Raw genomic sequence first — 134764 nt, 5'->3', positions numbered from 1 at the left:
TCATTCCCCACAAATCACCGAGCATGGGCCCACCAGAATCAAGAAATACATGTGTGCTTCCCTCAGTTTTACTTTTATTTGCATAGCACTCCAGTGTAAGACTGAGTAAATAAATCCGAGACTGTGTGTACATATACAGAGCTTAATCCTGCTTGCCACAATGTCTAGGTATTACAGCAGTTAGTGATGGTGGTGGTTGTCCTTCATATTTGAAGAAGACCAAAATGACATCACTATTTCAAGGTCAATGTACAGTCTGGCTGTAGCTGATCATACCAATATGAGTTCAGAAGGCTCTACCACATTTGGGGCACAAATAGCCCACATGAACATGGATGTCTCTAAATGTTGTCTCTAAATTTGAGCATCTCACATTTCTTTTGAGCTACTGCGATTCTTCTTTGTTCGTAGAGCACAGCACCTTCTTTGATGTGGGCATGCCATGCTGGGCAGTCCTGTGCCAGCATCAACTATGACTAACAATCAATACCAAAAGAGTTCTTCAGAGACATCTTGAGGGTGTCCTTGTATCACTTCTGACCTCCGTGTGAACACTTGCCTTGTGTGAGTTTTCCATAAGATAATCTTTTAAGCAAATGTGCATTTGGCATTCAGACAACAGGGCCAACCCATCAGACTTGTGCTCTCAGAAGTAGAATTCAAGTAATTGGCAGTTTAGGTCAAGAAAGAACCTCAGTATCTGGTACCTTATCTTGCCAGGTGATCTTCAGAATCTTCCTAAGACAGTTCAACTGGAAATGATTCATTCTCCTGGCATGGCACTGGTAGACTGTCCAGGTTTCACAGTCATACAACAATGAGGTGAGCACAATGGTTCTGTAGACTTTCAGTGTGGAAGAGGTAATACCTCTTCTTTCTCACACTTTGCTTCAGAGTCTCCCAAACATGGAGCTAGCTTTGGCAATGCACACACCAGCCTCATCATCTATGTGGACATCCCAGGAAAGGATACTGCCAAAGTGAACTTATCCACAACATTCAAAATTTCTCCATTTGTTGTTCCATTTGCCAGGAAAAGATACTGCCAAACTAAGTGAACTTATCTACAACATTCAAAATTTCTCCATTTGTTGTAACCAATGGTTCCACATGTGGATGGTGCGGTGCTGGCTGGTGGAGTAGTTCTGTTTTCTTAATGTTCATTGTTCAGAATTGTAAGGCCTCAATGTCTTTTCTGTCTTAAAAGTCTTCATAAAATTCACTACCAGACATAACATCTGTGATGGATTTGTCAATCCACTTGCTTCTCACGGGGCACAGTATATCAGCTGAATCGATGGTTCAAAAATATAGATCCTCACAGGGCATGATACCTCTGCTGAATGAATGGCTTAATTGGACTTGCATATCACAAGGCAAAGCTCAGCTGCACCTGTCTCTGGGATACTTCTGTGCTCTTTCAGAAAGAAAAGATACACTTAACCTAGGATTGGCAGATGCCTTTCCAATTCTGCTCTCTCAGGGCCTCAGCTTATATGCTTTGCTCTACCACTCACTCCCTGGGAAAAATTACATAATCTCTTTAAGCCTCAGTTTTCTCATCTTTAAAAAGAAGGAAATAATACCTATTTTCTTTCCCTGACATTTATTGTGAAAATCAAATGTAATAAAGTAAGAATACTTTGTGAGCACAACATTGATGTCAGCTATTCTTATTAGACAAATCTAATGATAGTATTCTTATATTAAAACAATGGTTCATTATGAAAAGGGCTAACCAAAATCTAGAAGCCTAGAGAAAATGAGTTGCCTTGGTCCTAACAACCCAGGGCTCAGAATAGCTATAATTAGCTTCTAAGATGTTTACTAAAGATGCACCATTATCTTCTTTTGCCTCTTAGGAATATTGTTCAGAAAGAATTATTCCTTTGATTCCCAGTTATTGGGTTTTTTTTCTTTCTCTTCTCTTCACTTTCCTCATTTACTTGAAAATAGTTATATTTGTTTTCTGTGCCCCAAGGGAAAACTGTAGACTTTAGACCTGAGTAAGCACTAGCTTTGAACTGTGAAGCTACATGGGTCATGGTTCCTTTGCAGGCTTTCACGTGACTACAAGGAACAATTGACAAGCACTTTCTATTTCTCTGAGTGTATCTCCCTTGGGGAAAAAAAATTCAGACTTTCCAGTAAGAAAAATAGACCATTTAACTCCAACTCTTCTTCTGAAGTGACAGATGCAGACTGCTTGGCAATTTGTCTCCTTGGGTACTCTCTGTTTATAGTTCAGTGACAGATACTATAAGTCATGGGAGAAAAAAATTACAATTTTAAGAGATGGAGGCCACTTTGTGAAAACTGAAGTTTATAAATGAAATCTTTTGGCAACTTTTAGTGCCCAAGAGAGATGATGACATCCACCTGTACTTTTCCCATTTAATGGCTCTATTCCTTAAGTGGTTGTTCTATGATTTCTCATCTATCCTTGCTCTTATCAGCTATAGACTATAATCATTCTCTGTTTCTTTTAAACCCATCCTTTACTCCTCAAATAGAATAGTTCCAAAAGCCTATAAACTGTTCCAAAATAAGGAACTAGGCCACTATGGCTTATCTTAGTTCCGGAGTGGGGTACCTGCAGCCTTTTATTAAGGGGACTTGGTCTGTGAAGTTTGGATTCAAACCGCAGTACTTGAGGGGGCCACATGTGGCCTCGAGGAGGCAGGTTTCCCCCTTCCCCCTCCCTGTACTTAGTTCATATGAGATACAAAGCTAATACTTAATAAGAGTTATTGAATGAATGAATGAGTGAATTGACAAGTGAATGTGAGATGTGGCCAAACACAGTGTCAAAAATTAATAATAATAATTCACATTTATAGAGCACTTAAAACTTAACAAAATACTTTTCTCCCAACAACCTTATGAGGTAGTCAATCAAGCATTTATTAAGCACTTACTATGTGCCTGGCATGGTGCTAACCACTTAACCTCAAGCACTAGATAAAATTCTTTTTTTTTTCTGAACATGGCAGCATTCTCATTCACATTTCCTTTCCTGAAATTCAGCAGAATTGAAAAGCAAATGCAAAAGATTCAGGCCTTCTAATCTTCCTATCTGGCTTGACCATAATCTATCCATAGCAAGGGATAACTGATGGATAGCCTTTGTGCTCCCTTGCTGGAAAGGCCCCCAAATGTATTTGTTGGTCCCTCTGTGATAGACCTATGGAAGTCAATCAGGTTGGGAAGGCACAAATGGATTACTCTCTTCATTGTGGGCAGGATTACCCTTATTGATAGGGTCACTGTTCATATGGAATATTGGAACCTACAGGGCTGACTGACTGTGCATAAGATTTCAGCCTCTCTTTTTATCTAGCCATCCAACAAAGTTACTTTGATAAAGGTAAGAAGGGTCTGCCCACTTTTATCAAATAACATAAGGCATAAATGAGAGATACATACAAAAATAAAAGACAGGAGTAGAATTTAGTATGTTAAAAAAAAGCAGGGATAGTAATCATGATCTCAAACAAAGTTAAATAGATTTAATCAAAAGTGAAAAATAGAGAAATTGTGTCAGCGATATTGTTCAATATTGTTCTAGACCATTTAAAATACCTAGGCAGTATAAAATACCTGAGCATATACCTGTCATAAAATACCTGTCAAAACAGACACAGGAACTATAGGAATATAAACATAACTTTTTATACAAATGAACTCAGATCTAAATATTTGAAATAATATTCATTGTTCATGGGTAGGTAAAGCCAACATAATTTTTAAATGACAGTTTTACCTAACTAATCTATTTATTCAATGTCATCCCAATTAAATTAGTAAAAAATTATTTTACTGAGTTAGAAAATGATAACAAAGTTCATTTGGAATAACAAAAAGTCAGGAACTTCAAAGAAATCAGGGGAAAAGGAGGTAAAGGAAGTAAATTCAGCAGTATCAGACCTTAAAGTATATTATAAGATGAGAGCATTGTTGAAATGTAAAAAGGATAATTTCAATTATCTTAAATTAAAATTTTCTTGCATCAGTAAAACCTATATAGCCAACAATAGAAGGAATACAGAAAATTGGGGGAAAACTTTCGTAGACAATATCTCAAAAAAGGATGCGATTAGGTTGGAATGTTGCTGTGGTACAGGAAATGATGAGCTGGTTATCTAACAAAGACCTTTGTTTTCCTCCTAGACATAGGGATAGAAAGAATTTCATCTTAGCCTGTGGCTATTCTGCCTGGCTTTTTTTAGCTAAGTATATTGGCTATGACAAAAAACTGTTAGCCTAGACTCATCAAGAAGAGGTTCTAGACACTATATTATAGCCCAGTGGTCTCAAACTCAAAGAGAGAGAGAGGGACCACTAGACCCTGCCTAAGGGGCAGCTAGGTGGAGCAGTAGTTAAAGTATCAGGCCTAGAATCAGGAAGACCCTGGGCAAGTCACTTAATCCTATTTGCCTCAGCTTCCTCATCTATAAAATGAACTGGAGAAAGAAATGGCAAACTATTCCAGTGTCTTTGCCAAGAAAATCCCAAATGGGATCAGGAAGAGTTGGATACAACTGAAATGGCTGAAGAACAACAACAAACCCTACCTAAAGATGCCTGATGGTGGCATATTGACTTAGAAAACCACATACTAACATTATCTATGTTCTATTATATTTTTATTTATCTTAAAAAGTATTTCCAATCATATTTTAATCTGGTTTGGGAAGCACTTGGGAGCATTGGCAGAGCTGATAGTGTTTTCGACATCTCTGGTATAGCAAACTGAAGTTATATTGGCCAACTAGTGATCCTAAAGAAATAAGCCTGAAAGCTGGTAACAGGGAGCAACACCCATCCAAGACCAGTAGATCGAGCCTCCATGTTGTCTACTGTACTCAGTAGTCACTAGAAGACAGTAGAACATCTTTCAATTTATATTCTATGCCTAGTAATTGCTATGAGACTATCAGAGAGCAATGGAATAACCTGTCCTGCAGAGAGGCAAATCAGGGTATTAGGCCCAGGGAGAGCACCTTGATACTGTTCTTGTCCCAACATATCATCAGTGGTCCTATAGCATCTGAGGCATGGGTTGTTCCTCTATGCACATACCTTGCCCCTTATGTATATGCTTCTTATTGTGATCTCAATTAGTGCCAACTCTCCCTAAAGGTGGTATGTGTATTTATGGGAGAGTATGCTATAGTAGGTTTATAGGAGAAATGTTCCATTGGGACCTTTCTTACTAAGCTTTTTCATTAAATGGCTTTTTGTTTGAAATAATTTTGTGATCTGGGTGACTAGAAAATAAATAAAAACCTTATTTGCGGTTTGTGAACTATAATTTTTAATGGATGCAGACACACAGAACACCCTTATTCTGGGGTAACTATTCTAGGGGCCTCACATGAGAGAAATGAATGCCCTGGGTACCACATACACATGGGTGTATATATAAACATAAATGCCCATTTATGTGTATAGAGACATATATGGCAGCTGGCAGCACAATGCTGAACTTAGTCAGGAAGACCTGAGATACTTACACACTACGAGACTGTGAGCAAATCACTTAATCTTTCTCATCCCACTTTCTGATCCATAAAATGAGGACCATAACTCCTCCGCCATCAACCTAATGGAGTAGTTGGGAGGTTCAAATGAAATGACATATGGCAGGCATTTTGTAAACTTTAAAGCACCATATAAATATCAGTCATAGGAAGATAACATAGTATTTATATTAGTGATTTAATGTTTGCAAAGTGCTTTATATGTTATCTCATTTGATCCTTACAACAAACCTGTTAGGCGTTATCTCTGTTTCACAAAGGAGGAAATCTGTGAATAGAATAAAGTGATTTCCTCAGAACTATGCAGCTAGTAATTAACTATGGCTAGATTTGAATTCAGGTCTTCCTGACTGTAGGTCTATACTCTATTTATGGGTATATATGCATGTGTATGTATACATACATATGTACATACATATATCTATATATAAATATACTTATTACATATATAAATATTATTTGTAATCTGGCCTCAGACACTTGACACATGTACTAGCTGTGTGACCTTGGGCAAGTCACTTAACCCCAATTGCCCTGCCCAAAAAAAAAATATTATTTGTATGTATATATTTGTTCTTGTTCAGTCATTTGTCAGTCGTGTCCAACACTTTGTGATCCCATTTGGAGTTTTCTTGGCAAAGATATGTGGTGGATGGAGTGGTTTGCCATTTCCTTCTCCAGCTCACTTTACAGATGAGGAAACTGAGGCAAACAGAGTTAAGTTGCTTGTGCAGGGTCACACAGCCAGTAAATGCCTGAAGCCAGATTTCAACCCAGGAAGATAAGTCTTCCTGACTCCAGGCCTGACACTATCCACTGTACCACCTAGCTGCCCTGTGTGTATAGATGTGTGTATGTGTATATAATCATAAATATATGTATATATATATATATATATACACATACTTAACATATAAACAGGTGTACATATGTACCACCTGCTAATTTGAATAGTAACTCCTCAAGTGAGTAGGATCAATATGATACTCTTCTGAACATTATATTCCCTAAACATCCAACAGCTAAAATCATAAATCTGGGAGATCTGAGCATTAGGATTGTCACGACTCTGCCAAGACTTCATTGTTAGTAAATCTCAATTGAGCCATCTCTCCTGAGCCAAAGAAAATATCCAATTAAACTTATTTATCATTGCAACCTTAGGAGGTTCAAAGGAAGCCCCTGGGACAGGCCTAAGGGGAAACTCACATGTATGTTTAACCAAAATAGCCTCATTATTGGCTGTTTCATAATTAGCTCTCCATTGCTTGACTTCATTCTGAGACCATGCTGAAGTTGATCATGCACCCTTTAAACTCATCCTAACCTTCCATATTGCTGAGCCTGGGTTTAGCCACAGGCATAACTGGAATGGTGAGGTTATGGGAAGGAGTTGTCAGACCAGCCCTTATTTCTGTTCTCATCCTGTACTTTTGAGAGCTTTTCTACAGGAAATAAGCTGAAGTGAGAAGGTAGGTAGGCTGTTGTTGCTATCCTTGTCTGGTTTTTCCACCATTCATTCCTTCCTGGCCTTTAGATGTTCATTTGCTTGTGGCCCATTCATTGCCATTTGCTCTGTCCCTTAGCTACCCTTCCAGAGCATGATTGCCTCAGAAAATTATACCTTTACTGTTGTATTTGAGCATGCACAGTACAGCAGCTGACATTCATACAGCGCTTGAAAGTTTGCAAAGTACTGTGCATACATTATTTACCTTAAGCCTCCAACAGCCCTGAGGAAGATTCTAAAGCTAAAGGTATTGTCTCCATTTTACAGATGAAGAAGCTGGGGCTCAGAGCAGTTAAGAGATTTGCCCATGATCACAGGAGTAATAAATATCTAAGTCAAATTCAGTTCTTCCTGATGTTTAGTCCATCATTCTACCCCCTGTGCTACCTTTTCCCTTCTCAACTCCAGGGAAGGTATTTTAACCACATTATAACCAGTAATACCATTGTTTGAACTCGTAGATTTTCTAGTTAATAAAAACAATATTAAAATTAACTGTTTTTGTTTTTTAAAATTTCCTTTTCTTTACATTTAGGCAAATCGTATCTGTTTTCATGAAAGCGGTACCTTTACCAATCTAAGCCCAAAGAGGCACTCATGAGTGAGGAAAGGGCCATCCAGACTGCAGACTTGACTAATGGGGCCAGTAACAGTCATTGAGGGAGGGGGTCAGAGGGAAGGAAAGAATTAGGAACTCAAAATTTTAAAAGAAAAGAATGTAAAAAAAATTAATATTCAATTAAAATGTAAAAAAAAAAGAAATCCATTCAAACTCAAGGTCAAGGCCAATATAACTTGAGGAATGCCCAGGCTGAACATCTGAGTCCCCCAGAGTTCCATGTCAGTGTTCCTGTGGGCAGGTCCAAGGCTGTGTTAGGCTAATAGATCATAGAATCATAGAATTATTACCACATCATCTAGTCCAACTCCCTCCTTTCTGCCATGAAGAACTGGAGGCCCAGAGAGGTCACCCAGTAAGTAGCAGAGCTGAGATTTGAACTGAATTTCTCCAAATCTGAATCCTAAAAATCTGAATTCCACTGTTCTATTCTGCCTCTTTACATTTCATCAGCCTAGCCTGTTATTATAAAAATGTAATGAAAAGTGATGACTACCTTTCCTTAAAGAACATTACTGTATTTCCCCATGTATGAGACTCACCCCTTTTCGAAAAATTTGGGGTCTAAAAACTGGGTGTGTTTCATACAGTGGCTGTAGATTTTTTTATTTGCATTTCCCACTTTTTCATGCTTGTTGTCTTTGCACTCATCGTTTCGCATTTGTTACCAGTATATTAGGTTACATTTTGCCACGTTCTGCCCAGAAATGGCTCAAAAAAGATTTTGGTACAGTGCTGAATTCAAGTTAAAAGTGATCCTGTTTGCAAAAGTGAAAGGAAATCACCCTGCTGAATGTAAGTTTGGTCCTCCTCCAACTGAGAAAACAATCCGAGACTCGCCATGGAAAGAAGAAACCCTACTGAAAACGCCATGGCAGAAGAAGGCCATGAGAGGCAAGTCAGCAAAATGGCCTGATTTAGAGAGGGAATTGAAGATATGGATTGAAGAGCAAAGGGCAATTGGAATTCCTATGTCCACAAAGATGGTTCAGCATGAGGCAAGAAGAATTGCTGATGAAAAAGAAGTTACTGATTTCAAAGGAGGACACAACTGGTGCTTCAGGTTCATGAAACGGAATGGACTAAGCATGCATACATGCACCAGACTTGCCCAAAAGATGCCTGAAAGCTATGAGCAGATGAATAAAACATGAGTTCGATAACTTTATGTAATAATATTTTTTTTTCAAATTTCAGGCCCCAAAATCAAGGTGTGTCTTATACATGAGGCAATACAGTATATAATTTCACTACTTCCGACAGGCCTTGTTTTGAAATAGTCTAAGTCAGTGACATTTTTATTCTCTCTATAAATACACAGGTTCATAAGATCATAGATTTAGCCCTGGAGGGAATCTCAGAGGTCACCTAATCCAACCAATTTATTTTACAAAATGGGAAAATGAGGTCCAGAAAAATGAAGTGGCTTCCTAAAGTCTACATAGTAAACCAGCAGATGAATCTTTTTAAAAATATATTTTGGTTTTTTACATCTCTATAATTTCTTCCAATATCCTCCTCCCCCTCCCTGAGAACTATTCCATATAACAAATAGTATTTTTAAAGACAGAAAAAGAAAAGGAAAAGGACAAAAATCAGCATAACTGATCAATGCGCTGAAAAAAAAAATCTGAAAATATGTGCAATGTATAACACTTGTGGACCTCCCACCTCCTCAAAGAGATGCGTATGATGGCAATGTCTCTTCATATCTCTTCTCTTGAGCCACGCTTGTTGTTTTGCAAGATTCACTTTCGATTTTTTATAGTTATTCTCTCCAGTTACATTGCTGTGGAATATACAGTGTGTATATTATTTCTTGGCTCTAGAAGATATATCTTAATTAGAACCTATGCCTTTTGACTCTCAACCTCTTCCTATGCTTCTTTTTAAAAAGAGAAACTCAGAAATTTCCCCACACACTCTAATGACTGAACTTGTGAACCTAACACCAGAAAGTGGTGCTAATCACACCTTTCACTAGACCCAACCAGGTGTTACCCTCTTCCAGAGATCTCTGGAGTGATTGCCAGTGGGAGTGGCCATAAGCCAGAATGCCGCTAGGATAGCCTTAAGCAAGAACAAGAACGCTGCCTCTCTGAACCTGGGCAGAGCCAGACCAGATATGTGAGTGAAACTAACTGAATAGGGTTCTGAGAGTACGTTACATTCTACTCTCCTTTCTTCTAGTGCATCATTTTTCTCCCCTTGTCTAATAATGCTGGAATTGGTATTCCTGTGAGCAGGGCTAGGAGAACAATTTGCTCCACAAAGAGAGAACAAGAAATTTTCCCTTGCAAATATGGGTGTAGACTACTACCTGCTGAGGTTTAGAAAGAGTCATCCGTACCTGTAACTTCATGTGATATAATCAACGAATACACCCTAGAATAAAAAAGACTAAGCTAAATTGTACACAGAGGCTATTGTCAATAGGGTTAAATCTTTCTGTGTAGCAGAAATGTCTCCATGAAGCTTCATTTCCCACAATACCTGCTAAAGGAGCGTCAATCATTGGTTGTGATTCTCTGGAATATATTTCCCAGAGGGCCGTTTATGTGCTTGTGTGATGACATCACCAGGCAGAGAGCTGGGAAGTGTGCTCCGAGATCGGAGGTTTTAAAGGAGTCTGTTGAGTGGAGGGAATAGACCTGGAGAGACTATATGAAGCAGTATAACCATTGTAGCCCTGGAAATAGGAATTATAGCTGGACCATCATGCTCTAGAGCTGAGACAAAAACTTTCAGCCAATTTTCCAGTCTGCTGCAAGAAATGGCTGGAAAGGAGGGGATGGAGATAAGCATTTATATAGAGCCTACTATGTACTAGACACTTTACAATTATTCTTTCATTCGATCTTCACAGCAACCCTGGGAGGTGCGCGCTGCTATTATTTCAATTTTACAGTTGAGGAAATTGAGGCAAACAGGCTAAATCCCACCAGTAATAAGTGTCGGAGATTGGATTTGAACCCAGGTCTTCCTAACTCCAGGTACCCTTCCCTCCTTCTATTTACCTCGCTGCCACAGGTTGATGACATTGTACACTGAACATTTACCACTGAAGCTATGAGATCAAACGAGATCATATATGTAAAGCACTTTGCTAATCTTAAAATGCCACATAAATGTTAGCGATGATAGTGATGATAATGATGGTGATGGTGAGGATGATGATGATGATGATGAAGAAATGACCGTCCTCCCATCATGCTAGGAATTAGGAATTAAAGAATTAGGTTGAAAAGCCCCTGGACACATAGGACATGACAGAAAACATTTTATTGCTTGATTCCCTTCCTCATTTGCCTTTTTTCATGTCTTAGTTAAGAACCTAATAAAACTCTGTTCGCCTTGGTTTCCTCATCTAAAATGAGCTGGAGAAAGAAATGACAAACCACCCTAGTATCTTTGCTACAAAAACTCCAAATGGCGTCACAAAGAGTTGGACAGGACTGAAAAATGACTAAACAACAACAAAATGTTTAATAAATAAATAAAAAAAATCCCTTATTGGATGTAAATGTTGCCTTATGATAGAGCAAGAGAGAGAAACTTTGCATTGGATAAGGGGCCTGGCACGTGTTCACTAGTCTGTTTACCCCAAACAGTCACACTCAATTTGGGAGTAGCATGGGGTGCTATAAACACACCCTTACAAACACTATACACAATAAGGGATTTTAAAGCTTTCTAAAATTAATGATGACACTATTTTTCTGCTCACAATTCACAGCCCATTTATAGGAACTTGTAATAACTGCCTTTTATGAACACAAATGTATATAGGATGTCCCATAAGTCTTAGTGCAGTTTTAGGCTATTAAGCCCTAAAACTACACTAAGACTTTTGGGACACCCTGTATTTACCAGCATCCCCTATAACCAGCTATGATCACATTCCTATATGCTGGACTACCACATTTTTCATTACTGAAGAGTTTGTTTTCATTGGGGTTGGATGTAGTAAGTTTATACTTGAGACCTCCTGAAGAGAAAGGAAAGAAAGAAAAAGAAAGAAAGGAAGGAAGGAAAAAGAAAGGGGGGAGAGAGAGAGAGACAGAGAGAGAGAGAGAGAGAGAGAGAGAGAGAGGAGGGAAGAAAGGGAAGGAAGGAAGGAAGGAAGGAAGGAAGGAAGGAAGGAAGGAAGGAAGGAAGGAAGGAAGGAAGGAAGGAAGGAAGGAAGGAAAAAGTTACGGAGTACATAAAAATGGAAGCAAAACATGGACTTTACCGAAGAGAAGACCCCTCCCTCTCCTTGTTGCCACTACTATCATTGGCTCAACAAACTACTATTCAGCATTGGATGGACCTATTAGCCTGATGCTGACTGACAGTCAGCCAGTGACAGGAGATACTGCAATGCTGAAGAGAGTGCTGGACTCATCCCTTCTTTCTATCCTCCCTTCCCCCTCTCCCCTCACTTCCTGATTTAATACAAGAATTAAGGTCACAGGAAGCAGTCTGAGTATTTGTAATGTGTCCTCTACTGTTGGGGAAACTGGAAACAATAGTGGACCCTATTGGATCATAGCTGTTTTTCTTTTCTTGTTGTTCCATCAGTAACTTGGGGAAGGAAAGGAAAGCAGTATAAGGATAGACTTCCAGGTGGTACTTGGGCACTTCCAAGAGGCACATATCAATCTAACAGTGGCTATCCCTGGTCAGAAACCTCAGTTGCTTCCTATTGCCCCAGGACCAAATGAAATGCCTTTAAGTAAAGTGCTTTGCTAAACTTAAAGCTCTCTGTAAGTGCTAGTTTTCCTTGTTATTGTCCGTTGTCACTGTTGTTAAAATACAAACTCCTGTGTTTGTCATTTAAAGCCCTTTACAATTTAGTTGCAGTCCATCTTTCCATATAAATTTCACATTACCACTGTCCCTCACCAGCTATACACTCCAACCAAACTTCCCTACTGGCTTCTCCCCATCTATACACACCATTCCATCTCCTGCTGTACCCTTAAATGAGCAGGAATGCTGTCCTTCCTCACCTCAATTCTTGGAACTCCTAACCCCCTTCAATGCTCAGTTCAAATGCTACCTCTCACATCACACCTTCCATGATGCCCCCATTTTTCCAAGCTTTTCCCTCTCAAAATTACTCTTTTTTCTTTGTATATATCTTGTATTTATTTCAAAATGTGGTGTAGGGCAGGGACATGAAACTCATGGCATGAAAGCATGGCTGAACCAAATTAAAATGTAATTCGGGGAGCAGCTAGGTAGCACAGTAGACAGAGCACCAGCCCTGGTGTCAGGAGGACCCAAGTTCAAGTCTAGCCTCAGACACTTGATATTTACTAGCTGTGTGACCTTAAGCAAGTCACTCAACCTTAATTACCTAGCCAAAAAAATGTAATTGGGAAACGTTTAACAAAATAAAAATACAAAATAATATTTATTATATATGCATAACATAGAGTTTTTAGATATGTATATATAAACAAAAATATAAGATAATGTTAATTATACATATATAACTTAGATAATGTTAATATAATTATATATATGTATATATATATACATAAAATAATGTTAATTTGAGGTTTTCTAAGTCAATATGTGACCAGCAGAGATTTGTTTCTATTTGAGTTTGACCCACTAATATAGGGGATAGAGGACTGCCCAGGCAGCCATGAAGATTCTTCAGCTCTCATCTCTGATCCTATAATAGTTGTGTGACCAAGTGCTCTAGACAGCTCTCTAAGACTTAAATTGCAGAGAAGGTGTCTATTTGCCTGGTTAAATGGAGTTCTCCACAGCAGTGGCATCACAAGGATAGCCCCTATCCCCTATCTGGTATTCTGCCAGGACAAATGCTTGAGCTCTTTGAGGGAAGAGCAAAGCTTTTTCTTTGTATCTACAGTGTCTTGCACATAGTAGGTATTTAAATATTTATCGAATCAAGCAGTTCCTAAGTGTCTGCCGTGTTGGCAGAAGATTGTTGTGGAGTTGCTGGTAGCCGCTACCTCATGAAGCTTGTGGTCTAATATAATAGCTCCATGTTCTTTAATATTTCAAGGATCTATGAATCAGTCAGTATTCCTCCTCATACGCAAACCTCAACCTCTCTAGCAGAGGGAGTCGCACGGGTTAGATTTATGATTTGTGTAAATTAAAACTTCCTAACAGTCAGAGCTCTCCAGAAATTAGAATGATGCTAATTGGGGAGGTCTTGGAAGGAAGCCTTGGGTATGCTGTAGACTGAGGAGATTCCTGTTCACGTGTGTTCTGGGTTTGACGTCTCTGAGGACCCTTTCCCAAGGCGAGATTCTGTGACTTTCTTTTTTGACACTCTTCAGGAACAGCTAAAGTGGCTAAAAAAGTCACCACCCTGAGGCCAACCTAGTCATTCTCCCTGAGGTCCAAATCCAAATATATGTTCCTATGATTTATTTAATACTTTGACATACACAAAGCAGTGTTTCCCAGTGAGGTAGGTGGTACAAGTGTTATTAGTCCCATTTTAAATATGGGGAAACTGAGGCACACAAAGAAGATGAAGTGACTGTCAGGGATACATAGCTGGTCAGAGTCAGCCCAAATTCTAGGTCTAACTGAAGAGATTTGGGGTGCTGGGATCCCAAAAATGCCAAGGCGGAGTTGCCTGGAATGAATTCACATACTCAAGCCACCTTTCAGTCAAGAGGCAGTTTATCATAGAATAATAGAAGCCAATAGAAGCAGGTAAGCATCCTTATGGAACCTGGGAGAGACTGAGGATATCCTGGTGCTGGGATTTATATGGAAAAGGGGCATGGGAAAGGAAAGCCAGGGATGCTAATTAGGTAATGCAAGGGGAGGGGTCCAGGTGTCTTTGGGAGCTATGGATGGGAAAGTGTAGGGAGTATATCAGATATTGGGGGAGAAAAGACAGTTTTTGTTGCTGTTGTTGTTTAGCTGCCATAGGCATGGACTTTGGGCAAGCACCAGAGACAGGATCCTTGGGCAGGCACCCTGGGAAAGAGTCCTTGGGTCAGTATCCCTGTCGATGTCCTGATAAAGGAATTACAGAGTTAGGCCTGCAACAAGGGAAAATTTTCTCACAAAGGGGGGTGGGGTGGGGTAGGGCTGGGTTACTTTCAGAAACATGATTTTAGGGCTTTGGGGAGTCCAGGTCCCACCCCACCCCCATCATAACTGTAAGCCAAATATTTTGGTGGGGTTTTTTTTTTTGGTTTTTTAATTGCATCATGCTCTCAAGGCCATATCCCCATTTCTCTGATATTGTCTAGTGTAGGTGGCTTTCAAGATGTTGTTCAGCCCTGAGATTCTCTGATTTTATGACATAAGCCCAAGGTTCTGGAACCTTGTGTCTTGGATGCCACCATAGCACTCAAGGGGAACATATGTAGGATGTTTTCTACACACCAAAGCCCAAGAGGGACAGAGAGAGGAACAAGAGAAGTTTGAAGATCTCTTCTTGAGGATTCTTCCCTGGTGGCATCAGACTTGTAGAGAAGATAGGGTGTGTTGAACCTGACCTAGGAAAGATGGATAGAATGAAAGAGATTGAATCTGGTTAGATTGGAGAGGATTAATCCAGAGAAGCAGGTAAGACCAGTGAAATTGCCAAGAAAGGAAGAAAGAAATAAGAAATGTTAAAGGCTGTGGTTTAGTAAGTAAACTTAAACAAGGAAAGGACAAACAGAGACAGAGAGAGAGAGAGACAGAGAGAGAGAGACAGAGAGAGAGAGAGAGAGAGAGAAGAGAAGAGAAGAGAAGAGAAGAGAAGAGAAGAGAAGAGAAGAGAAGAGAAGAGAAGAGAAGAGAAGAGAAGAGAAGAGAAGAGAAGAGAAGAGAAGAGAAGAGAAGAGAAGAGAAGAGAAGCAGGAAAGCGATACTAGCCTGTGGTAATGTCTCCTTCCTCTAAACTCTCATGAGTTCTTTTCAGTGGAAGTCATTTGACAATCAGTCACATGCAGCTTTGCAACATCTCTTCTATTGTCTGAATTATTCAAGTCTTTCACCATCATTTGACTAGTCACATGTTGGTGCTTTGCTTCCCCATCTAAAGGCTGGGTGCCCCTGGAACACAGGCGTGCCTCTCTCTCTGGAGCCTCAGAGCACCTAGCACATAAGAGGTAATCGATAAATATAGGCAATTTGAAAGGGGAATGAGAGAGTAAAGCAAGATCCAGGGCCCATTGAAGAACAAGATGTGCTAATGGGGGATATTTTGTACCACTTGTTGTCAAGAAGGACAAAAGTACAAATTCAGGGCTAGCTTGCCTGCCTGGTCACTTGATTCAATCCTATGTTCCCACCTCTGAAGTCCTAAGATCATCGATCTTGAGCTGGAAAAGACTTTAGACATCTGTAAGTTCAACCCCTCCATTTCACGGATGAGGAAACTGAGGCCTAGGGAGGTTAAGTGACATCTAGCCCAAGGTCACATAGCTAGTAAATGTTTGGGGCTGGATTTGAATCCAGGTCTTTCTGACTCCAAGCTTGGCACTCTCCACTAGACAACTGTTCTCCTCAAGTTGCTCGTTTTAAGCCACCATCATCTCCAGAAAGATTTCCTTTACCCAACTACCCAGGTGAAAATGACCTGTTTCCTCCTTGCACTTTTATCTGGATTTTACCTTCTCAAAGTATCTTAGTCATTGTGTATTTAACTACCCTCCCCCCCATTTAGATCTTAAGCTCCTTGAGAATAGTCTTTGTCATAGCTATCTTTGTGATTCCAGCTTCTAACAGAGGTTGCTCTTCTTTCAGTCTCCCCCTTCATGCCAGACGAGTTCTTTGGCTCACTCTCTCCCTGCTCCCTCCTCCAGCTGTGGCATTCCCAGCAGTGACTCTGCAGTGTTCTGGAGTCTCCTTCCACTGATGTCCTGGAGTCCACTGTGTCTCATTTTCTTGCTTTTTTTCTATAAGCATGTATTTTTGTGCTTGCCCCCGGCCAAAAGTGATGGTTAAGATTCTGATGCAAATCTGGGCTGGTGAAGATTACAGCAAGACCAGTGACTGCCACCGGATGTAGCAGTCAATCAGTTAACTGACATTTATTTAGCCACTATTATATGCCAGGCACTGTGCTAAACAACAGAGAAACAATAACAACAAGCCATATAGTAATTAAGAGAATTCTTAATAAGTATATAACTAATAAATATTTTAATAAGTAATTAAGAAATTAATAAGTAATCTTAATAAGTAACTAAGAAATTAAAATGTAGCAATTAAAAGTTCATTGATGAACCTGGAGAGAATAGTGGACAGCCAGATTGTGAGGGACTGAGAAATGAGTTGGGAGGGTTCCAATTTCAATCCAATGTTTTTCCCAGAATGCAGTACTGCCTCTCAAAGCAACTGTCTCCGGCTAGATTCTTTTTAAGCAAAATAATTAGCCTCTGTAAACCTGATTATAAGTATATATTTTTGCTTTTGGAGGCTTCTTTTTATCTTATCTTACAACACTGGAGTGCAAGAGCAGTTAATACAATGTCAAATCATGAGGGGATATAACAGTTTAAAATTTATAAATTCTGATTTCTTGTTTCTGCTCTAATGACAGAATCCCGAGGGCCACTTCAATAAAAAGCAAACAAAACCAAACTAGGGAGACCGACGGACACACAGACAGACCATTCATTGCTAAGGCGTCAGATCACTGGCCCCATCAGGTTGAAATGGCTGAGCAAAGAGAATACGACCAGGGCTGGTGGCTAGTGCTGCCCTGATCAAAGGGCCTCTGGCCCTGAGTTGTCCGCTCGCTGTCCTGGGACTCTTAGGAAGAGAGTGAGTTGGAGCCAGGATAATAGAGAAGAAGGGGCGATTTACTTATCCTTTAGTCTATCTCTCTTCCACCCCGCCTGCCTCTAGTTAGAGAACAGACACTGTACAGTAACAGAATTGTTTATTATTACTATTATGATTTTTAATAACATGTTTCTGCCTCTCCCTCGATGTGCCTTTGCTCCGTTTGAAACTAGAGCTGACCAGACTTCCAGGAAACTTAGGTTAGGTCAGTTCCCCCGGCTCACTGGGCTGCGGGCGAAAGTAGGAAAGCCAGCGGACCACGGACAGAGTTCCTTAGCTCTGCTCCAGGCCGATGACGTCACTGTGGAGGGACGCGTGAACCAGGAACTGGAAGTCGACTCGTTTTTGCTCTCCTTAGCCACCCGTACACAACTAAGTTATACCTTCAGAGGACAACAAACTTGCCGGACAGACAGGCTTCTGCTGGGACCTTCCGGAGGGTGGTGTGCCCGGGGTAAGTAGGAAAAGATTAAGGAAAATCCTTCTGAGCCGTGACTGTGCTGTGGCTACTGGAGAGGTGGAGGGATCTGTACAGGACCAGAGCTGTGGACAGTGCCCTCTGAAACTGTCAAGGGAGGATAACGAAACGCATTAGAAAGAGGCTGTTACCTCATCTCACTATCTGTATGTTTGGGTCTGGCTGCCGCCGCTGGAGAGGCTTCCCTGTGCCCGGTCTGGTGACAGATGACTTTGCAACGGGGAAGGGGGTGACTTGGAATGCGGCTCAGCCCGAGTTTCTTCTTGCTCCTGTTAGGAGGCAACATTTCCAGCGTGTACCATTTATCCCCCGCAATCCCTCAACCTCTCTCCGGGCATCAGGAAGCGGGCTTGTTTAAGGAGGAGGTTTTACCTTTTGCGGAGACGCTGGGTCGGCAGAGAGAGTAGTGGGGATGGAGGGATGTTGGGACAGAATCGCCTTCAAAGAGGAAAAGATCTGCTTAGGCTGCTCTTAACCCTTCTCAACTCGGTTTGCATTGAAATATCATTACATGTAAAACCTCTCCCCAGATCCCCCACCATCTGGTTCTTTTTCCTCCCCCCATTCTTCTATGGGACCAGTGTGCATTGCCCCCAGTTCATGTGGGGTGAAGGGACCTCAGATCTAGAAGCCGTTTAGTCCAATCCCTCCCAACCCCCTTATACAGATAGGAAACTGAAGTTAGGTGACTTGCCCAAGGTCACACAAGCAGTGACACCAGAGGCAAAATTTGAACCCAATTCTAATGCTGGTGTTTTTTTGTTTTTTTGTTTTTTCCCACTGCTTCCTAACTTCTGTAGGAAAGCCAGCGATCACAAGGATATAACAGCACTCCCTTATAGATAGTTTAATGGCAGCTCCCCGGGTTCCCTGCTAATTGTCCTTTTCAAAAGCATATGACCTCAGCTGCTGAGTCATCCTGTGGTTAAAATTTTTTTAAAAAATAATAAAAGATTGAAAGCAACAAACGGAAGCAGAGTTTCACTCTCCTGACTTGCCAGAAACCCCTAGTTATGGCTCTTCTTCTCTTGAAGGAATGTGGTGGGAGTAATGGCTGTGTTTGGGTCCTCCCGGGGCGATCCACTTAAAATAAGCCTTCCACCAAAAGAAATGTCAATGGAATGTGCCTTTAAGTAGGTAGGTCTCTGCCTCCTTAACTGTTTCTTTTAATTATGAATGTGGACATGCAGCTCCCTGACCTCTTGTTGAATAAGTTGTCTTCTGTTCCTGAAAGCCTTCTGAGTTTTGCAGAATTCCAAAGCATTCTTCCTGGAAGGACCTGGGGGGGGGGGGGGGAGTTGAGGGGTGGGGAAGGAAGAGGGAATGGTTTCGGTTTTGATTTTGCCTATTAAGTTGAGGTGTGGAGCAAAGGAAGATTTGTAGTTTTCAGTTGAGAGAGACTAAGCTTTAGTTTGCTTGGGTGTGTGTAGATATACAGAAAAAAAAAAAAGCAGAGTTCCTGAAAATAGACTGGAGGGAGCTTTAGTTTATTCCTCTTCTGCTGGTGGTCAGTAATTAAGGTTTTCCTGCAGACAGTGCTGTGCATAAAGTTCAGGTGAGTGTTTTTCTCTTTCCCTTGGTAGGGTCCCAAGTATCTTATCAGGACCTTGGACTTCCCTTGCCAAAGGACTTGTTTATATTGGTAAAGAGATAGAAAAAAACAAACCAAACAAAAACCCAAAACTTTATCTGATTGGCTTTTTTTTTTCCACCTACCCAATTACTGCTTCTGGCAAATGTCCCAAGTAATCAAGGGCTGTGGCTTAAGTGTTGTTTGATATCATATTTCTGTGTTTTCCAAGAGAGTTTATTAAACCCTATGTTTTATGGTGTGTACTGGTTTCTAGAACTTAAATTAGAGGAATTTCATTTGTAAATAAACCAGGTAAGGTTTTGGAACAATTCTTTAATTGTTCTGAGGCCTAAATTGCACTGTGTTCTATAAATACGATTAAGAACAAGAATCTTGCATGAAAAATAGCTATAGATGGAGGAAAGTGGTGAATTACATTCATGAGAGTAGGGATTGTTTGTGTGTGTGTGTGTGTATGTGTGTGTGTGTGTGTGTGTGTTTGTATCTTCTGTGCCTAGCATCGTGTTTGGCATATAAGGAAGGGCTTGATAAATGCTTGTTTATCGACTGTTTGATTGAATGTTTTCATCTCCATTTGTGTTTTTCGAATTTTCATTTTGCACTGGGGGAACTCACCAAGTTTTCACCAGATATAGTTTCAAATAAAACTTATTTAAATCCATAGGTCAGTGACAGAAAAGAGACCCAGGTCAACAACCATTTGGAAAGACAACATGATGCTCTCAAATAATCCACAAAATGTCGTCCACAATCCGGTAACTGACTTTCATGAAATTAGATTTTGTTTATCGGGAGAGGACTACTTAATATGGCTGTGTTTAGTTTATTTATGAGGATGCAAATGAAATCAGGAATTATCTAATGCCAAAAATCTCGCCTTATCCAAGAGATATAACTTCTTCCCCGTGTTTTTCATCAGACATTTATTTAGTAAAGAGTAAAATTAACAATGGTATCAGCTCCTCTCATCCTTCCTTTGTGGAAGTGTATGGTTGATAAACTTAGATCTTGGAGGGATCTAATTATAGAATCATAGTTCTAGAGCATCAGAAATCAGCTAGTCTGATCTTCATTTTACAGAGGAGAGAACTGAGGCCCATTGAAACTAAGGGACTTATCCAAGGGCACACATATCATATAATAAGCAGTTAAGTCACGATTTGAGTTCAGGACCTCCCTTCAAATAGAACAGTCTCATCACTGAACCATAATGAAATGGAAGGTTTTGGGAGAAGAGAGGATATAAAGAAAGGGCCTTCCCGAGTCACAGTATGTTTAATTACCCCCTAAATCTGCATCTTAGGTAGATAGGTAGGTAGACGGACAGACAAGCAGATAGATAGGTGGAGATATAGAGGTAGATAGATAGATATAGATAGATAGATAGATAGACAGACAGACAGAGACAGATAGGTTGAGTTAGAGATAAGTAGAAATAAATAGGTAGAAAGATAAAGGTAGGTGGAAACAGATAGAGATGGAGGATAAATAGGTGGAAATAAATAGATATACAAACAAAGAGACAGAGCCACAGATAAGTAGACACAGATAGATATATAGATATAGGCAGACAGACAAATAGATATAGAAAAAGAAAGAAAGAAGGAGAGAGAGAGAAAGAGAGAAAGTCCAACAAAAAAGCTTCTGAGTTTATGTAATGATGAGACTATTGAGAAATGAGCCGTGTTTTTCAGGCTGAGAGCTGTTTGTGGGCCTGAGAAGAGTCATATTCCTCAGGGTCTTTGCTCCGGAATCTTGAACGAGGGGAAGAGGGTCAGCTCTGGGCATGAGTTCAGGCCCCGTCTCCGCTCCTTTACTTTACTCCAAGTGTGACCTTGGTCAAGTCATTATGCCCTCAGTTTCCTCATCTGTAAATTTCATAAAAACAAGTGTGTGCCGTAAGGAATGAGGCCATCACTTACACTTCTCAACTGTTGAGTGTGAGAGTTGCTCCTTTTGCAGAGGGTTTTTCTGCCTCTGAGAAAAAGCCCTGTACAAATGAGAGTGAGCTACTGTGCTATTTCCAAATGAAGATAGTATAAGAGGGAATGCAATTATAACAATAAGCATGGAGATAAGAAGGGGGAAGCTTCATAACTATGATATTAGCAAGAAAATACAGCATGAATTTTGTGCATTTTGGAATTACAAGATTCAAGGTTTTAGTGTATACCTACACAAAGATTTTGTGATTCATAAAGAGACAGGAAGGGACCATATAATGATAAGAGCTAGCATTTATATAGTGTTTTAAGGTTTGTAAAAGCAGTTTACAAATATTATATCATGCGATTCTTGTAACAACCCTGGGAGGTAGGTGGTATTATTATCCCCATCTTACAGATGAGGAAACTGAGGCAGAGTTAATTCAATAAGTCAATAAACACTACCTGCCACGGACCACACTAAGTGCTGGGAGTACAGACACACTCAGAAAGAAAGACAATCTCTGTTCTTAAGGAGTTTTCATTCTAATGAGGGAAGACAATCCAGGAAAGAAAGCTGAAAAGGGGTGGAGGTGGAGAGAGTAAAGGAGGGCACCTAGCACAGCATGGGCATGGTGGAGAAAGTCTGGAGTCAGTAGTAGAGTCTGGAGAAGAATGAAGGCATCCTCCTTAAAATGGAGTTTCTGAGGAGAAACAGCTTATCAGAGGGAGAGACCATCAGGTCAGATGGTACTTTAAGTATGAGAAAGTAGTCCATGGGTGGTGTGACCTTCTTGAGTGAAGAGATTTCAGTGTCACAGCAGAGAATGTCCATGGAGAATTCAGTGACTTGCACAAGGTCACACAGCTGGAGGGTTAAGTGACTTGGCCAAGGTCACATTTCTAGTAAGTTCCTGAGGAAGAATTTAAACTCAGGTCTTCCTAATTTCTGGTCCAGCGTTCTGTCTCCTGCCCCACTGAGTTGCCTGGACATGGCATTCTAAATGATCGAGTCCTCTTGCAGAGCAAGGAAAAGTAAGTTAAAGCCCTAACTTCTGCCCCTCACAGAAGAAAGATCCCATATTTGAATATCAGATTTTATAAAGTCAACAAACATTGATTAAGCACCTACTGTATGCAGAGGGAGAGAGAGGATGCTGCAAGAGGCAGGCTTGGGTTCACTTCAGACATACATTGGCCCGGTGAGTTTGGGCAAGTTCCTTCCCTGACCTCTGAGTGCTCCACATTCCCTAACCTCTGAGTGCTACACACAACTCTCTTAAGACTCGAAATTATGGAACAATTGCAGATATTCTCTGACAGAAAGTTTATGTATTGTGAGTTCCCTACAGCAATGAAATCATAGGTCTCAAGGAAAAAAAATATATATATATGTATATAAAAGGTACAAAGGCAAGGCAGAATAATCTACAGAGTGCCGGGCTTGACATCAGGGAAGTGCAGGTCCAAGTTCCAAGCTTTATAACCCTGGACAAATCCCCTAAACATTTGTATGTCAGGCACTTATCTTTTAAGTCACAACATTTGCTGATTAGGGCCCACGCTGGGAATTTCCCACAAAAGAAATCATGTGCGAGGTGCCAGGGACACAAAGATAAAATGGTCCCTGCCCTCAAAGAATTGAATTGAAGGCAGTGTTCATTTTTATTATATTACTATTATTTGTAAAATGAGAGGGTGAGCATAGGTCAGAGTTCATAATTTTTGTGTGTGTATGTGGGGGGGAGCTTATGGGCCCATTTGGCAGGCTGGTGAAATCCATTTGGACTCCAGGCAAGTTACTTAACCTGTTTGCCTCAGTTTCCCCAAGTGTAAGATTGAGATGGCAGCACCTACCTCTCAGGGTTGTTGTGAGGATCAAATGAGATATTTGTAAAGCACTTAACAGAGTTCCTAGGCTATATAAATGCTTATTCCCTTTCCTTCTTTTCCTTTTGAGAATAATGCTTTTAAAAGCATAAAATTACATACATAGGAATATAAAGAAATAAAAACAAATATAATTATATAAATAATGTTATAATAATATAAGTATAAAGAATATTATAATATAAAGAAAGAATAAAAATAACACAAATGAAACCAATTATATTGAAATAAAGATGAATTTTTTCCCCCTCCAAGTTCATAGATCCCAAGGTTAAGAAACCCATCCAAAGACCCCAGGTTAGGAGCCCCTGGCCTAGATCTGACTCCAAGCCTACCACTCTGTAGCCTATGCTGCCTTGTCTCCATGTCTTGCATTCTTCCAGCTTTAAATCCTGTGATCTTATTTACATTGTATAGGAAGAAGAATGATCCCATTAAAGAGGAAATTAATGGTCCCTATAAGTCACTGTCACGTAACCCTTGAGTTGCATGCCACCAAACTGTGATAGTTCACATAAAGGCTCCTTAAAGCTCTACAAAGGATGAAATTGGATAGAACTTTCATTACAGTAGAGGCAGTCTGGGCAGGCTAAGCTGCTTCGAGAAATGTGACAAAATCAATAACTCAAGGCTGGTGTATCCTGAGTTTTGTGCCATAATGACTCAGTGCAATAAAAGAAAAGCCCGGAGTAGAAGTAGTTGGAAAATGTCTTTAACAAAAAGACCTCCTTTCCCCTCTCAAAGATAATCTTTCTATTTTTTTAATCAACATTTTCTTTTTCAGAGTCTCTCTAGACAGTATGTGGATTAGATGGAAAATCTATCTAGATGTTTTGCTTCTTTCTTTACCCTTTACCCTTTGGGAGATTTCTCTTTTCCACAGTAGGATGAGAGGGCTGGGCATTTTGAAATGAATATCTAAAATAAAAGCCTTATCTGATTTATTATTCAATAGTATGGTATTGGATGCCCATATTTCACTAAGGTTCTTCCTGTCTCTGGTTTGCAGTTGGCTGTCCTTCTAGAGTCTGAAGGACCTAGCAAGGCTGCCAATAGGTCAGATAATCCATTAGGGTGTTTTATGATATAGACGTGGGAAAGTTATGGCTCCTATTCTCATAAATGTATTGTTTCATATGCAAATAAATAGCTCGTTAGACAATATATAATGAATGTTTATAATATGCTTAGCTAGGGACTGTAGTGATTAAAATAATTTTTCTCTTTTAATTTTTCTGTCGAGTTTTCAAGTTTCACTCTTGTACCCTTTGTAGTAGACTGACAGTGCAAATTGTAGCCATCATAGAAAGCATAGAATCAACCATAGCAGCAATATGGTAGCAATCATAGAAAGCAAAAGGTAAATTGTGTATCTGGCTTCCATGCCCCCTCCCCCACTTTCATTACATTACACACACATTCATTACACATTTTTCCATCTTAAGGAAAGATGCCAAGAGCTCCAATGCAAATGAATTAGGCTCATGTTTCTCTCCATTCAGATTCAGTGAAAAGGGTGGAGAAGGCAACAACAAATTTCGTTGCTTTACATCTCAGTCTTGGCGTACATCCCTTATCACTACAAGGTGTTCATTGAATAACTACAAGGTATATTATACAAAGATGGGGCCTTCGAGAAAGTGCCATGGTCACTGACCTCTGAGAGTCCATATGCTGAAGTAGCAAAGAACCCTCTAAAGCTAATTCCTCAGCCTGTGCTATAGTCCCAGTTTCTTTATTCCTGAGATATATTGTTTACAAACTTATCTCCTCCCACTATAACACAGATTCTCATTGTTTTAATTTTGCCTCCAAAAAAAAACCAAAATCAAAACAGAGGCTTCCCCTATCTTTAAAAAAAAAAAGTCTTTTTGTTTGATGCTGCTACCCTTTTCAGTTACTGAACATTTCTTTTAACAGTCATTTATTAAGTTTCTACTGTTTACAAGGCATTATGCTAGGTTCTGAGGATACAAAGATTAAAAAATGGCATTCCCCTTAAGAATCCCTTGGGTGGGAGATGCACACAAGATAAATGTGTTACAAAGAAAAGGAATGATGAGGCAAAGCAGTGTTCTAATGAAGTTTGAGGAGTAGGAGAACACTTTTAGGTGCAGGAATCAGAAAAGTCTATAGGGAGGAGGTGGTCCCTATAACCAGCCTTTGGCCATCATCCTGGGCAGGAGAGAATCTTGATCCAAGCCCATCCCTCAGATTTCTCTGCTTCCTGTGGATGTGGCCAGTGGCCGGTTATATGCCTGAGATCAGTCTGGAAAGAAGAGGTATTCTGAAAGATAAAGAAACATGGGGAGACAGCTAATCGGCTAAGTATAACACTTTGAGAGGCCAGGACAGTTGAGAAAAATCTGGATACCAGTATCCAATGATAGAAACATACTTTTTAGAACTGAAATAGACCTCGGATTATCACCTATACTCTTGGTTTAGTCTAGGGGTGGGGAACCTGTGATCACAAGGCCACACATGGCTCTCTTGGTCCTCAAGTACAGCCCTTTGACTAAATCCAAGCTTCAATTCACTTACCACTGGTTTATTGTTTTCCACTTGGCATACAGATTTTTGGCTAACACTGTTTAATAAAATTATTTCTTTTCATATTAACATAAGTGAATTGAGAGAAAACTCTGTTCCCTTCTTCCTTTAGGTGATTCCGTATGTCGGTACACTTTCTGAGAAGCTGGGACCTGGGAAGTTGGTTGTCATCCATGGTCATGTGCCCAATGATGCAGACAGGTAACCCTCTCTCCTGATATATAACCTGGTTAGAGTCCTCTACCTTACTTATGTTAGATGGGAAAAGACAAGGAAGAAATTGAATTTTTCTGGCTAGGAGCAAAAGGAAAAAAAAATAGGAAAGACCATTCTGTTATTCCTTGCTCTTTCTCCTCATGAAATTAATCTTATAAATGACAGCTTACATTTATATAGCACTCTGTAATTAAAAAACACTTTCACGTATTATTTTAGAAACTTGGTAAAAAGGTGGGCTGAAGAAGGGAGAGACTGGAGGCAGACAGACCAGTTAGGATGCTATTATAATGGTGAGATTAGAGAAAGGAGAGGGTGACCTAATGCAGAACTTTGCCTTAGCTGCCTTAAGTAGCAGAGAAGTTATTGGATTTTTTTTTCTCTCTTCTCTCTTTTACTAGATAAACTGGAAACTGAGGTGTACAGAATTATGAGTCAGATAAAAAGGACTATGAGCTGTATTTGTGTAGCATTTTTTTCAGAAATGCCTCAGGTGTTTCACATTAAGTACTGTATGTTATTTAATTTGTTGTTTTTTGGAGTCAAAGAATTACGATGTTATCTGAGCTTTCATAAGTTCCTGGCAATTTGTTGCTTAATTTGTTCCTCCCAACAGCCCAGTGAGGTAGATGGTGAAAGTATCATTCATTATCTCCATTTCATAGAGGAGGAAACCAAAGCTCAGAGAGACTGACCTATCCTAGGTTATGCACGTAAGCAGACTAAGGAGGTGGGACTGAATCTATGTCTTCTAGCCCCATGCCATCTTCCGGGAAAAAAGAATTCTGAAAGCTAATATTATTCCCAAAAAGCAGGCAGGGTTCTTCTTCAAAAACAATTATCTAGATTTGTACATTTTCTTATGAGCTACCAGAACAATTTTCATTAAATTTCTTATAGATAATCTTTTTAAAAATCATACCAGCCTCCACGCCCTCCCCCAAACCTTGCAGATCAGCTGCTGGTCAATTCACCAGAAAATTTATATACGGGTGATTATTCTGGGCAAATATTAAGTACCTGATAATACTCTTTGCTTGTTCTCGAGGAGATTTTGAGTTCTGTATTTGTAGTACAGGAGTTTTTGTTTTGTCAGTTAATGAAAGATAGCAACTTTCTGTTGTATGATCCTAGCCACCGTGCTAAGTATTTGGTAGGTGTTATTATGCTTATCACCATCATCATCATCTCATACTTTATCTTTCAATAGGGTTTGGATGTAAACAGTCCTAAGACAAGTTGTGATTCTGCTGTTACTCTCATATGTAATCTTCTTTGGACTTACTGCTTCTTCTTCTTGTTCAGTTGTGTCTGACTCTTTGTGACCCAATCTGGGGTTTTCTTGGCAAAGATACTGGAGTGGGTTTGCCATTTCCTTCTCCAGTTCATTTTACAGATGAGGAAACTGAGGCAAACAGGGTCACACCGCTAGTGAGGGTCTGAGGCAACATTTGCACAAAGGAAGATAAGTCTTCCTGACTCTAGGCCTGACATTCTATCCACTGTTACACCTAGCTGCCTGGACTTAATATCTAGTTGGATAAAATAGCTGCTTTTTTTGGAGTTAAATAAAAGTATTAGGTTATAAGCTGAACTTCTGTGGGTTCAATGACAGTATTCTTCGTACAACTCCGATAGCAGAAAAGACAGTAGGAGTGATAATACCCCTAGCTCATCCTGTTCCCTCTCAACTTTGATCTCCTCTGCTAGACCCCTCTGTTTTGAAGCTTTTTATCCTAAATAGTTTGGAGACTGAATATTTGGTGTGGTGACATTTTCCTGATTGCTGTTTTTGTTGTTAGGTTGGTTATGCTGTTTGCAGATGATTCTGTCATTTCCTTCCTTTTCTCTTTTTCACTGTTTCACTTTCACTTCTGCAGCTCTGACAAAAGATTTGGGGAAGTTGAAAGCCATAGCTGTAATGATGCTTTTGGATTATTTCTCTATTTTACTTATATGCAAAATTCTTGCCTGGCACATAGTAGGCACTTATAAAAATGTTTGTTAACTATACTCAACTTGATTTATCTCTGCATCGAGTCAGAATATCCCCTACAAGGATAAACCAATATTAAAAGTTACAGTTAAAAGATGGTAGATAAGTGGAATTACACATCAGAAATCTACCCTTCCCTTCATATATGCTTAGAGCAGGCCGACACAACATACGGCCTGTGGACAGTATGTTGTGCAAGACTGGCTTAGAGGACAAGATGGGTTCACAATTAACTATCATACGACTTCAAAAGTAACTGAGTTCATAGAAAGTGTCAAACAGAATGAACACGGAGATTCCCAGAGGGAGGGAATCCCTTCTCCCTGGGATATCAGGGAAGATTTAGTTATTTATTTATTAAGTACCTACTATGTGCAAGGCACAGGAAGCATCTGATCTGGACCTTGAATGTCTTCACTAGGCAGAAATGAGCTAGGAGCCAATTCCAGGCACGAGAGACTCAGTTACTTAGACACTACCCAAGAGCCATCTCCGAGCCTTTCCCATCGTGCCCAGTGTCTGTCATCTGAGCATTCTATGATTTCCAAAGACCAGGAGGCCCTGGGTCCTTGCAAATTCAGTGCGTGCCTCGGAGAAGAGTTTCAGTGTCTGAGACATTCCATGCTATATCAGCTCTAGGTTACATAGGCTGGCCAAAGAGAGGCCTTGTCCTACCCCAACTCTTAAAAATGACCCTTGGTTCCAACATATCCTTCTGTACATTTTCCATGGACAGATCTAAAGGCCTGTGTAGATGCATGAAGGTGGAAGATGGTAGTACCGACTTGGGAAATTGTGATAGTAGTCCATTTCAGCTGGAGTTGGAAAGATTAAAAAAAAAGAAAATTCCAAATTATAAATATGTTTCCATCACGATTGCTTTTTCCTAGAATTTCTCAGAAACAAATAAATGATCAGAAGTGCTGACTAATTTAAGGCAATTCAAAATTGGGATCCAAATAATTCCCTTGATCTCTCAAATAGAGTGTCACTTGAAGATTTAGGTTAAATATTGTTATTTTAATTCAATTCAATTTAATATTGAAAATATTGCAGCAAATAATACAGGGCATTATAAGTGTCAAGTTAACTCAGTAAGCATTTATTAAGCTCCTCCTATGAGCCAGGCACTGTGCTAACCGCTTGAGATACAAAAGAAAGGCAACAGCAGTCCCTGTCCTCAAGGAGCTCACAATCTAATGACGGAAAAGACGTGCAAACAACTATGTACAAACAAAATATATGCAGGATAAACTGGAGGTAATCTCAGAAGGAAAGCGCTAGCATTAAGGGTATCTGGAAAGGCTTCCTCCAGAAGATGGAATTTTAGCAGAGACTTGAAGGAAGCCAGGAGACAGAGACAAAGAGGTAGAGAACTCCAGGCATGGGGGAGAGCCACTGAAGATGCAAGATCTGTTTTGGGAACTTATCCCTAATTATGAGAATCTTGGTGCAACACTCCGTCTTGATGTAAAAGACCTAGGGTGTGAGCTCAGACTGCAGAAGTGTTTCTTAGGTGAGTGATGGCTCTCTGGTTTGGAGTGGAAATAGGCAGTAGGTGGGGGTGGGGAATTAAGGAAGCAAAGTACCAGGTTTGAAACTATCTTCTTCTCTTCCTAAAAGACAAAAGGCCTGTCTCACATGCTCATCTCCAAATAGGTTCCAGGTGGATTTCCAGTGTGGCAGCAGCGTGAAGCCCCGAGCCGATGTAGCCTTCCACTTTAACCCGAGGTTCAAAAGGTCAGGCCACATCGTGTGCAACACCCTGACGAAGGAGAAATGGGGATGGGAAGAGATCACCTACGAGATGCCTTTTGAAAAAGGAAAACCTTTTGAGATCATAATTATGGTGCTGAAGGACAAGTTCCAGGTCAGTTTGGGGGAAGGAGAAATTATTTACTTACTCCCCAGTAGAAAATCTTCATAGCATCCTGGATTTAGAGTTGGAAGCAACCTTAAATGTGACCTGGTCCAATGTCCTCATTCTGCAGATAAGAAAAAGGAGACCATGAGAGGTACAGTGACTTGCCCCACTCCCACCCCCCATGGCACTGGTAATGTCAGAGGCTGGATTTGAAACCAGATTTTTTTTGACACCAAGTCTAGTGCTTTTTTGCATAAATTCAAGATTTTCCACAAGTTCAGTCTTTAACTTAATGAATTTGCTGCTGTAAGCCTGCTTTGGCATATGTTCCCTAAAGGGTTGTTGTCAGGTAGATCCTTTTGTTTTCAGCTGACTATGCTCTAGGGAAGGTGATTTTGTTAAGCATTATATATTTCAGAGTTGAGGATGGAGGTGGGAGGCAAGGAAATGGAATAATTTTATTCCATTCTGGACTTTAAATTTTGAATCTCTTCAATAGCCTCTTGCAAAGGGGCTCACCCCGAATTACTAAGCATACTTCTAATTTTGACTTTCATTCTTTTCCATTTTGTTTAACTGTTTGCCCATAAAGATTCACCTCCCCTAAATTCTTTCACTGGAAAAACTTAGAAACTTTCCTTTAAATTAGCCAAAGTCAGCATATCCCATTGTACGTTATTTTCTTTAATGCAATTATTTCCCAATACTACAACCACCTCGATATAACCCTTTATGATGGCAAAGAAAAAGAATAAGCAAAACAAACTAGTACTATAGGCTTCATTCCCAACTATAGTCTAGCACCTCTCTGTGGGAGGAAGGAGTTACGTTCCATCATCAGTCCTCTGGAGTCAAGATTTCTCAGTACACTGATCCAAGCTCTTAAGTATTTTATGGTTGTCTTCCTTTACATTATCAATAGTTATTGTGTATGTTGTTCTCTTGGCTCTTCTTACGTGGTTCTGTACCTGATTTCTTTTGGGTGCTGTTTAGTTATAGAGGGTCTATAATAGTGTGCTAGGCATTTTCACAGAAGGATAAGAGCTCCCTTTTTTCTAAGACCTTACCATCTTGGGCAACACAAGTTCATAGAACATTAGGTCTGGAAGGGACCTTAGACATTGTCTAGGATAGTCCGCTCATTTTAAAGAAAGCTGTGAAAACTTATCCATAGAGAGGTAAAGTGAATTCATTTCTGATACTCCCCCAAAATATTCATTTCTAAATGGGTTAAAAACCAACAGGAGTAAAGCATTGCCTGACCATCTATGGCTTCCATCCACCTTCTTCAGTCCAGTCCAGAAGATGCCTGCCAAGTTATGACCTGGGTGATTTACAGTTTACACACCAAAGGAAAAGCTGTTCTTGAGAGGCATTTCATATTATACATCCTGTATAAAGTGAGCCGAATCTTTATACTTGTAATGCATGGCTGCAATAGGCTGTACAGACATAACCAGTGACTTAGCTTAGTGTCCTAGGACGTTGAGTTAGTAAGGTTGGCAGACTTCATCCCCATGAAGGTGAGTTAGCTTCCATTGCATAGCCAGAGGCAATAGTCTTAATCCTAGTCCGCCAGGGATTAACTATATTTTATTAATCTGGAGAGCCTACTCAGCACACTCCATTATTACTTTTAGATTCAGTTTTTCCTTTCACTGAACCTGAATCTGTATCTTTTCAAATTCTATCCTTTGCTTCTAGCTCTGCCCTCTAGGGCCAAACAGAACAGTTGGATCTCTATTTTACATGAATGCCCTTCAAGTAGATCAATCCCTTCTGAAGACACAGCTGCCATCTCTTCTGTTTGGTCATCCATTTCCGCTTCCTTCAGGTGACCCATATGTGGAATGGACTCAAGGTTCCCTCACTATACTGGTCTTTTTCCTCAGGACTCATTCCAGTTTGTCAATGTTCTGCCTCAGATGTGATGTCTAAAGCTGAATACACAATTTGTGGTCTGTCCAGGGCAGAGTATATACAACAGGGTGAGCGTCTCTCTCGTTTCGGACATCATGCCCTTGATAGTGTAGCCCCAGATTGCATTAGGTTTTGTTTTGTTTTGTTGCATCTTACTGCAGACTCACAGTGAACTTGAAATTCATTATCCCTGTGCATGAAGGGCAAAACATTTGAAAAGTCATTGATTAGACTTAACTCCTCCCAACAGTATTCCGTTGGCAGCAGGTAAAATTATGCCTGTGGTGTCTTATAAAGAATATCATTACACTGGACACACTATGAAAGTATTTGCTATAGCATTCTATTACAATTTCATCACAATTATTGTGGTGAATTACTATTATTATTACAATTCTTATTACAATTACAATTATTATAATTCATCACACAATTATATGTCTGATTCTATGCAAGGGGAGTTAGTTATTGAGGTACCGAAATGATCACATTCATAATACCATGTGTCCCCTCAAATCGTGGTATAGTTTTAAGTTTTAATAGGTTTAATAGCTAAAAATTACACTAAGACTTTTCAAACATGAAGAAGGAGAAGGAGGAGGAGGAGACAGAGGGGTAGGGGAGGAGGAGCATTTAAACAGTATTTAAGGTTTGCCAAGTGCTACACATAGGTTATCTCTCTTGATTATAATATCATTATAGTAGAGTCTCCACAAAAGTCCTGTCCTCATGTCTTATCATGTCATGGAAGTAACCCTGAGCTATACTTTATATAAGATACACAGGTTTGCACATGCCAGTAGAGCTCTGTGTACAATTCCAGTGACAGACTGTTTCTGTTTTTTGAGGATCCCCTAAGTTTGGTAAGGCTAGTTACCAGTAGGATGGCTACTAGGTGAGGATGAATCCTTTAGCTATGGTAACCCATTAAATGAAAAAGGACACAAAATGGCCCTTACTTCTTTATGGCTTTTTTTTTTTTTTGCTTCTGGCAGGGATGGCAACAAAGGGGTGGGAAGAAGATAGAGGATCTATGAGAATCACAAAGCTTTTAAACCATCCATCCACACTGTCAGCACCCTAAATATGAGACCCATGCCCAATGACAGTTAAGTTGATATGCCAGGTGAGGAGCTGAATCATGTCAACATTAACATTCTTATTACAAACAAAAATAGAAGATACACAACTAAATGGAAGGAGGACCCACAGGTTTTCATTGGAGAGGCAAATGAAGGGGTTAGGAGAATTATTTTTGCTATGTTTCTGAAGGAACAAGAAACATCATTTTATGGGACCTGTGAAAATAATCTACACTGCTATGAAGATTATCTTTTATGAAGGTATAAGAAGGAGATAAGAAGACTTTTGCAAATTATATTCCCCACTAGGCCAGATCTTTATAGTCATGTAATTGAAAGAAATATGCTTAGCAGGTGTTGACATTAAAAAGATATTTGGTTTGCTAAAACACAATGACACCTAAAAGCCTTATGTTGACATCAGACAAGACAATCTGAAAGACACAACAGTGAAAATGACTTTTTTCAGTGATGTGATTATTATTATCAAGTAAGGCATAAAACAGGAAAAAATGTGCCCTCCAAGGATGTTTGCCACTGTTACGGAGGGAGATTCAGAGTAAAGGTTAAGTTAAAGAGGAATTTCCTCTGAAGTGAAGTCCTCCAAATGTTCCGTTTGCAGATAACATTATTTTGATTTTGAAACATTGGAATGTTGTAGAATGTCCTAAATGAGATTTGTAACCATTCAAAAAACTAAACAAATGAATAGTTATTGTATAACTTGTAGTTGGATAGACATCCCGTAGACCTGTTTCAAGACAGGTAATAAATAAATAATGAACAAAATGGTCCCAGAATCAAGTGAAGTCATGGGACTATATGTGGGAAATTGCTTCTCTCTGAAACCGAAAAGCAACTTTTTAACACCAGCATTCTGCTAGTGGTGCTATATAGCTGCAAATCATAGGATACCAGTCTTTGAGAAATAAAAATGACAGACCACTCAAAGGAAAATAGACACATACTACAGCATAGACTACAGCATATTATATTACTAACAGAGGATGTATACAAGTGGTAGCATAAAATCTATCATCAAAAAGATGGATAGCCAAAAAAGGAAATGTGCTAGTAATGAAGCGAAGGTGAGAAATAATGGATGGTCAGTCTTATGTGCTGCATTGGTACTAACTTAAATTCAGGAGAAGTAGAAGGAGACCAATCACACATTGGATAGACTTTCTCTAGATTATTTATGGGAGGACATGGGCGAGAATCACACAGGATGAGTTGCCATCTGTAATGGCATTACATGTCTCTTGGAGTAAGAAGATAGCTACCAAACATGTTACAGCACTAAAGTGAAATTCTAGCACAGTGCCTACCACGTAATAAAAGCTTAATAAATATGAGCTAATTGACTGATAATATAGGCAAAGTTTAGAGGAAATATGATTTGCAGTCAAATTATGGTCCAACATATTATGAGATCAAAGAAGAAAGAATTGAGAGACAGTATGGTGCAGTGGAAAGATTATTCAACTTGGAGTGTGGGACTTGGTGTCACTGGAATTGAGTTCAAATGCCGACTCTGCCGTTTACTGCCTTGAGCATATGTTACCTAACGTCTCAGGGCCTCGTCTGTAAAATGATGGGATTGTGCTAGATAACCTATAAAGTCCCTTCCAGCTCTAGTGATTTTGTCATAATGAAATTAATTCCAAGGCTAGAGATTTAAACTAGAATATTAAGTTAGTTATCCAGAACTTTGAGATTATTAAATCAAAATTAAATTTTAAAGCCTTTAGATTGCAGTATATTTTTAGCGTTCTGCTCTCTTCATAGGTGGCTGTGAATGGAAAGCATCTATTGCTCTACAAACATAGAATTGAACCAGAGAAAATAGATACCCTGGGAATTTATGGCAAAGTACAGATTGCATCAATTGGGTTTCGCAGTAACTTGGTAAGTAACTCTGGCAGCTTCATGCTCTTTTAGAATTTTCTTTTCTAGCAGCACTGTTCACCTTTAGAGACCAGGATCTTATGGTGCTGAAGTCCTTCACCAAGTATCCATGAACCTAGGTTTGGGGTTGTTGTTTTGTTTTTTTAAGGTAGGTAGATAAGTAGGTAGATGGACGAAGAGATAGCTAGATTACTACATTTCAGTATACATAGTTGATTTCCTTGGCAGTCCATTGTATTTTATTTCATGCATTTAAAAACATTATTCTGAGAAGGATTCCATAAGGCTTCACCACTATCAAAGGGGTCCATGACACAAAAAGGTTAAGAACCCTTCATTTAAAGAGATAGAGCTAGTGCTGGTCAGGAAATATCCCCATGAGTGTGCTGGTCACCTCCTGGGGAGTTATTAACTCCTTCAGATTCCCAGAGGACCCTTTAATAAACCTGGTTTAATTTGGGCCTTTATAATGTGTACTATCTCAGACCTGAAATTTTTTGTTTTTTGAGGTGAGCTCAGGGATTTATACTTAGCCATCCCTAAATGATCTGTCCTTCCTCAGATTTTTCCTATATTACTGTCTGAATCTCTTTTATCACACTTATTTGTGTATATGTAATATGCCTCTTCTTCTCCCACCCCCAACTAGGTTGGAAGCTCTTTTAGGGAAGGACCTGTGTAATTTTTCATCTCTGTAGTTTCAGCACTTAGCGCGGTGCTTTGTATACAGCAAGCGGTTAATAAATGTTTGCTGAATTCAGTTAGCTAACTTAGGACCATATGGACTTGGCCCTCTATTTTTTTAACTTCATCACTATGGTACTTACCATTGCCAGAGAAATGCATAGTTTCTGGAAAAGTACCTTATCCCAAAGGTGAGGAATGGACTCCAGAGACAATGTCATCGCTAGGACCTAACCCAAGACCTTTTTCCCCTCCCACTTCCCTTTCAGTTTCATAGATGGAGAAAGCACAAAATACTTTCACATGTCTCACTAGTAGTTACATTAAAGTACAGATAAATGAATATCTCTTGTCCTCTTTTATTTTGGGGGGAGGAAAAAAATCACTGTTTGATATCAACTAATGAATTTCACTTATGCTCTAAGAGTATGTAATTCCTTAAGCAGACCAAATTGAGAAAGAATGCTTCGAAGTGTTAGAAAATTTAATTCTTAATTTGTTCTTCAGTCTTTACAAGGAAACCAAGCAACTTCTTTGGGAACACTGAAGACGAATTCAGGAAACGTAAGTAGGAAAAAATCACCACGGTGGTCAGAGTTCTTTGGGTCATTTTGTAAATAAGATGCAGGGTATTTATTGTTCTACTTGTATCTCAAACATGAAACCACAAGAGGCAAATACATGAAAATGAAGAGAAACACTTTGTATTTCTAGAGATCCAGGTTTCAGGAAGAAGCTTAGGCTAGTATTATGAAAAGATCGTCTTTTGGATGAAAAAAAAAATAAGTCTTTCACTTCTATTAGGAAACTCATTACATCAGCTACTTAAGTTAAAACACTGGCCAGATGAAGTTATTAGATTAATAGCTACAATAATAATAACAGGTGACATTTATCCAGCTCTTTCAGGTTGGGTTAGGGTTAGCACTTCTACAGACATTATCTCATTTACAATCTGTAACATCCCGGAAGAGATTTAATAAACCTAAACAGCTGTTACACAGTTTGAGCATAAACATCTTGGGGTCATTTATGTGCCCAAGATGAGGGTCTTGTTGACTTCAGCACATTTATACCTCGTGAACATAGGTATGATTCTGAGCACTCTCTGGGTAGGTAGAAATAGGAATTTAAAAAAAAGTATGAAGTGCTTATGATATGCCAGGGACAGAAATGTGTAAAGTTCACATATAATTCTGTGACACAATATATCATGATGACACATAAAAGACCAAGAAAAGCCATTCTCTGACATACTGAATTATCATTTTAAATGACTAGCTTTTTATATTCTAGATGAATCCTAAATGTACATTATGTGCCAGTTATAGAACTTGGAGCACAAAACATGTGACATTAGGATTAAAGATTTCTCAGCCCTCTCCAGTCACATGTTAGTAGAAACAATTACAGGACCAGGCTTTACCCAGATTATAAAACATAATCTTTCCCAGTTGTCCTTATTCATGTTACATCTTTCTCTTCTAGCAGACGCAAACATCTGAGGTGTCACAATTTGTAAGTATTTTTTATTTCTAGATGAATGGCAAAATTATTCATACAGTGAATTATAAATCAGTAATGCAGTAGGCAAATTCATTTAACCCTATTTTACTCCAGAACCTTCTCCATGAAGCCTAAAGAGATAATGGAGGATAACAGTAGCAGCAGCAGCAGCAGCACAAAGAGCCATATTCACCATGAGTGTTCCATGGTTGAATGTCATCTAACAACACTTACTTATCTCCCTGCCACCGAAATGCTGTTTACCAATCCTGTTTCAATGAGATGAAGGCCAAAAAAATTCCATATTCCTGATAATAAATCATATAAATCTCTTACTGCAGTGGAAGCTGAATGCATCCATTTCCCATTCATGTGCAGCATATAAACTTCAAAGCTATCATTACATCAAGTTTGTAAAAATATACAGGGGAATAATTAGCACTGAAAGAAATTATGTACATTTCCTAATGCACTCCACCATTGAGAAGCCTGAATTATTATGCAGAAAGTTGTTGTTCAGTTGTTTCAGTCACTTCTCACTCTACATGACCCCATTTGGGTTTTTCTTGGCAAAGATACTAGAGTGCTTTGCCATTTCCTTCTCCAGCTCATTTTTTATAGAGGAAGAACTCAAATAATCAGAGTTTAGTGACTTGCCGAGGGTCACATAGCCTACAGAATCCTGAATTAAGATAACCAGTATAGACAATTCAGTTTGTGTCAGTTTCATGTCATGGGGGCACCACTAGTGCCCCCCAAATGCAGCCGCATGACTGGCTTATTTTGCCCAGGTAACCCACCTTCTCTAGCTCATGCAGATCTGCTGAAGGTGTTTTTTTTTTTTTCAGACACTTCCTTATGTTGCAAAGTTGAACTCTGCCCTGAGCCGTGGACGAACCATTGTTGTCAGAGGAGAAGTGAAGAAAAATCCAAAGGGGTGGGTAACACTAAACCGTCACTCCTAAAATATAACTTTTTGCCTTTGTACAGCTCAGATAACAGTTTAAAGGACAGTAAGTAGTGCACTGGACTTGTGATCCCATCAATATGTATATTTCCTCCAACAATACTCCCTTGAGTGGGGGGAAATCGCTACTCATCCAGGCCAACTCATATTATATGGTCATGCTTTCCCAACATTGTGGGCTAGAAATCAGAAGAGATGTCAGGGTTGGAGGAGGAGATCTGGGAATCATCTTCATGGAGGATGTAGGTGTGAATGAAATTGTATAGAGAAGGGAGAGAAGAGGACCAAGGGCAGAACTTGTTGGAACACCCACATTAGAGGGACTATATGACTATATTTAGCGGGGGTAGATGTTATCTCCATGAGGAGATCGAAGCACAAAGAAATTAAATAATTTACCCAAGGTCACCCTGCTGGCCAATGGCAAAGCCAGGACTAGAACTTGGATCCTAGCCTAGTGAGCATGAGATGGACGCTGGACAAGGAATCAGAGATTCAGATTCTAATCTGACTCAGCTACTAACTGGGCTTTGTGACTTTGGACAAGTCACCTTTCAAGAATAGGTAGGAGGAAAGGGCAGCTAGGTGGCACAGTGGAATAGAGCACTGGCCCTGGAGTCAGACACTTACTAGCTGTGTGACTGTGGGCAAGTCACTTAACCCTGATTGCCTCCAAAAAAAAAAATGGGCTAGGAGGTCATTATAGTAGTCCAGATTTGAAAAGGAAAGTAGGGTGGCTGAGATAGGAATGTAGAGAAGAGGTGGGAACATAGAGGAGAGGCTGGATAGGAGAGAAACTGCCACGGTAGAGTCTACAGGATTTAGCAACTGACTGGCTGCAGGGAGGTAAGGGATAGTGAAGAATCAAAAATGACTCTAAGTCATGAGCCCAGGAAACTGGTGCTATCAACAGAGATCAAGAGGTTAGGCTGTAGACAGAAGGAGGAATTTGGTTTGTAATTCAGTTAGTTAGAGGCTTCTGTATGACATAGTGTTAAGACTAGTTCCATCCCACATGAAGGCCTCTTACATCAATATTGCCTTGTTAAAACATCTAGCATATAATCTGGAAATATGTTTTATATGGATGCCTATGTAGAAGGGAGCACTGTACTTCTTGCCTTCTCAGTGAGTAGGGGAGGAGATAGGGGAGGGAAGGAGAGAATTTGGAACTAAAAATAAAAACTTTTTTAAAATTAAAAAATAAAATTTTAGAAAATTTGGCATATACTGACACCTCCCACCATTTATTGACTTGGTGTGTGTGTGTGTGTGTGTGTGTGTGTGTGTGTGTGTGTGCTTGTGTGTTTAGAAGCTTTAGTGTTGATTTTATAGCATCCAGTACAAAGGACATAGCACTGCATTTGAATCCTCGGCTAAATGCTAAAGCATTTGTAAGAAATTCATTTCTCTGCGAGAGCTGGGGAGAAGAAGAAAGAAGTATTACACATTTTCCATTCAGCCCAGGGATGTATTTTGAGGTAAGACAATCATGTGAATGGAACAGGGGATGGAGGAAGTGTTCACAACAGGCTCCATCTAATCGATGTTTGGGGACTCAGTTAAGTAGGTGTAAGGGGGAATCTTTTCAATGCTCTTAATGTGCAAAGATAGCCAGCTGGCCGATCCATTAGAATTCATTCAACTACATCAAAATTTATGTTCTTGAAAGTAGCTGTCACAAATTACCTGGGCAGCACTATACTAGTGAATGCTGATTTTAAATGTACAAGTGATGTCAAGAATTGGAAAAGCCACCATGGTGTTGAGTTTACAAACAGAAAGATACAAAAGTTGTTATTAGTACATACCGTTAGGCAACATGAGATTATGCTGAAGGACTTGCATAGTTTGAATTAGTAGCCCCTTCCCTCGAGATGCTTGCAATCCATCAAAAATAAATTGAATAAAATATATATCTATAAACTACATGCAGCAACAAAATTATATAAATTGGCACCAACGTATGTATGCTGTTAGGTTAAATTCAACTGCATGCAGTAGAATAAGGAAACAGAAGAAGCTGGGTTTATCATGGAAGGTATCCTGGGAAATAAATTTTAAGTTGGTTTCAAATGAGAAATGTGCAATAGTGAAGGATATGGGAAAGATTGTTTCAGACGTAGGAGGACAACCAGTGAAAATGACAAGAGATGGGAAGAAAAACACGTGAGATGATAATATTTTTGTCTGTCTAAAGAGAAGGGAGTAAGAATGAGTGCATTAAGATCCTTGGGATAGGTAGGGTGAAGCCAAGCTGGCTGGGTGCCCTAGAAGGGAGTTGGTGCTTGATGCAGTTGGTGTTAGGAGGTTGATTCAGCATACTTGGAGAAAGGCTATATGGAATCAGGGAATGGTACAAGAAGATTATGGCACATTTCATGAGTTTGCCAAAGCCTACTTGAGGGGTTTTCATCATCTCATAGCAATCTAGAGTGATATAAATAAGTACAGGGTTGCTGTAAATAAATATGACTTTTGCCAAAGGTCACATAATGGCACAGCTATGATGAGTACTCAAACCTCTTGACTCTCTTGGACTGGCTTTACTGAAAAGGATGCAAGGGCTTCATAGCTTTCCTTCTACAGAAAGAATCCCGATCCTTTTTGTGACAAGCTCTGTGATACCCCGTGACAGGGGAAGCAGAACACTTGCCAGGTGGTAAGGGATGAGGGTACAGAGAGCGCTGACAGTGAAGACCCTGAGCTCTAGGGAGTACAGTGTTATACCATTCCCCTTCCTGCTGGAAATCCCAGAAAACCAGGGAGAGGCCGTTGTAGTAGCCATACCAAACTTAGAGATAAGCCAATAGCTTCCAACAACCTCAGCAGGGGTCTGTCCAACTGAATTGGAACGCTACTGCTCTTGACTCTGCTTAAGTAACTATTGTTATCATTCTTAAGAGAATGCACTTACATTAAGAGAAGCACCCACATTTCCTCTCTTTTTATGTTTCAGATGATCATTTACTGTGCTACTAACGAGTACAAAGTTGCCATAAATGGAGTCCATATCTTGGAATACAAATATAGATTTAAAGAGCTCGACAAAATTGACACACTGAAGATCGATGGAGATATTGACTTATTAGATATAAGGAGCTGGTAGTTGGAGCCACAAGAACAGAATCAAAACATGGTTTATACAGTAGGGGCCTTTTAACACTGTATATGTAGAATTCCTCTCTGTTGTCCATTTTCCTTATTTTTAATGTCAAGTTACCTTTCATAATATAAAAACTGAAAGGGGTATTTTCAAGAATTATCACTAAAAAACAGCTTAGACTGGAACAGGGAGAAGAAATCTGTGGCACAAGGGACATCATAGCCACTACAGGTTCCTCTTTTCCCTCTTTCTTTTTCCCTCTTACCCACCTCTTCCTCCTTTCTTTCCCTTTTCCTTGGGCATTGTTTAACTATACTGGTACAATCGGGGTTAAAAAAGGATCACTAAATTCTGTTCTAAAAGAATCTGAAACCCCATCTAAGCTGAACTATATGTATAGGATCTGACTTAAAAGTGGCTAATAATCTGATGCTCTCATTTTGGCTTATCAGGATGCATGGGATGCATACAGAATACACTTAACAGCTAACTGCACCAAAAAAAAGAGAAAGAAAAAAGCATGACTTGTAGCTAATTCCTTTGTCATAATACCCACTTAGACTGTACAATAGCTTTAATCAATTCATCCATTACATAGACAAGTATGAGTAATGAATCTCCTGAAGTGGCCAATTTATTTGAATTCTCATTGCATATATTCATCGGGCTACAACTGATGACTATATTTTACAGAGTTATAACTTTGAAGAGTATGAATTCAAATACATGTGACCATGTTAGGAGATTCATTATTTAGACTAATCAGGACTTACCTATAGTACTTTTAACTATTAGCCACAGCAAATGAGCCAAAGTTAAAAAAAAAAAAACCTAATTGGTCTTGAATCTGGATTGCAGTTGTGTCTGCATGGTACAGACAAAAAGAAATGGGCTCAGGGTGGTTATTTGTGTATGAGCAAATGCCAATTTCTGAAAGATATACACTTCAAAGATGTGAATGATCTTTCATTCACTTTCATTATAAGTCCCTGTGGACCTGTGCTAAAAATAACTTAAGAATACACACCCAGGAACTTAGGATGACTACATTGTAAAACAGCATGTCTATGTGAATTTTATTTTTAATAGTTTTCGGTGGGTTGAAATGACGGTACCGTGTACCATCAAGATCAGAGTTCCTACATCTTGAGCATATATGCCATCTTGAATGTTGATAGAGTAGATGCTATCAGAAAATGCAGTACTGAATTTTGAGAAAAGACAGTGTGGTCGAAATGATGGGCTATGAGCCTTTCGCCACTCAAAATCTTCCTCCATCCTGCCATTAGTAACTGAGATCCAAACATTTACTCTACCTAATGTAATTAAAATGAAACCTATATTAGTAAGTCAAGATGCTTTACATTTCCATCTTCAGTATCATCCTTCAAAGCTGACTAACTGGTGGAAATTCAATGTAAGTCAAATTAGGTAGCAAATTTCAAGGAGGTGCCCAAACCATTTTATTCTATTGAATATTGCTGAAATGGACCATCTTCTGGGTCTTAGAAATTTTTTCATTATGGTGAGCTTTTTATAATAATATAATGTGAGAGCAGATCTACATTCTTATTTTTAAAGAGAGTACTGGACATTTTCATTTTTCAAATACTTAGGGCAAAAACAGCTAAGTCCAAATGTTTGGGGTCTTTTTTTCCCCCCTCTCTCTCTTTCTCACTTCAATCTAGCCATAAACTATTTCTTCAGTATTAATTTTTATTTGATGAAATGCTCTGGTGCAGAGACACCAGCAAAATAGCACTTACAAGGGTTTTCAGGTCTCCCTGTTGACCTTTCTGGGCAAAGTAGCAAAAGGTCAACTTTCCCCTCAACCTTTCCCCTCACTAAGTAAGGACTGAGGTAGTATAGAAACAGTTGGCTGGTAGCAAAGACCACGTTATATGGAGCAACTAGATAATTCTCAGTTCAGAGGTTATAAAGACTGAATCTTTTTTCACAGTGTGCATTATAAAATCCTCAATAATTCCTATTGGAAAATTGTACATATACATATACATATGTACACACACATATATACATATATTATACGTATCAATTAATGATATTGAAAAATCTGTAAGCAGCAAGCTATAGCTGGAGGTTGAAAAATGAACCTTTCATTTCCTTTGTTAAAAGATTGTAGCTAATGATGATCTAATGAAATGCAAACCATAAGTCCTTTAATGTTATGGGTAAGTTAGATTTTGTATAAAATTTCTATATTCCATAGAACTCTTAAGGTAGCTACTTGAAAGAAAATATTACTGTCATGGCTGACATATTTAATTTGTATAAAGTCTATCACTTCTAGGTCACATTAGAATATTAGAGTCCTAGAAAACCACTGAAATTGATTTTCTCTCTCATACAGGCAATTTGATCATCCATGTATGGAAATCTCTGACAAATCTGTAATGCCATCGTAGCTTCCTCATGGACCTTATCATGTTTCATAGTCATTTTTTAATTATGTGCTCAATTCACATTCGTTCACCTCAATAAAATAAGACTGGGGTGCCAGAATGTTGAAAAAAAATTCCACAGCCAAATGGAAAAAATTGTTGGCCTTTCCGTTGTTTATCTTTTATTGTTGTTACACATGCCACAGTTCCCTTCTACTGGCACAGATAACTGAAAGCTGACTGTAAAATTCTAAAATAACAAATAGGTATATCTGATTCCAGTGTAATGTACAATGCTTAAATAGATTTTAAAATAAAACACCTTTTTGGAGGACGTGATGCTTTTTAAAACTTTTTTTATTATGTAAGGCTGATTTGAAAAATTTTAATTACCTCCTATATGTAAAAGATCTGTGATTTCGTCAGGGTAGGTTAATGCTGTGTATGTGTGAACTCGCTTCCCTGAAGCAAGCCATGCAGCACTTCTATGACTCAGTGCCAAATCTTTGTCTGAAGCGATGAGAATCGGCAAGTAAATAATGGTCATTGAACTCGGGTCTCCCTGACTCAGACAGAAGGAAGTAGGTGATATAGTGGAGAGAACCCCGGGCCTGGAGTCAGAATGACGTGAGTTCAGATGTGGCCTCGGACTCTTACTAGCTGTGTGACCCTGGGCAAGTCACTTAGCCTCTGCCTCAGTTTCCTCAACTGTAAAAGGTGATAATAACATCATCGCTGTGGATCAAATGAGATAAAATTTGTGAAGTTCTTAGCGCAGTGTCTGGCACACCTACTGATGCTTAAGAAATGCTTGTTTCTTTTTATTTTTTCCCCTTTCAAGTCCAGCATTCTGTGTCCACGACTGGCTTACATGTATCTGAAGTATCTGGGTATGCCCTCTAATGATGTAAGAGGATTACCTTCCATCAGCTCTCCTAAGAAAGGAATGGAGTCAGGGAGGAGGATGAGCTAGTTCTCCCTTAGCTTTTCATCCAGCTCTAAGTAATCAACCCAAAATGAAGAAAAAGCTACAGTTTCTCACACACACACACATACACACACACACACACACACACACACACACACACACACACACACACACACACACCCCCATGCATAGTCCTGAAAGAGGAGGTGCATCCGAGCTTGGAATCTAAATGCTTTTCTAGCAGTAGGGAACACTTAACCCCAGTTTTAAGTTTACTACTCCTCAGTGCTCCTTAAACTTGGGAACTTCATGATACTTACAAGTAGTAGGTCGTGCATGGACTATCTGTCTGTTTTATTCAGAACAATACAGAATCTTGAATCATTATAGAACGAAGCAGAAATCATAAACCACTGTAAAAAAAAAAAAAGGAAGTAAGAACAGTGCCCTACCTGTTTCATGGGGTAGCTATAAGATTAAAGGGACAGTGCTTAATAAAGCACCTGGCACATAGTAGGAGCTTAATGTTTTTGACTCGGTAACTAACAAAGAAATTTAAGATATGATTATCCCCCTAGTCCATGCTTATATTTTACTGAATGTATATACCTTATCCCACACTGTAAAAGAGATATACAAAATATTTACAAAAAAAGGCAAAATACTAAAAATTCCCTAGACCCTAATATTCTAATCATTACAAGGTATTTAAAGGCAGCTTGGTGATGCAATGGATAGAATGCTATACTTGAAGTCAGGAAGACCTGAGTTCAAATGCCGCACAATCTAATAGCTGTGTCAAATGATCTGACCCAGTCACTTAATCTCTGAGCCACAGTTGTGTTATCTGGAAAATGAGATAATAATATCTACCCAACAGAATTGTGAAGAGCAAAACAGATTTATTATTAAGCCCTTTACAAGGTGTATCATTTGTACCTGCCTTGGGTACATGCCTTACCAACTCTACATTAGTTGTAAACTCTGATGGCAGAGAAGCTGTGGTTTTTTCAATTTTGTGTCCCTGGCACTCAGCTGTAGTGCCTGAAACATAGTAAATGTGTAGAATTGTTTACTGAATTTCCCAAGCAGACAGATGTCTTCCTATTAAGTTTTTTGCTAAATACAGTTGTTCAAAAAGAGTTCAGTTTTGCTAAAATTCAAATGTTCAAAAAGAAGAAGAATTATGGGACACTGATATTTTCCTCCCTTGCCTTCTCAAATTTCTTAATCTCCTCTTCCACTGTTTCCTTTCTATTTTCATGACTTTTCCTCCTTCCCCTTAAAGGCAGGGTCTGCTCAGCCCCTAAGGCTTTTACCTGCAACTCTTAAATGATTCCATTAGTAGGACCTCTTATCTTTTCAGCTTGTAATCCTCCTCCATGCTTGCCTTAGTAGATAGTCTTTATGAGTTTGTGATGAAAAAAATGGTCACCCTTAGCTAGGCTGGTTTTTGTATGAGAGCCAGGACCATGTTCAAAGTCATTTTAGACTGGCTTTAAACACACCTTGCATGCTGGGCCACCTCTACGTAAAGATGAAGCACTCTTGTGATATCCTGGGTTCTCTTCAAGAATGAAGGATGAACAACAGCAAACATCAGAATAGGATTTTAGTGGGAGAAAGCTCCTATTATAAATTTAAAAGTTGACCTGTTTTATAAATCAGTCTTTTTAGAATTCGGTTAGCATTAAATCAGTCTAACTGGAACCCATCCATCTCTGACTTAGCTAGAGTCTTCAGCTTGTTTTCGTACAGCCTGAGAGTCATTCATTCCACAAAATGTAAAACCTTTCTTAGCTGATGAGCTTTTTTTACTTTTTATTTTATTTAAAAATGTAAAAAACATCTTAGCTTGTGGGCCATACAAAACAGACATGGGGCTGGATTTGGCCCTCGAGTCGTAGTTTTCTTACCCCTGGACTAGACTGATAAAATCCAGTTCTTGGGACGTGGGAGACTGAAGAACAGATCCTGAACAAAGTTCTACCACCCTCTGAGTCCTACCTTGTGTATGCATCTGGGCTCCCTTAACCATTTTGAGTATAATGATAATGTTCTAAAATATATATTTTGTCAATATAGGTTCAGAATATTCTTATTAACCCTTCTGACCACATAGCAAAAATCTGCAGTAGGATCTACCCACCATATCTCAGTTCTTATCTATTGTCACTTTTCACAATTGCTGGTAATAGCTTCACCATTCTGACATTTAGGAATCACAAACAATAAGAGATTCAGTGACATGACAATAATTGAGGATTTGTGTGTTCTACCCACCCAAATTTAGGTCTTTAAAGGAAAACACAATGTTATACAGATGTCAAATCTGAATGACCAATTTTATTGTCTTGTTACTAACTTGAAAACTCAAGTATCAGCAAGGTGCCTAACACTGACTCCCAAGAATGTAAAAATGGGCATAATTTTGTTCTGAATTTTATCCTAAAATAATAATAGTTAGCATTTATGTGGTATTTTTAAACTTTCAAAGCACTTTATAAATATTATATCATTTGATCCTCATATCCTCATTTGATCCTAGGAGGTAGCTTCTGTTATTATCTTCATTTTGCAGATGAGGAAACCAAGGCAGAAAGAGGTTAAGTGACTTGCCCAGAGTCACACAGCTAGTAAGTATCTAAAGCTAGATTTGAACTTGGGTCTTCTTGCACATTGGGCCACCTAGCTGTCTCAGAATAGTACTGACACTACCTACTATAATTAGCTGCCTCTTTGAAATAGTTCATCGGAATTCTCACCTTCAAGCATAGCATTTAGAAGCAACATGTCCTACTTAGGCCATTGTCACACATTTATGCTTCACGTCAAATCCCTGTCATGAAACGAATAAGGTCTTCAAGATTCAAACACCTCACTTCAAAATTTGACCCCTAGAAAGGTCTATTCTGTATAAGGAAGGGACAAAGTGTTCTTGGTTTGTGATTAATACTCTCTCAAACTACTTCAAGTACATTGCTAAAGGGATCAGCTTCCTAGAGTAGCGTGTAATTTTATTATTCCATATCATAGCAAATATTCTAAACCAACATAGTCACCAGATTTGGTGTGTATAGCTCACCTGTGGCCAAAGGGGAGAGAAGATAAGCTGCCACTAAGAAAAAATAGCTTCAAATACTCTGATGTCACGCCAACCCAAAGGTTGAGGCTACCAGGGTATTTGTCTGATTTCAAGCCAAAATTCCAAGTAAGCTGATAAAGGAAAAATTAAACATCGGAGCGGGGAAAAAGGCAACCAGTTATACCTTAGGCACTTAATTTTTAAGGTTGATCCAAAGTATAATCCTTATAATTAATAGTTGGTCAACAAATAAAGAGTTATATTCTTGAAAAAAAGTAGAAAATTTATCATCATAAATCCAAGGGTGTCTGTGCAAGCAAGCTGCCACCTGAATATTAGGCAAAGTACACAATTTGTACTCAAAGGACAATGATCAAGGCACCCCAGTGCCTCCCAGCAAGCAGCTGCGATGTAAATAGCCTTTTGCAATCTTAAATTATGGAGTTGCAGCAAATGGCACAATCACATTTATGGATTGGTAATATACAAAAATGTTTGTGTAAAATGTGCCAGTATTTCCACTGTTGTTTCTCTTTTTACCATCAATAATATGTTTATACTTTACATTTGTACATTCTTTCTTTTGTTTGTACTGGCAGCTCCCCAGAGTTAACGAAAATCCATTAACTTACCTAGGAAGCCCACTACAAAATGTCTTTGGATGGGAAGCATTAATTTAGCTCAGTATTTCGCAAATGGAAAGAATATTTTGGGGCTTCAAATTAATTGGTGGAAAGCAGAAATGCTGGTTGCAGGGGTAGAAGGAAGTAAAATGTATCTGGAATCATCCTAGGGTATGGGGAAAGGGAAGGAGATTTTGAAATAAGACAAGGAATTCAGCCTATTTTTACACTGAAAGGCGCACAGTGAGTGAGAGGCTTGAGATCTCAGAGGATGTGGAACAGTTGCCGTGGAGAGTGAGATATAGCAAATCAACTAAGTAGGAATGTTTGCCTTGCTGCAGTGAGAGCCCAGTTGAGCTTAAATAACATAACAGCATGGTGTTGTGATCTCCCTTCACCAAGGGGATAATATAGGGAAAGGAGGAGTAGTAAGTTATTGCAGGGGTGATGGCCTAAGAAAGAACCAGAAGTGGAGAGAACAGAATTCATGAAAAAGAAGAGTTGAGTTAGGGGATGGAAGACATAAGGGAGATGGAATAATAGAAGACTGATAAAAGAAGTTCAGAGTTCATGATCATGGACAGTGGAACATGTGGGTGATGGAAGGCCAAAAGTATGACCAACTCCGTGTGTAGCTGAGGTGGAGTGGAGTAGGTCATGGGAATTGAGTAGATTAAGAAACAAGGAAGTAGGGGTACTTAAGCATCTGCTTTTATGTTGAAGGCCCCTAGTGTGAGGAAAAGAGAAAGATTTTGGGCTAGGCACTGTACTCATTGAGGAAGGACAGAGAGAGAATGTCCTGAGGAGATAGAGAGAAAACCACAAGGTTTTGATTTAGGTCATAAAGTTGGTTAGCATGAGCCTCAAAGGAGAAGTTGCTTAGCAAAGGTTGTTAAGGAAAAGCCTAGAAGTAGCAATCGGGATCAAAGAGTATTTCAGCTTCCCCACTATGACCAGGGCATAATGAAAAGTGATGTTGTTAGGAGGTTGCCATACCTCGGTGTGAACCAGAAGATGGGAGGATTGAGAAAGCTTTAAGATGAATGGAACAGGTATTCCAGAGGACACAATAGAAGATCTAGAATAGGCCGGCCATTGGAGGAGAGGGTAAGGATGAATAGACCTGAGGAAGTCTCAAGATAAGTAAAAGGGGTTTTATGTTGGCCTCGTCACTGAAAAAAATTGGGGCCATTCACTGAGAGTTCCTTCTTCTCCTCTCATCCTTAACTAGATCACTCAGATGTCTTTTCCCACTATTTCTTTTTCCACTCCATGCTCAAATGAAGAGGTATTTCTCCTTGCCAAGGCAAATCTCTCTACATGCATGACCTTGCTCCAAGAAGGATCCATCCTTCTTGATCCCATCCCTTCCCATTTTCTTCAGCAGATTTCCATCACTATCATCCCCATGCCTTCTCTCCTGTTTTCAATCTTTCCCTTTCTACTGGCTTCTTCCTTCCTGCCTACAAACATTTCCACGTCTATCCTATCCTTAAAAACCCTCATATGATCCTACCATTCCCATTAGCTAGCATTCCATATCTCTCCTCCACTTCCTAGATAAACTCTCTGAGAAAGCCATCTAACTGTTATTGAGGCCTCCATTTCTTCTCCCTCCTCTCACTTAGTTCTAAACCCTCTGCAATCTGGCTTCTGATCCCATCATTCAACTGAAACACGTCTCTCTAAAGTTCACAACGAGCCCTTCATTGCCAGATCTAATGGCCTTTTCTAAATCATGATCTTCCTGGACCTTTCAGCATTTGACACAATTCCGTCTTCTTTCTGGATACTCTTTTCTCTAGGTTTTCATGACACGGCTGGTTCTCTTCCATTCTAACTGCTCCTCAGTTTCCTTTGCTGGCTCCTCATCTATGCCATGCCCTCACTGTGGCTATACCCCAAGCTCTGTCTTGGGTCCCCTTCTTCCTTCAATCTTTTTACCTCACTTGGTGGTCTCATTAGCTCCCAGGATTCCATTATCATCTCTATGCAGATGATTCCCAGATGTATCTCTTTCTGCTAAGGTATAGTCATGCACCTCCAATTCCTTATTACACATCCCACAAATGTCCCATTGGCATCACAAGCCAAACAAGCCTAAAGCAGAATTCACTTCCCCCCTAAATCCTCCCCCCATTACAGGTTTCCATGTCACTATCAAGGGCACCACTATCCTCCCAGTCATCTAGGCTTTCAAGCTTGGTGTCAACCCCAACTCCTCACTCTCATTTACCCCATATATCCAAACACCACCCCCACCCTGGCCACCATCTCCCCTCAGATCCTGATGGGCACCAGCCTTAAGAATAATGTGTGCCCTTGGGAATACTACCATAGCTCAACTGCTAAAGCCATTATTGAAGGGAGAAATCACTGTGGAGCAGAGCCCACCATCCTCACCATCAGCAACCATTGCAGAAAATCTAATTGCCATTCATTGATAGATAGGTACAGGAACCCTGGAAGCAGCAGCCCCCTTAGATCAACGTTCTTGCTTCTAGCTCAGCTCTCAAAGTGACTACCCGGGGAGGTGGTTCCTGCCGAGAAGAAGCCAGCCATCCCCACCCACTGCCAAACAACTCCTATTCACAGGGCCAGCAAACTAGCTTTAGTGAAGCAGCAGGGCATCCCGAGGGAGAAATGGGAGGCAGTATTTGCCTTATCAGGCAAGTCAAACCACCACTACCAACACTGAAACCACTGTCTTCCTTCAGACCTTATTGGAGATGGTCTAGGATCCTGAACCCTAGAGCCTTTGAAATAGCAATGCTTTCAGCCCAGTCAGCATCCTGGGAAGATCCACCTCGTTGGAGATGCAGCCTGGCAACTGCTCCAGCAGATGCCTCATCCACATCTATCGTAGACCTAGCAAAGAATGCTGTTGTCACCAAAGCTTTAAACGCTGCCAAATGGTTCAACATCAGAAACTGACAGGATTTTATCAGTGGATTAGAGGACTTATAATGTTCACAAAAAGGGAGCTAGGTGGTGCAATAAGATAGAATGTAGGACCTAGAGAGGGGAAGACTTGAGTTCAAATCTAGCCTCTGATACTTACTAGCAGTGTGACCCTGGGCAAGTCATTTAACCTCTATCTTCCTCAGTTTCTTCATCTATAAAATAAGGATAACAGTACCTACTTCTCAGGGTTGTCATGAGGATCAAATGAGGGAATATTTATAAATTATTTAGCACAGTGCCTAGCACATAGTAGGTGCTGTATAAATGTTAGCTATTATTATTAGCTGCTTTGTTACAGCATCCTGAGGACCATGTGAACTACCCATCTGACTTATAGCTGAAATTTTCCATATAGTGCTGTCCCCACTAGAACATGAGCTCTATTTGAATCCCCAGAACTTAGCGCAAGGCATTGGGCAGTAAACCTTGATAAATGCTCTGACCCCTAAGCCTGCTGCTTAGTTTCCCTGGCTTTCTTCAAGACTCAGCTTAAGTCTCACCTGCTGAAATAATTTTCCTGGTCTACTTAGCTTCTATTGCTTTCACCTTTAGATTACCTTTCATCATCACCACCACCACCACCACCATCATAATCATCTCTCTCCACATGTATACAGTATAAGCATATGTATATCTAAATATATATACACGTGTCTATATATACACATACGTATGTATATTTCTAGTTATTTACATGTTGTCTCCTAACCATTCCTCAATTGATAAATGGTCAGAGAGGATATGAACAGGCAGTTTTCAGAAGAAGAAATAAAAGCTATTAATAGTCACATGAAAAATTCTCTAAATCACTATTTATTAAAAAAATGAAAATTAAAACTCTGAGGTACTGCCTCACACCTCTCTGACTGGCCAACATGACAAAAAATGACAAATGCTGGAGGGGCTGTGGAAAAAATTGGGACACTAATTCATTGTTGGTGGAGTTGTGAACTGATCCAACTATTCTGGAGAACAATTTGGAACTATGTTCAAAGAGCTGCAAATCTGCATACCCTTTGACCCAGCAATGTCACTACTAGGTCTGTATCCCCAAAGAGATTTTTAAAAAAGGAAAAAAATTCATTTGTACAAAAATATCTATAGCAGCTCTTTTTGTGGTGGCAAAGGATTGGAAAATTAGGATGCACCATCAAGGATCAGATTCCCTGTGTCTTTCGATTGTTGACAGAGCAGATATTATCAGAAAATGCAGTACTGAATTTTGAGAAGAGACGGTATTGTACAAACAGATGGCTTGTCTACATTAAAAGCAGCATTTATCTCTCACTATTCAAAATTTTAAACTATTATCATTAGTAACTAAGATCAAAACACTACTCTACCTAATGTGATTAAAATAAAGCCTGTATAAGCAAGTCCAAAACCTTTACATTTCTCTAACTTCACTACTATCCCTCAAAGCTAGTTGGCAGAAATTCAACATAAGTAAATTACAAGTTAAATCATGTACTGAATTTATTTCAAGGTGTCCAGATCATTGCGTTGTCTTAAATATTGCCGAAATGGGCCATCTGCTGGACTGTGGAAATATTTTCATTACAGTGAGGTTTGATATGATGAGATTTTGAAGTGAAACCAATGTAAATTAATTGCTACAGCAAGGAAACCAAATTGCCCAGAAAGCACCTTAGCAAATTTGATTTAGTTGCCAAATGGATAGAAATGGTTATCAAAGGCAACACTGGGTTAGAATATAAACACATTTTATTAAGATGAGTTCTTCATAAAATCTTATAAAGGATGATAGATGATCGGTACTATCTCATAAAGAAGAGAAAAGCAGGAGGCTAAAACTAGTCTAATGAAAGTTTGGCAAGGTATCTATCTAAACAAAGGCCATTCCAAGGCCATTTAGAGATAAAAATGGAAAGAACTACAAACAGAAGAAAAGTGGAAAAGATCTGCAAAAAATATTACAACAAATTGTTTTCTTCATCAAGGAGAGTGAAGTCGTAACACTTGGACTCTAACATTACAGCCCCTGAGGTGTGTACAGACTAGAAGAAGACTAAAGAGAATGAACATGGAAAAAGCAGACAGATTGGATGAGTTAATTATGGGGGGCACCTAGATGGCAATACAATACTGGGCCTGGAGTCAGGAAGATTTGAATTCAAATTCAGCCACAGACACTTACTAGTTGTGACCCTGGGCAAGTCACTAAACCTGTTAGTTTCGGTCTCCTCATCTGTAAAAAGTGGAAAAAAATAGCATCTACCTACCTCCCAGAGTTGTGAGGCTCAAATGAGGCAATAATCGTAAAGCACTCACCACAGTGCCTAGAATACAGCGCTACATAAATGTTAGCTATTATTGTTGTAAAGGAGATCCAAGCTGCAGTTACTTGATACAATCATGAGGGAAGAGAAGGACCAATTTATAAGGAGTGGAAGATACCAGACATGTAGGAAAAATCTCAGACCTTACTGATTGCAAAAAAAGAAAAGGTGGCCCAGAAAACACCTACTACTCACCCATACGCTCATTTTCCCATCTATATAAAATTTTTATGAGTGTCTTCTACATTGACAGCATCCTCAATGAGGGTATTAGTAGGGGAACAAGCATGCTTTCACCAAAATATTCAACAGTGGAGTACATCTCTACCCTCTCACACATGACTCCTGGATTGCACACAGAAGTAGGATTAGCCTTGGAAAGAAATAAAGTCATTTCATCATGTGAGGTGAGAGTAAAGGAAGAGATAGTGACAAGAGGCGTGTGAGGGATAGGAGAGGAGGAAGAGGAGGAAAGAGCACAGTGCAAAGAAAAAAAGCCCCATCCTCAAGATAAGGAGAAAAAATTGTTGGCTGTTTCATTTTTTTTTTAATTTTGGCCTTAACATAAAACAAACATTTCAATATACAAAGTAGAATAGAAAAAGGATTGTACATGAAACGGAATTTCTTGGTACATAGCTTGCTATTCCTTTTCAGTATGTAATAAATTCAACTTGAAACTTTTCAACGTAATGACCCTCTTTTCTTTTGTCTGCCTACCTCCCATCGTTTTTCATTGCTTCTATCACACTGGCCTCCCGCTAGGATAGACAAGTGAAAGATGACCACCAAATGGTTTAAAAAACTATAAACAGGCATTATCTAATTCCAATGTCATGTATACCATTTACATGGATAACAGCCTTTCTGCATGTGCAAAAACTTTATCCTTTTCTTATATAAAACTTCCAGAGAACACTAAAATGTGTATACATTCACTTATGAAGGATCTGTGATCTTATCAGGGTAGTTAACTGCATGTGGGAACTCCCTCTACTAACGTGGATGGCAAATGATTTATGACTTTGGAGATTTGGTCTTTGGGAGTTGCCTAAAGCCAGTGGCTAAATGTGACCTATCTAGCAAGAGTTAGGACACAATCTGAAATCAGGTATTCTGTACTCCAGCCCTAGCATCCTATTCAGCACAGAACCCAATGCAGTAATTCTTTTACAAATTAGTTTACAGTACACGGACCTAATATTATGGATTATAGTTAGGTGTCCTCTAGCCTTCAATAGTAAAATTAAATTGTCTTTATTATTACTGTAGCTAATTTTCTGTAAAAAGCCACAGTCCAAATTAAAAAGAGTAAAATTTCTACAAAAGAAAAAAACTAAGCCATTTTACATAAAAAACCATGTTTCATTTACCCTTTATGCAAATATATACAGTTAGAAGATGGCATTATTACATATTAATACAAATCAGAAGAACTGGAAGAAACACTACCATTTTTAAAAAATCAGCTCATGAAATTATCTAATTTCAAGTAGCTGTTTAAGGCACCAACAACATGAAACTAAGATATTCCCAGATACAACCACAAAAGAAGAGTCCCAGACTCTAAACAAAGAGGACAGAACCACAAAAAAAAGCTTCTTAGAAATAACTCTGGAGCGGCTCTCCCAAAATGACTTCCAGTTGCTGAACAGTCTTCTGGCACTGATTTTCTACTTCTTCACATTCATCTGAGAGAAAAGAAACCTTGAAGTCAGTCTTCCTGCCCCTATTCCATTCCCCCACATTCCCTCATTTGCCCCAGCACCCCTCAAAAGGACCTGAATACTGCATAGCACCAGTGTAGGAAGTACTGCAGAATAAGATTCCAGATGGACCCCCGAAGTGAGAGGGGAACCCTTGATGTCACGGGGCAAAGCCATCTAATAAAAACTCATCAGCACTGTTGTTCTTTTCAGACTACAAAGCTCTCTCAAGTCTAAAGAAGCAAGGCAGAGAGCACTGGTCCTTCCTCAGGTGTGCAGTGAACAGCAGTGATTAGATCATATCCTAGTAATCTACCCACCACCTAATTTCTACCTTGTTGGGAGAGTATTTCTATAAAACATTTCCATGTTTGTAAAGCACTTTACACACACTACTTCATTCGATCATCACAATGGCCATATCGGGTAGGTGCTCTTATTATCCCATTTTATAGATAAGGAACCAGGTTCAGAAAGTGTTAGTGACACGCCAGGGCCTCACAATTCCTACGTCCAGCCCAGCGTCTGTGACCGGCCTACATGTGTCTGGTGAATCTGGGCATGCCTTCAAACCATAGAAGAGGATTACCTTCCATCAGCTCTGCTAAGAAAGGAATGGATTCAGGGAGGAGGACGATGTAGTTCTCTCTCAGCTTTTCAGCCAGCTCTAAGATAGTTATCAAGGCAGCGAATCGAACCTAAAAAGAAGAAAAAGCTACAGTCTGACACATACATCTCTGTAATAGTCCTGAAAAATGACAGGGCTTCCAACTTTAGAATCTAAGTATTTCTTTAGCTGTACAGAGTGCTACTGCTATGCATCTCCCACTTTTTAACCGCAAAGAGCCCGTAACTTTAACAATTTAGGATAGTTATGGACAATGACTAGGCAAAAAACTAACTATTCATTTCTTTTACTCAGAACAACATGTGGATATCCATTTAATGCCAGTTTATCTGATCACAGATACAAAGTTGAAAAGGACCTTAGGGGCTTCTGAGTCCAAGCTCCTTATTTTACAAATGAGGAAACTGAGGCATGGACAATTGAGTCACACAGCCAGTGTCTGAGGTTGGTATCTGAACCTAGGTCTCCCTAATCCAAGTCAAGTGCCCTATTATGATGTGCTGGAGTTGGGGTTCATCTTTAATCATCACAATAAGAGGAAGAAATTATAAATAACTATATGAAAGAGGCATTACTACCTGCCTCATATAGTTGCTGAAGATAAAGTGATATGTAAAATCAGAAAGCTCTAATGCAATACAGAAATACAAGAAATTAACCACCACATCTTATGGTTTACTGCTCGTACATCTTATCCTTTGTTCTAACTAGGATATAAACACTTCGAAAACCTTATAGCGAAATATTAAAAATTTGCCAAGCCACTAAACTTATGCCTTTACAACAGCCTTTACTACTCAGTGATACCAAAACGGTTCTTCGCTAGGACATGCCACAATTCATCACCATTGAAAGCTATGGGATACTATAGACAAGCAGCAGTATCACCAAATGATCACAGAGTTCCCACCTTAGGTGATGTGTGCCGCATCTTAAGGAGAATTTGATAGTTCAATGGTTTCCAAAGAGAGTCATCTGCCATGGCTACAGAAAACTGAGCAATACACGGTATCAGGTGCTTTGTCACTCTTTCCTGGAATGTCTCTTCTCCTCCAAGCATGTTTTCAAGCTATTAGGGGGCAAAATAAGTACTTTTACAAACTGTCTGAATGCCCAATTTGAACAAAAATCCTTATCTGTACAAGTTTCAGTAACTTTCAAAGGTTAGCAGAATAAAATCACTCTAATATTTTAACACCCCATGAACTATAACATTCAGAAACAGCATAAAACAAATATAGAGATGAAATGTGCAAGGAGATTAAATAATTTTCTTAGCAAATCTATCAACCTTTCAAGAAACTCCATCAAATGAAATCTATGGGAGACACCATTGCCCCATCTCATTAAGGAGCCCAATGGATAAAAACCTTAAAGTATGCATTATGTACTTGGGCCAACCTGCCTTGTCAGAACAGAAGGAATATAATTAGGAGCAGGTACTGTGAGAGAATACAAACCTAGGCCAGAGATATAAAAGCTCATGAGGATTTCCTGCTTGGCCTTACGTGTTATACATATACACTAAAATTACAAAGGGAATGAATAAAGATGGTTTTGAGATTAGGTATCTATATCTTGCCCTGGCTGGAGGGGCAGTGGCCATTCACATGCCTGATTCCACTAATGATTGACATGGAAGCTCTGACCTGCTTCAGATTGAGGGCTTGCCCCCTCCTTAGGCAGCCTAGTGGCCCCTCCCAGGGCGCACTCCCATGCTGGCAGGGGTCTTAGTGTAGTCACCTGATCAGCTTAGTCCTATGTCATCACTCCTGAGCTCAAGCCCTCCACCTCCCCGGCAGCAGGAATTACAGGCATGTGCTACCACACCTAGCCTCAAAAGCTCAAAGCGAATTCAAGAATGCTATGATGTAGGGGTACACAAAGGAACTGCCTTTATAAAGTAAGCTTTGAAAACTAAAGAAATGCTTGGTTCCAAGGAGGGAAAGTCCTTATATTCATCAAGGAAAGCAATACTCCTCAGCCACAAAATCCTATGCTTAATACCACACCCCTACAACCAGAATATTATCTATAATTTCAATAGCTATAAAATAAATCAAGATTATCTGTGAGAAATTGAAATTATCTTCTTCATAAAAGAGAAAATTCTATTCTAATACCTGATCCACCAGCGGCATCATCAAGGCTTCGGCTCTCTCTTTGCTTACAAAATGCTGAGTGTCAAAAAGAAAGATTTTGTGCAGACAATCCAATATAAATTGCAGTAACAAACAGCTCTTTTCAGGTTCATTTTCGGAGTCGAAAAAGGCTTCATCTACAAATGAGTAAAAATTCGGAAAGAGAAAAGTTTGACATGGCTCTGCAAATCTCTGTAGTATATGCACCAACTGGAAGTGGACTTCCACTCAGGCTAAGAACATTTAATTTTATCTAAAATCCACATATTCAGTCTGCTTAATAAATCAAACATAAAAACAAAAAAAAGTTTGAACTGGCACGGCACCTGATCTGCAAGTACAGCCTGAACGTGTGCCTCCAATGCTCCAGCAGTATACCAAAGACATTGGCTTTGTCAAGCTGGACTAAATTATATTTATGGACCTTGCTTCAGTGATTACTCTGACCATCAGTGACCACCATTTTAATGAACTCTGTACAACTAGTTGATCTGCCCACCTAAAGATCTATCCTGTTGTGCATGCTACGCTAATTTGTACGTGTAATTAAAAAAGATCACTCAAAAAAATGCAAAAAAGTATGTGCTCTCCTGGTTTGTGCCCTTGTGGTTCTCCTCTTTTCTCTAAACTCTGCCACCTTTATTGCTGGCTTTTCATCTTCTTTGCTCCTCTTAAGTGTAGGTGTGAGCCCCCCAGGTTCTATCATAAACCCTCTTCTTCCCTTTCTTTATGGTACTCTTCATAGTCTCCTGGCTTCAGTAATGTTCTCTGAGCACCGAATTCCCAAATCAACATTCCCACTTTCCTCCCAGAAATCAGGTTTTTTATTTCCACTAACACTTGGATATTAGGCAAGTACTCAGACTCAAATCTCAAACCACACCTACAGTATTCATCTTTAAGCCAGATACTCCTCCTAATCTACCTATTTCTGTTAATGGAACTAGTAGCGTCCCAGTTTCCAGAGTCATGTTCAGCTCTTTCTCTCCTTTACATGTCCTATCAGTTCCCAAATGCTGTCATTTCTCTTTCTGCAATATCCTTCAAATTCTAACCCTGCTTTCTACTCCTTCTGAAACTCTTCTAATCCAGCCCTCATCTCTTCCTAAGCTGTTGTAACAGAGCCCCTTAATTGGTGCTTGGTCCTGCTTCTAGCTTACTCCCTTTCTGATCCATCTCTATCTTAACGTACTGCTACGACCTTGTTATTCCCCTCTGTTCAAAAACTCTGCAACTGAAAAGTAAATGGTTCCTCATTTTCTACTTTGCCTCCTTTCTACTCACCCCCACTACCCTGGATCCTACTCTAATTATGTCTTTTTAGCCTGGACTTTTCAAAAGCTTCCCAAAGGAACTGCCTTTTGCTGATTTCAGCTTCAACCCAACCTACAAATCACTGCCAAAGGAATCTTCCTAATGCTCAGCTCTGGTCATTCCCTTGATCTACAACCTTTTCTCATTCCCACTGCTGCCAAAAAAGGTCAATCTCTGCAGCCTGCCATTAGTGGTCCTGCTCAATCTTACTGCACACAACTCCTCTTCCTGTGATCTAAGTTCCAGAAAAAGAAGAATACTCATCGTGCCCCAACTTTGTCCTGCCCTTCCCTGCCCCACACTCCATTTTAGCTTTATGCAATGCACCAACCGTAGCCAGAAGCACCCACCTAGTGTCCAGATCATGGATCACTTGCTGCAAGTGCCAGCCCCCAGCACCCAAAGTTAGAGCTTTCCTCCTTCCTTGGATTCCTCAAAGGCCTCTGTGCTTCCCTTCAGTTTCTATTTTCATTACCACTTTCTGTAGCCCTGCATTATCTTTCCACGAGCCTGTAAGAAAGCTCTTTAAAGGCAGGAGTCTTCTTATTCTTCTACTTCCTAAGAGCAGAGCATAAATTCCCCGACCTCAGAGGAGCTTCAGAAATGCTCAAGTAAACTCTTCTCCACTACACCCCACTAAACTGCTACAAGTATGGTACATGGCAAGAGTGAAAATGTCTAAATGAGATAAAAAAATACCTGTTTTCGAGATGTTGATTTTGTTCAAAATATCAGCAAAAGGTTTCACTAAATGGCCAGCAAATAAGGTAAAAAGGCCTTTCAGTTTTTCAGCAATGCAATCTGCCAAGTTGCACAAGGTCAGCAGTCTGTCCTTTGGAGCATCTTCTGTTCTGGCCCAGTCAAACAGCTGAAGGAGAAAAAGAAGATATATTTCCTTCATCCTTTTGCTACAACAGCTGTCCGGGACAATCCAGGCCTGGATGAAGAACAGTCTTACCTTAAAGAAGAGGGGTCTGAAAGTAACTTCAGAAAGTTTCATAACCATGCTCACTACACAGTTAATTATACAACTTTCAGTCTGACCAACTTCCTCTAGGTTATCCTGAATGTGAAAGACAAATTTTTAGTGCATTAGCCACAATAACATTTATATAGTGCTAATTCATGGTTTGTTAAGTACTCTGCATACATGATGTCATTTCAACCTCCCTATATCCCTATGGCTTCAGTACCATAGGTATCATTATCTTCATCTTACAGATGAGGCAATTAAGGCTTAAAAGAATCAGTGCCTTGCTCAAGGTTACACAAGTCTTAAATGCAAGAGAAAGGATCTGCATTCAAGAGTTGCAATCCAAGTCCAGGGCAATAGAGGCATCAAAACTGTGGCTTGCAAAACTCCTAAGTGCAGATAAAACTGTAACTGGAACTATTTAACAAAATAAATAAAACCACAATATGGGTAATGTTAATTAGTGGTTTTCTAGGCCAATATGCAGCCTGCAGGGATCCATTTCTGTTTGAGTGTGACACCCCTCCAGTACATGATCTACTCTGTCAACACTGCCTTTCTTGAAAGAGAGCCTGACATGGCCCCAAATAATTTAGGGAGCATGATAGTCTTTCGAAAATAGTGAAAAGACAAATTTTATCTTGAGATTTCACCTGCTTATCTATCTTTCTTTCGATCACTATATAACCTACAAATCAAAAAGCTTTATGGAGAAAAATTATCCCTCCCAAATCTATAGAAATTAAGAAAGAAAATCTTGGGATAGAAACCAGAACAAAATAACTAGAAATATCTCACCTCCGAATGTTGTGCTCTGAAGTTCAGGGCTTCCAAGAAAAATGCTGTTAATTGAGACTGGTGAGAGTTGAGGTCCTCCTTCTCTATTACTGCAATGTGCTCTTGAAGGATGCTCATAAATGGACCTATTTGAATCTACCAAAAAGACGGTGAATAGCTGTAAGTATGGGTTTCCCACTGAGTTATACTATTCTAAAATAATTAATAAAGAATTCACAGAGATGTATATTATAGCTAGGCCCATAATATTCAAAGATAAAAGCTTTTGAACATTGTTTCTCTGAAAAAAAATCAAGAAAATAAAAAAATTTAACCACCTTCTCTTCTCTAAAATTCAACTCTGAAAATTATTCTAACCTTCCAATTCTTTCCAATTTTCTTGTAAACTGTATTGAGTGCTGACAATAAGACTCTTGGAGAAAGTGTAGTAGCCAATGTTGCTTTCAGGGATGTCACCCGGAGAGTTGCCTGGGAAGTAGGACCCATCTCCTTCGCAATTGTCTCCCAACGAATTGCCTATAAAAATAAAAGTGAATCACTAGAGCCATTTTGGACTGCATAAAGCACCTCTATAGGAAATTCTTGATGATGAATCAAGAAATCAAATCTTATGATATTAGCATTGCCAGTGTTTGTAACAATTAGAGCACTGCTCAGAATGAATAATTTTAAGTTTTGCATAAATGAAAATTCTATGTTAAAACAGAAACTTACTATGCCTTTACAGATAAACCAGAGCAAGATATCTACTTGTCTCCCTCATGCTGGCAGCTGAGGGATAATGGTATTTTTAAGTGACAGAAGTGTCAAACAGGTAGAACACAGGGGATACCTGGATTTGAAGCTAAGAAAGTACACAAAATAATCTACTTCATCTTGGAACATTTAGGTGTATCCCCAGAATAAAATTTTCTCTGCAAGAAGTCTGATTTAACTCTCTGACCTCAGAGGACATGGTTTAGCTGTATTTGAGACTTTGGACCACTCTGTTATTGCAGTAAGGAAAAAACTTGGCTTTGTACGTCAAATGGCAAATGACCATACATAATGGAACAACATCAACCAGAGGAGGAGCTCCCCAGGAAAATTTATCTTGCATTTTAAAAATAGAGATTTCAACTACCTATTACTATTGGCAGGCAGAAGTAACACTGTGATGTAGGGCATTCTGCTTTTAAAGACACTATGGGATACACAACCTTCCAGAGTGGGAAAAATGAAGCACACTAAATTTCCCATAAAGTGACCCCACATGTTAAAAGAAAAAAGGAATGGCCAAATCAGTACTTTCAGTGTTTCCACATTAATTCTGTTATTAAATCAAGAATAGGAGAAAAGAAAAAATTGGTACACATTTGATCAAGAAACAAATCCACAAAGAACAGAAGGTGATAAATGAAATCACAGTAATTTCTAAAAGAAACAAAGTTTAAAGATTACATTTTAAAAACTAGATTGTCATTTTATCAGTCAACAAGCATTTATCAAGTACTGTGCTTTGTGCTGGGATACAAAGAAAAGGCAAAAACATGGTCCCTGGCCTCAAGGATATCATTTTCTAATGGGGAAGACAGCATATCAATAACTACATAATAAAGATATATACAGTGTAAATGAGAGGTAATCGCCTATAGAAGGATCTAGTAGTGGAGGAATTGGGGGGTATGTGTGTGAGAGGGAGAATGGAACAAGAAGTGGAGATGAAGGTAGTGTCACCTACCCATCAGCACAAGAAGTACCTGGTAAGGAACTTTTTCTACAGAGCAGGACCTGCTCTTCAAATTGATGAGTACCACAGGACACTGAGAAGCTCAGGGACTTGCCCAGTGTTACACAACTAGGATGATACGATTAATTCTCAGGTTTTGCTGTGCTTGGATTTTAATACTACAAACAGACAAAGATTTCCCTACCCCGCTCCAAATTCTGTGGCATACCTGCATCAAAATACCATGTAGATATGGGCTGAGAAAATGTGGAAGAGTTTCAACAACTTTCTGAAGGGCCGCCAATGCACTAAGCAAATAAACCTCACTTGCGACCAGCTCGTTGGTATTCTCCAGTGTAGTCAATAGTGCAGGCATAAGCCTAAAAATAGTGGGCAAAACATTAGAATACCCAGTAGGATTAACCACTCCAACAGAAAAGGGAAGAATACAAAACAGAAAGAATCATTAAGAAACCCCAACCCAAAATTCTGCCCCTTAGCCTTACACTTTTTTAAGTCACTCATGTGTCTAATGTGCCACAACAGACGAAGAAGACCCAAGGGCCAGTAATGTTGGCACTATTACCACCTATTGTGGGATGGATAGGCAGTATCATTCTAGAGGGAATCTAGCTTACCCACCAATGAGGTGGGGTTAATTCACGGCAGAAACAAATGTCTTCTGTTCCTACCTGCCTATCTCTCTATTCTTAGTCTTTGGTAATAAATGGAGATTATGAATTATGAAGTAGTCTGTATTTGTACACTTGAAATGGCAAATAATTCTTTACTAATCATATCTGCATTAACCCTGAAGCAAAAAGACTTTACCAGCCTCTGTGTGAAATTTTGCCCTATAAGAATACCTGGGAAGATAAGGTATTGCCAGTGCTCCCAGGACATAGGTGACCTCAGCTATACACAACAAAGCACTTCCCAATACATTCTTCTCATCCTTCACTTCTGGATTGATCAGGTCAATGGCTGTACTCAATACAGGGATAAAAGCCCCTGAATTTCCTGTGCCAAAATTTTTGCACAATAACTTCAAACTGTACAAGGCAGTCTGTCTGTTGATGGCTTGTTCTTCTTCTTTCTCCTTTATTTTATGCTGTGCAATAGCCAAGAGATCTGGAACCAGTTTCAAGAAAAGGGCCACCTAAGGACAAAAACCAAAAATTCAACCTAACTAAAGTAAAAAAAATTTTTAAGCAAACAAAAGAGATCTTTGTTCCATTTTTCACTACCAAAAAGAACTGTTAAGCTACAATGCACATCAGACACCAAAGGTGTCTGTATTCGGGTTGAATAAAGTTAGACCTTTCCCTTACTTGTCCTTTTTTCCACTTTGCATACTGATGCAACTTATTGTTTAAGAGGTCCATTGCTTTACGACGGACAGAAGGTAGCTGGTTAGTCAGCAATCCTCTGATCACAGGAATAAAGGTTTCTGTAGGCAACAAGGAATTGACCTGTGAAGCACAAAGAGAGAGATTTCTATTTGAATCATTAAACCATAGTCTATGACAAATATATAAAACATCATATTTCTGGAGGCACAAGTACAGGGATGTGATAGGGGAACGCTCCATTGTACCCCTCACAGTCATCAAACAGGCCTGTTTCCAATCACTGAGGTTCTTTACTAAGAGAAAACATGGTACTGATTTTATCTAACTAAAAAATATCAATCCCTCAAACCTGTAAAAAGATAAATGAAACCAACAGCAACAACAAAACACTATAACTGAGAAGGACAATCAAAACTCACCTTATCCAGCATATCATAAGCTTTACTTAGGAGAGCACGCCAAAACTTTGCAGTTAATTTGTCTGCATTTTCCTTCACTGCCTGTGCCACAGAATTTATGTAACCAAGAACAGTTTCAAGTAATCTAAAAGGAAAGGAGAAATTGTTCAGTTAACAATGATTATGAAAATATTTAAAACAAAGAAACAAAAAAAGCCTCACGTTTTTATTCTTCTGAGGTAGAATGCAATTAAATCAATGACTTCTGCTTACGTATTTATAAAACTTAAATAATGAAGCCTATTAAACGTCCTTCTTAGATGGGCAGAAAGGTTGAGAGAGCAGATAGGGAAAAGTATACTCCCTTAATGTTGAAATATTAAAGAGGAAAAGAGTGTTATTAAAAGATAAAAAAAAAATGAACACACCTCTGTTCAAGGCCTTGTAAAGCCACAGCACCACCACCTTCCATGACCTAAGTATTTAAAAAGAAGATAATTAAAAAACATTTAAGCTGAAACTGAAACTGCTTAAAAAGGATCTCTAAAACTTAAGTTGAAGGCTCTCTACTTTCCATGGCAATCATTTTCAGAGATTACAGTTTTCATTCAGATTGAAAGCATTGATTCAAATCAACCCACTCTTCCCACTCCTCTAAGTATTTTAGTTTTCCTTGGAATTTTAAAGGCTCAAATTCAAGACAGTTATGCTTTGACAAATTTTCTAAATTAGTAACTATCTGACTATTACTAATTCAAGGAAGAATTCTCACAGAAAAATAAAATACTTTGTACAACCAAGACTGAAATGAAAGCATTAACCTTTTTGATAAAATTATGGGAAGCCAAGAGTTGAGATATGAAGGACACTGACAAAAATGTAAAATGCCGTAGCTGCTTGCTGGTATGAGTGTCCACATTGAAAACCTGCACCATCTGTTCCTGTGTCTTGGTCTTGTGAGATACTGTTTTGGGGGGTTCTTCTGGAGAAATAAAAGGAAAACACAAAGATTTCACTAAATTTCAAGCTGAACTATCAGTACAGAAATGGACATGACATATTACAGGAAAGAGGGAGTAGTGAATATTTACTTAGAAACTTCCATGGCACTCACAAATAGGCTGCATAAGGGTACATAAGAGTGATCTCTACTCACCTCCCTCTTTTTTCTCTGGCAGTTTTGTTAAGTATCTGAGTATATCCATCAAACTTTGGAGCTGCTGCTGGACAGTAAATTCACAAGAGACTGAAATCCAAAATTCAGTGTCAGTCTCTAAGATAGCATCCTATTTAAAGAAGAGGGAAAAAGTTGAAAGAACTGCATCTTTCAATAAAGTCAATAGAAGTTAAGGAAATTTAAATAAGTGTGGAAATAGTTTCCAATTTTTCTTCAGCAAAGGAGATCAGAACAATGTTGTTCACTACGGTCAAAGGTACCCCTACATGGACACTGGCAGTGTTGTATTCTAAAATCAAGAAAAATGGGTATATTAGAAGGAGAGTGAAGAGGATAATGACTGACTGATGGACCTACCTACCTACCTATATATGACATTGAATTCCACCCCAGTGCAAAAGAATCTATCTTCTCAGCCTTTTTCATTCTCCTAGAAACCTTTGTTTTAGATCCTATTCATTTGCAAAGACAGTTATTAAGATTAAGTTTCCTTGCAAACTGGCAAAGACAATTAAGACCATCTAAACTGTCAAGAATATCAAGGGAATTAATGGGAAAAAATGTTAAAGAAGGTAGCTTAGCCGTATCAGATCTTAAACTATATTTTACAAAGCAGTAATCATCAAAACTATCTGATACTGGCTAAGAAACAAAGTGGCAGATCAGTGGAATAGATTAGATATAAAATACACAGTAGTCAATGACTACAGCAATCTACTGTTTGATAAATCTAAAGATCCCAGCTTTTGGGACAAGAACTCACTATTTGACAAAAACTCCCAGGAAAACTGGAAAATAGTATGGCAGAAGCTAGGCATAAACCAACATCTCACACTGTATATACCAAGAAAAGGTGGAAATGGGTACCTGAGTTACACATAAAGGGTGATACCATAAGCAAAATAGGAGAGCATGGAATAATTTACCTGTCAGATTTATAGACAGGGGAAGAATTTAGGGACAAAAGATATAGAAAGCATCACAAAATGTAAAATGGATAATTTTGATCATATAAAATTTAAGTTTTTGCACAAACAAAACAAATGTGTCTCTGATAAAGGCCTCATTTCTCATATATATATATATATATATATATATACATATATATATATATATACATATATATATATATATATACATAGAGAGAGAGAGAGAGAGAGAGAGAGAGAGAGAGAAAGGGAACGAAGTCAAATTTGTAAAAATATAAGAATACAAGTCATTCCCCAACTGATAAATGGTCAAAGGATATGAAGAGGCAGTTTTCAGATGAAGAAATCAAAAACTATTTATGGTTATATATGAAAAAATGCTCTAAGTCACTACTGATAAGAGAAATGCAAACTGAGGTACCAACTCACACCTATGTCTAATATGAGAGAAAAAGAAAATGATAAATGTTGAAGGGGATGTGAAAACACTGGGACACTAATGCACTGTTGGTGGAGCTGTGAACAGAACCAATCATTCTGGAGAACAATGTGGAACTATGCTCAAAGGGCAATGAAACTGTGCATTTTGATCCAGCAATACTACTACTAGTTCTATATCCCAAAGATTTAAAAAAAAAAAAAAGGTAAAAGGACCTATTTGTGTAAAAGGACCAAGTTGTGCTATATGACTGTAACTTACTGTACTGTAAGAAATGACCAGAATGATGATTTTAAAAATCCTGGACTTACAAAAATTGATGATAAGTGAAGTGAGAACACTGTACACAGAAACAGCAACACTGCAGGGTGATCAACTATGAATGACTTAGCTATTCTCATCAATACAATGATCCAAGACAATTCTAAAGGACTTGTGATGAAAAATCCTATCCACATCCAGAGGCAGAACTGACAGAGTCTTATGCAGATCAAATGATATTATTTTAACTTTTTTTTTGGTGGCGTTTTTTTTTGTCTGTTTCTTCTTTCACAACATGATTAACATAGAACTGTGTTTTACCTGATGGCACATATATAACGTATAGCAAACTGCTTACAGTCTTAGGGAGGGTGGGACTGAGGGAGGGTAGGAGAAAATTTGGAACTCAAAATTTTTAAAAAATGAATTGTGTTTACATGTAACTGGAAAAAAATGAAATACTATTTAAAAAAAATTGTATCCTAGCTATGTACAACCTAGTTTGAAAATCCCTTGTGTCTAAACAGAGCCTAAAATTCCCATAATCTGATCCAAACACCAGGACTGCCCAATCTCATTGGATATGGCCATTCATATGCCTGTCTGGTTTTTATCCTGCCCTAGTACTGGAACTTACACCCTTGAACTATGTTATCTTAAAAGACAACAATGTAAGGAAGTGAAATCATTCATTAACTTTCCTATATAACTACACCTCATATCAAGGTATAGTTAATGAAATAAAACTGCATTAACCCCTTATTCACTAGATGACTTTTCACTGCTTCCTAAACAAAACCATGCTCAAAGGATGAAGATCTGCCACTAACACGTAAAAGTAAAGTATAAGGAAAATGCCCTAAGCTCTAAAGCCAAGGCCAAAAAAGGAGTCCTAAAAACTTTCTGAGCAATGAAAGCATATATTGAATAGATGGATGGTCCTCTTAGGTGACTACTTTAAAAGGGACAACACATATTTGAACGTGTAAGTTCTGAAACATTTGTTTAAAAAACCAGTCTCATTATTCTACAGTTATATACATTCTGTTGAGTTATTCTCTACCCCCCCACACCCACCCTTACAAAATGACTAGAGTGGATTTTGACATTTCAATTTGTTTCCATCTCAGCACTGTATTATAGCAATGATGCTTTCAGTCTAGGGAAGGGAAACAAGGTTGGGAGAGGCTAATTATGTTGATACCAACACCTTAAAGGAATGAAATATGAACATTTTAAGCTATTTTCAGTTTTTAAAAGTTCATTGTTAAATTTTTAAGTAAGCTATAGAAATAACCATAGACACATTTAAAGTTGATATAATCTCAATCAAGAACAACACTGTTAAAATTTAAAACTCACATGTTAGGAAAATATCACAGATTCTCTGTGAAGCATTACCTTCTCTCACCTCCCCACCCAGTATTCTGACCTTTTCTCCATGGGCAGCAACCAACACGGTTTTAGTGACATACTGTTCAAAAAGCAACAGCAGAAGAATCCAGAGGAATTTCTCTGCACCAAGAGTATCCACAAGTTCTACAAGGATGGGCAGGCGCCTGTGCTCGGGGACATGAGGAAGAGCATCCACAAACACATTTATAATTTTAACCCCAACTTCTTCAATGTTTCTTGTGACATCTGCAGAGTCACCACTGTCTGCCTGTAAGCCAACAAACAAGTGAAGAATTTAGTCATGAGTCAAAATAAAACAAAGTCCTAAGACCTCCTAAAAACAAATACATAAGGAAATTTAATGACTAAGGCCCTACCAAGCCATACACAGTATGTATGCTAACTGCAGGAGGCCACAAGGAAGTCTAAACTATGGGCCCTCTATCAAGAAGTGTACAACCTATATTAGAAATATACAAAAAAGAAAGATAACGAACATTTAAAATAGTCTGTATGAACCAAATGAGTGGTAGCTTCATGATGAAATGGAACGAGCCTTGAACTTGCAGTTAGGAGAAGCATGGGTTCAAATCTCACTTGAATAGTTACTAGATACAGGACCATAGACAGGACATTTAACTTAAAACTGTGGGGGGGGTTTTCATATGTAAAACAGGCATAATAACTGAACCACCTATTTCACAATACCCCATTCTTTCCCTTTGATTTCTGTTGAAGGTACTACCATCAGTTACCTAGGTTCACAACCTTAGAGGCACCCTCAACTCCTCCCTCTCCCTCACCGCGCACACCCAATGAGTTAAGTCCAGTTGACTCTACCTCCACAATATAATTTGTATACATTCCCTTATCCTCATGAACCAGAAGCACCCAAGATCAGGACCTCCTCATTTCTTAATAAGCCTACTGCAACAGACTCCAATCTCTCCCCTCTCTAAAATACCCTCACACAGCTATGATATTGATATACACAAAATAAAAGTCTGAATATACTACTCCCCTGCCCAAGAAAAGTCAAGTGAAAAAAAAAAAAACAAAAACGTGGCAGCTAGGTGGTACAATGGCCCTGGAATCAGCGGGACCTGAGTTCAAATCCAGTATCAGACACTTACTAGCTATGTGACTTTAGCAAGTCACTTAACCCTGACTGTCTTAAAAAAGAGAAAAAGAAAAAAAAGAAAGCAAGTGGATTCCTTTTGCCTCTAGGATAAAACACAAACACCTGTTTGGCTTTTAAAGCCCTTCACCCAGAAGGGCTGCATCTTACTGCACAGTGCTGACATCCACTAGCATTAAGGACAGAATTGTAAAGGTGTGCAGAGCACTTCCATATGTAATCTCACTGGATTCTCATGACAGCTCTGCGAGGTAGGTGCTATTATCATCACCATCTTACATATGAAGAAACTGGGGCCAAGAGCAGGTAAGTGACTAACCCAAGGCATGGAGCTGGGAAATTAACTGAAGTACGATTCAAAGTCAGATCTTCCTAAAACTTCTGTTCTGTCCCCTACATGACTAAGCATTAACCACCATCCCCCCATGCCCCCCCATGTTCCCACCAAACTGGACTGAGTGCTTGCTGTTCCTTGTAGGCAATATTCCATCCCCCATTTCTTTCCTTCCATTCAGGTTGTCCCCCATTCCTTGAATGAACACCTATCCTTATCTCTGCTTAATAAAATCCATGGTCTCCTTCTGAGTTTGGTTCAAGCCTCATCTCCCAGAGAAACCTATCTTAATTCACTTACTTGCTAGTGTTCTCCTGTCAGAAATGACTTTGTACATATTTTGCCTTTAATTTTCTATGTACGTGTTGGTTTCGCTTCAATAGCATGTCGGCTATTGGAGAGCAGAAACTGTTGTCCTACCCCAAAGCTTAGCAATGCATTTTTTTTTGGAGGGGCAGGCAGGGCAGTTGGGGTTAAGTGACTTGCCCAAGGCCACACAGCTAGTAAGTGTGTCAAGTGTCTGAGGCTGAATTTGAACTTAGGTCCTCCTGATTCCAGGGCCGGTGCTCTACTAACTGTGCAACCTAGCTGCCCCTTTAGCAAAACCCTGTAGGTACCTAATAAATGCTTACTGAATTGCTGCCTAGCACACATATTTCTGCCTTTTCTACAAGAACAGTGTAAGATACTTTTCAATGTTTTGCATATCCACAGTATTTCACTGACCTACCTTAAAATCCTGCCAAAAAAGAAAATAATTTCCATGTAGCATGATCTATTCTTGATGAAGCCATGCTGGCATTTTGTAACTACTACTTGCTTTTTCTAGACGTTTTCTTTAAGGCTTCACTGGTGTGGGTATTTCCTCCACCCATGCAGATTACAACTACCCTTAGTCTTCCTTAGACATTCAATGACACAAATAGTCCTATTAGCCTAAAAGTTTTCTTGTGTCTCCTCCTAACCCCAATTTTTCTATTAGGTCTCTGAAGGAAATGATAATTCTATGCAGATAACATACCTGGATAAGAGCAGGAATGACCATTTTCACCGTCTTCTTGATAACTTGAAAACTGTAAGTGTCATCAAGGCGCATAACATTGGCTCCCATGAATGTAAAAATGGGCATAATGTTGTGCAAAACTTTATCCTGAAAGGAAACAGATCACCACAAATTGTCATCTTTAAAAACATCTTATAGAGGCAAACATAGCTTCTTAAACTATGAAATACTTCAAGACAAATCACTCTGATGAAACAGTATCTCTATTCAAAAATCTCATTTCAGATATATATATATATATATTTTTAAATGGTCTATTCAAGTTTCTCTAATGCCATTTTTGTAACTAATACTCTATCTTAAATCATTACTCATAGGTTACTAAGATGGATCAACTATCCAAAGTAATTTATAATTTTACTATTCAATGTAAAATAATTTAAATAAATGTATTCATGATGTATTCACTTGTGGCTTTCACAGAAAAGACAAGCTGTCACTAAGTGAAAAATAGCCTAGAACACTCCGATGTAATGCCAAATTGAAGACTGCAACGAAAAGAGATACTTGGTTTCAAACCAAATTCAGTGTGAGCTGATAAAGGAAAGGTTAAGGATCAGCAAGAAAAGCAATCAGTTGTACCTTAGGCACATGTTCTTTTTAAGGTTGTTCCAAAGCATGTTTACAATTAATAGCTGGTCAATACTTTGAATAACAAATTTAAAAAATGTATAGTTACAAAGCACACAATCTGTACTTCAGTTTAAGGCACATGACCAAAATCTCCCGCTGTCTCCAGGCAGAAGAGTGCCTAAAATGCAATTTGGGACCTTTTTCTGGAGACATGATACCCCTTTTCAAAGGTTCACTCTGGAATCTTAAATTACCAAGCTAACATCACAATTACATGTATGGGATGATAATGAAAAAAATGCTTACATTTCTCCTGCTGCTGATTTTCTAACCACAAATGATAAACAAGTATAAATCCCACATTTACATTTCCTTCTGGTAGGGGAAGGAAATAAGTACTTAGAAAGCACATAGTATGTGCCAAGCACTGTGCTAAGTGTTGCCCCAGGTCACAAAACTCGTAAATGTCTAAGGCAGGGGTGGGGAACCTGTGGCCCCGAGGTCTTAATAAAAACATTTGTTCTGAGAAGTGTGAATTCAGTCAAAGGACTGCACTTGAGGACCAGAGGAGCACAAGTGGCCTCAAGGCCAAAGGTTCCTCACCTCTGGTCTAAGGCCTTTTTTGAACTCAGGCCTTTCTAATTTCAGGCTCACCCTTCTACCAGTTGCACCTCTGTAAGTTCCTCAGTTGATTAAACTTTGATTCACTTATCTATAGGACTAACTACAAAACACCTTTGCATATGAAACATTAATTTAGCCCAGCATTTTCCGAACGGAATACTTTTAAGGCTTGAAATTCTGAAATCATAACTGCTGAGTGGAGAGAGAAGGGTAGAAATAGGGGCAAAGAAGAATGGGCCTAGAACACCCCTGGAACACAGACGGAAAGAAGATTTTAGAGTAAAGCAAGAAATCAAGTCTATTTTCATTCTGAGAAATTATCATGTGTTATGAGCACTTTAATGTATAATTTCTTTTTTTTGAGGTAACATTTATTATCTTAAATTATTTTTAACATTTTTATTTAAAGTTTTGAGTTCCAAATTCTATCCTTCCTCCCTCCTTCCCCTTCCCCTGAAATGGTAAGCAATCAGATATAGGTTATACATGTGCAATCATGTAATACAACTTCGTATTTAACGTGTAATTTCATACTGAACATTCTGGAGCACTGAAACTCTAGGTCAGAAATCTCCAATGGGTTATATCCCACCCTCCTTACAAAAGCCAACTACTGCACAGGGAGTATCACACAATTTTACCTCCTTCCCCCATCATGTCACAAACCCCACCACTCCTTCCCCTCCTGCAGTTACAGAGGTAGAGTGGATACTCAGGTCATTGCCACTGCCTCACACAGAGAGGTTTGCAGCTTAAACAGCTGCAGGAGATGAAGGAGGGGTGGGATGTGCAATGTAGACCTCATTACTACAGCCAGCCTCCTCGCAGCCCCCCAATCCAAACTTCTGAACTTCCTATTTCTGTTGAGGGTAACACTGTCTTTGTAGTCTCCCAGGTGTGACTCCTCAATTCAACTAAAACAGCATCTTCAAAACTACTAATGATCTTTAAGTGACAAACTGATGGCCTTTTCTTAGCCTTCCTGACCTCTGCTGCAGCTGACAGTTAATCACTCTTACTTAAGAGTTACAGACTCGATGATGTGTATGATTCATGAGACCTCAATATCATAGTAGCTGAAAGGAATATGCATATATATATATATATATATATGTTTATGTGTATATATATATATATATATATATATACACACACATATATATATAAGTGAATGTGCATGTATGTATATATGCATGCGTGTATATATATATATATAAAGAGAGAGATAGAGAGAGAGTGGGCACAGGGTGAGTCGAAGATGAAGGGAAGACATCTAAAAGAAATAAAATCAAATTAAGGGAGGAGAGAGGAATATATTGAGAGACGGAGATAGGGAGAGATAGAATGGGGTGGATTATCTCACAAAAAGGTGGCAAGAAGAAGCAGTTCTGTGGGAGGAGGGGAGAGGGCAGGTGAGGGGGGAATGAGTGAATCTTGCTCTCATCAGATTTGGCCTGAGGAGGGAATACCATACATACTCAATTGGGTATCTTACCCCACAGGAAAGAAGAGGGAAGAAGATAAAAAAAAGGGGGGGGATGATGGAGGGGAGGGCAGATGGGGGTGGAGGTAATCAAAAACAAATACTTTGGAAAGGGAACAGGGTCAAGGGAGAAAATTCAATACAAGGGGATGGGTTGGGAAGGAGCAAAATATAGTTAGTCTTTCACAACATGAGTATTGTAGAAGGGTTATACATAATGATACACATGTGGCCTGTGTTGAACTGCTTGACTTCTTGGGGAGGGTGGGTGGGAAGGGAAGAGGGGAGAGAATTTGGAACTCAAAGTTTTAAAAACAGATGTTCAAAAACAAAAAAAAAAGTTTTTGCATGCAACTAGAAAATAAGATACATGGGCAACGGGGCGTAGAAATTTATCCTGCCCTACAAGAAAGGAAGGGAAAAGGGGATGGGAGGGGAGTGGGGTGACAGAAGGGAGGGCTGAATGGGGAACAGGGCAACCAGAATATACATCATCTTGAAGTGGGGGGAGGGTAGAAATGGGGAGAAAATTTGTAATTCAAACTCTCGTGAAAATCAATGCTGAAAACTAAATATGTTAAACAAATAAATTTAAAAAAAATTAAAACAAAAAAAAGAGTTACAGACTCCTCCTTAGGGCCACCTATAAAAACTCTAATATCTGCACCCTGTAAAAACCTGGAAGCAGAATTTTCTGACCTATTTAAAAACCTTCCAAATGAAGAGTTTCAGTGGGTATTGAAACCATTTATTAAAAATATAAAAAAAATACATCATCTTCTAATTAGTGAGCAAGAAGGACTAACTGGCATCAGGCAAGATTTTTTTTTTACTAGCCAAATTTCAACAAAAGCTTTTACATAATCACTTAAAGTGTTGAAACATGAGTTATTGTGATTTAGTACATGAAGTCAATAAAACACTTCTTTCATCCAGACTTATGTACCTTTGTGAGTTATTTTCTTCAATTATGATACGCAATAAAACTAAATATTGAAATAAAATAAACTTAGAATCAGATAAAAAAATTATAAAACATTTCAATTTATCAATCCTTTAATCTCTATTTTTGCATAGGTTTTATAAGTTTGTATAAGTTTCATACTTTTATTTTATTATACTCTGTTATATACAAAATTTATAAATAAACACACACACACACACACATACATACACACACACACACACACACACACACACACACACACACATATAAGGAACGTGTTCAAAAAGTTTTTACTGATAGGGAGGGATGCATGATCAAAAAAGTCTGGAGGACATTAGTGTATAACTTCACCAGCCCTGAAAATTTTTCACAGACCCCTTATTCACATTATGCCAAACACTGGGGATCTAGCAGACATCCCTAAAAGGAAGACTATCTAAGAAAAATATACTTCACTCTATTAATTTAAGTTAAATGCATAATACTTTTGTCAACCAAATTACATTCCAAAATACACATTGCTAAAATGAATGTATTCAGTAGAAAGCTTCGTTTTTTCAATTACTTGTTGAAAATGCCAACTGGTTAATGTATATTTTAAAAAGTATATTATAAATTTACACATGTACTTAACGCATCAAACTGAATGGGTTTTGTCTCCCTCAGCTACAAAACAGGACAAAGTATAGTAGCTTGTTATTCAGGGCCTGTTAAGAAGTGTATCAAATGATATACATATTAGACTAGAAATCTGCAAAAACTTTCCCCTTTTAGGACAGATGATTCATTCTAGAATTTAGGCTATCTGCTGTAAAAAATATTTTAATAATTAGGAAAGTAATGATTCTGTTTCAGAGCCATAAGAAAGCTTAAACCCTAAAAATGTAATACAAAGACACCAATCTAACCATATCACAGCAAGTAAGTGCCTACCAAAGGATAATTACATTACCTGAATGTAAGCTCCTCAAGAGCAGAAGCAATCAATATATATCACCTTTGTATTTGTACTCTCAGCACCCAAAACTGTGGCCACCTGGGATATATCGCACCTAAATACCTCATTATTTAATTAAATAAGTGATTAAATATTCAATATAATAATTAAATAATTATTAAATAATTTAATCACAACTTTCCTTGAACTAAAATAATTCTAGCCTTAAAATGTTAAGCTAGCTATATGATTAAAAGGATGTCTACCTTTTCCTAAATATTTCTGTATTTCAAATGTCCTAAAATTTTCATGGAAATTTTTCCCAGGAGAGAATATGAGGTGGTAGTAGTAGAGAGAAGGCTGGACTTTGCAACCTGGGTCTGACACCCACTCGTTGGGTGATCATATCTAAGACAGTCAAGGTCTCTGAGCCTCTTACCTCCATTACAAATTGAATTGCTCTACATGATAGGACTGTTGTTGAGCAAAGCATTTAAAAAAGTTGTAAAGTACTACATAAATGAATTATTATTATGGAAAATAAATACTTACAGGAAAGATTCCAGCAACAGCACCCAAAAGCAAGAATGCATGGTGATGTGTTTGAGGCATCTCTGAAACACGCACACACTGAACTAACAATTCTACATTGAATTTTTCTTCATCAAGAATACCTATAGAGGGAGAAGATAAAAGCTTTAAATGGATCGACAGGTAGATGTGTCCTCAAAGCATCCTCCAACCTTACAATGCTGTACATACCTTTAGGAAGCTTAGAACCATCTGGGGATAGCTTTTGGCAGATATTGAGCAGACAGCTAAGAATCAGCTGTTTGGTATATTCCAGATTTCCCTGCTCCGGCGGCAAAGTTTCAAGACACCTTCAGATTTTAGTCCAAGTGATGATAATGAATAAAAAAATTATATAATTTTTGTTGTCAGTGTCCGTTAGAAGTCATAGATATAACAGGTTTCATAAAAATCAAATAGAAATGACTAAAATAAGAAAATCAGCACTTGCTAAGTTTACTACAGTCTTCTCTAAACTCTTCCAAGGAGTTTAATGCCAAATTGCTACTCTTATCACACTGCAAAGAAAATGAGAGCAGACAAAATCTCCATCTATCTAGTTCTGCAGAGGGAAATGTGGGAGGTATATTGTGTTGATACTCATGATTCATTTAGTTTCAAAAACTACCCACTCAAGATCCTATTTCTAGAATATAAACAGTGATGCCAAACTATATCTGTCTCTCATACCTAACTTCTATATTGTATATTCAGGCAATAAAGCCCAAAGAAGTGATAGGCACATGCTCAAGGTTCATCTAATAGAATGCCCAATGGAAAGCAGAATGGATTATGTTCAATGGCCATTCACTTGATCCTAAACTAAGGTAAAATTGAACTTTCTAGAGGTTCTTGGCCAAGGACTTCCCATTTGGCTACATTTTTCTTTTTGTTTTCCAATTATTTTATTTGCATAAATAGCAGGCACTTCTGCAAGCCACTTACAAATTGAAGCCTCATATTATGTTTAGAGGTAAGTAAGAACAAGAGAATAATGACAATTCTCAGGCAGGTATTAGAATTCTGCTCTCTAATGGACTATAATTAATTAAAAGCCATTTTAAGAGTGATTTACCTGGAGAGCAAATTAAAAAGACATGGCACTAATAACTGAGGATTTCTGAGTTTCTTTTTGTGCTGCAGCAATTCTAAGATGAGGGTTACTCTCTGCCAGTAAGCACTGCCAACATCTTGTACAGGTTCTGTATCTTGTAGTTTTCTGCAACAGGGGTAAAAAAAAAAATTATTCTTAGGAAGAAAAAAGAAAATAAGAAAACATGATAATACTGGATAAAAACTGATCAGAAAAACCTCACATAGCTAGAATAAGAGAAAGGTTTTAGTGAGGGAAAATGGTTGCATCAATCATTGATTGATTACACATATTCTTATATGTGGAACTGACAACAAGAATCAAAAATAAGGTATCACCTATGTGAAAAACTGTTTCAAATGACAAGAGAAAAAAATTAAAACACTTCTGAGAAATTGACAATAAAAGGTAGTTCCAGTATATACTAGAGGAGTTGTGTAAAGATGAATACATTAATACAATGCTGTTAGAAATGCCAACCATTCTGGAAGGAAATTTGAAATTAAATGAGACTATGAACTTAAATTTCATATACTCTGACCCAGGATATTCCCAGAGGCCAAAGTCAGGAAAGCCACATACATACAAAAATGTTAATAGTAGTAAGCATTTGTGAAAAAAAATGTAAATATTAGTGCCATAGACTGGGGAATGGCTGAACAATTTGTGGCATATAATGGAATGGAGTATTATCACACAATAACAATCAATTATATAATTTGTAGATACATCAGAGTTTTAAGAACTTATGCAGAGAGAAGTAAACAGAATCAGAATATATGCCATGACTACAATAAAATAAACAGAAGTAATACAAAAGGCAACTAAACTTTGATTAATTATAATGACTAAGGTAACTTTTCCTCATTAAAAAAGAGGAGTAAGAGGGAAGACCACTGGCACTGAATGTGGTTATATGCTGCCAGACAGTCATCATGTTTTGCTGGCTGGCTTGTTTTAAGTGTTTTTCTTTGTTACCAGAGTGGGTTCAATAGTGGAGGGAAGGTACATTGGGGAAAAAAAAAACTAATGTAAAAACAAAAGGTACCAATAAAACTCTAATTACATAAACAGATGAAAAAGTTAGGTAATGTACAAAAAACTGGAACAAAAGGACTTTTCTTAATGAGTTCATAATTCTTACTTCTGTTGCATTTTTTGCCTTCTTGTTTGCTGAACTGTACCCAGGGACTTGGCTTTCTCTGGTGGCTCTAGTTCTAGGCGGATTTGTTCAGCATTGACAGAAATCTGAAATTATGTTAAAGTATGAATTACCAATAATTTCCATTTCTAGGATAAACAAGCACAATGAATATACATATTTTAAAAGCCGCAAATAACTAGTTGCCTTTAATCACCTTCATACACTCACTAATTTCAAAATATGGAAAGCTAATTCTATCAAGTTATTTTGAATTTAAATCAGACTAATAGACCTGTCACGCTTAAAGAAAAATTATTCTCTTATTTAACGGGATTAAAGCTGTCCAAAAAGCAGAATGGTAAATACTGAGTGCTTTATCACAGGAGTTTCAAACCATGTGCTGATTAACTCATTTATGGGGGAATTTATAAAATATAGATAAGAATAAGAGTTTTCAAAATTGCATAGGTAGAATTACCACACTCATAGGTTTGAGTTTGATTCAATAAACGAATCAAAGATATTCCCTGGTGTCAATCTACTCGGCAGGTGTAGAAAATGTTTAAAAAGATAAAACACACTAAAATTACATTTGCTGACTTGCAGTCAACTTGATTTTATGAATCAGAAATTTCCAAACAAATGTATTCAGTTTCTGTTCAACATCTGTTCAAACCTAGGGCAGAAAGAGCATGCCCTGAAGATGTCTGGACGTACATAGGACACTGTGAAGGATGAAGTTAAGGAAATGAATATTTGAGAAAACAAATTTTAAGGATGTCTGGCTGGTCACAATATTTAAAGATATCCCTATTTCCACAGGCATTTGAATCCCAAATTCTAGCTTTCACCAGCCCCTAAAAAAGCATATTATCTTTCTGGCACACTCACTATCTCTCCAACCTGGTTTGTGCTACTTAATTCTATTTCCATATCCGTGGCTGATTAACAATGCCATTCAGCGCTCATCTGCAGTACCAATGAAAATGTTCTCAATTCCATTATTCACTCCATCATATATGTCACAATCCTGGCCCTTTTAGTATCATAATGATCCCCCAGATCAATTGCAAAGTACCAATCACAATTTTTGGCATATGATTCTACAGTTTATTATGTACTACTCAACAGAAGTCTGATCCAGATTAAATACTAACAAATAGTTAAACTATAAATGAAAAAAGGAGTATCGGAAACTAATTGGGAAGGCCTACATTTTATGTTTCCATAGATACCAATATATTTCTCTATCTCCTATAAGACTTCATTAAGTCCTTTTGTTGCCCCAAAATCAATCAATTAATCACTAACCACAATACAAGGAAGACTGAGATAAGGAAAAAAGGTCCGATCAAAGAAGTGAAAATGAAGAGTGCTCAAAAATACTCTAAACCGTAACAATTAATAAAAAGGCCATAACTTACTGTTTTAAAAACACTGCTAACAGTCTGTGCACAGAGTGTATTTTTGCAATTCAAAAGTAAATCAAACAGCATTCCCAAAAGTTTCTGTTGAACTTTTTCATCTGATATAGCAGCAAAGAATGGTTTTGTAATCTAAAAATAACAAAAAGAATCACATGAAAGCAATTTCCTAAGAATAAGAAGCCTTCTTATATAGCTTTGTCATATTTAAAAAAAAAGCATGTCCATTCCATGTCATATAACTTCTATACAACTTAACAGCAAGTTGAGAATCAACCTGATGAGAAGCTTCACCACACTGAGTGAGGCTGATACCAGAAAAGCAAATGCACTGTCCATCGCTGGGGCTATACCTGAAGCCTCTTTCCTTGGGATAAGCTTGCTGCCAGAGCTTTTACTTCTCTTTTTTGTTACACTGTAAGAATGGAGTCATCTCCATGTTAGGATGAAGCATTAGAGAAGGATTTTAATGGAAGATTATAAAATTTTTCAAATTAAATGAAATCTTACTCGACATATTTCTTTAGAACCTGTCTGTCATAGTGATCACTAAAAAAAATCCATTCCATATTTTAAAACACTTAACACCATTCAAGAACTTTTGTTCATTCAGCCATTCAATATATACCATATATTATCCAATTCCTGAAAGGTCCAAATTCATTGTGCTCCAGTACTAGGAGTGATAAAGGGAAAAGTAAACTTAAAAATCTAGATTCTAATTAGAAAACACCAACCTTCCCAAGTGCAAGGATCTGGAACGTTGGCATCCCTTTGAAGACTTCCTTTGTTGTGTGCACAGCTTTTATGAATACTTCTAAACTCTGTGGGTCCTTGTGTAAGAGAGAAGCTGAATGCTCATTGTACTTCCCAAGGGCAAGGTGCAAAATGATAGCTTCATCCTTTAGTATTGTAGTGGGTTCCTTTAGGATTTTCTCCAGCAACTGATCAATTGTGGGCAACAGCTGAGAAAGCACCATCTAAAAATTGAGAAAAGCTATTAACTTCAACTAGCATACACCTCTACTTGTTACATAAGAACATTATCAATCATCAGGAAAATCGATAAGGGAAGTAGCCCAGGAGAAGATCTCAGGGAAGTGATACGATCTTCAAAAAACAGAAAGAATTAAAGAGTATCAGGAATGTTTTGAGAGAACTTGAGAACAAATTCCACTGGGAAGCACTGATCTTAAAAGGCTATCTTCAGGTGAGCAGAGCAATCGTCACAGCTATGATGATCCTAATAATCCTGAAGAATAGGACTGTTTTATTCCTCAGGCTAGGGTTAAGAAGAGGGCGTCAGAGCACCTGTTCAAACTATACTGAATGCTTTGGTTTAAAGATGCTAATAAATACTTTTAAATAATCACAAACATTAAGCACTGGGCCAAACCTTTCCCTTTGGAAGCACTGTTAGCATGTTCTTTCTAGCTAAAAATTCCAGTACTATTTTTTCAGTTAGCTGAACAAGGGACACTAAATTTTTGAAGACCTCTTGTTATCCATTGTCCAAATCTCTTTCAGGATTTAACTATGATTCAAAAACTTCTATTTTACCTACAAACTAAAAGTAGAGAATGTTGTTCATTAAGTGCAAGATAAAGAATCGTTGCATTTTAGGAAATCTGTGACCATATGTATTCTTTTTTTGCAGGGGGGAAGGCAGGGCAACTGGGGTTAAGTGACTTGCCCAAGGTCACACAGATAGCAAGTGTGTCAAGTGTCTGAGGACGAATTTGAACTCAGGTCTTCCTGACTCCAGCGCCGGTGCTCTACTCATTGTGCCACCTAACTGCCCCGACCATAGTATTTTTAACTAGAATATTGAGTTTTTCTTTTAAAGAAACCTTTGTCACCTTTCCCTGAATTGTGCAAATATTAAAAAAGACATACAGAACATATTAAATCACTATAATTAGATTACTTTTTCTGGACGGAACATATTTAATTTGATTTATACTTCATGTATCTGCTCAAACTTGTAAGATTAAAATAACAGGTAGTAAAAGAGAGTTTTAACTTAATATACCAGTATGTAGTTCTTTCCTGTCTCTATATTTCCTGTTAAAACTATTAGTGAAGGTCATGGAAAAGGTTTTTAAAATGTAGAATTACGAAAACTGATGCTGTAATAGTAATAATGGCAGTAATAATAATGTATATTTATAAAATAAGGTTTACAAAGCATCTTCCTCCTAACATCATGATGTTGAAAGTCCAAGTATAATCACCAAACTGAGACTGGAAATTAAAGTTAATTGCCCAGAGTCATACAGTTGTAAATGTATAAAGTAGGATTTCAAATCAAGGTGTCAAGACTCCAAATCTGTCAGTATCGATAATTATTATCATCACTTTCAGGTAAATATGCCATTTATATCTTACAAAACTAAGTCAGAAGACATACAGAGCTGGATTTTAATAGGAAAAAATAGTTATAAAAGCTCAAATTAAAGTTCTACCAAGAGTCACAGTTCGTTGTGATTTTAAAACATGAATATACACACATGTGCAAATATACATACACAGATTTATATGTAGGCACATATATATATATATTTCTAATATGCAGGAGTAATATGTTTGTTTAAAACAATCCCTCCCACCCTCCTCCAAAACAACATTCAAGCTTTTCTCGCTCTGCATTTAATATCCCCTTCCTGTTACTTCTCAAGCTAATTAAAATAAAATTTCCCCTGTACACATCAGTTATTACAATATTTTGGTAACAACAGAATCAAATTATATTTCTCATTAAAATATACACACCTCACTATTGACTTCCTGAAGAATTTTCATCAAGTTTTTTCCAATATAAGATGGACAACTATGTACACAACAAAGCAGATGTTTTAAGGCATCAGTCAACTTCTGGTGAGATTTTGGCTTTTTTCCTGTTTGTAGATCCTCAAATAAAGTATTCAAATCCTAGAACATTAAAAGGTAAAACACAACAATAGTTTATGGAGGGTCTTCAAAATGTAGAAGTGCAAATTTCTAAAAAATGATCAACCAAAAGACAAGTTAACATTATTTCATTAATAATTTGCCATTTTGTGTGTGTAATTCATTCATAGGTGATACTACCGGCAAACACAGGACACTACAAGCATATTTTATCTAAGAGCAAAGGTCAATTATTCCCAATTATTTTATTCAGGGGGAAATGTACCTCATTACTATAAAAATGTTTCAATAACATTCAATAATCTCAATAATATTTCAAAAATTGAACTTTTCCACAGATTTGATAGTCTAGCTCTTAAATATTTTTAAATGGCTTCTTAATGTCTTTTGATACTTCTTTAAATTTCCAATTATATCTCCCCATTTATTCATGTTAAGAAGAGATTTTCCCCCCCAAAATTGTATTATCTATTATATAAATTTCTGTGAAGCAACTGATCAAATTTCTCATGAAATAAGATGAAAATCTTATTTATATAGCTGTTAACTGGCAGGTCGGAGGAATAGCCTTGACTTCATATATGTACATGAAATCTCTTTCTCTCTCTCTCTCCCATTCTATCTATCTACTTACACATTGCTAATGGGAAGATTTACCTGTGCTACATAGGTGGCATCTGAAATAATCTCTTCTTCTTTTTGGACTAGATGTTGTATTATTGGATGAAATGGAGACTCTACTTCACGTAAGGTCTGGAGGCAGAGAAGGGCAGCCCTTCTTACTTCTCTTACAGGACTTCCCAAGTTTATGAGTAAACATATCACCACTGAGGAAGAAGAATAATGTTAGGCATGTATTAGAATAAAGCTCACATATGTAAACACCAACCACAGGATAGGAAAATTTGAAACACTTTTTAAAGTAATCAAATATTCTAAAACTTAAGAGAAGCTAAAATCTGTGTCAATTGTGGCATTTTCATAGATTTTTATGTTCCTTAATTCAACGTGTTCAATTCAGCAAATGTTCACTGACTGACTACTATCTACTACGGCATGGCACTGTACCAGGAACTAGAGAAACAAAAAAATTTGAGTTACACACAGAGTATACAGAGTCCTTGCTCTCAAAGGATTTATAAAATCAAGGAGGGAGGGGAGAAGAGATAAGACATGTACACAATGGGTACAGAACAAGTTAAACAGGAAGGGAAAGATTAAAAAAGGTGTCATGAATGGGGCTAAAGTAATGCATCCAATAAGGAAGCTAAGGTGTTTTTCCCACCCTCCAAAGCCCAATGAATATGTTTAGTCACAGCTAAGACTCTAGCCAGATGTCTCTATATACCTTGTATAAGAAGCCAACATTCAAGCCCTTCTACATCAGACTGACTCAAAAAAGCAAGAAAAAGAACTCCACTTACTCTGAACAGAAACTTCTAAGGTTATTAGCTCCCTTCAAATAAGTTAGTTCCCAACACAAATAAGGCCATACTTAACTGACAATTTATTCTTAGCTGACTTCTTTCCATTTATAAAACTGTTACCCTTCTTAAAGGAAGCTGCTCATATATCTTGTTTCTATAAAATTATAGCATTATACATGAAGATTATTTTTCAAAGTTTTGAAGTGATTCCCTGCCCCCGCCACTCTAGTGAAAGGGCTGGGGGTGGGAGGGGATTGTTGAAAACATAAAGCCCAATTACAGCAGCATTAAGCATGCAAGGATATTATAAGTATACTTGTATAAGTTTGAAACTTTATGAACTCCAACAGCTACTACAACTTACAGCAACTAGGGAAGGGAAAAATAAATAAACACGGTTACGAAAAATGAAATTTTAATACCTGGAGAAGATGTTGATGCCAGGTATTTTTTCTTCTGTATAGCCTGGCCTGACAGCATTGCATGTCCTACGTAAAGAGCTTGAGTCTGTAGTATTGTTTTCACAGTATAGTTAAGTGGATTTGAAAGGCTATAGTTATAGGTCCACAAAAGTGAAAAGAACTTAAATAATTCGAAAATATCTTCTAAATGTACCTAATCAAAATAAAAAGAAGATTAGTTTTCTTCAAATTACTAGCTAACATATTGCCAAATATCATTTTCAATGCAGCACTGTGTATACTGGGAAATATATGGTAGCAAAAAATATATATTAAAAAAAAATTCCTGTATTTGAGCAGAGCTGTAATTTCTGAATTATGGTACAAGTACAATTCAAAATATAAAAACAGGCTTGGCTAAAATTCTTTTCCTGGAAAATAGATTTTGAAATGAGAAATTTCTAAAACTGTAGAAGACAATTTAATTCCACTACTTTTTGTTTTCCATAGGATAAAAAATTACTTTAGCTGAAACAAATTTCAGAATAACAATGAAGTACCTCCAATAAAAGTCTCATCAGAACTCTGAAGTGAAGGGCATCAGCACCAGCAATAATAACTTCAAATATCTGGATCAGTAAGTGCAGATAATCTCGGCTATCTTCTTTCATAAGTTCAGGATTCCACCACTTATCATCTAATGGACATAAAAACATGTCAGGTATGAAATAGTCCACAAATATAAGAATATGATGAGCCTGCAGTGGCTAAACACAATGAGAAATTTTTCACCCAAGAAAAAGAACGATTTTCTAACTACAAGACAAAATAATTAGCACATCTAATTTTTCTTAACTTGTTTCTAAGACAATCATATCTAAAAATATTCACAATGATTTACCTTTAAGAAAAGATTCAGGAGGCTTCAAGACTTGAATAAAGTTTTTCAATGAAAAGGCAAACATAACTGCATCTTCTACAGCAATCATCTGACCTCCGTTGAGCTTTTCTACATACTGAATCCATAGCTCCACTGGTATTCCTTTGTCTGACAGTTCAGAATGGCATTCAAAAGAAATTTCCTGAATTGGTAAAATAAAAGGAAATATTGGTCAGTACCATCTTAAATATAAATCAAAAAACAGAAAACATTTTTTTGTTTTTGCATCCTACAGTCATTTATTATTTATATGTTGAGACACAGAAAGTAGCAAAGCCAAGAGTTTCCTTATTTTCCTAGAAATGATAACAGGAAAAGAAATTTTTCTTCTACTTAGAGTTCACTAATTTATTTAAATAAGGAAAAGAAGTGACTGGAAAATGAAAACAGGAACAAAACCTCCTCTACGTGAAGTAAAAATAACAGGGTTCCGCAAAGATTCTTGAGAGGATGCAGACTCATTCAATATTTTAAAAAATTTATATGGAAAAAGGAATGTACAATCAAATCTCTTTTTGCATATAATACTAGCACTTTTGGGTCAATGAAACAGTAGCTAGAAGGTGATGTCACCTCTAGAAAATGAAGGAAAGAAAATGACATAAGAATCAATCTAGGCATGTGTGAAGAAAAAAAAAGTCCAAACTACTCTTAATAAAATGCTCAGAACTCAGAGATCAGTACTACTCATTATGACCTTGGAAAAGGATAGATTATTCCCTAAAAATATTGGCCTAATGTGAACTATGGTATGGAGGGAAGGAGCGGGGAGGCAGATAAGACAAAAAAAAATCAGGAAGGGTACTAGAAAAACTTGGGGAGTTTCCATATCTGAAAGTACTATGTGGTAGTGTCACCACACTTCAAGAGAAATAAAAGGCAAAAGAAGTTTAGAAAAGAGCATCTTAAGTAAACAATAGCATGAGAGAAGGCAGATATATTGTAGACAGACTGCAAAGAGAATTGCTGAGAGGCTGTGAGGACAAGAAGAATATGGACAATCACCAAACTCTGGAATATGTGAATGAAAGGGCACCAGGACAAATAAATGAACGTGAAAATTTATACAAAGAGGGGCAAGCCATAGACTTTGTTACTCTAGGAGGAGGTAAAGGATAGAAATAAGTTTTTTTAGAGTGGTTGAGGAAAAGTCTTAGGTTATAGATTCATGATGGGTAATGCATTTAAAGATGTCCCTCTTATGGTACATTGGATGGCCAAGTATATCCTGTACTACTTATTGCCATCTCCAGAATTATTTGTCTATGATCATCACTCAATGACATTTCCTTTTCTGAGGAATATTTTTAAGGACCATACAGTCAGTCTACATCACCTTCTCCTCATCCTTATTGTCTTCATCTACAGACTTTGAGGTGGTTCTCCCAACTTTTTCCAGGATATGAGCCCTGTCTTAGAGCTCTCTCTCCATATCCTCCCACCCAATTCATTAGCTCAGCCACTTCCTACTCAGGTTGGTGAATCTCTCATAAATTTACTTCTCAATCCCTCATCTCTTAAATTGTAATGATTTTCTCTACCCCATTTCAGCTGCATAATATGAACAAACATTAGACTCCATCTTTTCATCTGAAATTCCATTCTAAATTCCAATCTAAGCCTGATTTTCACCTTTATCTGTCCTTACCAAAGAAGTAATAACTTCGCTTTCTCTTATTTTTCTTTCCAGCAAATTGAAGACTCTTAGTGCAAATGGAAAGTGAGTTTCCTTTAATGAAGAGCAGCAAGAGACAAGAACCGAAACGATGACCTGGGAAGTCACTTTCTGTTTCAACGTGTAGCTTTCCTTTTCACCAACAGCTATCAAATCTTCCACCTTCAAAAACAGACAAAACCATCATTGCCTATTTTGTACTCCGTAAGATAAATCTGCTGAGGGTCAATGCTTACAACTCTATACATCGTACGGAATTCTAAAATTTATCTTGATTGTAAAATACAACTAAATGTTTAAAATGAAGAGCCTATAATGCAAACACAAAAAACAAAGAAAGAAATTACAAGTTCTAATAATAATGGTCCGAAATAATATGAACAAAAGGTATATTCAGATACTGGAAAGAGTTACTAATTAAACTGAATGTTTAAGGTCATATTTTTTAAAATAGATTTTTACTGATATCTTTTGTTTTTATATATCACCTAGATTTTCCCATGCTCCTCTTTCTCCCCCCAATCAGAGAATCATTTCTTATAACAAAAAATTTTAAATAACATTAGAACAGAAAATCACCAAAGTTTATTAATACATTTAAAAAAAGACATTATAAGCTCTTTTACACCCATGGACAGCCTTCCACTGCAAAAGAGGGTAGGATTGTCCTCTTGTACATTTTCTTTGGGAAGACTTTTGCCTTAATGTCATAATTCATTTACTCTGCCACTGGACTCTATTTTTCTAGTTAAAAGATGTTATAGAATCTACTACTGGACCTAAGGAAAAAAAGGGGAGTGAGACAGTTCTAGGCTCTCTGGAAAAGAGGAAGAAGATACACTTATAAGGTAGATTTAGAATCTAGTCTATATTCTCTCTGTAAATGTTAGTAAAGTGCCACTTTTTATTATGTAAAATTATTTTATATAGCACTGTTTATTTTTAAAAGCATAAACATTTACAAAGAACTCTGACAAAGCAAAATCCAAGAATCAAAATCAAAGGTTCGGCAAGAAATATTTTTAAATGGGAATTCTGAAAATACACTTACCATCTTTAACATTGAAGAAGGATTCCCTGAATTTACATTGTCAGCCAACAACTGAACCATTTTCTGATTTGCTACACCAATCAATTCAGCTGGCTTTGCGGTTTTAATCACTTTTTCAAGAGCTGTGAAAAATAGTGAATCATTGAAGAAAACTACATGAAAACTTCTAGTACTTAAATCCAATTCTGAGTATATTAGATTTTTATTAACTTCATCTTCCTTCACAATGTTTAGTATCCTTTTATTGTGTATTATTTGTCTTAGCAAAAAAAAAAAAAAAAAAAAAAAAGATTGTCACCAGTCATGAACATGACAGTTCCTTTCTAAAGCATAGGATTTTTGTCTTTTATCATTTTCCTTTGGAATTCACACTGCTTATCTTTTTATTTTTTAATTTAAGAGGACAAAACTGAATATCTTACCTTCTTTCCAACCTTTTAGAATAGGGTGCAATGAGCAAATTCCTGATTTTGACAGATAGATAGCCATTTTCATCTCTTGGGATTTTGAATTGTCACTGGTAACAACCATAAATGGCAGCAAATGTATCACCACTTGATTTAGTAATTGATCATTTCCATTCAGAATCTCTTCTTTAATTAGAATGTCCGCTGCTAATTCAAGTATCTTGTACCTATTTTTAAAGAACTAGTTAAGGAATATGGTAGAGACCTACAAACAGTTACTAATTATGGACTGAGACTAAAGTCATCACTCATTCCTCCCAGAAAGGGACATATTTTTCCTGTTAAGGCCCCAACACAAATGATAACAATTTACTTTATTTCCTAATTAAAATCTGACTCTGATCTCTGAAAGAGATGAATGAGATAATTACCATAGAATCTATATTACTGAAAATGTACAGCATTCCAAACAAGTTCTCACATAACAATTAAAATTTTCAGCATTAAAAGAACACTCTGCAACAGTCAGGGGTTTTTAACCTGGGGTCCATGACCTTGTTCTTAAAATATTTTGATACCTTTATTTCAATATAACTCATTTTCCTTGTAGGCCTACGTATTTTACTTTATATACTTGCATACATTATTCTGAGAAGGGGAACAGGGGATCCAACAGACTGCCAAAAGATATATGACACACACATAAAATTAAGAACCCCTGGTGTACAGAATGAAAATATCAGATCTCCAACGTCAGATTAGCATGTCACTGCTACAAAGCAATCACAGAGAGTATAAAGAAAAGTAAACATATACCATGTTCCATCCTGTGAAAGTCCTGCTCTTTGAAAAAGACTCAAAAGACTTGAAACCGTTTCTTCTGGGCTAAACTCTTTTTTGAAAACCTACAGATAAACAAGAAATCACCATTTCAAATGTTTCTTGCCCCTTTAAACTGAATTTGAAAGAGAAAATATTTACCCATTATCCACCCCTAAGAACCTTGAAGCAACTTATATTTTTATCACTCCAATATTTATGAAAAGGAATTACAATAGGCCATTTTAAAAAGGTATGATTTTTCCAAATACCATTGACGACATCAATAGTATTGTGCCTTGAATTACAGACTGCTTTATACTTTTCAAAATGCTTTCAAATCCATTATCTCATTTGATGTTGCAAGTACCCCTGTGACAGCTAAATAATGTAAACTACCAGATGAATCCTCTAAACATGCTGTTGCTTTACACTGTGCACAAGAAAAACAGCAACTATACTTTAGGAGTTACCACCAAAGTGGAGAAGGGCAAATATTATCCTGATTTTCAAAAAAGGGAAAAGAACATAGTTTGAAAACTAAAGGCCAGTGACTCTGACTTCAATTCCTGGGAAAATTCTAGAATGGATCATTTAAAAAAATGATTGGTGGTCATGTAGAAAGGAAAAACAGTAATTACAAAGAGTCTGCATGGCTCCATCGAGAACAAGCCATAAGAGATCAAGAACCAACTTTTTTTTTTGGACAGAATTACAAAACTAGCAGATGAGGAAAATGCTGTGGATATAGTCTGCTTAGATTTTAGTAAAGCCTTTATAAAGAAACTCCGACTATTTCTGTGGAGACGATGGAAAGATAGGGACTAGAACAGAACACAATAAATGGATTCAGAACTGGCTGGATAGCCACACTCAAAAAGCAGCTGTTAATGGTTTAGGGTCAACAAGGCAGAAGCCCTACGGTGGAACCCCTCCAGGGTTCCCAGTTTGGTCTTGTGCTGTTTAAAATTTTCACCAATGACTTGGATTAAGGCATGGGGAGAAGAGGGAGGGATGTTTGCTCATCAAATGTGCGAATGACACAAAGAGCTTGGAGAGATAGCTAATATAGTGGATGATAGTCAACATACTCAAGAATCTTGCAGGCAAAAGCCCTGGGCTGAATAAATTAAGATAAAAATAAAGTCTTATACTTGTGTAGAAAAAGAAAATGAACTTCACAAATACAGATGTGATAGGCATGGTTATAGAGTAGCTTTTTTAAAAGTGGGGTTTTAGTGGCCTCCAAGTTCAATAGGGTGAGCAGTACAACATGGCAGCCAAAAGGCTCATCTGAGCAGCACAATTTCTGAAGTCTACCACCCTCTGCCCTCATCGGACCCCATCATGAATACTGTGTTCAGATTCAGGTGCCACTGAGATTAAAAAGGAGATTGCTAACCTGGAAAGAGGACAAGGGAGGGAGATCAGGACAGTAAAAGAGGTTGGATCCATGCCTGATAAGCACGAGCTGAAGGAACTGGGTTTGTTTGTCCGGCAGAAGAGAGGACTCAGGGGGAACATGATAGTGTCTTCAAGGATCTCATGTGGGGAAAAGGATTGCACTTGTTCTGTGCAGAGCAATGGGTGGAAATTGCAAGGAGGCCAATTCAGGCTTGAGGTCAGGAAAAATTTCCTAACCTTCAGGTGTCCAAAAGTGGAATGGCTTGTCTCAAAGTGCTGAGATCCCCCTTTTTGGAGCTTCTCAAGCACAGGGGGTTTCTAACCTAGGTATTCCCTATACTCGGTAATGTGATAATGGAGATTCCTTCTCAGAACCGGTTAGACTAGAGTTGCTGCAGCATCTTTGATCTCTAAAACCCTCTGAAGTCACTTAAACTTTCTGGGCCTCAGTTTCCCTATCTTTCCATGAGGGGAAAGGGAGTAGGTCTAATGACCTCTTAAGGTTTCTACCTGCTCAAAATCCATGATCCTATGAGAATGATTTACATGAAGAAATTAACTGCCAGATACATTTCTGACCAAAGAAATTTTGGGAACATGGGATGTGAGGAGTGAAGACAAGGGAACATTAGTTAACAATATTTGCATTTTAGTGACAAGAACATACTTACCTCAAAAGCATTCACAGCTGACAGAACAACATCTAAATTATCATCACCAATACGCATTATGATAGCATCTTTTATGAAAGAGTCATCAATGCTCTCCTGGATAACAGAATAAAAAAAGAAATTTTAAAAAATTAATTTTCCAGTTATTAAAAGATCTCATCAGCGTTTACTGAAAACACAAGGCATCAGGGAAGTGAGGGAACATTTCAATTAGGGGACCCAGGTTCTGGTCATACTCTTCTACTAATTAGTTATGACCTTGCACAACTCACTGAACATCTCTGGACCTCATCTGTATAACAAAAAAGAGCAGACTGCATGTTTCCTTCTATGTCAAAAATTCAGTCTTTTCTAATTTTTCATTGAATATGTAATTAAATATTTATAACTTAAGTATAATTTAACCATCAATTTATATAGATTTCAGGGGGAAAACTACATGTCAAAGGAAAGGGGAAAAGAATGTAGAAAAGCTGGACTACACTTAGACAGTGGGCAGGCTATGACTGCACTTTATGCTCCTGTAACTGACTGAGCAAGGCACCCTGGAAGAGTCAGCAGGGATGAAGCCACCTCCAGACTAATTTTCTTCTCTCCCTAATCAGCTGAGCTCACTGGTCCTACTCTTCTACTAATTAGCTATGGCCCTGCACAACACACCAAACATCTTTGGGCCTCGTCTGTTTATCAATGTATTGAATGATTTTTTTTAACCAAAGTAAAAATTCAGTTTATAATTAAGAGGGGAAGAAAAATAATGGCTGTTAGAATCTCTAGCTCTTGGAAGAACAACATACAGAAGCATATCTCTACATCCAAAGCAGTAGGGCTGCTACAATTACACACCATCAAGTGTACATGACTTTACTCCAATTTGTTATTCTAGCATAAGATTACGGCATCCTATAGAAGAATTACACACAAACGCACAAGAGTCATTTGTCATTCACCTTTGATGTTTCCATAATATTCTTCAGATGGTTAACTGCCAAAAGTCTCACTGGAGCCAGTGGATGGTTCAAGCTAAGCGTGAGGCAAGTATCAGAATCTGCCAAGAACTACAGGACATGTCACAATCACTGAATGAGTCCACAGGAAAGATCACCATTATTTGATTCAGAAAAAAAGTTGCGTTAGATCATTTTTAACGTAACGGCCCACCTAACTGTCCAACATAGGCAGTAACTGCCAGAACCTAATTTTAAACACCAAAGTCAGAACACAACACTTTCTGTCTTCCTTAGAGAGAAGCTCTCCATGGATTGGCTCACGATAGACCAAGAATCTATACTAACATATACTAAGATAAGCTAATTTTATATTTGTAATTTTTTTACTCCAAATAAAAGCTGCAATGCTAAGAAATGAACAATTTATCATCTAATTACAAACAAACAAAATACCCCGTGGCTATGAGTGGTCCCTGAGTGAAAATTAAACTCGTCTGAATGAACTGACAACAAAGATTAGTAAACAACTTAATGGTTATTTAATGGCATTAAAAATTTACCCCTGAACAAACTAAGGAGATATGCAAGTTAATTGTACTGACTTAGAATTCATACACGTTATCACTAAGGGTATAAGGCTAATGTTTATAGCAGGGAGTAACTCTCCAACTAATCAGTTATTATCTAATTTATATAACTATTCCCAAGACTAGGTCTTTTGCCAGTGATCCAGTGATTTCGCTAGCACAAGAAAAATGTTGATTAGGCATGGATTCTCAGGAAACTTTTGAAAATCCAACATGTCTATGAAAATGCAAATACCAAAGACTTGAGGGACAAATGTACAAGTCAACATTGTATTATTAAGGTTATTTCATCTTTCTTTACCCCTTAACTGAAGAAAAGAGGGGTGGGTAGAAAGACAGAGACAGGAAAGGATGAAAGAAAAGCATGGTTCACTAGAAACTTGCATTGCATTATATTTTAGAGAACATTAACGGAGACCAGACAGAAAAACATTCCTGCCAGAAGCTTCCACAAATCAAACACATTCAGTGCATACCTTTTTAATCATGCTAGCATATTTTCGTCAAACCATGCTACACTAGCCAAAGCCTTTCCTCATGCTGTACCCCAAAACCAAGACATGCTCCTCAGCAGACTCAAAGCCTCCCTTCTTTACTCAGCAGTTCCTGATTTTCTTCAAGACTTTTCTAAGTTAACAGGAGAAAGAGAACAAATTTCCTTTGCCCCTCCTAGCTAATGATGCAATTTTTATAACTGCTCCCTTCCCTTCATCCTCTGTAGTAACCAGAGCCTACCTGAAACTTTCCTCCACTTGTGGAGAGAGAAATAAATCGATGAAAAAATTCTTGCTTTTGGGGATCTGTAACGTCCTTCAGATGGTCCTCCAATACTAAATCTAATGTCTTAGGGTATCTGTAAGAAATAAAAAGCCACCAATCAAACTACCAAATAATTATGTTACAGAGCTAGAAAAAAATAATAAAATCCATCTGGAAAAACAAAAGGTCAAGAATGTCAAAGGAAATCAATTTTTAAAAAATGTGAAGGAAGGCAGCCAGTAGTGCCAGATTTCAAACTATATTACGAAGTGGTAATCATCAAAACAATCTGTACTGGCTAAAAAACAGAATGATAGATTAGTGGAATTGATTAGGCACACAATACACAGTAACAAATGACCACAGTAATTTAGAATTTGATAAATCCAAAGATCCAAGCTTTTGGGGCAATAACTCACTATCTGACAACAAGTGCTGGGAATAATGGAAAGCAGTTTGGCAGAAATTATGCAGAGACCAACACCTCACACCATATACCAAAATAAGGTAAAAATGGACAAACGATTTATACAGAGAGGGTTGAAGAACATGAAAAATTTTATCTGTCAGATCTGGAGATAAGAGAAGAGTTTATGACCAAACAAGAGATAGAGAGGATCACGGGAAATAAAATAGATAATGTTGATCACATGAAGAAAGTTTTTGCACAAACAAAACTAAAGCAGACAAAATTAGAAGGAAAACTGAAAACTGGCAGAAAATTTTTATAGCAAATTTCTCTGAGAAAAAGAATTTCTCTTCTTTCTAAAATACATAGGGAATTGAGCCAAATTTGTAAAAATAAGAACCATCCCCCAATTGACAAACGGTCAAAGGATATGAACAGACACTTTTCATAAGAAGAAATCAAAGCTATCAATAGTCACATGAAAAAATGCTCTAAATCACTACTGATTAGAGAAATACAAGTTTAAACAACTCTGAGATACCACCACACACATATCAGATTGGCTAACATGACAGAAAAGGAAAATGACAAATGCTGGTGGGGATGTGGAAAAACAGGGACACTAATAAACTGCTGGTGAAGTTGTGAACTGGTCCAACCATTCTGGAAAAGAATTTGGAACCAAGCTCAAAGGGCAACCAAATTGTGTATACCCTCTTACCCAGCAATACTAGGTCTGTATCTCAAAGACATCAAAGAAAAGGAGTAAGGACCTATTTGTACAAAAATAAAGTGGCTCTTTTTGTGGTGGCAAAGAATTGAAAAATCAAAGGATACCCAGAAGAATGGATGAACAACTGTGGTATACAATTATGATAGAATACTACTGCTCCAAGAAATGATGATAGTAACAGTAATATAGTATGTGTGTGTGTGTGTATATGTGTATATATACATGTACACATACGTATATATACACACTGTATATACATACATATATGTACACATACACATATATACTGTGTGTATATACACACACACACACATACACAGTAATATAGTAACAGTACTATTTTAAAGACGATCAACTATGAAAGACTTAGCTTCTCTGATCAAGATAATTCCAAAGAACCTATAATGAAAAACGCTACCCACCTCCAGAGAGAGAACTGGTAAATGCTGAGAGCAGATTGAAGCATATTTTTTCACTTTCTTTGTTTTTCTTTTTTCTGTGTATTTTCTTTTACAACATGGCTAACTGCTTTATGTTTTACATGACTTCACATTTATAATGGATATATTTCTTCTGTGGAGGACGGACAGGAGGGAGAGGGAATTCGGAAGCCAAAATTTTTTAAAGTGGATGTTAAAATTTTTTACATGTAAATATTTAACTCAATAAGTAAAAAATATATTAAAAAAAATAAACAAAAAGCTAAAATTAATCCCTATCCATAAACAACTAAATTAGTTAGAAAGGAGGGAAAAAAAGGAAATATGATCAAAAAGAATGTTATTCAGGAGAAAATATAAAAGTAACCCTCTATGCTAGGAGTTAATATTTGAAGCTTAAGATATCTGACATGGACTTATTGGCTCCCCACAATACTATTCTCATTCTAGTCCACCTATTTTTCTGGTTTTTGATACTGAGTCACAAAAAACCATTTTTATTAAAAATAAAGATTGGCAGATGTTAAAAACATTATCAGCAGTGGTGGTAGAATAGCAGGAAGAAGTGCAGTGAGCTCAGCCCCCTGCCCCCAAACTCTTCCAAACACATCTAGAAAACATACCAGACTGAATCCTTATCTGGAAATTCAAGAAAAAGTCATGGTCCAGCCTAAGTCAGTAGAGAGACACAAAGAGTCTTTGGGATATCAAGGATAGGATCTGGCCAGGTGCATGAGGCTGTGCACCTGGGCAAGAGGAAGTCTCAGACCACTTCGGGTCCCCTCCCCACCCACCCCACCCCACCGTAACAGGAACAGATGCTGAGGCTTTAGTGCTCACTACCGGGGTCCAGGTTACAGATCCAGGATGGACTGAGGAAAGGCTCTGAATCCATAGGTGGCATTATAGGGGTACAAGCAATCGTGGGGACTTAAGTGAGGAGCATTCAGCAGTAGCAGTATAGCTCAGAGCAAAAGCACAGCAGGGTCTAAGTTCCAGCTTCCAGGCCTATCTAAAGCCAGCAGAGGTCTAACAAGGGCAGAAATCCCAGATGCATAGGTACTATAGGTCTATCCCTCAAAACCAGCTGCGTTCAGCAGAACTACTGTTGCTCAGACTCAGACCCAGGTCAGGAATTTGCAGAGCTCAGAGGAGGAGGGCAGCAATCAGACTTTGCCCTGGGTCAGACCATTTTGGGAGCACTGAGCTTGCAAAAGTCTCTAGTGTAAGGTGTCCCTGAGACCCTGGAACAACACAACATTCAACACCCAGCAACAGGATTAGCCCAGCCTTCCCTCCAGAAGAGTGCAGAGCACCACCGTAACTTCAAGTCTGAAGTCAGGAAGTAAACTGGAAGAATGAATAAACAAAAAAGAACCCCATCCTCAAAAACTATTACGGATGGCCAAAACACAAATCTCAAAGAAGAGAATGACTCCAAAATATAGACAAGAAAAGTGTCCAAGAAAAACACAGCTTGGGCACAAATTCAACTAGTATTCCTAGAAGAAATGTAGAGTTAAAATATATATATTTAAAATGTTTTTACAAATGAAACGAGAATGCTAGAGGCAAAGAAAAAAAAAAGGAAAAGAAATGAGAGCTATTTGGAAAGGGAACTAATAACTTTGGCACAAGAGGAACAAAACCTCGTACAAGCAGTAAAATCTCTGAAAATCAGAATGAACCCAAAAGAAGACAAGGGAATCTAAGTGGCACAGTGGCTGGAGCACCAGGTCTGGAGTCAAGAAGACCTGAGTTCAAATCTGGCCTCAGAGACTTACTGGCTGTGTGACCCTGGACAAGTCACTTAACTCTGTTTGCCTCAATTTACTCATCTGTAAAATGAACTGGAGAAGGAAGTGGCAAACCACTCCTGTATCTTTGCCAAAGAAAACCCCTAATAAGGCCATAAAGAGCCACACATGACTGAAAATGACTGAACAACAACAAAAAGACAATGACTCCATGAGACAATGAGAAATATCACAACAAAGTCAAAAGATTTAAAAAGAATATGGAAGGTATCTCACAGAAAAAAACAAATGACCTAGAAAACAGACTGAGGAGAAAAAAAATTAATAATCGCTGGACTACCTGAATGCCATAATGAAAAAAATAAAGACTAAATATAATATTTCTAGAAAATTAAAAGGAAACTATCTATATCTCTTAGAAGCAGAGAGATAAAATGGAAATAGAAAGAATCCACTGGCCACTTCCTCAAAGACAAGCCAAAATGAAAACTCCCAGGAATATTAAAGATAAAATCCAAAGCTTACAGGGTTAAGGGAAAAAAAAATACTACAAGCAGCCAGAAAGAAAGAATTTAAGTACTGAGGAGCCATAGTTAAGGTCACACACAATATAGTAAGCACCATTATGATGGAGCGGGGAGCTCTGAATTCTATATTCCAGAAAGCAAAGGATATATAGGCTTGTAGCCAAGAATAACTTACCCAGCAAACCTGAGTACAGTGGAAAAAATGGACCTTTAGTGAAGCAGAAAAACTCCTGATGAAAAGACTAGAGCTGTATAGAAACTTTTAAGTTCAAAGGAGTTAAGAGAAATGCACTGTACCCAAGAGAAGGAGGAATTAGAAGGATTAGTTGGAAATAAAACCAATCTTAAGGATGTACAAAAATATTTATTGCTCTTTTTAAAGTGGCAAAGAATGGGACAGCTAGGTGGCACAGTGTCACATGGCACTGCTGGGCCAGGAGTCAGGAAAGACTCTTTGTCTTGAGTTCAAATCTGGCCTCAGACTCTTACTAGCTTTGTGACCCTGGGCAAGTCAGTTAACCCTGTTTGCCTCAGGTCCTCATCTGTAAAATGAGCTGGAGAAGGAAATGGCAAACCATTCCAGCATTTTTGCCAGGAAAACCCATTAATGGGATCACAAAGATTTGGACACAACTGAAAAATGAACAACAACAAAAACAAAAGAATGTGAATCTCAGTGAGGGCCCACAAATTTGGGGAATGGTGGAACAAATTACGGTATACAAATGTAATGAAATATTGTGCTGTAAAAAATGCTGGAGGTAGTTTCAGAGAAACCTGGGGAGACCTGTATGAACTGACGTAGTGAAGTAAACAGAATGAGGAGAACAATTTATACAATAGCAATAATACTGTAAAGAAAAACAACTCTGGAAGAATAAGGAACTCTAGAAAGTATAATGACCAATCGTGATTCCAGAGAACTGATGGGGATACATACTATCTGCTTTCTGATAGAGAGGTGAAAGACTCAGAATACAGAATGAGAATAATTTTTTGGACATGGCCAATGAGGAAATTTGTTTTGTTTAACTATACATGTTTGTAATAGGGGTATTATTTTTCTTTCATTCTCAATTGGGGGTGGGCGAAAGGAGAAAAGCAGATTTTTGAAGATCAAAAAATGTAATTAATATTAAAAATAAAATCTATCAGCACCTAATAAAGCTGGAATGGGCACTAGAAATGGAGACATTTTGCAGAAAAACTTTGTGGGGAATTTTTCCTATGTATCCTTAGAACCTCCCCCTACCAAACAGAGAGGGTATTCTGCACTTCAATTTAAGGAAACTGGTCAAATATAGGTTTGATTGTTATAAAATATGTCGTTTGCCTAACAAAAAAGTTAAAGGCAAAGAAATAGTTTTAAAGGCTTCTTCTAATGCAGTTTTTAAATTTTTTCATTTAGCAACCTGCGGAGAATTGTGGTAAATTCTACTGTCTGTAATACTTTCCACTCCCTCTCCTCTTTTCCTCATTCAAGGAAAAAGAGAGCAAAGGCGGATGAGGAAAAATGAACAAAGACTAAAGAGCCCAACTCTGGGATACACTGTTACAGCATTCCTTCTCCATCACTGACTCAGAGCCCACACAAGCCTTTTATAAATTTTTTGAAGGACTCAAGTCTAAAGAAAATTAAATTAGTCATGAATATAATCAACCAATACAACCATTCTAATTTTTTTTAAAAAGTATAATTCTCCCTTTCATTATAGGCATGTATTAATTAGGGTTCAGATATATTAAGAGCCCCAAAATCTGGACTGTGAGCGCTTTAAGGGAAGACTGTCTTCTGCCTCTTTTCGTACTCCCTTAGTACATATAGTTCCTGACACATAGCAAACACTTAACGCTTACTGACTAAGGATTAAATGGACATCTTCAAAACCAAAAGGAAGAGCTCAAATTGTGTTAAAATGAATGTTTCTCTAAGAAAATCTCTGTAAAACAGAAATATCTCCAACACTTTCTCCTCCTACTGACAGCCCACTGCATACTGCAAACAATTCAACACAAGATTTCTGTGTGAAATATGATTTTTTAATTTACAGAACTGATTAGAACTGGGAAGCCCTACTTAATTCATAAAGAAGTACATATAAGGAAAAAGTAACTTACTTGCTTTCCAAAAGCCTAATGAGAGGAAGAAGTTGTTCATTAAGTAGTGTTATTGCCTTAGAATCTGTTTCTTTCTGTGAACTGTATGCAATATATTCTTCGAGAAGAGTGCTAAGAAACAAAACAATTAATAAAATATGGGTCAATAAGAGGTCTCCTTATTAGATATGCAAGTACCTTTAACCAGGAAGAAGAAATGCCATTTCTTCCCTATAATTAAGGCTTTCCTATTAATAGTTACTGAGTGATATCAAAGTGTGCTCAATTTTTGTTTCATATTAATCTATCCTGAAAACATCTGACTCCAGAGCCACCAATACAATGAAACAGTATTACAGAAGACAAATGGAATCTAATAAAACAAAATAATATGTCTTCACTGACCAGTCTTGCAGAAATACAGTATCTGTGAATAATAAAATGGTTTGCATCAAAACAAAGTGTAGAAAAGCAAGGGAGCATGGGAAGGGTGAAAACCCATCCAGGAATCAACCAGACTACATATATAATTTAAAAGTGGCATCTTACCTAGCCAACAAATGGTCTAAGTTGTTTTCCAACGATATATCTTTAAGTACATCTTCTAAGAGTCTAGCATATATGTGACTGTCCAGCTCCTCAGTTTCTTCTTCTTCTTCTTAGTAAGCAACAACATAGAAACAAGCATTATAGGGGGAAATCTCAATTATTTTTAAACTGATGTCTTACACTTCAACATCTCATCATGAAAAAGAACCTGGCTTCTCAACAGCTCTTTCAGCACAGAAAAAGTTCTATTAAATCCAATCAAGTTAAAAAAGATACAAGTACTGATCTAACAACAACCCTTCTATCTATCATCCAGGAACCATCCAAGCTAAACAGAGAAGACTTGGTACCAGAAAGCTGGGTCACTGGAGGATAAATCTCTTTTGGCCACAGCAACCAAAGAATACCATCTATCCACTAAAGCATGGAAGGGTTTCAATCTACATCAGTGGAGGGATGAAATCACAGATCTTGGGAAAAACAAAAGCATTCAAAAATACTAATTCTACTCAATTCACTAATAGACAAGTTTTAAAATCGGGATGGTTTCAAAAGACATACTTTACTCTCTCTTTCACTGTTATCCAAAGGGATAATATTTTAAATACATTAAGATTGCATAGTGATTTACATTTGCAAAGCACTTTCATATATGAAAAACATTAGATTTGCTTACAAATTAAAATACCATGCAGTCAGTATTATCTTCATTTTACAGATGGGAAAAGACACAGAGAAATCAACAACTTCTCAGGAAACACTGCCTGTGACAAGAATTTAGGGCTTTTAATAACCAACCCAATCCAGTAGCACAAAGAATTCTAAAAAATCTCTTAAAAACTTAAAAAACCTAAATCTAGTAAAGGGATAAAAATACACTTCAATAATTCCCTCCTCCAACCAGTTTTTCATAGTCCTTACTAGATACATCATCAGCATTAGGCCTAATGGTATCAGTCACTGGTTTTTGGAATATATAATGAGCCTCATTCATCAAAGAGGCTTATTTCTGAAAAGTTGCTTGGAAATCAAACTTTAGTATAGAAAATCTTTTCCCACTGACTGATAATATCTGTGATGTTAGTGGTAGCAACTTTAGTTTAAGTGTTTCTTCTTAGAGGCTCTCTCTCAAGTATTTAATGAGTTAAAAAAAAAAAGTACATGCTAAATAACCACACCTCATTTTTAAAATTTTAAAAAGCTTCAATTAACACGCCTTAAGAAGCATTCCCTCAATTAAGATTAGTCAGAAACTGCAATATTTAATGCATAAGAACATCCAAATGTTAAGGGACATTTGAAGAACTAAGCTCTCTCATTATTAGCAAAGAATAAATCAGTTTAAGACACAATCACTTAGCATAATATAAAATCACATACCTGTAACATGATGAATGATGGTGACAACAAGATGGGGAAGCATGTAACGCAAAAGAGGACTGATATCATACGCCACAGAAATTTCATGTAGTAAGGAAACAAGGTCAGGAACATTACATAGGTGAGCAAACAGCCTATAAAGAATCAAGTCCATATTATTTGCCTCTGGTAGTCAATATAGGGCAATTATAAATTAAAAGCATGTATCATTTAACTCAAAACAAATTTATTCAGTTGTTCCAGGAACAAAGAATTTGTTTTTTCATTATCCTATACTTACTTTTTCCCAAGGCCCTCTACTTTCTGTCTCTGCAAGAGTATAATCAAGCAACCTAATCCATCCTTGATCAAAGAGGGGATTTTGGTCAAGGTTTTGCCAATCTGTGATGCCAAGGAATGAACAAAAGTATCCTCCATCGTCACTTTCACTGAGACTTGACAGATTATCATGTAGGTTGCAGCTCTATAATCAGGTAAAGATGACTTTAGTCCCTAAAATTTTTTCAAAAGATTGGAGAAAAATATAAATTATGTTTCATCTCATAGATACACAATCATCCTGGGACAAATAAACAGAATTTTAGTTTTCTACTTATACATGTCCCAAAAGTCTTAGTGCAGCTTAAAGCTACTTTAAGCTTGAAAATGCACTACCACTTTTAGAATACTACATAACAGAACCTCAGTGCATCATGTAAAGTACATGTCTGCTATCTTTCGGAAGTGGGGTGGGTACTTGCTGACCTTGGGCAAGTGTAAGTAAGGGGATGCCAGGAATCAAGGAACAACATAAGGCACATGCCAACAGAATGTAAGTTCCTTGATGGCAAGACTTTTGTCTTTGTATCCCTGATGCCAAGCACAGTATTTGGCGCAGAACAGGCACTTAATGAATAAATGCTTGCTGAAGACATACTTAAAATACACATTCCAGAGTTTACAAATTCCTCTTTTAAAATATAACCCACCAAAATAAAAGGTGGGGGGTGGTGCGGGGGCGGCACAGAGAGAGCAGCTACGTGGGGCAGAGTCAGAAGACCTGAGTTCAAATGTGGCCTCAGACACTTGACACAATAGCTGTGTGACCCTGGGCAAGTCACTTAACCCTGACTGCCTCACAAAAAATAAACGAAATACAACCCACCTATGATCTCTACCCCACTCCCTCCAAACATAATTAACTTATTTTTGTCAAGTTTCTTTCCTCCTAATATTTAGCTAAGACCCCTGAGAGACTGGGAGTTTAATTAGGGAGAAATTTTGAGACAAGAGATGAACGCCACCAATCTGACTATTGACAGAGGAAAACATAAGAATGCTAAGACCCATGGAAGTAGGTAGAAGAGACACTGGCATTAACATGGGAAGGTGATGAAGAAAGAAAAATCAAATTGGATTGTACTAATCTGCTTTTTTCTGGTCAAATGTTTCAAATGATGAGAATAGTAGCCAGATAATTTGAACTTGGAGATTTTCCAATAAGTTCCCAAGATGGCAGCTTTGGAGAGAGACGGAAAATACTTTCTCTAGAAATTATTACCTCAACAATTATCATATTTTTTACACGATTTAAATAACTTTTCTATAAATGTATATCAAATATCAATATTCTTCTAAAAGAATTCTTAGAAATTAGTGAGTAGATAGGAGCTAATAATAATCCATTTTACATATAAAGAGAACATACCTTTTGAATATAGGGGAAAAGCTTAGCAACTAAAGCATCTGATATGACATTAACAGACACTAGAGCTGACACAATTGTGGAAGCATAAAAAGTCAGTAGGACTCTCAACTGAGCTGAACTTCCAGGATACTCTGAAAAAACCTATAAAGGAAAAATCAGAAAGAATTAGACTAGGAAGACAATAACTAGACATAAGTATAAGAACCAAATTATTTTCTTCAAAATTTTTAAATACTTTTTTTTTGCATCCTCTTATTTTAATGCAACATAACTAATTCCAAATTATACATCTCATCGGGTGTCTGCTAAATTGGGAGACTGTGGTAATGACCTAACTGGCACAACAGAAACCCAGTACCAGCAGTAGTCTGTCATTGTACCAATATAGTTACATATTTTAAAGCTGATGCTTAGTATGATGTATCTAGCTACCTTCTAAACTAATCATGTTTTGTTTTATTATCAAGCTTTTCCTCTATGCAGTTGTTTCAGGGGACAATATTTTGCATACTTGAGTCTAAGATAATAATACAGGTTATAACATCCCCTCAATATAACAAAGGTTGTTTTTTGTCATTTCAGTCGGAAAATAGTAAGTGACAGGGTCAGCAAAGACAACGCCAGTTTTGGGGAGGTGTGGTGGTAGGTATGTCTTTTGCAGACTGCCATTTTCAAATGCAGGTCTTATGGTATTAAAACAGGGCCACATGAGCATCTAGAGAATTGGAAGGCTCTGGAAATTCAGAGGGACATACATGGGCTACATCCACAACTAGGAGAGTAAATACAGTTTTCATATAACATAATAGCACTGATGACTAAGGGGACTAAGCTCTCTTTCTAATTAATACCAGAAATTGGAGCACTCAACCATCGCTGATGTATTTACTTTTTCTTCTATAAAATCAGAAGACTAGATGAACATAATAGGCTAATGATTGTGACAATGATTTATCATTTACATTCCAAGATATTTATGTATATACGTGTGCATATATATACATATACACAAATAAATATTTCTAAAACTGCTTTTTCGGGAACAGTAATTCAACTTGTACTAAAATAATCTAACAATTCACTTTTAAAGAAAAGCATTTTCATATCATGCGAACTGCTCACTTACTGATGCAGATTTCATAGCAAAATAAAACTGTTTTATATAATGAGATAAAGAAAGGTATTCCCACTACATCTGGGTGGATACTCCCTCTTAATGGCCAGTCTTCAAGAGTTGATATGGCCAAGAAGTCCCTCATCCTGTCACCACCAGCCTGATGATGAGCTTTTCCAAACAGAAAGTACATTATCAGGCCCCTACTTGAATCTGAAGCCTTTTCTGTCAGAGTTTACATTCTACTGGCAAAATTTTGAAAAAAAGAGGGCCATCTTCATGCCTTGATGGAGCACCAGAATATGACTTTAATGGACATTATATATACAGAATAAAACAATATATACCCACCTTTACAGATTTGGTTACTAGACTGCATATAAAATCCATGAAACCAAGGTCTTTGTAGCAATGGGTAACCAAAGTTCCTTTGGCTAAATGAACCCCAGACATCTGTTGGAAGAAACAGTCAAAATAAATTTAAAAGACAAGACAAATCTATCACAAACGAATTTAATCAGCTTAACAAATATTAACTGAGTGTCCATACAGCGCTCTGCACTAGATTAGATACTATCGAAAAAATGTACTAACATATAATTTTTGCTTTCAGAGTTTCTAAATCTAATTAGGAAGAATAACACATGAAACAATAAACAAAAAATATAACACTAAATGCAAAGGTAAGCATTACAGGCTATAGGAATTTTGAGTTTATTTAGAGATACAGAAATCAGTAAAGGCTTAGTGAAGAGGAAGGACTTAAAGGATGGGTAGGATTTCCATAGGCAGAGAATTCTGAATACAGGAAACAAAGGAAAACACGAAGGTGAGAATGTACAATGAGGAAACTTTGCTATAATGGGGTATGCATATTGTGAAGTAGTGGAAATAAGGCTGGCCATAGAAGATGGTGGGAGGCAGAGTTTAGATTTGATGTACCATGAAATAGGGAGATAATGAATGTATTAAAAAAGGGTAAAGAGATGGGGAAAGAAAGGTGATAGGGAATGCAGCCAAACCAACTCTGCAGTTTGAGTAGCACTAACTTTGGGAGAAGAAATAGGCTGGAGATTTGTCCTCTTTTCTTTCCTCAAATGCTATTTCCATACCCCTGTCCTATTGCTCTGAGCCTGACCACAAAGCCCACTCCAAACCAGTGAAGGCAAAGAAATCACAAAGAGGCATGTGTAAGTTACAGACTGTCCCTGTGATTTTTTCCACCTTTTTTTTAACTATTTTTTAATCTTGATTTCTCCCAGTCTGCTTTTATCTACACCTACTTTGATAATTTAGTGCTCTAAAAAGACATGCAACCAGTTTTTCTAATTTTGGCCTACCAAAATCACTGCAAACTAAGAACTATCAAACATTTACATGCATACAGCTTGTCCTTTGAAGGCTATGTAATAGGAACCTCACCATTAAACTGCATAGCCTTCTAAGTTTTGTGTTTTTAAGCTAAAAATTGAGGTAATAAGCAAATTTCCTAACACTTTGTGCATTTTTATTCCTTCCCCAAAATTATTTTTATATGGAATGAACTTAATTTAAAAATTTTCCCAACTGGATTATTTTCCTTCCATTGGTACTTATGATAAATAATAGAGTACACAGATTTTTAAATACGAGTCAAATGAACTAAATAATATTTTTAAAATGAATTTTCCCTTTATCAAGATTTTTAATCATGGCAATTATAACTAGATGCACATACCCTGACAAGTGTCATTTAATAATCATACCTTAACAGGTTCCAACCAATTCCACTTATGTGTTGGACTACTAATTTTTAGAAGTTGTATAACACGAACAAATATTTTTGTCTCATGATATGGAAGAACACAACCAATGAGGCTATCTTGATTGTAAAGATGGATATGAAATCTAGGAAGAAGGTAAACAGTTAAACTTATAAAATACATTAACAACATATTTTCCCCCAATAGATAATTTAAAATGCCACATTTTCTAAACTTAAGTGTTCTCAATTCTAGAAAAATGTATAATACACAAATATAGAATAAGTTATAAGGCATATCAATTGATATTTAAGTTTTGTCAACAGGCAATCACAATGTGATGAAACTTATGTGAAAACCAGGTTTATTACAAGAGAAATGAACATGCACGTGAAACCCCAAGAATTCCTAGTCCTTACAGAAATTTGCCTATTTAAGACAGTACAACAAAAGGAGAAAACAGGAAGGGGTGTGGCATGGGAGGAGAAAGGTGCAGTAAATGTGGGGTAAAGACAAAACCCCTCCCAAAGGGGAGGGGCAAGGCTACGGCAAAAGACTTATTCTTTTCCCTTAGGAACGGCTAAACTATAAAGATGGGGGTCCACTTATCTGCAAAGAACTCCAGAGGCACAAGCATTTTCACTGCCCAGCACAGAGTGGCTGGTGCCTGTCCTGCCTCCAAGGACACACAGAAAATCCAGCTTAGGGTGCAAACAACAAATTATGTTAGTTTGGGGGGTGGAAGGGCTTCATCTTTGACACATTTAGGGCCTCCTGTATGCTCTGTGTCCAATGTTTCTGGAAAATACAGCAACTCAGACAAGTTCAAGGGACACCCCTTAACAGTCCTTAACATCACTTTATTTTGAAATACAATAGTTGGATATTATAGTGCCTCTTCAATTTGGTTCTGCTGGGGGACCTTAAGTAAGTCAGTTAACCTCTCTGGGCTTCGAATTTATCTTCTGTAAACTAAAGGTACTGAACTAAATTATCTTTAAAGTTTCCTTTATCTCCAATGATTCAAGACAATTCCAAAGCACACATGATGAAAAAATGCAATTCATCTCCAGAGAGACAACTGATGAACTCTGAGTACAAATTGAAGTATAATCTTCTCACTTTTTTTTTTACAATATGGCTAATATGGAAATATGTTTTGCATGATTTCACATGTATACCTGATATATTGCTTACCTTCTCAGTGGGGAAGGGAGGAGAGGGAGTGGAAGGGAGGTGGAGAATTTGCAACTCAAGATTTAAAAAGATAAGAATGTTTAAAATAAATAATTTTTAAAAAAAAGGAATAAAAACTTTGACTGAATGGTGGAGTATGCTAGGCTTGAAGAGTGGCTTGCTGAAAATGAGCAGAGGTGGGAAAGGGCAGGATAAGATCAAGAGACCGTTGGCAGTCTAGTATGACTGAAATGGACATGAAAGCTACAGCTATAACTTGCTAAGTGAATATGAACTCATCAATATTCATTCCACAACTAAAAAGTTTCCTGTATTTCTAAAATTCTATGCTTTAATGGAAGTAATTTCCATGTCCACGGCAGACATTTATAAATATATAGTATTTGTAGATATAGTAGATATAGGCAATCCCCAGCTAATGTCATCATTCTATTGGGGGGAAATGGTCAAATGAGATTATGTAATTAACAATTATGGAATCAGTTCCATCAGAACAATGTCATCAAGAAATAGTCAAAAAATGTTAGAATGAAGTTTTCAGACCTTACAGGGGAACTGGATTATATCTAATGTACTGACATTAATGTGAAAGACCCTGGTTAAGGCACTGTCATTCAGAGTCTGCTTGTGTGTGTCTATGTGTATGTATATGTGTATATGCGTATATATATATAAAATTCTAACATTAAATTGTTAGCCTCTATCCATTACATCAGATCAATTAAATACTGTTAAGGAATGACAATGAATTAATAAGGTAAATGTTGTCTGAAACATAATTAGGAAGATTCTCATCAGTAAAATTAGTCTATTCACTCTTTAAGCCTTGAACAGTGGCTTGCTGAAAATGAGCTAGAGAGAACCTTAAAAATTGTCTAGACTAGAGGTTCTTAATCTGGGATCCATTAACGTATTTTTTAAAATATTTTGATAATTGTATTTCAACAGAATTGATTTCCTTTTTAATCTCATGTATTTTAAATTTTTAAAAGCATTATTCGGAGGAGACCACAAACTTTGCTGGAGTGCCAAATGGCTATGACATAAAAAAACATTTAAGATCTTCACTTTACAGATGAGGCCACAGAGCGCCAAAGGGAAATGATCTGTCCAAAGTTACACAAAAAAGGGCAGTTAACACTCCGTTTGCTGCACCAAACTTTCTCTGATTTATATGAAGACCTTCTACCTACATATCAGGTACACTGAGAGGATTTATGAAAATGCACCAATGACATAAACTAGTGGTCCAAATAATCCTACTAGACTGACATTTATCACTAACCTACTGTAGTATTTGAGATCAGGAGACAAAAAAGGGGAAAGGAATAGTGCACAAGGTTGGAAGTATGTGCCCTTGACTCTTCCCTAACAATTCAAGAAACTGCGGCAGTTCTATGGAGAAAAGGATGTTTGAATATCTTTTCCCAGGTGTTACAGGTCCATTCTCAAAAGTAAGGTAGAGTGACCTCATTTAAATAAAGACATTTTAAGCCATTTATTACAGGTTCCTAGTACCTATTTTTGTAAACACCAAAAAAAAAAAAGGTCATTTTAATGTTGGAATAGGATGCTTGCCCAGTATATAGACACTGCAATATAAGAGAAAAAAATCTACTAACAAAATTATTTTAACCTTAAAATTAACTACACAAATGAGTACTTTGAACTACATTAGTGATTTTTAAAAATGCTTAGGATTTTAAGTCTATTAGTATGAATACCGTTTAACTGACTACCTGTGAATCAACCACTCCAGGCACTTCTGTGCTGGCTTAAGCATGAAATAAGGAGACAAGTGTATAAGAAATAATGAAATATTTTCATCCAGCTGTTTGTTCACTGCCTTAGTCTGAACACTCCTCTCCAAGCTTTTTGCCAACTGGCTGAACAAAGTAGACTCAAACTTCTGAAATGAAGAATCAATCCCAATAAGCTCTTCAAGGCCAGTACATCCTAAGAAAAAAAGTGGAAAGTGGTTTTTGCATAAAAATTAAGACAATAAATCTTACTGTCAAGACCCAGAAATATTATAATGAAATGCCACCATTATTTCAAGTATATTATATATATATATAATAAAAGTTTAAGACATATGCATTTACTCTTTAAAACACCCAGTGACATAGTGATGTCTAGAGGTTTGGGCAATGCTACATGTATGAACTCTTTCCCAATTCTGATCTTACCAGCAATTTGCTACATGATTTAAAAAGCATTTGGCTAGCTTTCAAATGAAGTGACATAGTGATGTCTAGAGGTTTGGACAATGCTACATCTATGAACTCTTTCCCAATTCTGATCCTACCAGCAATTTGCTACATGATTTAAAAAGCATTTGGCTAAGCTTTCAAATGAAGAAAATATTTATCAACCATTAAGGTATAACAAGCATTTGAAAATCCTTAAAATAGGTCACTACACAAATAAAGAGCACTGACTTTCAAGAGAGAGGATCTGAATTCAAAGGCAAGTAGCATTACCTCTTTGGGTCTCAATTTCCTTTTCTGTAAAATGAGTGGGTAAGATTAGATGATGTCTAAGTTCTCTTCCAGCTCTAAATACTACAAAATTATTCATGCAAACTGTAGTATTTACTCTGTGGGTTCTTGTTAAAGTTAAATATTAAGGGCTGCAAGCTAATTTACATAGAATTTATTTCTACCTAAAACACAAATACATTTCTGATCCAACCTTTTATCTCATTACTCCCTTCTAGTCCAATCAGGTTTAGCTAATCTTATTACTATATGCCATTGTAACTCGTATTCCATGAAAACCTTTCTTAGTTCAAAATAATATTGAAATAAATCTTATAGATGGAAGGAATGTCAGAGGTCCGACTTAGTCCTGAACAGAAATCTCTTCTACAACATTTCCATCAAGTGGTTTCTGTCCCCTAATAAAGGAACCTCCTTTCCCCCAGCCAAATCCCATGACAGAGAATCCACTACCTTCTGAAGCAGGCCATCCTGCTTTTGAACACTCTAATTGTTAGGAAGCTTTAGCTTATATGGAGTTAAATCTGCCTAAGCTGAGCATCCATCCATTGCTACTAGTTCTGTTCTCTGGGGTCAAACAAACCAAATCTAAACCTCTTCCACACAATAGCCCTTCAAGTATGTGAAGACAGCCATACTCTTCCTCCAAAATACCCTCTTTTTTTCCCCAAAATATGCTCTTTTCTAACATAAACCCATTTCCTCACCAGCTCAGTTGATCTCCCCTAAGTACACTCTGGTTTGTGGTCAATGCCCTTCCTAATTTGTGGTACTAGAAATTCTGTATTTCTATAGGACTTGTAGTCTATCCATGATGGATTATACACTGCCTTTTATGCCCGAGCCTTTTCTTTTATCAAAGAAACTCCTCTTTTCAGGCAGAGCCTAAGACTCCTACTTTAAAGAGTTAGACCTAGAGGGGACTTTATAGGCCATCCAGTCTAATTCCCTCATTTTACAAGGAAGAAAACTGAGGTCCAAAGAGAATAGATGACTTGCCTAAGGCCACTGAAGTTATTAAGAAGCAGAGGTGGGAATTCAAATCCAAGCATTCCAATTCTAAAGTCAGAGGCTCTTTATATGCCACACTGACACCTATTTTTGTAAGCATCATATTGTAAAGCAAAGGTATTGAACTCACGGCCTTCCTAGAATGTGGCCAAATTAAAACCAGATAAAAAATGATAATGGGAAATATTTAATGGAATAAATTAAAAATACAATACAATGTAGATAATGTTGATTTGAAGTTTTCTAAGTTAATATGTGGCCCAAAGGGATTTGTTTCTATTTGTGTGATGCCACTGGTACATATGACACAATCAGGGTCACAGTAGATGCCTAATAAATATTAGTTGATTTTTGAAAAGCCCACAAAGCCTGTGGCAAAGAGCTGGTTTGATGCAACAAATTTTGGTTCTCAATCCACTCATTCAGATGCCACATAAGACAACTCTTCAAAGCTGCTATAACATAGAAGAAAATGTTAAGTATACCAGAGAGGGGAAAAAGGCTTTTGAACTATGCAGTGATGCAGAAAATAAACACTGAAAATCATTTTTTTTTAAAATGTGATGTGCTTACCTATAGCAAAGATGGTGTCTCTGTCAATGCTGGCTGCTTCTCTACAATCAAACAGCAAGGATGCAACCTCACGCCTAGTCAAGAGACTAGGATCATTTTGAGGTAGAGCAAGACGCTGCAGTTGCTGCGATAAAGATGTCATCTTTTACCACCTTAAAAAAAAAATACAACAATGTTAATGAGCAATCCTGGGAACTTATACAGTAGATGTGAAGACTATAGGCGAGTACCACTCCTGCATAAGTATTCTGCATGAAACATCAGGCCATTCAACCAATCAATCAACAAGCATTTATTAAGTGCCTACTTTGTGCTGGACACTGTGGTAAGTGCTGGAGACACAGAGAGACAAAACTCAAACAGTTTCTGACCTTTGAGCTCAAATTCTAATAGGTGAGATGGCATGTGTATATATGTACATGCAAATACACACAAAATGAATACAAAGCAATCTGGAGGGAGGAGGCACTAGAAGCTGGGGAACTCAGAAAATGTCTCATGTAGAGACCATAATTAGAGATTCTAAAGAAAGAGATGAGAAGAGGCATAGGTATAGGTATACTTGTGCAACACAGAGATGGGAAAGAGCTTCAGGTGTGAGTACCAAGAAGTTAGCTTGGCTGGACTGAGAAGTGTGTGAAGGGTGACAATGTGTAATGAGCCTGGAAAAGTAGGTAAAGGCCAGATTGTGAAAGGCTTTAAACAGCAAACAGAACGAGTTTTTATTTTATTCTAGAGTCTAGACTTTTAATTTTATTATAGGAGCCACTAGATCACATCTAGTAGGGAAGTGACCCAGTCAGACCTGAGCTTTAGGAACTCAACTCATCATCTGGGAGGAGGATGGGCTGACAAGGGAGAGAGGATGGAGCAAATATGACAAGTTAGGAGACTATTAGAACACTACTGGTAAGAAGTGATTAGGGCCTGACCTAGGGGCATAGAAAGACCTGACAAATGACTGGATATCTGGGGTGAGGAAGAGTGACGAATGGCTGAGGTTTCACTGGGTGACTGAATGGATGGTGGTACTTCCTACAAAAAGAAGGAAGTTAGGAAGAGCAGTAGATTTGGGTATAAAGACGAGTTATGTTCTGAATTTGATGAATTTAAGATGCTTGTGGGACATTCGGTTGGAAATGCCCCATGGGCTGCAGAAGACAAGGGCCTGAGATAAGATATATAGGAACGGATAGAAAGAATGAAAGAAAGAGGGTATTTATACCTGGGAGTTAACGGCATAGAGGAGCCAAATCAGTGTTGACAGTTCGACCCCAATAAAGTGGAGAGAGAGAAGGGTCCAGAACAGAGCCTTGGTGTACACCCAGTCAGGGAATAGGTCAATGGATGGAAAGGGGATTATAATCCAGCAAAGGAGACTGCAAAAAAAAAAAAAAGGTCAGACAGGTAAGAGAACACGAAAGAGCAGCATCAGGAAAACTCAGACAGGTGACCTCCAGAAGAGATCAAGACGGTCTGAGTTTTGAGCAAAAACAATGGAAAACATGAACTTGCCTGGTAACCCACAGTTCCAGAAGTCAGACTGCTAAAAGCCGAGAAGTGAAAGCATAAAGACCTTAAGCAGCTTTATCCGCAGGAATTTGTGAAAGAGGAGAGATGTGGGACAACAGCTTGAAGAGATGAAAGAGGACTAATGGAGGGCATTTTGATTTTACGGAAGAGGAGCCCAGGGCCGGTTTGTAGATGGCAGAGATTAAGCAGTACAGATCAAGATTAAAGATTTGGGGGGGGGGGGCGCTATGGGAACAATCTGCCCAAGAGTAAGGAGGGAAAGGTATCCAGGATACAAGCACGGAGCGGAATGGCCTCGATGGGAAGAGCAGCCTCTTCACTAGAGACTGGAGAGGAGGAGGAATAAATGGGGATGATATCCCGGGGATTGGAGATGTGCCGAAGAAGAGGAAAGTGCCGGCGAATGGCCTGTTTTGCCCGTGTTTGGGAGAGGCGCTCGGAGCCCGCCCTGCCCGGGCAGACACTACAGAGTGACAGACACGTGGGAAAAGACACACCTCTCCTGGGGCTCACCAGCACCGAGGCGGCCGGCCGAGCCCGGGGTTAAAGTGTCTGAACCAGACACTCCCCCCTCCCCACCTCGGGCTGTGGTCTCTGCCACACACTGGCTGGGGCTGAGGCTGTCTCCAACCTCCCCAAGCCGGGTAACCCCAGCTCCCCGCTCCCCTTCCGCCGTGAAGTGGCACCGGCGCCAGCGTGTCCGGGACTACGCGCACCCGCTCCCCGCTCCGCTCCCTACCTTGCCTCGCGCAGCTCCCTCACCGCCTTAGTGCGCCGCTAGGAGGGAGACAACTACTTTTCAGCAAGGTTCCCGCACATGGGAACTGCGAGCCGGAACTCTGACCCGGAAGCAAAAGGTGGTGCCCAAGCTTACGGCTCGGTTCGCTCTCGCGAGAGAACCCGCCGGAGGGGCGAAAGTCTCGTTCCCAGCTGAGTCGCTCCACCCCCTCAATCCTCCAAAGGCGGGGCTAGAGGTCCACGTGACCCTTTGTTCCCACCCTTTCCTCCACCCCCGAAGTTTGAAGCCGAGTGAGCTTGTTGAACTAGCTTTGGAACTGAATTAGTCAAAGTCTATTCTAGCTCCTAGGTTTTATCCGAAGGGGCATACGTTTTAATGGTAGAGGCGACGTGAAAGCACTAGCTATGTGACCGCGCGCAAGTCACTTAGCCATGTTTGCCTCAGTTTCCTCACTTGTAAAATGAGCTGGAGAAGGAAATGGCAAACCCTTCCAGTATCTCTGCCAAGAAAACCCCAGTGGGGCGGTGAATGAAGAGTCAGACACAACCGAAACGATTGAACCAACAACAAAAACAAAACCATGAAAACCACAGGCATATGAAAAAATATACAAGGTAAATAGGAGGTATTCTCAGAGGAAAGACACTAGTATTGAGGGGGACAGGGAAGAGTCTCAGGGGGACTCTATAAAGGAGAATTAGGGCTAGGAATCCTGTGAATCAATTACGCATTTTCATGGGGTTTTTTAGATGGAATAGAGATTTCCTATACCCGTTATACGCATTATCACCTTGAGAGATGTAATAGATAAGAGTGCTGGCCTCAGTCTGAAAGATTTGGGTTCAAATCTTAACTTACATAATCCTCAATGTGGTGACTCTAGGTAGCTACTTAATCTCTCTCTGTTTACTCGTTTGTAAGATGGGATGGATAACAGCATCTACTTCACAAGATTGTCATGAAGTTAAAAATGAAATAACATGGGAACATTTTGTAAACAGTAAAGAGCTAAATAAACATGAGCTATGGGATCTGGGGAACTGTTCCCCATATGTGGAGACCTAGACATGAACTACTTTTAGAGATTTTCCCAGGGCAAACTCTGGGTATAATGAGGGCATAATGAGCCAAAGGCAGAGTGATTTTAGGGATAGCCCTCAAGGTTGGACCTAGGATAGGTAAATTCAGATCTGGGATATAAGGCTACTACTGTTATATGACCTCTATGGGAAAATGCCAACAAAAAGGTCTCAGACAAGATCTGATGGATGAAAAATACTTTACCAACCTAAAAGCTCATCATATTAATAGGAAACAACCTTACTCAATCCCCTCCCTACCAATGTACTAATTTATTAGACTGATAGACTATCCTTCCAGGTGCATATCATAGTCTGGACCATAGTTATTTTTTTATCTATTCAATTTTTCCATTACAAATTCTGATCCCGATCTCTTTGGAGAAATCATTGACTTTATGCATGTTTCTGTTGTCTTTTGAGTCACTTACAATTTCGGTTACATGATTTACAGTTATATAGCATCACTGGAAGCACATTGGTTTCAAAGATACAAATTTTTGCTGCAGCAAGCAGCAATGTGATAGAGTTCAACTGAAACCAGAGGTCTCTGTGTAAGATGGAGAAAGTTTAATTAGGAAGAAATGATCAATTTTTTATATCCATTTCACTTTCAACACTGGCCATGAAATGCCTTTCTAGATAGAAGATTACATGGTAACTCACCCTCCATACTGTGAGGGGAAAAGAACACCCCCACAAAAGACTTAAGAGTCCAAATGAGAATCATTAGAAGCCAGCTAGAGATAGGAAAGGAATGATACGATCTCCCAAATCTGCTACCAGATTGATGCGATGGTGTGGCAGTGTTTTCCAAAGAGGACTTCTGAGCTTTCCTTCTTTTGTACAGGAAGTTTTGTCTCTGACCTATGTCTCCCTCTTTGGGGGAGTTTCCAAGATGTTAATGCTGGAGAGCAAGGTGTTAGCTATTACCTCTGTTGTCAGAATTTTTGAGTGTAGTAATTGATAGCTGTTGTTTCATTTAAGTTGTGTGACCCCATTTGGGGTTTTCTTGGTAAAGGTACTGGAATGGTTTACCATTTCCTTCCTCCAGCTGATTTTACAGATGAGGAAGTGAGGCAAACAAGGTTAAGTGACTTGCCCAGGGTCACACAGCTAGAAAGCATCTGAGGTCAGATTTGATTTCAGGAAGATGAGTCTTCCTGACTCCAGGCCTCGCACTCTATCCAGTGTGCCACCTGGATGCCCTAGTAATTGGTTGAGGGATATGTAAATATGGAACTGGAATGTTGCATTTACTCAAGGTTGCTAACAAAGGAGAGATGTGGAGGACCTGGTATGTGATTCCAGGTATTATGGGCCATTTGGGACCAGACAAAGGTTTATCTATCATGTTATAATTGGTGAAAAAGGAGACTTTCTCTCTGGTTTTATGGATGAAAGCAAAAGAAAGCAATTAACAGTTAAAACTACATAGATAAATAAGATAGCAGGCAATTTTAAAATTACTTTGCCAGTACCAGAAGGATGGCATTGGGGTCGGTGGAATAAACTCACAATTACAGAGATCCCAGCAAAAGAATGGTAAATACTATTTTGTAGAAATAGGCACTTTCTTATACTTATTCTAGTAAGCAATACCAATTAATTCCTATTCCCCAGTGGGGAAGGATGGCATTTGTAGCTACAAAATTCTAAGAAGCATACATATTCTCATATACATCATAAGAAAGGGTCATAGAAAACACAAGCCAGATGCTGTAAAATGAATCAAGGCATTCATAATTTAATAGGCCTCACAACATATCATAATCTGGGTAATATGTGTTTTTCAGTCACTTTATTTCTTCCAGTGCAGATGGTCAAATTCATCTTTTTCAAATTATTATGAATCTTACTGAGAAGGCTTGGTAGTGTTCCAGGGCTCAATGCAATTCATACCATATCATCTGTGAATAGCTGTACTCACAGAAACGTACCAAAGATAGGGAATCATTCTTACTTTTGGACTCTGCACAGGATATTGTTTATAACACAGGCAAATACCTTAAGTGTAAGCAATCATTTTCCTGTTTCGTGTCTCTTAATATTGACCTTAATACTCATCAGGTTTTAAAATAAAGTTATCTTCATAATCACCTCTGCCATAGAATCTTGTATAGTTTCAATGAATGTGTGAGAGACACTTGTTTGGAGACAATCCCAAAGCTGCATTTTGCTCTATGCTTTAGAAAGAATCAATTACTTTTAGTCATCAATAACCAAAGGACATAGTAGAAATTTATACTACGTATATCTCTCAGTAAGTTGTGCAACTGTGAAGACATGTTTGATCTGCTGTGAAAAATTGACTGAAAAATGTTCTAGTATCCCATCATCAGAGGTAATGGCTGTGTGTGCGTAAGCCCTTCTCATAAAGATTTTATGTTGTAAGATGCCAAGGATCTATAATTATATTAATACGGATCCTCCCTCCTCCAAGGAAGGAGCACCTCTATAACTTAGTAGATGGGCTCCATGAGTTGCTATGGTCAAAAAGTATATCTCTCTGAAATTAATCTATCCAAATTTAGCCACGTTGGCCCTCTCCAAACTTTGGCCAAGCTGACCCTCTCCAAATTTAGCTAGGCCAACCCATTCCAAACTTAGCCAGACTGAGTCCCTTCAAATTTAGCTAGGCTGGTTGTCAGATAGCGGACATACATCCATTTCCAGGCCTAGCTCACAGCCTTTCTCATTTCTAGGACCTGCCAGAATTTGCCTTTCTCTCGCATTGACTTTGACAGCCCAATGTCACCTCCTAGCCAAGTGTGTACAGATGGAAATTTAGGCATTATGGCTTTAGAGTTGTTAATGCCTTCGTAGTTGCCATTCCCCCTTCTTTTTTGGGGGTGGGTGGGTGGGTATAAAAACATTATTTTTTTCTATTCTTTTGGAAACTTCCCTCCTTTGACAACTAGGTGGCGCAGTGGATAACATGCTGGCCCTGGAGACAGGAGGACCTCAGTTCAACTGTGGCTTCAGACACATATTGTCTATATGATGCTGCCAGTCACTTAACCTCTGTTGGCCTCAGTTTCCTCATGTGTAAAATGGGAACAACAATAGCACTTACCTTGCAGGATTGTTACGAGGATCAAATGAGATAATACTTGTAAAGTGCTTAGCACAGTGCCTGGCGTAGAGTAGGTGCTATATTCCCTGTCTTGTCTTCCCCCTCCCTCTCTGAGATATCCTGAGGATTGATGCCCAGGACTTTTAGGTGTACTGTCTCCAACATTGACTTCTGCGTGTGTTCTTCGGGTCCTGACACTCCATTTACTTCATTTTTTTTTTTTGTATTACCATCGCCCATGTAGTGCATCTGGTTCTGGGGCAGAAACATACAAATGTGGTGTTTCCATTATCTTTGCCAGTGAATAAAGATCACTACAAAAAACCTGGCAGATCAGTTCTATTTTGCATCATTTGTTGCCTTATTTTTAGTTACATATACAAATGGTGCCAGCCCCATTATGTGGTAGAAAGTGCATTCAATTTGGAGTCAGAAAACCTGGGTTCAAATCCCAGCTCGGCCTCATATGACCTTTGTGAACTTGGGGAAGTTGCAATAATAATAACTGACATTTTATAGCATTTTAAGGCATACAAAGTACTTTATTTGTGTGTATATATATTTGCCTGTATATATGTTAACATTAGTTGTTGCCTTGACATGTTTTGGCACATGATTTTGGTTAAAAAAAAAAAGCACTTTGAAAATCACCAGGAAAATTTTTACCTATTCTGCCAGTAATTCGGTAGGATCCTTCAGTGCCTGCCTCATCCTGGTATGAAAGTGAGTGTATTGACCTAGAGCTAATAACCACCAGATGGCAGAAGAACTCTTCTTTGACCACTGGTTCTGGCTTCCTTTTCATAGTGGTGAGTGATTTAGGCTTCCCAGTAATTTTATCATAAATGAGACTCACAGCCTATGAGACATGGAGTAAAATTAGAATCGGCGGCACAGCTCAGAAGTTGTTGGCAAGGAAAGGATTCATGGATATTACATGCTTTCCTGAACAATTTGGCTGTCATTTTATTTTATCTGTTAACCCAACAGAAAATTTTTAAAGGCATCTTCTCTAAGACAACTAAAAAATTAATGTTCTTCAAGGAATTTAATAGTTACGGGAACTAATAAGACTATGGTAGATATGTCTGGGATTTAGAAAGCTCTAGTCTACTGTTAGAAAGTTGTTGCCCTAGAATATAAAAAATTTTTTGTTTTTGCTTATAACTGAGTCTTTTCTTTGTAGTAAACACAACTTTGTTCAATATATAGCTTAGTTAAAGTCTTATTTATGATTGGTTTTTGGACAAAGTCATCTAACTGGTTAAGATGTAAAGGGTTTGTAATCTGTTTGGGCAGAGGGAATACCCAAGCTAGTGAAATCACAAGGCCAAGAGAAAAATTCTTAGGTTGTTTTCCAATATATATTTTCTATAGATTTTATTTCGTGGTATAATGGAAAGAGTGCTGAATTTGAAGTAGGAAGTTCTGGGTTCAAATCTCACTTCTGTGTGACTCAGGCAAGTTTTTTCACCTCTATAGATCTCAGTTTCTTCATCTGTAAATTGGGGAGTTAACTTAATGATCTCTGAAATTCCTTCCATTCCTAAAACTATTTATGGTAATGATGATGTCACCTAACACTACGATCTTTTTTTTTTTTTCCCACTGATACCCTCAACCATTTCCCCGCAGGAATTTGGCTCATGTATAATAGGTCTGTCAAGAAAAGGAAAAGGGACCTCAGCTTCCATGCAAGCACTCAAGCTGACAGTATAGCAGGCTTTATTAAGATTGATCAAAAAGGGAAAGACTCACAACCAAGGTCAAAATACAGTCAAAACAACTCTCCTCCACTCTCTGGTCTCCCCAGGGACCTATAATAGCTCTTCAGATTTATTATGTGGAAACAAAGAGTAGGGACAGAGAGATGGCCTTAGATCTAGGAAGACCTGGGTTTAAGTCTCACTTCTGATAATTAGGGTTTGTGATTCTTGGAAAGTCACATTACCTTTCACTGCTTTATGCATTTGTAAGTTGCAGAGAAGGTACTATCCTGCATTGGTAGAGGGAATTTCCTCATCTGAGAGTGCCTTATACTCATGAAATTATAGGTTTACTCCTCCTTCCTGTCCTATTCTCTCACTGAGTATCCCTCTCCCAAATAAGATAAAATACTTGTGATTGCTGGAAAGTCAAGCAAAATATTTCTCCAGTGAGTCTCACTTTCCCTAGGGACATATACTCTTAAGGTTTATATTCTAGGGCAATAACTTTCCAACAGTAGACTACACCTTTCTAAATCCCAGACATATCTAACATAGTCTTATTAGTTTCTATAACTATTAAATTCCTGGAAGAACATTAAGAGTATGTCACCAGTGGTGACAAATTCAAATAGAACTGAGGCCACTAATCTGTAAATAAGATGGCTACATGCTGACTTAGTTTCAAAATGTAATATTACCTATGTTTTATTGTATTTTATTTATTTTGTTAAATATTTCCTATTTATATTTTAATCTGGTTCAGGTTGCACTTGTGGGTGGTGGTGTTGCAGGCCTTGTTTTTGACACTTCTGCTCCAAACTTTTAGTATCATCCTGGAGTTGAGGTCCTCTTCCCATAAGAGAAAAGAGCAAATCAAAAATTCACCTCTTTTCCCAGATTTGTTAAGTTCATATAACTCAGAGTAGCCATGAAGGTCTTGGGCCAGGTTTTCTCTACAACATTACCTCGGTTTTGGTTCACATTTAGTCCAGGAAGTCCTATTTACTCTGTCCCTGCTGCTCCCCACTACTGACTTTCTCTTCTATAGCTCCCAGCCTGGCCCAGCAGTTCCTCAGTGCTCCACTGCTGCTTCTATCTATGGCCATTTCTGGGACCATGCTGTTCTTCTGAAACCACATGGCTTCCAGGAGGGAATATGGGAGTCATACGTATGTCCAATGAACTTTTCTTTGTCTCAGCTTTGGTTCTTTCTGTCTCCATCTAGCTGTTTCTACAGTAATGCAGCTGAGATGTATGAACCAGCCATGAATTAATAAATCATTCTCCATGTCATAAGGTCATAGATTTGGAGTGCGAAGGGACTATTTAGTCCAACCTTCTGCTTCATTTTACAAATTGTTAACCGAGGCCCAGAGTAGGTAAGTGACTTGTCCAAAAATCACATCACTAATAAGTAGCAGATCTAGGATTAGAAATCTAAGATTCCTTTATTCCAAATTCAACATTTTTTCAGCCTCAGCCTATGTAAGTACTCCCTGTTCCCCTGCCACAAGCACTCACACATACACACACACACACACACAAATGTAGGGGAGTGGCCAGAGTCAGTCAAGTGCATTTCTTATCAAAGACTTTGTTAAAGGATCAACATATTAGTAAGGAGATACAAAAGGAATTCAGGATGGCCTCACCAGACTTCTCCTCAGTTCATTCTCTTCAATAATAATTATAATTATATAATTGTGGCAAGTATTTTTCTATTGCCTTTTTCATCTCTGGGGAGATCCTAGACCTTGTGGAAATCTTCCACGATGGAACAGAATTTGTGAGACACACTCCTAGAAATGAGACCACTCTAACTCTCTTGTGATGGAGAGAGGATGATGGAAGCTTCCTTGCCTCTAGTATGTATGTCAGGACACCCTCTTTTCATACTCTCCATATCCTTCTTCTGACCTTATAATTTCTATTTTTGCGACAAGGGAGAGAAGTGAGCATGTGGTATGACAGAAGGCCAGATGGAGAGGTGCAGATACAATGACCAGGGTCAACCAGAAGAAATAATACCAAGAAGAAAGTTTCCAAGCTTGGGGCAGAGTCAGTGACAGAAGTTAAAAAAGATCAAGAGTTGCAGAAACTGCTAGCTTTTGTGAATATTATTCATCTGGAAAATTGTAGAGCATGGTTTCTTTTTTAGTCCATGATTCTGAATCTATTAATATATCCTTGGAAATTACCTCAGAAAATGGAATATACAATAGAGTAGGGGCTGTAAGCTTAATGTACACAGCAGATTTAATATTTTGAGCAATATTCTGTTCAATTCCCTGTATTAAATTTGGACTTGAAGTCAGGGTTTAGCACTACCACAGCTTGGCAATGGGGGAATAGTTGGCACTGCATCCCTTTAAAAAATAATTGTCTCAGGAAGAGAAAACAACTTGCAAGCCCTGGACTGGTGGCTCAAGTAGTGTGCCACATAAGGAATTTAGATATTACAACCAGCTAATTAAACTCCTTTGCTGGATAATTAATAGAGTGACATACTGTCTTTCTGTAGGTTTAAGGAAAGCAGCAACATTCAAACTATGCAATGCATGTGTGTGTATGTGAGAAAGTGAGAGAGAAGGATGGAGGTGGAGAGGGACAGATGGCTAATGTGGAAATTTGTTTTGCTTAACCAAATATTTGTAAAAGGTTTTGTTTTTCTTTTCTTTTTTAATTTTTTTCTTTATTTTTTTGAAACAGAACTGACTACATTTATTTAATATTTTTAGTTTTCAGCATTAATTTTCACAAGAGTTTGAATTACAAATTTTCTCCCCATTTCTACCTTCCCCAACTCCAAGATGGCATATATTCTGATTGCCCTGTTCCCCAGTCAGCCCTCCCTTCTGTCACTCCACTCCCCCCATCCCCTTTTCCCTTACTTTCTTGTAGGGCACGATAGATGTTTATGCCCCATTGCCTGTATATCTTATTTCCTAGCTGCATGCTAAAACTTTATTTTTGAACATCTTCTTTTAAAACTTTGAGTTCCAAATTCTCTCCCCTCTTCCCTCCCCACCCACCCTCCCTAAGAAGGCAAGCAATTCAACATAGGCCACATGTGTATTATTATGCAAAACCCTTCCACAATACTCATGTTGTGAAAGATTAACTATATTTTGCTCCTTCCTATCCTATCGCCCTTTATCCAATTTTCTCCATTGACCCTGTCCCTTTTCAAAAGTGTTTGCTTTTGATTACCTTCTCCCCCATCTGTCCACCCTTCTATCATCCCCCCTTTTTTATCTCCTTCCTCCTTCTTTCCTGTGGGGTAAGATACCCAATTGAGTGTGTATGTTATTCCCTGCTCAGGTCAAATCTGATAAGAGCAAGATTCAGTCATTCCCCACCACCTGCCCCCTCTTCCCTCCCAACAGAACTGCTTTTTGTTGCCACTTTTATGTGAGATAATTTACCCCATTCTATCTCTCCCTTTCTCCCTCTCTCAATATATTCCTCTCTCATCCCTTAATTTGATTTTATTTTTTAGATATCATCCCTTCATATTCAACTCACCCTGTGCCCTCTGTCTATATACATATATATGTATATTGCCTTCAGCTACCCTAATACTGAGGTCTCATGAATTATACACGTCATCTTTCCATGTAGGAATGTAAACACAACAGTTCCACTTTAGTAAGTCCCTTGCGATTTCTCTTTCTTGTTTACTTTTTCATGCTTCTCTTGATTCTTGTGTTTGAAAGTCAAATTTTCTATTCACCTCTGGTCTTTTCACTGAGAAAGCTTGAAAGTCCTCTATTTTATTGAAAATCCATATTTTGCTTTGGAGCATTATACTCAGTTTTGCTGGGTAGGTGATTCTTGGTTTTAATCCTAGCTCCATTGACCTCCGGAATTTCATATTCAAAGCCCTTCAATCCCTTAATGTAGAAGCTGCTAGATCTTGTGTTATCTTGATTGTGTTTCCACAATACTCAAATTGTTCCTTTCTGGCTGCTTACAGTATTTTCTCCTTGATCTGGGAGCTCTGGAATTTGGCAACAGTATTCCTAGGAGTTTTCTTTTTGGGATCTTTTTCAGGAGGTGATCAGTGGATTCTTTCAATTTCTGTTTTACCCTCTGGCTCTAGAATATCTAGAATATCTCCTTGATAATTTTTTGAAAGATGATATGTAGGCTCTTTTTTTGATCATGGCTTTCAGGAAGTCCAATAATTTTAAAATTATCTCTCCTGAATCTATTTTCCAAGTCAGTGGTTTTTCCAATGAGATATTTGACATTGTCTTCCATTTTTTCATTTCTTTGGTTCTGTTTTATAATATCTTGATTTCTCATAAAGTCACTAGCTTCCACTTGCTCCAATCTCATTTTTAAGGTAGTATTTTCTTCAGTGGTCTTTTGGACCTCCTTTTCCATTTGGCTAATTCTGCCTTTCAAGGCATTCTTCTCCTCATTGACTTTTTGGAGCTCTTTTGCCATTTGAGTTAGTCTATTTTTTAAGGTGTTATTTTCTTCAGTATTTTTTGGGTTTCCTTTAGTAAGTCATTGACTTGTTTTTCATGGTTTTCTCACATCACTCTCATTTCTCTTCCGGATTTTTCCCTCTACTTCTCTTACTTGCTTTTCCAAATCCTTTTGAACTCTTCCATGGCCTGAGACCAGTTCATGTTTTTCTTGGAGGCTTCTGATGTAGGCTCTTTGACTTTGTTTACTTCTTCTGGCTGTATGTTTTGGTCTTTTTTGACACCAAAAAAAAGATTCCAAAGTCTGAGTCTGAATCTGAGTCTGTTTTCACTGTCTGGTCATGTTCCCAGCCAACTACTTGACCCTTGAGCTTTTTGTCAGGGTATGACTGCTTGTAGAGTATAGAGTACTTTGTCCCAAGCTTTAGGGGCTGTGCTTCTGTTTTCAGAACTACTTCTACACAGCAAGCTCTGCCACACCAGCTCTCCTTCTCCCCCAAAAACCACCAACTAGGATTGATGCCCAGATCCAGGCAGGGCAAAGCAGGCTTTGCACTCTCACTCTAATCTGCTGCTTAATTCTTTGCACCAGGTGGGCCTGGGGCCAGAAGCAACTGCAGCTGTAGCTCTGGAGGCAGCCTCAGAGCTACACCACCTCCACCACCCCCAGGGCTAGGACCAACCTCAAACTCCTTTCACTCTGTCCCAGCAGTTTTTCCCACTAACCTGCTCTGTTGTCTTTGGCGTTTACGGGTTGAGAAGTCTGGTAACTGCCACAGCTCAATGATTCAGAGCCCTATGGCCTGTTCCGCCTGGCTCCCGGTCTGGTTGGTCCATGGCCCACACTGGGCTCTGCTCTCCTCTGCTCCCAGCTCCGTGTGATAGACCCTTCCCATCGACCATCTAGGCTGTCCTGGCCTGGAGCCCTGCTTCCCTCTGCTATTTCGTGGGTTCTGCAGCTCTAGAATTTGTTCAGAGCCATTTTTATAGGTGTTTGGAGGGACCTGGGGGAGAGCTTAAGCAAGTCCCTGCTTTCCAACTGCCATCTTGGTTCCACCCCACCCCAACACAGTTCTTTTGATCTGCTTTACTAAGGAAAGTAACTTTAAGGGGTTAACAATCTTACTTTAATCCAACATATATAAACTCACTGAGTTCAGGAAGAAAAGCAAACAACCTGAACTTCAGAACAAATACAAATAGAAATTATAAACATCAACAGACAGACCTTGTCTGACTCAAATCACAATACATAGTTACCAGAGAAGAACCAATGGGTCAGGGTTAGCAAAGCCGGGGGGGCAGTTACAACGGCTTGCTCTGAGTCCCATGCCACTCTTCCAGTGAGTGAGAGCCCCCAAAACAAGACATCTGGGTTTCTTCAAAGCCAGTGGGCTCTTAACAATGCCTACCCAGAGTCACACACCACTCTTCCAGTGAGTGAGAGCCCCCAAACAAAACATCTGGGTTTCTTCAAAGCTGGGGGGCTCCTTAATGACTTCCCAGAGTCTCCACACTGATACTCTTCCAATGAGTGAAAGCCCCAAAATTCAAACGCCAGCCTTGGATCTTATATGCCCATCTCAGGGCCCTGGGGCACTTGATTACCTCAGTGCTGAGAAGCACTCAAAGAACAGTGAAAAATCCCATTTAGGGTGTGGGAAAGTTAATCCCTACTACCACCATATATAAGTCAATGACTCCTGATCTAATCAAAGAAACAAAGGCCAGACTCTTAGAGGGCACTTGATTACATAAGGCTAAAAGATAAAACAGTAAAAGAAAATCCCACCTTAATTACTGATACAAATGGAAACTTGGAAAGCCTTATGAATTGATGTTTAGTAAAGTGAGTAGAACTTATACAGAAAAACAACTCTGAAAAACTTTAGAGTTTTGATCAGTGGAGTGATAAACCACAAGTCCAGAAGACTGAAGATGAAACACTATGCATATTTAGTATGAGGATTGTGGTTCTAATATTAGTATTCATTTGGGGAGAGGGAGTGGAGGGGATTGATAATAAATAAATGGAAGGGATTGATAATACGTAAAAGTTAATTCATTTTTCCAAAGAAAGTTATTAGCTTCTCTGCACATGCGCATGCGTGTGTGTGTGTGTGTGTGTGTGTGTGTGTGTGTGTGTGTGAAAGAGAGAGAGAGAGAGAGAGAAAGAGGGAGAGAGAGAGAGAAAGAGAGAGACCCGCAGATGTCTGGATAATGGAAGTCTCCCAATACTATTATATCTTTCCCCTAAACCACTCCTTAGCTATTTTGTCTTTCTGTCCAGGTGATTGTAGTATACTCCAATTATAAAATCATTTCTGTTTCTCCTTATTTTGGTCTTCATCCAAATACTCTCCCTCATATTTCCCTTCTCTAGTTCCTGGATTGCCTCCCACGAATTTACCCAGTTAACATACAATGCCACCCCCCCACCCTCTACCCCCACTCCTTTTAACTAACCTGTTTCTTTTATTAAAATATACCCACCCACATAGACTATACCACCATGTTGCAGTGATATCTATGGGTCAATTTCGTCTTCTTGCATCAGATATTCTAGTTGCTCTTATTTGTCGCCTAAATTTGGGTCATCTGTGAATTGACTTTTGAGGCCATGTGTTTTACTACTGGGTCATTTCTTAAATTTTTTTCTCCTGTGAATCTCTGGGTATTTTACTTGCTAATCTTCTGGCCAGATAAGACTTCATACCGTTAGCTCGATACTTATACAGGTTCATAGAACCATGAGCTTTAGAGTTGGAAGAAATCCTATGGATCACTTTGTTCAATCCACTCATTCTTAGAGATGAAAACTGCAATTCAAAGAGGCTGATTAGTGTAAAGCCAAATAGACTGCAGAGCTGGGACTAAAACCAGAGTCTTCTGGGTTTTCTATTCTGTCCTTTAGCATGAAGATCAGTCTTCTTGACAAAAAACAGAAACAAAACAGAAATGAAGTATCGTCTTTCCATTCACGCCAAGTGGTATCTTTCCTTCCTTTATCTTCTTCTTGTCCCCAAGGGAGATTTTAAAAACCCTTTTAGCTGCCTTTCTAATCTAAGCCTAAACTCGTATCTAGTTTTAGCCTTGTTGACACTGTTATAGGATCTTGCCTCTCTTTTGTGTTTGTCTTCAGTTACCTACCCTTATTGGTATTTCTTATATAGGTCCTTTTAAAATCCGAGTTTGTTAATTGGCTCCCGCATTAGTCGTATCAATCTTACTTTACACATCTCCTCTTTTCTTCCCCATGAAAATGAGCAGTGATTGGATTGACAGCACGTTGTTCTTGAGAGTTCCCATCTCTCTTGAGTCACCTTTACTTTTAGCATCTCAAGCCATGCATCCTACTTCTTCCCTCTTTGAGCTCTGAAATCTGTTTTCCTAAAGTCTAGGGTACATGTCAGATGATAGCCAGAAATCTCATCTACCATGAGCTCTGAATGGGTGTGGTTACTGCCTTCCAAGGTTCCGATCTTTTCTATAGTCAAACACTTCCTTTTTATTGGTCAAAATCAGGCTTTGAATTAATAATTTCTTTACTTTCATCTTTCAGAAAGATGAAATTATCAGCAAGGCGAGTCAAAAATTCATCAGCTACTCTGCTTTTAGCAGAGAGAGAGAGATTGCTGCCAGATGTCCAGATAGTTGAAGTCCCTCATCACAATTATATCTTGTCCCTGTACCAGTTTTGTGATCTGCGTCAGGAACACCAGATGTCCTGGAGGCCTGTATACTCCCACCAGGATGTCACCTCTGTTTTTTCTCTTCTTTGACTCTCACCCAAGTACTTACCACCATACTCCTCCTGTTTGGTCGGTGGCTTTCCACACAGGTGAATATCTTATTCATGTATAATGCTTTACTTCTTACCCTTCTAGTTGGGCTACTCTTTTTTTAAATAACTTTTCAAGGATTGTCCCTTTTTGCCTTTCAATCGCTAAGGAAGGAATTCTTGGCTTTGGTACTGTGAGATGAGTTATTAAGAAACAAGTCTTGCCAATGATATAGATAATTAATTTTATTTTCCTTTTGTTGCCTGCCTTCTAACAATAAGTGACTAACAGCTGACTGTCAGATTGTGTCAGGGAGGATATATCTATACAAGAGAGAGAGAGAGGGAAAGTGGGGGGGAGGGAAGGAGGGAGAGAAAGAGAGAGACAGAAACAGAGAGACAGAGACAGAGAGAGAAAGAGAGAGAGGGAGAGAGAGCATGTATTGTTTATTACTTTGTTGCTTGTATTTCAAGTCAAGAAGTCAACAAGCATTTAATAAGTGCCCACTAGGTGTCATGTTCTGTGCTAAGTGCTAGGTATACTGTCAAGGGGACCACCATCCTTCTAGTCACTCACATTCAAAATCTACGTGTCATTCTTGACTCTTCACTCTCTCTCCCCTCCTATATGCAGTCAGTTATCAAGCTTCATTGTTTCTGCCTTTGCAATATCTCTCTTATACCCTCCCTTCTTTCCTCTGACACTGTGACCACCTGGTTGTGGGCTTTCATAACCATGATCATGCCCAGACCCATGCGCTAGCCTGTTAGTTGGTCTCCCTGCCTCGTGTTTCATCTACCTCTCAGCTGACGAATTGATCTTCCTAAAACACAGGTTTGACCATATCACCTCCCCATCCCCCCATTCAGTAAACCCCAGTGGCTCCCTATTTACCCTGAGGATCAAATTAACATACTCTGCTTGGATTTTAAAGCTTTCAAACCTGGTCCCGTCCTATTGTTCAGTCTTCTTCCACTTTATTCCCCTCCATTTACCCTGTGATACTGTGACACGGGCCTTCTTGCTGTTCCATGAATACAAGATATTCTATCCCCTGAATCCGTGAATTTTCACTGGCTATTCCCCCTGCCTGGGAGTCTTTCTCACCTCAAATCAGTCTCCTAGCTTTCTTCCAGTCTCAGCTAAAATCCCACCTTCCACAAGAGGCCTTTCCTGATCCCTCCCAATGCTAGCGCCTTCCCTCTGAGCTTTTCTCCGGTTTATCCCGCACCTATCTTGTTTGTACGTAGTTATTGGCATGTTGTTTTCCTCGTTAAAATGTGAATTCCTTGAGGGCGGTCTTTTTTTTTTTTTCTGTCCCCAGCACTTAGCACACAGTTTCACATATAGTAAGCAAGCGCTTTAGTAAATACTCGTTGCCTTGTTGATTTGACTTTCCGCCTCAGTTTCCTAACTTTGGAAGGCGAGGCAGTTGGTTCAGATAGCCTCCGGGGTACCTCTCAGTTCTTTTATCCTATCGTGTTGTCATTACTCTCTCATTGTTCCACTTGTTGCTCTTTCCTCATACTTTGGCTTTACATCTCATCTAGTCATCCACCAGTTCACCCCGGCCGCCTTAGGACGTCTTTGCCCTGCGTGTGTTATCTTCCCTATTAGGACGGAAGGCTCACTCTTTTTTAGTCTTCCTATCCCCAATGCTTCGCATCTGGCACATAGTAAACATTTAATGAATGGGTTTTCATTCACTGTAGACTTTTGACTACTGCTTTATACTTGTCTTTTATCCCTCATAGAATCTAGTGAAAGAATGGCAGTGAGAAGACGCTGAAGTTAAAATAATTCCAACCTGATATATTCAAACAAGCTTTGACCTGGAAAAGTGGGAAATGGATAAAGGTAAAGACACCGACTTCTCATGTCTATTTTTAGGAAGTTTAAGCAATACAGCACCCTGTCAGCAAAGGCTTTGGAACTACAAGGGAACTTAGATATCTTCTAATCTAATCCCTTTATGTTATAGATGAGGAAACTGAGGTACAGAGCGATTGCCAAAAGTCATACCTTAATTTAATTATGAGATTTTATTGACATAACTGAATGACAAAATGTGTGGAGAGCCAAGTTAGATATTAGCAAAATCCTTTGAAATGAAACTAAACAAATTATTCTGTCATTTGTAGTTTCATTATTGAATTTACCTGAGACCTGTGTACTTAGTTGATAAATTCATTTAGAAAAAAGTCTCTCCAGTTGAGTTCTCCCTCTTGTTGATCTTATTTTTCTAATAAAGATGGTGACAATAATGACCATATTTATCCTTCCTAATTGAGATTGCTGCAATGTTTGTATTTTCACAGCCTGCTTATTCAGTCAACATCTACGTGTTTACAGAAATTGTGTGATGTAGTAGAAAGAGTGCTGAACTTATTTACTTCCTAGCTGCGTGACTGTGGCTGAGTCATTTAACTGCTCTAAGATTCAGTTTCCTCATTTGTAAAAAAAGGGGTTAATAATGCCTGTACTATCTGGCTTGTAAGGCTGATGTAAGGATCAAATGAGAATATGTTTGCAGAATGTTTTGCAAGCCTTAAAGGCATTATGCGAATTTGTCTGTTGTTATAATCAACAAATAATACTTATTAGGTGCCTGATATGAGCAAAGCACTGTGCCAAGTGCTAAGTGATGCAAATATAGAATGACAAGCAATCCCTGAACTCAAAGAGTTCATAATTTAGTAGAGAAGATAGATACATAATTAACATGCAAAGTGGGATAAAAGTACATATGAGAGATATGAGGTACTATGTCAACTCTAGGGAAGGGGATCGCCTCTATCTGAAGATGTTAGAAAAGGTTTTATGAACAAAGTGTCATTTGAACTAGACCTTGAAGGACAGAGATTAGAGAGGAAGGCATTCCAGTTTTAATTGACAAACCAGATGCAAACAAGCCACTAGTCCTAGGATGTTGCCATCTGAAAAATTTAAAGACCTTTGACTATTAAATTGCATAAATGGTAGTCAAAATGTGTTACTTGTCATTGAAAATTTCTACTGTGCCAGATGACCATGTCAATGTGACCCCCCCATTCTTTAAAAAGGTTCCAAGAGGTTCCATAAATTATGAACTGAATTTCATTTTTATAGAAGTTGGAAAAATCTACTTATGAATGTTTAAATGTATGTTTTATTGAACACTTAAATCAATTTCTCAATCAATCAGCATTTAGAGCTACATAATAGGTGAGCACTTGTGAGACTTGTCCAATACCATACAGTAAGTTAATAACAAAGCTGAAATGCAAAAGCAGGCCCTTCAGCACACTTTTCCACTACTTAAGATGCCAAATAGAAAACTGCCTTAGAGTACAAAATTCACTCTTTTGTCAAAGGATTGGTTGGTGTTGGGATGGGGGCGGTGGGGGTGGGGGGGAGAAGTATTAAAGGAGGGCAAGTAGGACAAGTGTATGATTGACCCAGCTCTTTTGTAGCTCGCTTCCCACCAAGCCCAGGTGGGAAAATAGTGACTGACAAAATATTATCTTTTCCTGTTTTCAATTTACTATTTCAACTTCACTTTGCTCTAACTCTCATGAGTTTTATTCCTTCCCAGTATTCTCTTGACTTTCTTGCCCCTTACATTAACCCTTAAATGTCAGTCTGAATTAACATTAATTGATACAGAGTGAAGTGAGCAGAACCAAGAGAACATTGTACACAGTAACAGCAGTATTATATGATGAAGAATTGTGAATGGCTTAGCTATTCTCAGCAAGACAATGATTCAGGACAGTCCCAAAGGACTCATGCTGAAAATGCTATCCGCCTCCAGGGAAAGAACTGATGCCATCTGAATATAGACCAAAGCATACTATTTTTCACTTTTTCTTTTTTTTTTCTTGTTTTGTTCTAGTTTTCTTCCACAAAATGACTAATATGGAAATGTTTTACGTGATTGCATACAAATAACCTATATCAGATTGCTTACCATCTCAGAGGGGGGGGGGAAGGGAGGGAGGGATGGAATTTGGAACTCAAAACTTAAAAAAAAAACCCAATGAATGTTAAAAATGATTTTTACATGTAATTTGGGAAAATAAAATATTATTTAAAAAAAGAAATGCCTGTCAGTAAGAATTTATTAATTGCCTACTATGTGTCTGGCACTATGCTGAGTACTGGATGTAATGTAAATTTGTCACCACCATAAAGAGGTTAAAAGAGCCCAGAAATTACCATAGTCCTTGACTACATCTTTGACAAAGAGAGATGTTAATAGTCAAATGAGGCTTATTTGTGAAAAATTACAAAGAAGAATCATGGAAGGTTATGAACAATGATGCCTCATAAAACAACAAAGAGTAATAGAGGGAGGAAAATTTCAGTAGAAAGCTTCACATGAGTCCCAGTAAGCCAGGCCATCCCAAGAGTGTTTATGGATGAAGTTGGGCAGAGAGTAACAGATAGAAAATGGAACAATTTTGTCAACATTTCTGTAGTGATCTATGCTCATTATCAATGATAGGACAACCACCATGTTTGCATTTTAATATTTCCAGTGTCTAATGTGCTACAGTGAGGAAGCAGAAGAAGAAAAAGTTGGGAAGCACAGTTTAAACAAGATCGAGTTCTCATGGAAAAATCTGTGTTGAGAGTGTTGCAAGTTTTAAACCATTGGAGGACCGATTTTTACGAAATCTCAAAAAGGGGAAGAGAGCAAATGATTAAAAAAAAATCATGGCCAGCTTTGTTGCTCCCAAAAGGCATTGAAGAATACATCAGTAACCACTGACTCTAACGCTTCCTTTTTAATCTTTATAACATTTTTAGAAAAATGACCTACAGATGTATCAAGGGTGTTTTTGATGAAAATATGAGAAGGAAGCAGGAAAGCTTTTATGAAAAACAGGAAAGCTGCATTAATCAGAACCATCCTCAATCAAATACAGACAGCTTACCAAAAAAAAAAAAACCCAAAAAGCCCCAAGCCATCTTTAGGATATAAGGACTAGATTGCTGATTTCATTGGCATACAGGGAATTCCTCAGATGAAGAAACTCCCTTTTCTCTAACAGGTCAGCACCTTCTCTTCATTTCTTAGCTCTCTCCCTTATATTATATCATTTCTTTGATATGTATATTTTTAATTCTTATTTAGTTTGGTGCCTTCATTTTGCTATTTGGTCTATGGGATCTAGAGGCAAAAGGGTATCCCATACCCACTTGCACTCATACCTTGAATTCTGCATTCACTTACACCCTCCCCATGCCCTTTTATCCCTTTTGTAGAATACAGAGATATCAGAAAATGCCGATTCAGAAAACTGATTTGAGACCAAATCTAATCAATAGCTTTTCATCATTACTCTTCCAAATTTGTATCAGTGTGTGGGAAGCACCAGGAACAGAATTGTCACCTAACCCCAGCAACACACAATCACTCTCACACAGAGTCATCATGTACCCACTAGAGCTACTGACTCCTGACTTCACATACTCTGACCTTCCTATATAACCACTGGGCTCTAAGTTTCCATATACTTCTTTACTCTTGCCATCCTATGCATAGACAGTTCTCATAAATGACTCCCTGTGTACAACCTACTGGGGCTCCCAAACTCTGAATATATATTAAATGAGCTCAGTACATAATTACAACTACAAGAACTTCCTTATAAATTTCGAACTATCATCCTCTCTTTCCATTCACTGTGTCCCTGATCTCCACACAAACTTATTGACTCTAACTCTCAAGCTTCCTTCGGTACCCGGAGCTAGTTTCTATCACTATGTCTCTTACAAATACTAGTGACAAGAGCATATCTTGATCCATTTTATATAAGACAAGAATGTAACTAATAGCTTCAATATCTGTGTGCTCCTCTAGTCTTGGGTTCAGAGCTGGCTCTATCAAAGGTGGAGCATACCTGCTGTGTATTTATATGTTACATTTTCCAGAGGACTCAAACTTTAAAGTAGTTCTTAATAGCAAGAACACTTCAGCACTGGCCCTAGTTCTGACACTTAACTGTGTGACCTTGGACAAATTGCTTTACCTCTGTGGGTCTTGGTTTCTTCATTTGCCAAAATGAGAGGGTTGTACTTGGTGGTCTCTGAGGTCCCTTCTTGGTTTAATAGTCTGTAATTCACCTGAACAACATCGTCTATTACTTGATTCAGCTGCAATCCAGGTCAAAAATTTTTTTAAAAAGGAATCTCTGCACAGAGAAGTCATTTAGAAAAAAATTAGCTTAAGTCAGTCCTCGCCTCTGTGTGTAGGGGAGAGATAGAGTCTCTTGATTGTAGGAATGTCTCCTGGCTACCAATGAAAAGCGATGGCAACACTTAAATTGAGTAACAATCGAAAGCTGAAGCCAAAAGGGAACATCAGTCAAGTTTACTTCCCTCTAGTATTTTTTAAATTTTTTTCTATCATCATCTTTTTTTTTCTCCCTCTCCTTTTTGTTTTGTTTTAGCCAGAGAAAAGACATAAGCAGGGACAGTTTCAACAATATAATCATTGTCACTAGTACTTGTTGAGCCCCTGCAACATGCCAGAAGACCAAATGCTTGGGCAATAGATGATGAACTTTCATTTTGTGTGAGTTAGCTTTGAAGGCAATGATTTGACACTTTAAATGATTTACTCCTCCTCATCTTTTATGGTCATATTCTTTCCCCCGGAGTCTTTCTGAGAATAGCAAGTCTTTCTCTCTTTTCAACAATTCAAATAAACCCATTTTAAAAAGCAG

The 134764-nt window shown here is 38.2% G+C and overlaps 2 protein-coding genes across 10 annotated transcripts; one reads left to right on the top strand and one right to left on the bottom strand.

The window, feature by feature from the left end:
* Window positions 1-17613: 17613 nt before the first annotated feature.
* LGALS8 (galectin 8) lies at window positions 17614-43865 on the top strand. Of its 8 annotated transcripts, XM_036754115.1 has the most exons (11): window positions 17755-17894; window positions 20177-20267; window positions 25993-26081; window positions 29752-29962; window positions 34747-34866; window positions 36058-36114; window positions 37039-37068; window positions 37905-37993; window positions 39336-39504; window positions 40983-41171; window positions 43501-43865. In XM_036754115.1, exons 2-10 carry the CDS (start codon window positions 20226-20228, stop codon window positions 41130-41132), a joined length of 957 nt encoding a protein of 318 aa, XP_036610010.1. In that variant the 5' UTR covers window positions 17755-17894; window positions 20177-20225; the 3' UTR covers window positions 41133-41171; window positions 43501-43865. The 8 variants fall into 8 exon arrangements, with proteins under 8 accessions (XP_036610016.1, XP_036610013.1, XP_036610011.1 ...); XM_036754121.1 differs by lacking the exon at window positions 37039-37068 and having other exon boundaries at window positions 17614-17894; XM_036754116.1 differs by having other exon boundaries at window positions 17754-17894; window positions 37042-37068; window positions 40983-43865.
* A 10118-nt stretch (window positions 43866-53983) lies between these two features.
* HEATR1 (HEAT repeat containing 1) lies at window positions 53984-111849 on the bottom strand. 2 transcript variants are annotated; one of them, XM_036755240.1, is made up of 44 exons: window positions 111698-111849; window positions 109352-109568; window positions 106419-106560; window positions 105025-105126; window positions 103560-103700; window positions 102153-102364; window positions 101873-102006; window positions 100493-100601; window positions 99965-100075; window positions 93957-94074; window positions 92635-92742; window positions 91685-91780; window positions 89607-89695; window positions 88806-89017; window positions 88384-88505; window positions 87306-87494; window positions 85619-85799; window positions 85278-85414; window positions 84739-84931; window positions 83547-83716; window positions 82752-82910; window positions 80717-80959; window positions 79980-80111; window positions 78556-78659; window positions 77394-77537; window positions 76511-76629; window positions 76301-76422; window positions 71144-71272; window positions 68688-68918; window positions 65606-65735; window positions 65271-65431; window positions 64878-64924; window positions 64471-64594; window positions 64031-64171; window positions 63566-63858; window positions 62929-63079; window positions 61349-61507; window positions 60992-61126; window positions 60179-60283; window positions 59920-60088; window positions 57889-58043; window positions 56676-56834; window positions 55727-55835; window positions 53984-55122 (listed from the first exon to the last, which is right to left on the bottom strand). In XM_036755240.1, the coding sequence occupies exons 1-44, from the start codon at window positions 111837-111839 to the stop codon at window positions 55034-55036; spliced, it is 6435 nt and encodes a 2144-aa protein (XP_036611135.1). In that variant the 5' UTR covers window positions 111840-111849; the 3' UTR covers window positions 53984-55033. The 2 variants fall into 2 exon arrangements, with proteins under 2 accessions (XP_036611135.1, XP_036611136.1); XM_036755241.1 differs by having other exon boundaries at window positions 54073-55122; window positions 100493-100598; window positions 111698-111839.
* Between the last annotated feature and the right edge of the window lie 22915 nt (window positions 111850-134764).

This window comes from Trichosurus vulpecula, chromosome 4 (assembly GCF_011100635.1).
Source record: "Trichosurus vulpecula isolate mTriVul1 chromosome 4, mTriVul1.pri, whole genome shotgun sequence".
Classification (NCBI taxonomy): domain Eukaryota; kingdom Metazoa; phylum Chordata; class Mammalia; order Diprotodontia; family Phalangeridae; genus Trichosurus; species Trichosurus vulpecula.
Note: the sequence above shows the minus strand (reverse complement) of the source record. Positions and strands in the feature narration are given on the sequence as shown.

Coding starts and splice junctions, on each gene's coding strand:
- LGALS8 (XM_036754115.1), top strand. CDS start 20,226: ATGATGCTCTCAAATAATCCACAAAATGTCGTCCACAATCCG. Junction 29,963..34,746: donor TGCTGAAGGACAAGTTCCAG/GTCAGTTTGGGG, acceptor CTCTCTTCATAG/GTGGCTGTGAATGGAAAGCA. Junction 39,505..40,982: donor GCCCAGGGATGTATTTTGAG/GTAAGACAATCA, acceptor TTTATGTTTCAG/ATGATCATTTACTGTGCTAC.
- HEATR1 (XM_036755240.1), bottom strand. CDS start 111,839: ATGACATCTTTATCGCAGCAACTGCAGCGTCTTGCTCTACCTCAAAAT. Junction 105,127..106,418: donor ATTGGTTGGAACCTGTTAAG/GTATGATTATTA, acceptor TTCTTCCAACAG/ATGTCTGGGGTTCATTTAGC. Junction 63,080..63,565: donor GCAATACCTTATCTTCCCAG/GTATTCTTATAG, acceptor CACTATTTTTAG/GCTTATGCCTGCACTATTGA.